This window comes from Oncorhynchus nerka, linkage group LG14 (assembly GCF_034236695.1).
Source record: "Oncorhynchus nerka isolate Pitt River linkage group LG14, Oner_Uvic_2.0, whole genome shotgun sequence".
NCBI classification, from domain to species: Eukaryota; Metazoa; Chordata; class Actinopteri; order Salmoniformes; family Salmonidae; genus Oncorhynchus; species Oncorhynchus nerka.
The window spans coordinates 71318229-71453582 of NC_088409.1; the positions used below are offsets into that span (position 1 = coordinate 71318229).

The 135354-nt window shown below is 42.5% G+C and overlaps 4 protein-coding genes and 2 long non-coding RNA genes across 16 annotated transcripts; 4 read left to right on the plus strand and 2 right to left on the minus strand.

Annotated features, from left to right (window-relative positions):
* The first annotated feature begins 1698 nt into the window (after window positions 1-1698).
* Window positions 1699-5644, plus strand: LOC135559687 (uncharacterized). Its single transcript, XR_010458527.1, has 6 exons — window positions 1699-1892; window positions 2939-3031; window positions 3164-3258; window positions 3376-3419; window positions 3597-3756; window positions 4092-5644. It is a non-coding gene; the product is annotated as an uncharacterized LOC135559687 (long non-coding RNA).
* Window positions 5645-9250: 3606 nt separating this feature from the next.
* Window positions 9251-11990, plus strand: LOC115142175 (uncharacterized). 2 transcript variants are annotated; one of them, XR_003865475.2, is made up of 4 exons: window positions 9251-9483; window positions 10231-10323; window positions 10567-10726; window positions 11062-11990. It is a non-coding gene; the product is annotated as an uncharacterized LOC115142175 (long non-coding RNA). The 2 variants fall into 2 exon arrangements; XR_003865474.2 differs by lacking the exon at window positions 9251-9483 and adding an exon at window positions 9541-9729.
* A 5758-nt stretch (window positions 11991-17748) lies between these two features.
* On the plus strand, window positions 17749-33901 carry LOC115141823 (transcriptional adapter 2-alpha-like). 4 transcript variants are annotated; one of them, XM_029681052.2, is made up of 15 exons: window positions 17749-17883; window positions 18970-19076; window positions 19178-19237; window positions 19389-19480; window positions 19665-19822; window positions 20414-20502; window positions 20825-20897; window positions 21027-21090; window positions 23309-23352; window positions 26223-26333; window positions 26840-26911; window positions 27179-27311; window positions 27742-27779; window positions 28169-28248; window positions 28677-33901. In XM_029681052.2, exons 1-15 carry the CDS (start codon window positions 17859-17861, stop codon window positions 28860-28862), a joined length of 1332 nt encoding a protein of 443 aa, XP_029536912.2. In that variant the 5' UTR covers window positions 17749-17858; the 3' UTR covers window positions 28863-33901. The 4 variants fall into 4 exon arrangements, with proteins under 4 accessions (XP_029536912.2, XP_029536909.2, XP_029536911.2 ...); XM_029681049.2 differs by lacking the exon at window positions 17749-17883 and having other exon boundaries at window positions 17897-19076; XM_065000351.1 differs by lacking the exons at window positions 17749-17883; window positions 19178-19237 and adding an exon at window positions 17899-18549.
* Window positions 33902-38890: 4989 nt separating this feature from the next.
* LOC115141824 (dual specificity protein phosphatase 14-like) lies at window positions 38891-47587 on the plus strand. 2 transcript variants are annotated; one of them, XM_029681053.2, is made up of 3 exons: window positions 38891-39191; window positions 44636-44754; window positions 45555-47587. In XM_029681053.2, exon 3 carries the CDS (start codon window positions 45666-45668, stop codon window positions 46293-46295), a length of 630 nt encoding a protein of 209 aa, XP_029536913.1. In that variant the 5' UTR covers window positions 38891-39191; window positions 44636-44754; window positions 45555-45665; the 3' UTR covers window positions 46296-47587. The 2 variants fall into 2 exon arrangements, with proteins under 2 accessions (XP_029536913.1, XP_029536914.1); XM_029681054.2 differs by lacking the exon at window positions 44636-44754.
* A 5280-nt stretch (window positions 47588-52867) lies between these two features.
* LOC115141287 (synergin gamma-like) lies at window positions 52868-93632 on the minus strand. Its single transcript, XM_065000352.1, is given in 27 exon segments — window positions 52868-53935; window positions 54089-54255; window positions 55551-55583; window positions 57777-57815; window positions 58121-58231; window positions 60168-60316; window positions 61322-61418; window positions 61519-61572; window positions 61811-61977; window positions 63093-63659; window positions 71512-72513; window positions 73182-73214; window positions 73677-73742; window positions 73953-74068; window positions 74960-75096; window positions 75280-75546; window positions 77000-77196; window positions 77370-77435; window positions 78991-79269; window positions 80643-81001; window positions 81003-81036; window positions 81685-81799; window positions 81951-82056; window positions 82152-82279; window positions 83165-83301; window positions 85333-85373; window positions 93564-93632. Coding segments are annotated over 26 exon segments (4467 nt in total). The 5' UTR covers window positions 93599-93632; the 3' UTR covers window positions 52868-53935; window positions 54089-54123.
* An 8036-nt stretch (window positions 93633-101668) lies between these two features.
* Window positions 101669-121229, minus strand: LOC115141825 (hepatocyte nuclear factor 1-beta-A-like). Of its 6 annotated transcripts, none has more exons than XM_029681056.2 (10): window positions 120583-121228; window positions 117585-117784; window positions 116965-117235; window positions 116344-116579; window positions 110148-110299; window positions 107578-107704; window positions 107149-107340; window positions 106716-106834; window positions 105985-106029; window positions 101669-104047 (listed from the first exon to the last, which is right to left on the minus strand). In XM_029681056.2, exons 1-10 carry the CDS (start codon window positions 120951-120953, stop codon window positions 104027-104029), a joined length of 1734 nt encoding a protein of 577 aa, XP_029536916.1. In that variant the 5' UTR covers window positions 120954-121228; the 3' UTR covers window positions 101669-104026. The 6 variants fall into 6 exon arrangements, with proteins under 6 accessions (XP_029536916.1, XP_064856425.1, XP_029536917.1 ...); XM_065000353.1 differs by having other exon boundaries at window positions 107167-107340; window positions 120583-121227; XM_029681057.2 differs by having other exon boundaries at window positions 107167-107340; window positions 116332-116579; window positions 120583-121227.
* Window positions 121230-135354: the final 14125 nt, after the last annotated feature.

Below are 135354 nucleotides of genomic sequence, written 5' to 3' on the forward strand. Positions count from 1 at the left end.
GTGCAACACTGCAGAGTGCATATTTAGTCTTATAAACATCTTTCAACAAGCCCATATTTGGAAAGAGATTTTGTAGTGAGTAATCTAATTACATAACCATGTGTGCATGATAAGTAACTGTTCCTGTTCTTATGTACAGTTAAAGTTGGAAATTTACTTACACTAAGGTTGGAGTCATTAAAACTCATTTTTTAACCACTCCACAAATGTACTGTTAACAAACTATAGTTTTGGCAAGTTGGTTAGGACATCTACTTTGTGACACAAGTCATTTTTCCAACAATTGTTTACAGACAGATTATTTCACTTATAATTCACTGTATCACAATTCCAGTGGGTCAGAAGTTTACATATACTAAGTTGACTGTGCCTTTAAACAGCTTGGAAAATTCCAGAAAATTATGTCATGGCTTTAGAATAGGCTAATTGACATAATTTGAGTCAATTGGAGGTGTACCTGTGAATGTATTTCAAGGCCTACCTTCAAACTCAGTGCCTCTTTGCTTGACATCATGGGAAAATTTAAAGAAATCAGCCAAGACCTCTGGTAAGTGTGCAACATTTAGGATTAGTCAAGCAATATACTGTATGTAGCTAAGCAATGCATTGTCATTCGATTTGAAGCTGTCCAGAGTACAAATAACTAAAGCAAACCTGCTACGTCTGGTTGCATGTCTCTGGTTGCATGTCTTCAGCCCTCATGACTGATCAAGCATTAGTATGAAGAACCAAACATGGTGGATGAGGACAAACCGGATCGGGAGGAGGAAAGAGTTAAAGTGGCGTGATATTGCCTGAGCATCAGCATAACTGAACAACACAGACAGCAAGATGTTCATCAGCAAAGAAAGAGGGTCAGGAATGGGTGGTTGTCACAACAGCATGCTAAGTATTGATGTCTCACAAGACATCACGTTAAACGTTTGACCATAACATACACATACTGTAACCTTACTATTTTATTTGCTTCCTGTTCCTGTGTTGTTTTAAATGTATTGTACAGTTTGTAACGTTCCTGCATATAATTATAAAACAACTATTTGAAGTTAAGTTAATGTCAGTGTGGGCCTAGAGTACCACTTCAGGGGGAAAGGAGGGGAGCCTCTCACTCTAGATTTGGGCCTTTATTTTGTGTGTGATGGTGTTTGGCTGTTAGCTGTTAGACATCACATACTGCATACTCACTCACTACTGTGTGTGTGTGTGTGTGTGTGTGTGTGTGTCCACCACTGTGCTGTGCCATTTTCTCATTTGACTTCAGGAGTGGTATGAGATCCTCACCTTGTGGCGAGAAGAAGAATGGTCACAGAAGGACAGAAGTAGTTTACCACCAAGGTTGGAGTTATGTATGTTAACTTGATTGTTTGTTTCTCATGCCTTCAACAAATACTACTCTGATAAACCGCATCAATTCAAATGAAACAATGAATGATGATCAGCAAAATGTCAATGGTTCCACAGTGCTCTCCTGGTCTCACAATCCTAGTGTCAATACAAGCTAGCTTTATTAAATAAAAAAAGTGGGAATGAATTCTGTTTGTTTCTCAATAATGATGATTATGGTGGTTTACTTCTGAACAATGTTTCATTTCCTCTTGCAACATAACTAGCTGCAGCTTTAACTCAGCCATGAGACAAATGGAAACTAGGCACCACTGCACAGAGCTGTCAATTTTATGAAACCAGAACATATGTTTGGCATGAGTTAAATGGTGCAATGAGTAATAATGCAGTCATTTACATATCCCATAAGTGTCTTCCTCTTTTATTTATCATTGTTTCAAGCGAAACAGGTTTTAGTTGGAAGAACACTTTTTCAAAAGCTCCCAGACATAGCATATACAGCCTTATTTGACTTTACTGGAATAAGACAATGAACAACATTTGGCACAGTAAGTAACTTACTCAAGGATTCATGTCAACAAGACTTTAAGTTTGGAAAAGAGAACCACCCCAAGGTAAGGAAGCTGATGAATTGTCAGTTTGTCAATCAGTTAAAGTTAAACATTCAAAAGACAGAACTGTCTTAAAAATATATATGGTTTGTTACATAGTTACTAAATACTAAGAGTTAAGGTTAAGGAAACAATGCACAGTGACGCCAAACGTACAGTCAACGTACTGACGTAGGTTTGTGGGAAATCCCTTTCCACATTCACACCGAATACAAGGGGAATACATGCATGCTGATTTTTGTCTAGGAGGACAACAGTATGTTTGTTATGCTACTCAACAAGTGCAAGCTAATAACGCAACCGTATAGCAAGTTTGCTATAAATCCACAATATTTGGTAATTTTGCACAATAGTGTAGATGGGAGGTTTAACAAAACTGCAGGCTATAGCGAACATTCATCCCTCAGGGCATAGCACAGGGAAGAGCCTATGTGTAACGCTTGTCTTCGTCCTCTAACGAGGAGTAAGAAATGTCAAACCAATGCACAGCGTCCATATTGTATTCAATACGATTACTGAACACTTGAACAAAAACAATAAAATGACAAAAACGAACAGTCCTGAACGGTGAAGCAAAACACAGAACAGAAAATAATCAACCACAACTCAAAGGCGAAACCAGGCTACCTAAGTATGGTTCTCAATCAGGGACGATAGATAGCTGCCTCTGATTGAGAACCATACCAGGCCAAACACAGAAATTCCAAATTATAGAAAAAAGACAATAGACTGCCCACCCCAACTCACACCCTGACCATACTGAAACAAAGACAAAACAAAGGAACTAAGGTCAGAATGTGACACTGAGACGACAGCTGAAATCAGTTTTGGCCAAGGTAGCCAACACACCCAAAACTGCTACAAAGTTCATTGAGTTGAGTAAATTGACCCTCAAGCTTGTTTGAGACTTAGTTTTCACTTCCATTATGTTTTATTCAGTACAGAGGATATTAAAGTTATGAATGCTTTTTGTGATGTTGCAGACCCAGAGAAAGGAACAGCATGAGAAGAATCAAGATGCCGGCCCCTCTGAGGGTCAGAATCATAACAATTGCCATCCTCACCAACCTCTAACGGTATTGGTTTCAACTACTAAACTACTGAACTGTCCAACTACTCATCACTGAATTTCAAATGTTACAATAACATATTAAATTAATGTGTAACTCAATTAGCTTATATTTGCTGTAACATCCAAACAATTCTAGATGCCACAACAACGTAAAGAAGACCAATCTGGCACCAAGACAGAGGTGTATTATGAAAACCATTTTCTTCCTTGGAAATGGAACATCACAGCCTTGTGAGTTGTCTGTGTATTTGTTTTAGTGATTGGAATTTGGTGATGGTAAGGAACCTTAAGGTGTCTTGAAAAATGAACCAATCTTTTATACCTAGGTCTACTTTTCTTTCTTTTTAGAATTCAGAACAACCACGTGGAATCAACTGTGCCTGTAAATAGCAGTAAGTAAAGCTAGTGGAATTAAAATGGCCTACTAGAAAGTATTCAGTCTACTAGTTTGTCTTAAAGTTTTGAGATTTCAAAATCGTACTAATTGCCGCCTGTGAACATTGTATGATATCATGTCATATATATTGTTATCACTTTACCTTCAATATATTCTAATCTCCTCACAACAGCGGTGGTCCCATTTCAGGCTGGGGTGGCGGGTGTGGATATACATCCTCATCTAGGCTTCATCTCAATAGGATCATCTCCAGACTGTGTTCAGGCAGCTCTACCTCATACCGATGGCTCTTCCTCACAGCATTCACCTCAACACCAGCTTCTTCAATGATGGTAGGGTTTCACGATAGTGAGGGAACAAAAGCACAACCATACCTTCAATCAAGCAAGGTATCTAGTTATAGCTCAAACAGAATGGAGGCACACAGAGCAGCAACATTAGTAAACATATTGATATTACATAACGTACACAAGAATCCCCAAGTGTGAATTCACAGCCACCTATAAATGAAATGATACCATGCAGAAAGCACACCATTTTACGACTGATCTATCATAGATCTAAAACTGAGATTAAACTGTGGTGGTGTTTACCAAATGAGTCACTCTTAGTCAGATATAATCATCTGAGTTCTTCTAACCTGTTCTGTTCTGTCCTGTTGTTGCAGCAGTCATAACATCAGGTATGAAAAGCTCCAGTAGCCTTGGAAGAAGAGATTAAGTGAAGGAAGAGGCTGCTTTTGAAAACATTTCTGCTGCTATTTTCTGCTGCTTTTAAGATGTGTGTGTGTGTGTGTGTATAAGTGTGTGTGTGTATGTGGTAGCTAGGCAATGTATGTTTTTGTATTTAAGATATACATTTTAATTTTAAGATAAATATTTGCTATTACTTATGCAGTGAGATGGCCTTTTCATGTTCCAATCAAAATCATAAAAACACCAAGAGTGCTTTGGTGATTCCACTCTGGTTGCAGATAATATTTTTTTCTGATAGATTAGTTAGCCTTCAAAATTCTTTACATATGAGCATGATCTAGCCATAATATTATCGCCTTGATCACACTGACAGCATCATTGTGCATTGTCTAGATATGTGTGCAACAAAAGTTCACCTTCTGCTACCATTTTTGTCAAGCCGTCAACACAGAACGCACTGCAACTGCCTCTGCAATGCAATGCTGTAAGTCAAATACAACTTTCCATTGGAAATGAATGTACTTCTGGTGTACTAAAACGCAATGAAGCTGTTGGTGTGACTGAGGCATTTTAAAGTTGGATTTATCGAAGATATGCGTCAAACTGTATGCATAGAGGGCTTGACAGAAAGGGTAGCAGAAGGTGAATGTTGAAGTTTTGTAGCATACATTTCAAGATGATGCTGCGTACCATTTTGCGCAATAACACTGCAGGTGTGATCAAGGCATTATCCATCGAACTAGCTTACGGCTCAGCTCTCACGACTTTAGCTAATTAACATAGATACATAGCTAGCTAATGTTAGCTACCAATCTCACAATTTTCTGTCCCCAGGAAATATCAGTTCTTATTTAGTGTAAAATGTGGATTCCAAAAAGTCATTAAATATAAGGTCATGTGTCCTTTACCTTAAAAACACCAAAATGTGGATCCTGAAAGGGAATTTTATGCATTTTAAACACTTTTTGTCAGTGGATGTAGGCGTTTTTTGGAATGTCCTCAGGCGACAAGAAATATAAGCCATAAAATAATCAAATGTTTAAAATATTTCTTGACTATTTCATAGTCCTAGTTAAAGTTTTTTTTTTTTATTACTTTAGAAGGTTCCTATTCCGCTTAAATGGACCCTGTATCATCTGATGTTTCTCCAGTATGACACATGGGTTTATCAAGGCTTCATGCCCAAAATGCAGTAAGCTCCACTGAAAAATGGAGGGTGGTACATCTAGGCATAGTAGTACCGAATTCTGTGAGACTCTGCATTACTATAAAGTATACTGTAAATGTCACACCTGCTCCCGATCCCCCTCTCTGGTGCTCAATGTCACCAGCGCTACATTACACACACCTGCGCTTAATTATGGGACTCACCTGGACTCCATCACATCATTTACCTCCCCTATAACTGTCACTTCCTCAGTTTCATTCCAGAGTCAGCATTGATGTTGTTATGTTTCTCCTGTTCAGAAGCTGTTCTTGTTTTGTTTCGTGTCTATTTATGATTAAATCCACACCCTGTACTCGCTTCTCGTCTTCCAGAGTCTGTCATTACAGAACCGCTACAATAAAGGTACCCGTATCCGGCAGTTAAGGGAGCTCCCAAATTAAGTAAGGCCTGGCCATTGGCTTGTTTTTGCCCTTCTATACAAATAAATATTTGTTTGTGGTGTTAAAACCGTGTCTGGTTTATTGTGTAGGTTTTCTACTTTGTTTTAGTAGGTTCTTCATGGGCTAAAAAGGATGTACCTTCAAGGGCACACATGCAATTTACTGAAGTATCGATTGTCTGAATTTTGCATGAACACATATAAGTTCTCCTGATGAGAAATGTACTGAAAAACCCAATGTAAACCTGCTATAGAGAATCTTTGAAATGTTTTACAACAATGAGTCTGAAATAAATGGAAAGAAAAGGGAAAGAACAGACTCAAAGAACAGGTATTGAAAGACCTCTGTTCTGACGTTCTGGTGAGGCCTGATCACCCTCGCAAGAAAGATCAGGGACAATGCTTGACATTTTTCATTAATATGTAAACATTGAGAATTTTGAAGAACTTTATAATTGATACATTTTTCTAAGTGTGATTCAGACCCCGTGAAGGAGAGAGGGAGGGAGCGCTGTCCCTGAATGAGGGAAACCTGTCTCTAGTCTATTTGACTATTCCTTGAATTCCCTTAAGGGATAAAAGTATTTCCTTATGGAGTTATCAAGGGTTGTAATTCTAATTTTATTTGTTCTGAATCGTTTATATTTTTATTTAACCGGCACTGTTGGGTTACCTTGGACGCATGAATCACAGTGTGGCTTGAAGCCTTCCCCACATTAAATAAGGAAGAAAAGACTGTGGCTTAATGCCTGCTACATGATATTGTTCCACGATTCGGTATACCACAAAGTCTAGATAGCGATAAGGGGACACATTTCAACTCAAAGATAATAAAATAACTGTGTAACATGATGCAAGTTAAGAGAAGGTTGCATGTACCATTTCAACCGTAAAGTTCTGGACTTGTAGAACACTACAATGGCATTCTGAAAATAAACTGACAAAAATATGTGCTCAACCAGGACTACCTGGGTGGATACACTACCCATAGCCTTGTTTTCAATGCGTTCCACCCCAGTCAGGAAAACTGGACTTGGTCCACATGAGGTACTCATGGCCTGTCCCATGAGAACCCCTGCATCGCCACCAGCTGCAGTCCCAGATCTGCATCTGTTGGATGACACTATGATGATGTACAGTATAACTCTGACTAACTGTACTCAAGCTATTCACTCACAGATCTCTGCTGCCCAAACATCCCCAGACGACTGTCCCCGTCACGATCTCCAGCCCTGAGATAGGGTAATGGTGATCTCCCTCACAAGCCCAACGGTGGTAAAGTGCTTAGGGAAAGACACCTGGATCCACGCCTCCCACTGTAAGCAGGTAGCAGAGCCAGAAGATGTTACTCCTGTTACTCCTACACCCCAGTAGGCAGTAGATGAACAACCGTTTCCATTCTTCACTCCAAGACCATCTGACCATGTGCATCTACCGGGTACATATCCTAGTGTGAACAACTACCTCACTCAAGGTAAGGGACTCAAGGTAAGGGACTCATACAGCCACATTGAACTATAACTGTTACCACCAACGATGCCTGATATATCTAAACATATAGTAAACCAACTGACTTATTCATTTGTGTTGTTATACAATCCAAAACACAGAAGTTAAATGATCCACTGAGCAATCAGTCCAAATTATGTGAAGCAATATACTGTATGTAGCTAAGCAATGCATTGTCATTAGCTTTGAAGCTGTCCAGAGTACAAATAACTAAAGCAAACCTGCTACGTCTGGTTGCATGTCTTGGTAGATGTGGAGCCCTCATGACTGATCAAGCATTAGTATGAAGAACCAAACATGGTGGATGAGGACAAACAGGATCGGGAGGAGGAAAGAGTTAAAGTGGCGTGATATTGCCTGAGCATCAGCATAACTGAACAACACAGACAGCAAGATGTTCATCAGCAAAGAAAGAGGGTCAGGAATGGGTGGTTGTCACAACAGCGTGCTAAGTATTGATGTCTCACAAGACATTTACATTTACATTTACATTTAGCAGACGCTCTTATCCAGAGCGACTTACATCACGTTAAACGTTTGACCATAACATACACATACTGTAACCTTACTATTTTATTTGCTTCCTGTTCCTGTGTTGTTTAAATGTATTGTACAGTTTGTAATGTTCCTGAAAATAATTATAAAACAACTATTTGAAGTTAAGTTAATAAAGAACAGAAAACATCATGTTTTGTCCCTCTAAATCTGAAAAAGCCTTTTGATATTTTAACTCACCACCCCTAAAAACACCTTGCTGATGTTTATTCATAAGTAAACAGTTAACAGCATATAGCTAGTCTGGGTACCAGTCTGTTTAGCTATCATTCCACTCCTTGCCACTCCTATCATGCTAAACATATGGCATATGACACCAAATACAAAAAGTAGAAAGTTAGCTAAACAGATTGGTACCCAGGCTAGCATATTGCATTATACATCAGATGATTTTGGAGTAGGACCGACTCAGGCATAATGCAATGTCAGTGTGGGCCTAGAGTACAACTTCAGGGGGAAAGGAGGGGAGCCTCACTCTAGATCTGGGCCTTTATTTTGTGTGGGCGTGGGCGTGGGCATGTACGTGTGTGTGTGACCACCACTGTGCTGTGCTATTTTCTCATTTGACTTCAGGAGTGGTATGAGATCCTCACCTTGTGGCGAGAAGAAGAATGGTCACAGAAGGACAGACAAGTAGTTTACCACCAAGGTTGGAGTTAGTTATGTATGTTAACTTGATATGAATGCCTTCTTATTGACATTACAACAAATACTAGTCTTATAAACCTCATCAAGTCAAATGAAACAATGAATGATGATCAGCAAAATGTCAATGGTTCCACAGTCATATTGTCTATACAAGCTAGTTTTATTAAATAAAAAAAATTAGGCCTGAATTCTGCTTGTTTCTCAATAATGATGTTGGTTTACTTCTGAACAAGGTTTAATTTCCTCTTGGAACATATCAGCTTTAACTCAGTCATGACACAAATGGAAACTTAGCACCAACGCACAGAGCATTGTCAACGTTACGAAACCAGAAAATAGGTTTGGCATGAGTTAAATAGTGCAGTGAGTAATAATGCAGTAGTTTACCGCCAAGGTTAGAGTTGGAGTTAGTTATGTATGTTAACTTTATATGAATTGTTTTTCATGCCTTCTTATTGACATTACAACAAATATGTGGAGTCTTATAAACCTCATCAAGTCAAATGAAACAATGAATGATGATCAGTAAAATGTCAATGGTTCCACAGTGTTCTTCTGGTCTCACAATCATATTGTCAATACAAGCTAGTTTTATTAAATAAAAAAGTGGGAATGAATTCTGTTTGTTTCTCAATAATGATGGTTTACTTCTGAACAATGTTTCATTTCCTCTTGCAACATAACTAGCTGCAGCTTTAACTCAATCATGACACAAATGGAAACTAGGCACCACCGCACAGAGCTGTCAATATTATGAAACCAGAACATATGTTTGGCATGAGTTAAATAGTGCAGTGAGTAATAATGCAGTCATTTACATATCCCATAAGTGTCTTCCTATTTTATCTATCATTGAAGGAGGACACTCCTTCAAGCGAAACAGGTTTTAGTTGGAAGAAGACTTTTTCAAAAGCTCCCAGACATAGCATATACAGCCTTATTTGACTCGGGAATAGGACAATGAACAACATTTGGCACAATAAGTAACTTACTCAAGGATTCATGTCAACAAGACTTTAAGTTTGGAAAAGAGAACCACCCCAAGGTAAGGAAGCTGAGGAACTGTATGGTTTCAATCAGTTAAATATCTTAAATTATTGATATGTTAAACCCTCAAAATACATAAATATCTTAAATATATATACGGTTTGTTATAGAGTTAAGATGAATGAAATGACGCACAGTGACGCCAAACGTACAGTCAACGTACTGACGTAGGTTTGTGGGAAATCCCTTTCCACATTCACACCGAATAGAAAACATGGGGAATACATGTTTCAATGGCAAAAAGGTAGTTTTGTCTTTCGAAATACTATTTTTATGTATTTCTCTGTACATTTAGAAATTAAGAACATTGACATAAATTCAACATAGGCTATGTGCATGCATGCATGTAGATTTTTGTCTAAGTGAATGTCAACAGCATGTTGTTTGTGCTATGCTACTCAACAAGTGCAAGCTAATAACGAAACTAAAGAGCATTTTTGCTATCATTTTACAACATTTTGAAAATGTGCACAATAGTGTAGACGGGAAGTTTGACAAAACTGTAGACTATAGGGACCATTCATCCCTCAGAGCAGACCACAGTTGAAGTCAGTTTTGGCCAGGTAACCAACACACGCAGAACTGCTAAAGGCCATTGAGTTTCAAATGAGTAAACTACAACAATTTAACTATATGATCGAGGAAATTGAGCCACAAGTTTGTTTGAGACTTAGATTTCACTTCGATTATGTTTTATTCAGAACAGAGATGAGTAAAGTTATGAATGCATTTTGTGATGTTGCAGACCCAGAGTGAGGAACAGCATGAGAAGAATCAAGATGCCGGCCCCTCTGAGGGTCAGAATCATAACAATTGCCATCCTCACCAACCTCTAATGGTATTGGTTTCAACTACTAAACTACTGAACTGTCCAACTACTCATCACTGAATTTCAAATGTTACAATAACATACTAAATTAATGTGTAACTCAATTAAAAGAAAGTATTCAGTCTACTAGTTTGTCTTAAAGTTTTGAGATTTCAAAATCGTACTAATTGCCGCCTGTGAACATTGTATGATATCATGTCATATATATTGTTATCACTTTACCTTCAATATATTCTAATCTCCTCACAACAGCGGTGGTCCCATTTCAGGCTGGGGTGGCGGGTGTGGATATACATCCTCATCTAGGCTTCATCTCAATAGGATCATCTCCAGACTGTGTTCAGGCAGCTCTACCTCATAACGATGGCTCTTCCTCACAGCATTCACCTCAACACCAGCTTCTTCAATGATGGTAGGGTTTCACGATAGTGAGGGAACAAAAGCACAACCATACCTTCAATCAAGCAAGGTATCTAGTTATAGCTCAAACAGAATGGAGGCACACAGAGCAGCAACATTAGTAAACATATTGATATTACATAACGTACACAAGAATCCCCAAGTGTGAATTCACAGCCACCTATAAATGAAATGATACCATGCAGAAAGCACACCATTTTACGACTGATCTATCATAGATCTAAAACTGAGATTAAACTGTGGTGGTGTTTACCAAATGAGTCACTCTCAGTCAGATATAATCATCTGAGTTCTTCTAACCTGTTCTGTTCTGTCCTGTTGTTGCAGCAGTCATAACATCAGGTATGAAAAGCTCCAGTAGCCTTGGAAGAAGAGATTACGTGAAGGAAGCGGCTGCTTTTGAAAACATTTCTGCTGCTATTTTCTGCTGCTTTTAAGATGTATGTATGTGTGTGTGTGTGTGTGTGTGTGTGTGTGTGTGTGTATAAGCATGTGTGTGTGTGTATGTGGTAGCTAGGCAATGTATGTTTTTGTATTTAAGATATACATTTTAATTTTAAGATAAATATTTGCTATTACTTATGCAGTGAGATGGCCTTTTCATGTTCCAATCAAAATCATAAAAACACCAAGAGTGCTTTGGTGATTCCACTCTGGTTGCAGATAATATTTTTTTCTGATAGATTAGTTAGCCTTCAAAATTCTTTACATATGAGCATGAACTAGCCATAATATTATCGCCTTGATCACACTGACAGCATCATTGTGCATTGTCTAGATATGTGTGCAACAAAAGTTCACCTTCTGCTACCATTTTTGTCAAGCCGTCTACACATACAGTTTGACTCATATGTTTGATAAATCCAACGTTTGCACCACACAGAACGCACTGCAACTGCCTCTGCAACGCAATGCTGTAAGTCAAATGCAGCATTCCATTGGAAATGAATGTACTTCTGGTGTACTAAAACGCAATGAAGCTGTTGGTGTGACTGAGCCATTTTAAGTTGGATTTATCGTCAAACTGTATGCATAGAGGGCTTGACAGAAAGGGTAGCAGAAGGTGAATGTTGAAGTTTTGTAGCATACATTTCAAGATGATGCTGCGTACCATTTTGCGCAATAACACTGCAGGTGTGATCAAGGCATTATCCATCGAACTAGCTTACGGCTCAGCTCGTCTCACTACTTTAGCTAATTAACATAGATACATACAGTGCCTTGCGAAAGTATTCGGCCCCCTTGAACTTTGCGACCTTTTGATAGGCTTCAAACATAAAGATATAAAACTGTATTTTTTGTGAAGAATCAACAAAAGTGTCATGAAGTGGAACACATTTATTGATATTTCAAACTTTTTTAACAAATCAAAAACTGAAAAATTGGGCGTGCAAAATTATTCCACTTTTGCAGCAAACTCTCTCCAGAAGTTCAAGGATCTCTGAATGATCCAATGTTGACCTAAATGACTAATGATGATAAATACAATCCACCTGTGTGTAATCAAGTCTCCCGTATAAATGCACTGCACTGTGATAGTCTCAGAGGTCCGTTAAAAGCGCAGAGAGCATCATGAAGAACAAGGAACACACCAGGCAGGTCCGAGATACTGTTGTGAAGAAGCTGCTGGATTTGGATACAAAAAGATTTCCCAAGCTTTAAACATCCCAAGGAGCACTGTGCAAGCGATAATATTGAAATGGAAGGAGTATCAGACCACTGCAAATCTACCAAGACCTGGCTGTCCCTCTAAACTTTCAGCTCATACAAGGAGAAGACTGATCAGAGATGCAGCCAAGATGCCCATGATCACTCTGGATGAACTGCAGAGATCTACAGCTGAGGTGGGAGACTCTGTCCATAGGACAACAATCAGTCGTATATTGCACAAATCTGGCCTTTAGGGAATAGTGGCAAGAAGAAAGCCATTTTTTATGGATATCTTTAAGAAGTGTTGTTTAAAGTTTGCCACAAGCCACCTGGGAGACACACCAAACATGTGGAAGAAGGTGCTCTGGTCAGATGAAACCAAAATTGAACTTTTTGGCAACAATGCAAAATGTTATGTTTGGCGTAAAAGCAACACAGCTCATCACCCTGAACACACCATCCCCACTGTCAAACATGGTGGTGGCAGCATCATGGTTTGGGCCTGCTTTTCTTCAGCAGGGACAGGGAAGATGGTTAAAATTGATGGGAAGATGGATGGAGCCAAATACAGGACCATTCTGGAAGAAAACCTGATGGAGTCTGCAAAAGACCTGAGACTGGGACGGAGATTTGTCTTCCAACGAGACAATGATCCAAAACATAAAGCAAAATCTACAATGGAATGGTTCAAAAATAAACATATCCAGGTGTTAGAATGGCCAAGTCAAAGTCCAGACCTGAATCCAATCGAGAATCTGTGGAAAGAACTGAAAACTGCTGTTCACAAATGCTCTCCATCCAACCTCACTGAGCTCGAGCTGTTTTGCAAGGAGGAATGGGAAAAAATGTCAGTCTCTCGATGTGCAAAACTGATAGAGACATACCCCAAGCGACTTACAGCTGTAATCGCAGCAAAAGGTGGCGCTACAAAGTATTAACTTAAGGGGGCTGAATAATTTTGCACGCCCAATTTTTCAGTTTTTGATTTGTTAAAAAAGTTTGAAATATCCAATAAATGTCGTTCCACTTCATGATTGTGTCCCACTTGTTGTTGATTCTTCACAAAAAAATACAGTTTTATATCTTTATGTTTGAAGCCTGAAATTTGGCAAAAGGTCACAAAGTTCAAGGGGGCCGAATACTTTCACAAGGCACTGTAGTTAGCTACCTGCGTCAATCTTACAATGCGGTGCCTTTTCTGTCCCCAGGAAATATCAGTTCTTATTTAGTGTAAAATGTGGATTCCAAAAAGGCATTAAATATAAGGTCATGTGTCCTTTACCTTAAAAACACCAAAATGTGGATCCTGAAAGGGATTTTTTTTAACACTTTTTGTCAGTGGATGTAGGTGTTTTTTGGAATGTCCTCAGGTGTTATTTATCAACCACGACAAGAAATATAAGCCATAAAATAATAAAATCTTTAAAATCTTTATTCACTATTTCATAGTCCTAGTTAAAGTATTTTGTTTTACTTTAGAAGGTTCCTATTCTGCTTAATGGACCCTGTATCATCTGATGTGTCTCCAGTATGACACATGGTTTTATCAAGGCTTCATGCCCAAAATGCAGTAAGCTCCACTGAAAAATGGAGGGTGGTACATCTAGGCATAGTAGTAATGAATTCTATGAGACTCTGCATTACTATAAAGTATAAAGGTACCTGTATCCGGCTGTTAAGGGAGCTCCAAATTACGTAAGGCCTGGCCATTTGTTTGTTCTTGCACAATGTTTTACCAAACACACATCTGCATACACACACACACCACTCGTCTATACAAATAAATATTTGTTAGTGGTGTTAAAATCGTTTCTGATTTATTGTGTGAGTGTTTCTACTTTGTTTTAGTAGGTTCTTCACAGGTTAAAAAGGATGTACCTTAAAGATCACACAAATGCAATTTACTTAAGTATCTATTGTCTGAATTTTGGATGAACACATGTATGTTCTCCTGATGAGAAACGTACTGAAAAACCCAATGTAAACCTGGTGTAGAGAATCTTTGAAATGTTTTACAATAATGCGTCTGAAGTAAAGGGAAAGAAAAGTTAAAGAACAGACTCAAAGAACAGGTTTTGAATGACCTCTGTTCTGACTTTCTGATCTGTTCACCCTCGCTAGAAAGATCAGGGACATTGGTTGAAATTTAAATGTATTATGTAAACACTGAGAATTATGAAGAAGTTTATAATTGATCAATAGTTCTAATTGTGATTTGGATTGTGAGAAGGAGAGAGAGGGACCGCTGTCCCAAATGAGGGAAACCTTTCTCTAGTCTATTTGACTATTCCTTGAATTCCCGTATTATATAAAAGTATTCCCTTCTGAGTTATCAAGGGTTGTAATTCTAATTTTATTTGTTGTTCAGATTTGTTTATTTTTATTTAACCGGCACTGTTGGGTTACCTTGGACGCATGAATCATGGTGTGGATTGAAGCCTTCACCATATTAAATAAGAAAGCAAAGACTGTGGCTTAATAACTGCTACATGATATTGTTCCACGATTCAGTATACCACAAAGTCTAGATAGCAATAAGGGGAGACATTTCAACTTAAAGATAATAAATGAACTGTGTGACATTGTCACGTCTGCTCCTGCTCCTCCCCCCCTGGTTACGACGTCGCCAGAGTTCTAACCACCGGTCCTGAGATTCATCATTACGCACACCTGGACTCCATTACCTTCATCATATTCCTCCCCTTTGCATGTCACTCTCCCATGTTTACTCACCAGTTGGTATTGTTCTTGTGTATCGGCGTAGTGCCTTATGTTAGTGTCGTGTTCTTGGTTTTATTGTTTTATTAAAACGTTTAACCTGCACCTGCTTCTGACTCACCACCCCATTATTACAGACATGATGCAAGTTAAGAGAAATTTGCATGTACCGTTTCAACCGGAAAATTCTGGACTTGTAGAACACTACAATGGCGTTCGGAAAAATAAACGGGCAAAAATATGTGCTCAACCAGGACTACCTGGGTGGATACACTACCCATAGCCTTGTTTTCAATGCGTTCCACCCCAGTCAGGAAAACTGGACTTAGTCCACATGAGGTACTCATGGCCTGTCCCATGAGGACCCCAGCATCGCTACCAGCTGCAGTCCCAGATCTGCATCTGTTGGATGACACTATGATGATGTACAGTATAACTCTGACTAACTGTACTCAAGCTGTTCACTCACAGGTCTCTGCTGCCCTAACCTCCCCAGACGACTGTCCCCATCACGATCTCCAGCCCTGAGATTGGGTAATGGTGAGGAGGCAGAGGTAAAGAACCTTCAAAACCCAGGTGGAAGGGACCACAGCAAATCTCCCTCACAAGCCCAACGGTGGTAAAGTGCTTAGGGAAAGACACCTGGATCCACGCCTCCCACTGTAAGCAGGTAGCAGAGCCAGAAGATGTTACTCCTGTTACTCCTACACCCCAGTAGAGGCACTCTGCTTACCCTGGGACCTCCTACAACCCAGTAGAGGCACTCTGCTTACCCTGGGACCTCCTACAACCCAGTAGGAGCACTCTGCTTACCCTGGGACCTCCTACAATCCAGTAGAGGCACTCTGCTTACCCTGGGACCTGCAGCCATTGTGGCTGTGGGCATCCTCTGGGTGGTAGTAGACTTCGAGCAAGAGGCGGATGAACGTGCTAGTAACCTCTCTCAGACCTCTCTGCTCCAACGAGGCCCAGCTTAAACAAGGGGAAGCCCAGGAGTAGATGACCCCGCTGACCTGAACCTGGACTCTGATGACCCCGCTGACCTGAACCTGGACTCTGATGACCCCACTGACCTGAAAAGAAGAAAAAGAGGACATGGACATTCCACAGGTCAAACACTTTCTTATAGTTAGCTAGTAATGTCTCTGTACTTCAGAATGAATCAGATTGTTGGGTTTGTTACCAGACAGTGCTAAGACTATGCCATTACTAGCTATACAGTGGGGCAAAAAAGTATTTAGTCAGCCACCAATTGTGCAAGTTCTCCCACTTAAAAAGATGAGAGAGGCCTGTAATTTTCATAATAGGTACACTTCAACTATGACAGAAAAAATGAGAAGAAAAAAAATCCAGAAAATCACATGGTAGGATTTTTAATGAATTTATTTGCAAATTATGGTGGAAAATAAGTATTTGGTCACCTACAAACAAGCAAGATTTCTGGCTCTCACAGACCTGTAACTTCTTCTTTAAGAGGCTCCTCTGTCCTCCACTCGTTACATGTATTAATGGCACCTGTTTGAACTTGTTATCAGTATAAAAGACACCTGTCCACAACCTCAAACAGTCACACTCCAAACTCCACTATGGCCAAGACCAAAGAGCTGTCAAAGGACACCAGAAACAAAATTGTAGACCTGCACCAGGTTGGGAAGACTGAATCTGCAATAGGTAAGCAGCTTGGTTTGAAGAAATCAACTGTGGGAGCAATTATTAGGAAATGGAAGACATACAAGACCACTGATAATCTCCCTCGATCTGGGGCTCCACACAAGATCTCACCCTGTGGGGTCAAAATGATCACAAGAACGGTGAGCAAAAATCCCAGAACCACACGGGGGGACCTAGTGAATGACCTGCAGAGAGCTGGGACCAAAGTAACAAAGCCTACCATCAGTAACACACTACGCCGCCAGGGACTCAAATCCTTTGGAGTGTGTATCAATACACCCAATCACTACAAAGGTATAGGCGTCCTTCCTAACTCAGTTGCTGGAGAGGAGGGAAAATGTTCCGCGATTTTTCTATGAGGCCAATGGTGACTTTAAAACAGAGTTTAATGGCTGTGATAGGAGAAAACTGACATTTTAGTTACTCCACAATACTAACCTAAATGACAGAGTGAAAAGGAGGCCTGTACAGTATAAAATATTCCAAAAACATGTATCCTGTTTACAACAAGGCACTAAAGTAATACTGGAAAAAAATGTGTTCATTAGTTTACTCCAATTAGGGGAGGGGTGGTAGAGTTAGAAGAAAAATTATGTATATACATATATAGTACCAGTCAAAAGTTTGACTATTTTCTACATTGTAGAATAATATTGAAGACATCAAAACTATGAAACAACATATATGGAATCATTCAGTAACTAAAAAAGTGTTAAACAAATCAAAAGATATGTTATATTCCAGATTCTTCAAAGTAGCCACCCATTGCTTTGAGCTTTGCACTCTTGGCATTCTCTCAATGGGATGGTATTTTCATGTTCCACTCAAAATCATAAAAAACACCAATATTGCTGTCCAACTCTGGTTGCAGATAATCGGTGTTTTCCGATAGATTAGTTAACCTTAAAAAATGCTTTACTTTTTAGCATGAACGGTGCAGCGTTTGCGCGAATGCATTGCATCCATCCAGCCAGAGAATCAACAAAGTTGCGCAAATGCTGCCTTTTCAGACACGCTGAATCGAACGCGAAGCAATACATTGGCAACAAACAACATATTCGGGCTTCAGCTGATTGGCTGACCTTATGGACCGCTTGGCATGTTTTGGAAGTAAGTGTTGGCTAAATTGCACAGATGGAAACAGCGCACAAACACGGCTGAAAACGAGTTTGCATGAGATATGGGTTTCCATCTAACTATCTGCTCAGCTCGTCGCACTAACGCAACATTAGCTACATATAGCTAGATAGAAGGCTAGCCCAGCTAGCTAACAATTATCCATTTTAGCTAACTATGTATTTGCTTTCGGGTAGCTAATCGATTCAACCAGCTATTGTAGCTAGCTAACCAATGCATCTCTGTTAGCTAGATAATTGTCAGCTAGCTTCCTACTTGAAGGGCCTACACTAAGCTTGCTAGTTACAGTGTATTCAGACCCCTTGACTTTTCCCATATTTTGTTACGTTACAGCCTTATTCTAAAATTAAATTGTTTTCCTTCATCAATCAACACAAAAAAATTGAAATTGAGGTCTGGTGCATCCTGTCGAAATTGATCATCCTTGAGATGTTGCTACAGCTTGATTGGAGTCCACCTGCGGTAAATTGATTTGGAAAGGAACACGCCTGTCTATATAAGGTCCCACCGTTGACAGTGCATGTCAGGGCAAAAACCAAGCCGTGAGGTCGAAAATTGCTGTGCAGCGACGCGCCACCTTAACTTGATGGAGCTTGAGAGGATCTGCAGAGAAGAATGGGAGAAACTCCCCAAATTCAGGTGTGCCAAGCTTGTAGCATCACACCCAAGAAGACTTGAGGCTGTAATCGCTGCTAAATGTGCTTCAACTAAGTAAAGGGTCTGAATACTTGTAAATGTGATATTTCAGTTTATTGTTGATACATTTGCTAAAAATTCTAGACCTGTTTTTGCTTTGTCAATATGGTAAGATTGATGAAGGGGGGACAATTTAATCAATTTTAGAATGGTGCTGTAACGTAACAAAATGTGGAAAAAGTCACTGACTACTTTCTGAATGCACCTTCTGTTAGCCAACGTTAGCTACTGCTAAACCTGTGATGCTTGCTTTAAATCTGACCAATAATACAGATTTTACCAGAAGATTTCTAGTTGCTAACGTCTGCATATGGTTACCAGTAGAATTGGCCAGTTTTGGACATTACTCTGACTTATTTTCAGATGACCCTTCTGACAAGCCCCAATGTCGAGGTTGCTCATCTAACCTGGTGGAACCCTACATAAAATGTGCTGAGTGTGGACCCTCACCTTACCTTCTATGTCTCCAGGTGAGGGGTGCACATCCTCTGGCATGCGCATAAAACTGTTAATACATTAACTAGATAACTCCACTGACACTACCCCCCCCCCCCCACACAATATGTTTCAGTGTTTTACCAGAGGGTTTGAGTTAAAGAAACATGAGAGTGATCACAAGTATGAAATAATGGTAAGATATTGGTGTTAATTGTGCTGTCATCCATTCTGAGTAATGCATATTATTATAATATTGACTCTTTAAGTTATCCATTATTTACCAAAATTATGTTTCTGGCTAAACAATAGTGACCATACTCAATACCATGCCTCCCCCCACACAGACGTCAGACTTCCCTGTACTGGAACCTGGCTGGACAGCGCAGGAAGAGATGGCTGTACTGGAAGCAGTTATGGACTGTGGCTTTGGGAACTGGTTAGTACACACACAATCGCTCTCGCTCTCTCGTCATATATTACAAACTCTCAGACGAGGGGCCATTTGCAGTCTAACTTGTTTCGTAGCAGCACTCTCGTGTACTGTCTGCCAATATCAATATAAACATGTTCAAATTGATTACAAAAACATAACTATCACTTTTCTATTTAACTCTGCACAGGCAGGATGTAGCGTATCAGATGCGCACCAAAAGCAAGGAGGAGTGTGAGGCCCACTACATGAAGAACTTCATCAACAACCCCTTGTTCTCCTCCACCCTGCTCAACCTCAGACAGATAGAGGAGGCTCGTACTGCAGACACAGCCATTCCCTTCAAACGTCAGTATACACACAACACACCTACTCCTCTGGATTTCTCCCTCCATAGTAATAAGGAGAGTTTTTGTCATACAAGTTATTATAGAATTCTGAAGCCATACAACAAATACAATTTAGGCTATGCTTCAAAAGAAATTGTAAACTGGGTGGTTCGAGCCCTGTATGCTGATTGGTTGACAGCTGTTTTATATCAGACCGTATGACAAAACATGTATATTTACTGCTGTAATTACGTTGATAACCAGTTTATAATAGCAATAAGGTACCACGGGGGTTTGTGATATATGGCCAATATACCACGGCTAAGGGCTGTGTCCAGGCACTCCACGTTGTGTTGTGCATAAGAACAGTCCTTAGCCGTGGTATATTGGCCATATACCACACCTCCTCGGGCCTTATTGCTTAATTCGACTTTTGTGTATGATTTCCAGCTGATAAAGGCAGGGAGGAATATATGGCTTTTGTGATTTATCTGATATGCAACTACATCGTTCCTCATTTATGCTTGCTTTCTTACACAGCAGTAACATGTTTATCATGAGGGCCATTTCAGAGCACTAGGTATAAGTGCTATGTTTGTTTTCCACCCAGCCACTGACGATCCCCCCAGGCCCACCTTTGACTCTCTGTTGTCTCGAGACATGGCTGGATACATGCCTGCTAGAGCAGACTTCATGGAGGTGAGGGGAACTAGGGTCTTAAAGCATCCATGCCTTTTAGTTGTTCTAATCTCACAAGCCATAGCCAGACATTCATTTTTTCTCTTCTGCTAAAAACATTTCCCCATGTCATCATGAGCATGTCCTCATACTCCTGGCACATTATAATTAGAATCATTGTAACTACTTAACGATAACCAAGACAACCCTTGCCACCCTGCTTATGTATGCATGAATGAAGATATTAGTTCTCCCAAGGGCCATCTCTCTGCAGTCCTATTGAATTCTTACTCATCTCCTTGTCCTTCTGTGGTACCCTCCTGTTATTTGTCATCCTGTCTAGGAATTTGACAACTATGCTGAGTGGGATCTGAAAGACATTGATTTTGTGGATGATGACTCAGACCTACTACATGGTGTGTTGATAGTGCTATATTTGAATTGAAAGTAAATTCCAACCCTGCTTTCAATAGAGATTGGAAGTGTATGTTTATTGTACAAAATATTCTCATTGCTTTGTCTGACATGTTTCTGGTTCAATCTAGCGTTGAAGATTGCTGTTGTTGACATATACCATTCAAGGTTAAAGGAGAGAGGTAGAAGAAAGAAGTAAGTTGAAATGTTTTAACTCTGTTGTAAGGGGCTTATTCAGCCACTAGATGGCCTCAAATATCTTAGAATCTTTGCCCTTCATCATATGCCTATAACACTCTGCAAATGTTTCCACAAGAACATTTAATTGCTTTCCAAAATTGGAAATGTGATACCTACACAAGTAACACAACAGTCTACTGACACTAGCCTATTACCATAATCACTGAAGCACTGGTTCAGAATCATCGGTTGCTATGAATTCTGAAAGGCTTAAACATTACACAACTGTCAAATTTGAGTATTATTTGACCTGGTCACTTTTTATTTTTTAGATTTGAGACGTTCATGAATTGTCAAACTCCGTCCTCAGCTCCCTTCAGTGTGTGTCAGTACTGGTCTTGGCCACGGTGGTCAGTCCATTCATGTGGTAATACATCCATCACTAAATCAAAACTAATGAGTTGCTACTCCCCTAACTCTGTGGTATGGCATGTGGGGTGTGTATTGTATGTTAGCTGGCCAGAGCGCCCAGGACCGTGCATGTTTGTCTCCTCTCAAATGGCCCCCTATTCTCTACATAGTGCACTAATTTTGCTGGGCCCTGGTCAAAAGTAGGACTAGGGGGGCCATTTGGGAGGTAACACTGCTAGTCTGCCCACTGACCCCCACCCCTAGCTGGTGACATGGCAGAGGCCCAAAGCAGTGACTCTTGACTTGCAGGCCACATAGTTCAAACTCCGTAAGCCCCACTGTCAGGTCCTGTTTCACAGCATAGGAAGCCTACTTGTTGCAAAGCTGTTCTCACAACCATACCTTCAAGCTATACTATATATACAAAAGTATGTGGACACCCTTTTAAATGAGTGGTTTTGGCTATTTCAGCCACCTGTTGCTGACAGGTGTATAAAATTGAGCACACAGCCATGCGGGGCAGCAGGGTAGCCTAGTGGTTAGAGCGTTGGACTGTTAACCCACTGTTCCTAGGCCGTCATTGAAAATAAGAATTTGTTCTTAACTGACTTGCCTAGTTAAATAAAGGTGTAAAAAAAAAAAAAATCTCCATAGACAAACATTGGCAGTAGAATGGCCTTACTGAAGAGCTCAGTGACTTTCAATGTGTCACTGTCATAGGATGCCACCTTTCAACAAGTCAGTTCGTCAAATTTCTTCCCTGCTAGAGCTGCCTCGGTCAACTGTGTTATTGTGAAGTGGAAACGTCTAGGAGCAACAAAGGCTTAGCTGTGAAGTGGTAGGGCTCACAGAACACGACTGTTGAGTGCTTAAAAATCGTCTGTTCTTGGTTGCCACACTCACTAATGAGTTCCAAGCAACCTCTGCACAAGAACCGTCTGTCGGGACTCAGGAGCTTCATGAAATGCGTTTCCAGCTGCACACAAGCCTAAGATCACCATGCACAATGCCAAGCATCTGCTGAGTGGTCTGTTCTTGGTTGCCAACTCAGCTCACCACCATTAAGATCACCATGCACAATGCCAAGCTGCTGAGTGGTGTAAAGCAGTGGTAATCTGGCAGTTCTCTGGAGCCACACTGAGTTCCAAGAACCTCCACAAGAACCGTCTTCACCATCTGGCAGTCCGCCTAAGATCACCATGACAATGCCAAGCATCTGTGTTTGCTCACCACCATTGGATGCCAGTGGTAGAATGCTACCTGTCCAAATGCATAAAGCCAACTAAAGTTTTTGGTGGAGGAGGAATAATGGTTTGGGGCTGTTTTCATGGTTTGGGCAAGACCCCTTAGTTCCAGTGAAGGGAAATCTTAACGCTACAGCATATAATGACATTCTAGACTATTCTGTGCTTCCAACTTGGTAGCAACAGTTTGGGGAAGGCCCTTTCCTGTGTCGGCATGACAATGCCCCCGTGCAAAAATGCTCTTCTGCTGCGGGGATTTGCTACCTTTTGGCCAATGTTTCAACATCTAGTGGAAAACCTTCCCAGAAGAGTGGAGTCTGTTTTTCGCAGCAAAGGGGGGTGGACCAAATCCATATTAATGCCCATGATTTTGGAATGAGATGGTTATCGAGCAGGTGGCCACATACTTTTGGTCATGTAGTGTATGTGGTTCAGGTTTAGCAGATATAAGGTACCATCACTCATTCAATAAATGTCAGTCTAAACCCTCTGCTGTTTTCACTCTCTCTACCGGCCTGAGAATTGGCTGGTATTCACCGATGGACGTGTCCATATATTTGACTTTGGTTGTCTTACAGGATCATCAGGGACCATGGACTGATCAACCTGCGGAAGTTCCAGAGTAAGTGCTCTCCTAACAGATTAGAACTGGGCTGCAGAACAACCAGGAGTCCAGGCGTTACTATAACACCCAGACTGAGTATACATTATGTATCCATGGTTGTATGTAAACAACTGTTGCAATAATGATCAACAGTAACCCGAGGGACCCTGGAGGCACTGCCTGTGCTTTTATTTATGCTGGAAGCTGAGAATAGCCCAGTGCGATGTGTGCCAGAGCATGTCGCAGCATAATTATTGCTCCACTATGAATAGATGCCTATGAAATGAACACTGCAGGTCTAATGACCAACTGTATTGGAGATTTGTGAGCACTTATTGATCCCCTCTCCATGGGCAGTTTTTCATCTAGCTTGGTAATATAATACATTTTTGTGTCCCGCTTTTTATTCATGGGAGATGGGACTGCAAGAGACTCCCTAAATAGATTTATACAATCGGTTCCTCTTTTTCCATTACTGCCCAGTGCAGTGTTATCTCCAGGTGATGCTCTGGGAAATTGGCTGTAGTTTTAGGGGTGGAAAAGGACACCCTTATGTTTTATTTACCAGTCTCCAGTCACTACGGCCCTCCTCCCCATCTCTCCTCCGATCTCGTTAGTCTTTCAAGACAAAAGAGAACCGAGAGTTGCGGTAGAGCTGCAGCGTGGTTGTCATGGAGACTGTCAAAGTGTGTGTGTTAGTCATAAGGTAATGGAAGCCGTGTCCAAGCCTGGGAGGCTCACAGTGTCGTGCCTAGGCTGATCATGCTGTTGCTCCAGGCAGTTTGAACAAACCGTCTCACTCTTCTTATAGGCATCAGTACCTCAGGACTACCAATCCAGCCCATTCCTGTTATGGAGTGTTTCAAATCTTTGACTCCGCAGGACATTGACTCTACCTGTGTGTGCATGTCAGACACGTTTTCATCACTGTACAGCCACTAAATCAATGAGGAACTCTTGCTGCCAGCTTGCAGATAGACAAAGCTGTGCCAGCCTTGAGCTGCTGTCATACTACCCCACATTCACTGTGTACAGAATATATAATAGAAATCACCATGTCTGCAAAGCCACGAGAGTCCACTCAATAAATATATATATATATTTATCTCAGCAAAAAAAATGTCCCTTTTTTCAGGACCCTGTCTTTCAAAGATAATTTGTAAAAATCCAAATAACTTCATAGCTCTTAATTGTAAAGGGTTTAAACACTGTTTCCCATGCTTGTTCAATGAACCATAAACAATTAATGAACATGCACCTGTGGAGCGGTCGTTAAGGCACGAACAGCTTACAGATGGCAATTAAGGTCACAGTTATGAAAACTTAAGACACTAAAGAGGCCTTTCTACTGACTCTGGAAAAACACCAAAAGAAAGATGCCCAGGGTCCCTGCTCATCTGCGCGAACGTGCCTTAGGCATGCTTTAAGGAGGCATGAGGACTGCAGATGTGGTAAGGGCAATGTCTGTACTGTGAGATGCCTAAGACAGTGCTACAGGGAGACCGGATGGACAGCTGATAGTCCTCGCAGTGGCAGACCATGTGTTACTCCTGCACAGGAACGATACATCCGAATATCACACCTGCGGGACAGGTACAGGATGGCAACAACTGCCTGAGTTACACCAGGAACGCACAATCCCTCCATCAGTGCTCAGACTGTTCGCAATAGGCTGAGAGGCTGGACTGGGGGCTTGTATACCTGTTGTAAGGCAGGTCCTCACCAGACATCACTGGCAACAACGTCGCCTATGTGCACAAACCCACCGTCGCTGGACCAGACAGGACTGGCAAAAAGTGCTCTTCACTGACGAGTCGCGGTTTTGTCTCACCTGGGGTGATGGTCGGATTCGCGTTTATCGTCTAAGGAATGAGCGTTACACCGAAGCCTGTACTCTGGAGCGGGATCGATTTGGAGGTGGAAGGTCCGTCATGGTCTGGGGCGGTGTGTAATAGCATCATTGGACTGAGCTTGTCATTGCAGGCAATCTCAATGCTGTGTGTTACAGGGAAGACATCCTCATGTGGTACCCTTCCTGCAGGCTCATCCTGACATGACCCTCCAGCATGACGACAATGCCACCAGTGACACTGCTCGTTCTGTGCGTGATTTCCTGCAAGACAGGAATGTCAGTTTTCTGCTATGGCCAGCGACGAGCCTGGATCTCAATCCCATTAAGCACGTCTGGGAACTGTTGGATCCGAGGGTGAGGGCTAGGGCTATTCCCCCTCAGAAATGTCCGGGAACTTGCAGGTGCCTTTGTGGAAGAGTGGGGTAACATCTCACAGCAAGAACTGGCAAATCTGGTGCAGTCCATTAGGAGATGCACTGCAGTACTTAATGCAGCTGGTGGCCACACCAGATACTGACTGTTACTTTTGATTTTGACCCCCCCCCCCCTTGTTCAGGGACACATTCCATTTATGTTGGTCATATGTCTGTGGAACTTGTTGAGTTTGTCTCCAGTTGTTGAATCTTGTTATGTTCAAATGCTCATCGGGGGAGCTTTTAACCTGCTGTGACCATGAACGGTTTATCTCAGTGATGTAAGGGGGTCACTCAATGTGCAATGTCTGGACATGTTCTCCTCTGGTGTTCCTCAAAAGCCTCTAATCTACCAAGATTGAATGTGATACAGATCACTGCTGTCATATCCTCTACAACAGGGCTTCCAGACCCTCTTCCTGGAGATCTAACAGGTTTACAGTCCAACTCTAATTTACCACCTCATTCTACTTATTAGCTGCTCACCAAGACCTTAACTGGCTGAGTCGGGTATGTAGTGTTAGACTGAACCTACAGGACGGTAGATCTCAAGGAAGAGGGTTGGGCAGTTCTGCTCTACAATTACAGCTACGTCTCACGACCATTGTGTTTTTATCTTCCAGTCCTGGAGCATCGCTACCCTACGGAGGTACAGGATCTGTATGATGCTATGAGACGTTTCGCCAGGGTGGTGGGCCCTATCGAACACGACAAGTTCATAGAGAGTCATGCATGTGAGTATGACATTATAATGCGCACACACAGTAGTCATTTGATGTTCACACCTACAGAATTCAGTTTCTTCCAACCCTTCTCCCTCCACAGTCACACATCCTATAATCCATTGTCTTTAATAAACTTGGTAACACTAGGCTCATTACCACAGCGATGAACTTATCAGATTACCTCCTGTCCTTACGCAGCAGATCTCAGGGGCTGGCCTGCTGGAGGTCACATGACTGTCTGGGGCTGAGACATCTCGTTCTGATTAAAGGGCTTGGGCTTCAGGATAGCATGGCACTACTCCTTTGTTGTGTCAGAGAGAGTAGAGGTAGAGCCTGCCTGGGTTACAACTCTGATCTGATGTTCACCTCTGATGTTGGTAGGCACAGGTCTGAGGGATAAAGATTTTCTCTCTCCACCTGTCTGTCTGTCTCCGCCTGTCTGTCCCTGTCTGCAGTATAGACCGGTGAGGTGAGTGGACAGGCCTTTCTGACCTCATGTCATCCTTGTCTTTCAGTGGAGTTTGAGCTGAGGAGAGAGATTGGCAGGCTGCAGGAGTACATGAGAGCAGGCATCCAGTCTTTCTGCAGTGAGTCCAGTCTACCCATATAACCCTGTCCCCCCTACTGCCAGACAGTCCCCCTCAGAATCTGTGTCCCAAATGGCACCCTATTCCCTATTTAGTGCATTACTTTTGACCAGAGCCCATACAGCGCTGGTCAAAAATAATGCACTTTGTAGGAAAAGGGTTCAATTTTGGACAGAGGCAGAGCCTCATTAGTGACTTCCTTGTGTCAGCCAGGACCCAGGGCTGACTGCACCAGTAACCCCCTCCCTCCTCTGTGTCCCCCTGCAGGTGCCAAGGTGTATGAGCGTGTGAAGCAGGTGAGGGAGGATGAGCGGAGGAAGAGGACCATGCTAGTTGATGTGCTGCAGTACATTCAGGACGGACGGGCCTGCCAGCAGTGGCTCAGCAAACAGGCTGCCATGTGAGCCCCGTCCTCTTACCCTTTTGTCCAGTGTTTCACAATCCATTCCTCTGGACCATGTGGTTGTACGTTCATGTTTAAGTCCAACACTAGCCCACCTGATTCTACTAATCAATGGCTTGATGATTAGTTGACTATTTGAATCAGGGGTACTAGTGCCTGGCTGTAACTGAGAAACCACCCACTTCTGCAGTTTATTACTGTGCTTGGCTCTAACTGCAACAAGCAGTGCTTGATTGTTGATTTTTCTTTTTTATGTAGAGCTGTTCTTGTCATTTTGTTGTTTATCCTAAGCACAGCTCTTGGGTGTTCTGATAATTATTCTTCATGAAAAAAAAACAGAACTGCTAGTGATTAATTATCTCTGTGGACAACGATCCCGGAGAGTGAAGTGTGTGCATTGCCTGTAGTGACACTTCTCTTTCCACAGTGATGCTGGTATCACTCCTGTTGTCATCACCACATCAGGTAAGGACTCTCTTCCTTTCCCACTCCCTCCCTTCCTCTCCTTCCCCCGCTACCTCTCTTCTTGTCATGGTCCCAGGTGCAGTCACATTACTGTATTCTCAGAGATGCTCATCCAGAAATCCAGTCAACGTACAGGACTGTTATGCTTATTTGTCTGTTAGCTTTATCTTCCCTGTTTCCGTTGTGCACTGGAGGTCACTGAATGACAAGTAGGACACATCTATGTACTCAGTCATTTCCACAGCTATATTTATACTAATTTGCCTGTCATAAATATTTGTCTTTATTTTCCTCACAAAACTGATTTTGTCAACCCATCAGTTTGTCATTTATAACAATAAGAGAATAGTCTTTTTTTAGATCTGTTAAACAGTGTTATTGTTCCACAGCAACAGGCAGGAGAAGCGCCCCTCCTCTCAACCTGACCGGCCTGCCAGGGACCGAGAAGCTCAACGACAGGGAGAAAGAGGTACACACAGAATCCATTCCATTACATATGAATTCTAGGATCTCTATGGATGTATGGCTCTCAGCCCCACCAGGGCAGGAAATGAAGGGCTAAACGGAGAGTGTGTCCTAAATCGTACCCTATTCCTCGTAGGCCCTGGTAAAAAGTAGTATACTCTATAGCAGGGCTCCAACTCTGTTCCTGGAGAGCTGTCCTCCTGCAGGTTTTTGCTCCAACCCCAGTTGTAACTAACCTGATTCAGCTTATCAACAAGCTAATTATCAGAATCCGGTGTTGTAGCGAAAACTTACAGGACAGCACCTCTGCAGAAAACGGCTTGGAGAGTGCTGCTCTATGGGGAATACAGTGGTATTTGGGATGCAGTCACGACTGGCATTTTGTTGATGTAACATGGCGTGTCTCTCGCTCTCTCCTGTGGCTGGCTGCAGCTGTGCCAGATGGTGCGTCTGGTGCCAGGTGCCTACCTGGAGTACAAGCAGGCCCTGCTGAACGAGTGCAGGCGGCAGGGTGGTCTACGGCTGGCACAGGCCCGGGCACTCATCAAGATTGACGTCAACAAGACCCGCAAGATATACGACTTCCTGATCAAGGAGGGCTACATCAACAAGACCTAGGCCAGCCTGAGACCAAGGTTGTGTCATAAATGGAACCCGATTCCCTAAATAGTGCACTACTTTTGACCAGAGCCGGGTGCTATTTGGGACGCATCCAGAGTCAGAACTGTTCCAGCAGAGGTCATGGCTGGACTGGACACTAACTGCTATGTTTTATTCTCATGTTGTCTTGGTGAAACGATGCTGTCATGTGCTGTGAGAACTACGTTTCAATGCCCTTCCTTTGAAAGAAAAACAAAGAATTGTATACTATATTTACAGAAGTATTTGGACACCCCTTAAAATTAGTTGATTCTGCTATTTCAGCCACACCCGTTACTGACAGGTGTTTTAAAATCCAGCACACAGCCATGCAATCTCCATAGACAAACTTTGGCAGTAGAATGGCTTTACTGAAGAGCTCAGTGACTTAAGTCAGTTTGTCAAATTTCTGCCCTGCTAGAGCTGTCCCAGTTAACTGTAAGTGCTGTTATTGTGAAGTGGAAACGTCTAGGAGCAACAACGGCTCAGTCGCGAAGTGGTAGGCCACACAAGCTCACAAGACCGGGGAGTGCTGAAGGGAATAGCGCTTAAGCATAGTCTGTCCTCGGTTGCAACACTCACTACCAAGTTCCAAACTTCCTCTGGAAGCAACGTCAGGACAATAATTGTTCATCGGGTGCTTAATGAAATGGGTTTCCATGGCTGAGCAGCAGCACTCAAGTCTAAGATCACCATGCGCAATGTCAAGCATCGGCTGGAGTGGTGTAAAGCTCAACGCCATTGGACTCTGGAGTGATGAATCACACTTTACCATCTGGCAGACCGACGGACGAATCTCCTGGCCGATGCCAGGAGAACACTACCTGCCCGACTGCATAGTACTAACTGTAAAGTTTGGAGGAGGAATAATGGGGTTGTTTAGGGCTGTTTTTCATGGTTCAGTCTAGACCTGTTCCAGTGAAGGGAAATCTTAATGGTACAGCATACAATAACATTCTATATGATCCTGTACTTCCAACTTGGTGGTAACAGTTTGGGGAAGACCATTTTCCGTATTGACTGACCTTCATGTTTTAAAGTAATGATGGACTGTTGTTTCTCTTTGCTTATTTGAGCTGTTCTTGCCATAATATGGACTTGGTCTTTTACCAAATAATCTATCTTCTGCATACTGAATGGGTTAGGAAGGAAAGAAATTCCATAAATTAACTTTTTAACAAGGCACACCTGTTAATTGAAATGTATTCCAGCTGACTACCTGATTAAGCTGGTTGAGAGAATGCCAAGAGTGCAAAGCTGTCATCAAAGCAAAGGGTGGCTACTTTGAAGAATCTCAAATATAAAATATATTTTGATTTGTTTAACACTTTTATTGTGTTATTTCATAGTTTTGATGTCATCACTATTATTCTACAATGTAGAAAATGGTACAAATAAAGAAAAACCTGTGTCAACGTTTGACTGGTACTGTACCTTCCTATTTGTACAGTACTTTAATTGTCAGTGACACAGGAGCAGATAAGAAAATTGTGTATTTATTTCTCCTTGTAATGAAATGTTTTATGTAAAATGTATAACAGTACATGGTGTATTTTACTTATCATCAATGTGTAATAGCAGTTACCTGATACATGATAACCAACTTTCCATCGTAGCATCGGTGCTTTATCTAAGCAGGTTCTGTTAGCAACACCTCTCCCAGTTTGATAATGGGCTCCATCTCTGACTCGATTCCTTCTCTGCCAGTGGAGTGAGTCTGGGGCTGTATTTCTACAACTTTTCAGAGTAGGAGTGCTGACCTAGGATCAGACCCCCCCCCACCCATCCATGTAATCTTAGAAATCTAAAAGGCAAAACTGATCCTAAATCAGCACTTTTAACTTGAAACTCTATATACATACAGGCCCTGGTGTGACGTGAGAGATGTGACTAATGCTAACTACCACCTAGACCCAGCCAGCCAGCCAGCCCAGCGGCCTCTCCCTCTACTCTGATGGCATTATCAGAGCAGTGTGGAGCAGCGGTGTCACGTCAGCCAGTGCTAATAGTCTGATTACAGCTCCAGATCCCCCCTTTGATGTTAAGGAGGAGGCTGCTTCCTGAAATGGCCTTGGGCCGGGAAATGTGCTCTGTCTACAGGGATGAAGAACCCAGAAAGTCTGTTTTGCAGCCTATTGTTATTTCTCTTTTTTGCTATGATACTAGAATATTGTTTATGATTCTGAGGTTCAGCAAGATCAGTGTCTGTTACAGTGGTCCCTAACTAGTATCCTTTGCCCCAATCGCATAGTTTCTTATAATACCAGTCTGCTGCAGACTATGCAGGACCTTGTTAAGACCAATGCAGTTCAAGATGGCTTGTGAGGTTGTAGGTGTATTGGAGAGTTTGAAAAAGTTGTCAGCATTGTTGGTATAAGCTCTGCCTCCCAGGTACAATGACTGGACTCTCAATCAATGTGGCTCAGTGGGGTCACGTGAACCCCTTATCTACATTGCAAATGGGCCCTGGTCAAAAGTAGTGCACTATATAGGGAACAGGGTGCCATTTGGGATACACACACTCTGCTCCTCCTGGTGAGAAGATGGAGGAGTGTGAAATAGGAAAGAGAGACTGTCCCAAAAGGTACATTATTCCCTATAAAGTGTACTACTTTTGACCAGAGCCCATAGACCCTGGTCAAACGTAGTGCACTATAAAGGTACTAGGGTGTTGTTTGGGACATAGACAGAGTGCAGCTGTCAGCAGGTGTCATGGAAGGACATCGGGATGAGGTTCTGTGGGCGAGAGAACGTTTATCAGGCAGTAAGAAGCTCTGGGACATTCATTTTGACACCAGTGTCTCATGGCCAGGTAAACAAGTTAATTTGCTGGGTCGTCTTGGAATAAGCGTGACATGGCAATGATCAATAAAATAACGAATCAGTAAGGTTAGTTGTTCAAATTACAAGAGCTAAATAACGAATCAGTAAGGTTAGTTGTTCAAATTACAAGAGCTGTTGATAACAAGAGCTGTTGCTTGTTATGGGGGGAGTGTCAAATTAAGCAGGTTAGGTTTAGCTACAGTGTAAGTCCAAGCAGGCTTGGCTCAGCTACAGTGTAAAACCAAGCATGCTGGGCTCAGCTGCACTGTAAAACCAAGCAGGCTGGGTTTAGCTACAGTGTACCGTTTCTCTCTTCACCCACACACTGTCTGTTCAGATGCACTCACCATAAAATCAAATTAATTTATATAGCCCTTCGTACATCAGCTGATATCTCAAAGTGCTGTACAGAAACCCAGCCTAAAACCCCAAACAGCAAGCAATGCAGGTGTAGAAGCACGGTGGCTAGGAAAAACTCCCTAGAAAGGCCAAAACCTAGGAAGAAACCTAGAGAGGAACCAGGCTATGTGGGGTGGCCAGTCCTCTTCTGGCTGGGCCGGGTGGAGATTATAACAGAACATGGCCAAGATGTTCAAATGTTCATAAATGACCAGCATGGTCGAATAATAATAAGGCAGAACAGTTGAAACTGGAGCAGCAGCACGGCCAGGTGGACTGGGGACAGCAAGGAGTCATCATGTCAGGTAGTCCTGGGGCATGGTCCTAGGGCTCAGGTCCTTCGAGAGAGAGAAAGAAAGAGAGAAGGAGAGAATTAGAGAACGCACACTTAGATTCACACAGGACACCGAATAGGACTCCAGATATAACAAACTGACCCTAGCCCCCCGACACATAAACTACTGCAGCATAAATACTGGAGGCTGAGACAGGAGGGGTCAGGAGACACTGTGGCCCCATCCGAGGACACCCCCGGACAGGGCCAAACAGGAAGGATATAACCCCACCCACTTTGCCAAAGCACAGCCCCCACACCACTAGAGGGATATCTTCAACCACCATCACTCCTTTCCCCCATCCATCCCTACAGGGGTGAAGTGATACTGACTTCCTTTAGGGGAAACTCTGCCTCTGTTCATCCATTGAAGTTAAAGTGCATGTGATGGAATAGCGCCACTCTACATTACGCATAAAACACAGAACGCAAGTGGAACGTGTTAAGATTTTAAGAGCTCTCTTTTTGTCACACACTCCTGTTGTTTTTCATTTTTGCTGACAACAGCTAGTCATTTTTTTATTAACTTTTATTTCACCTTTATTTAACCAGGTAGGCTGGTTGAGAACCAGTTCTCATTTACAACTGTGACCTGGCCAAGATAAAACAAAGCAGTGTGACAAACAACAACACAGAGTTACACATGGAATAAACAAACATACAGTCAATAATTGTTACGTGAATTATGTTATCAATGTTCATAAACTGAACTTCAATTAAACCCAGAATTTGTAAGATTATGGTTGAATGAAACAGAGTCCCAGCTACAATAGCCAAAATGTTTATTCACGAGGAGTAGAGTGTTGGATGCTATTTTGTAAATGACATCGCCGAAGTCAAGGATCGGTAGGATGGTCAGTTAATATATGAGATGCATTGGATGGCATCAGTACCCTTTTTCTAGTACTCTCTACTCTGTGCCAAATCTGAAGCATTTCTAATGCACAGCTACCAGATCAATCAGTTAAATTATGTAGGCCTATGTTCAGTCATCGAGGAGGTATGATCAATCGATAACCTACATTACATCTGACAAACATGTATTTGGATGAATAGTACTCACAGCTCTGTTGTGTACGCATACACAGTAAGGACAAGACACTGTATGATAAGATAAATGACCCTTCAGGGAACATGAACAGGAAATAATGTTAATTTGCTGCTTATTTGAGAAGGCATTGTTAAGTGCCTGCCAAGTCCCCCCTCACATGATCTCGTTCTGTGCCGTTCTCAGTGTTGAAGTGAGGATACATTTTACAGAGCCCTAAGTACAGTATTGTGTAAACTCCGAAGAGACCTTGGTTAGAAACACAGCTCTCCTAAAGAAATGGACATCTTGATTTTAAAGCATCCCTTGTCTTCCTCAGTATTGATTTTGAACTGCAGTATTATTTTGTGAAAATGGAAGAGAGATGTTTCCTTCCAGTTGGTTGAATAAACAAGCAGTCTTGGCTTTTTTTTCCTGGTTAGTGGAGTCTTGGCTTGTGTGCTAAATGACACACTATTCCCTATATAGTGCACTACATTTTGCCATGACCAATAGAGTCCTAAACCCTGTATAGTATCCCACTATTTGGGAAAAAGGGTGCCATTTGGGACACAACCCTGCTCCTGCTGAAAGGACAAGCTCTAGCCGTTGCCCCCCCCGCCCTTCTGCCTGGCCCCTTTCAGACATTATTGCTAGGCAGTGATTAACACAGAGTGGAACCTGTCTGCCATTGTCAACACGCTTGGTTCCCTTGGCAACCAGTTCTCAGGCACTCTAGAGCTGAAGTCTGAAAAGAGGATTGGCTGGTGGAAGGAGGAGCAATGGGGGGAGATGTGTCAATAGCCACACACTCGCGCACGCACACACAAGCACACACACACTTTCTCTTGCCCTGTTGCTCACGCTCATCACTGACTGAGTCACTGTAACGAAAGCCGAGAGCAAGCAGCTGCATTCCATTTAACACATAACATAGTGTTTTTACACTCAATGAGGCACACTTATTGCAGACATTTACTCCAAGTAGAATTTGAATTCTCAGTCAGTCAAATCCTTCTCCTATCAGGACACAGAGCAACAGCGAAGAGTGCAACCTCTTTGACGCTCTGTTATCACAGGTTCTACATGGTTTTCTTTGCAGGAGCTAGCAGCAGCTAAATGTGTTGTTTGATGTGGGAGTAGTCCTGGTCACTGTGACAGAGACACCATGCTAAGCCCAGCCTCTCCTGCTGACATGTTGCCACTGCAAACACTTACGATCCCAGGTCTATTTACTGCAGTCACAGCTGGAGCGATGCAGGGAGGGAGGCACCTACGGGATCAATGGCAACAGCCAGGGCTTAATTTAGACCGCCAGCCAGGGCTTAATTTAGACCGCCAGCCAGGTCTTAATTTAGACCGCCAGCCAGGTCTTAATTTAGACCACCAGCCAGGGCTTAATTTAGACCGCCAGCCAGGTCTTAATTTAGACCGCCAGCCAGGTCTTAATTTAGACCGCCAGCCAGGTCTTAATTTAGACCGCCAGCCAGGTCTTAATTTAGACCGCCAGCCAGGACTTAATTTAGACCGCCAGCCAGGTCTTAATTTAGACCGCCAGCCAGGGCATAATTTAGACCGCCAGCCAGGGCTTAATTTAGACCGCCAGCCAGGTTTTAATTTAGACCGCCAGCCAGGGCTTAATTTAGACCGCCAGCCTGGTCTTAATTTAGACCGCCAGCCAGGTCTTAATTTAGACCGCCAGCCAGGTCTTAATTTAGACCGCCAGCCAGGGCTTAATTTAGACCGCCAGCCAGGGCTTAATTTAGACCGCCAGCCAGGGCTTAATTTAGACCGCCAGCCAGGATTTAATTTAGACCGCCAGCCAGGGCTTAATTTAGACCGCCAGCCAGGGCTTAATTTAGACCGCCAGCCAGGGCTTAATTTAGACCGCTAGCCAGGTCCAGCACATCTACTCTCCATCACTGACCACAAAACACTTTCCACACGCCTCATCTTACCAGCTCTCTGCCAAGGGGGAGAATGCATCAATGGCAGTCCCAAAATGAATGGCAGAGCAATCCGCAATGTGGCTCTTCCCTTTAGGTTGCGATAGTGTTGCAGCAAGGCAGAGCAGAACAGAGGATTAGGGTGGATCAGACTGTGCATCTGTTGATTTAGTTTATTTTCTCAGGCATCATCATTAATCATATTATCAAAGGAGAGTATCAGGTCCTGTCTGAACTTTGTCCAACTTAGCCGTTTTTACACAGGCCTTTAATTCCGCTATAGAGACTGTACTGTACCGACATATAATTCATATAATCTCTGCTGTCCAGAGACATGCCCACCTAAACAATTGAAGCTCCCTGGCTGACCCCTAAACCCAAGGCCAGTCTCCTCTCACTCTAACCCCCTGGCATGAAAGGTGTGGAGGGTCCTGGGAGAGAGCAGTACACTCTTAGAAAAAAAAGGTGCTATCTAGAACCTAAAAGGATTTTTCAGCTGTGCCCATTTGAAGAACGCTTTTAATTCCCAGGTAGAACCTTTTCCATTGAGATGTATACATGGAACCCAAAAGGGTTCTACCTGGAAACAAAAAGGGTGCTCCAATGGGGATGACCTAAGAATCCTTTTGTAACCATTTTTTTAAAGAGTATACTAACATCTCTTATGGGGCAGGTCTCTCTCAGCTCCTGCCAATGCTTCGGCGCAGCACTTCTATTTCTGCTGTAGGGCTCTCTCTAACTGGGACGCTAAAATGGGTTAGCTGTCACGTCCAGCATTCTTCCTAAATGATTTCATTAGAATCTGGCTCTCGTGCCATGTTTTTATGTTCTTGATTTATTAGTGGGATTCAAGGTTTTCTATAGGCCCCATTGACACGCGATAGTAGTTATACCCCACCAGTCTTCATTATTTAGAAACTACACACTACAATGTTATGTGGAAAGATGCCTGTGTGTGAAATGTTTGATACTCCAGTGGTAGGTGTGACAGATATGTGTGACAGTCACTATGCTTGCTTAACAGCTTTGCTTCCACAAGTCTGCTACAAACAAACTCTGTTATATAGGAAGCCTCAGTCAAGTCATTGTGGCCCTAGTGCACCCTGCACCATCATCTGAGCACCTCTCTGAGTAACGGGAAGTGGTACCGCCTACCCATTCGGACCAGACAGCTCCACTGGAATGAGGCTGCAGGTGCTTGTTGTTTTTGGGTGACAGTGAGTGTATATTTTCAGCCTCCATTGCAGGAGGCTCTGGAACAATATTAAACCACCTCACCATCTCACCGGAATGCCTGTGACTCATCTGACATTTCCGTCTCCCTCTCCCTGCAGCCTCCAGCACTCAAAAACACTCTCTTCTCTGTGACGCTCTATGTCCCAAATGGCACCCTATTCCTGATATAGTGCACTACATAAGGAATAGGGTGCCATTAGGGATGTATCCCCTGTCGCTCTCCCTCAATCTTTTTTTCAGTTTTGCCCTCACCCTCTGTCCGAACACTCCTTATTACATCTTACTGCTGGCTTTAATCTCCTTCACTCTATTGGCAGACCACTATTTGCTCTGCTTTTACAATTTGCTCCCCTCCCCATGCATTTCTCCTGTGGTTCTTTGATAAGCACTGACATGTAGCATGAGCTAATATCTGTCTCCTACACCTTGTCCTGTCCTGTGAAATATGACATGGCAATATAGAAAGAGGAGCAATGTGTGACTAGCTGCCTACTCCCTGTGTATGTCCCAAATTGCACCATATTCCCTATATAGTGCAATACTTTTGACCAGGGCCCATAGGAAATAGAGCACCATGTGGAACACACAAAGCATTTTGGTTTTCATTTGCCCCTGTTTCTTTGCCTTCCTGCCCATCCGGCCAGGCAGCCAGCTCTATATCACCAGTGTTGTGTTGTATTGTGGCTGCACAGCCAGGTAGACAGACCACTGTTTCTTTGCCTTCCTGCCCATCCGGCCAGGCAGCCAGTTCTATGTCACCAGTGTTGTGTTGTATTGTGGCTGCACAGCCAGGTAGACAGATCACTGTTTCTTTCACAGTTGATTGAGTTTGGTGATTATCATCATGGAACGTAATTAGGAATGACTCAGAGCGGGGACCATGCTTGGGTTTATGGGTAGGAAAATACCCCCCTCAGGATCTCTTCAAATAACATTGACTTTGTCTGCATCCCAAATGGCGCCCTATTCCCTACATAGTGCACTATTTCACCAATAGGACTCTGGTCAAACGTAGTGCACTTTATTTGAATTACGGTGCCACATGGGATGCAGACTTTGGCATGCAGCAGCCTTGATAATGGCTGTGTATGGATGTAGTGGAGACATTGTATATCACAGTGGCTTTATGGAAAGCTCTACTGGGGCAGCTGTTCTGCCTGGTTTCAGAGCTGTGACATAGTTGCCATGGGTCATGTACGGTCATCTCACCCAGCCAGCAGACTGCTTCAACACATTCACAGCTTGGGCTGCCTCCGTCTGCTCTGCTCTACAAGGAAATCAAAGAGATTACTCACAGGATAGGGACATGTGTTTTATTAAACACATTGGCCTAAAGCAACAGGCTTATGTAGTCCAGTCTTTGTGAAATAAATGTACCTCATTGTTTGCATTTCTTTTGTGTTTGTTGTTACATTTCATGAATCACATAATTCAAATGTAATGTAAAGAATGCAAGGATACCCAAAGGCAGAAAACGTTCAACCGGTACACTGTAGTGCATGGAATTCTCCATCCTGTGTTCTATCTCTGAGCCTAATGAGACAAGCCAGACCTTCACAGGGGCTTGGTAACTGGCCAACAGCATTCATAGAACTGGGATGTCTATTGTTGTGTCAGTCCCAAATGGCACCTGATTCCTAATGTAGTGCAGTACTTTTGATCAGGGCCCGGCTCGGTATAGGGAATAGGGTGCCATTTGTGCCCCTTAATTGACATTCCAGATCTGATTCCTGCTAAAGGTATCAGGTTTTCATCTGATCTTTTCTCTCTTTGTTTTCTTTGACTCCTTTAAACTCTGACCATGAGCGCAGCTGGCTGTTCTAACAAATAACAAACACTGGCATTGTGTCTTGTTTCAGGAAATTTCAAGTTCAAGTATGCTTCCTTGCAGTTCTATTAGTAGACATCGGTCATTTATGACAGCCATGCTCTTTGTGACCCTGTATGGCAGAACATTTGATTGCTTTCTGTTGCACTTACCGCAACACCCTACTTTGACCTATGGCTGTGACATTTTTGAAGCGATGCAGATGTTCATGTCTATGTTTTCAAATTACTGCCTTTTGGAGAGATGTCCCCCTGACCAGCTTTGTGAGGCAATGTAGTTGAAGTTCTGTAGAATACCTAGTAGCAAGTCAGATTTCACCATAATTTCACAGGGGCTTGGTACTAACCTAATGTACCCTACCCACAGCTACTTCTACTGCGTTGTTCAGAGGGGAGGCGCTTCAATATACCACCTAGGTTCTTGCTTCAGTACCGAATGTTTTCCAGCGCGACACTGTTGCTGCGCGAACGTTGGAGAGCTGGCTGAAAAATTTTCATTCGCATGGAGTTCTCTCTCTGCTGACTTTGATATTTTTGTGATATTGTTACATACTTATTCTTTAATATTGTATTTTATTTCCCACAAGACTACGACTGTGCGAATTATCTGCTTTACCTACTGTTCAGAGTTTGAATCATCTGCAACCGCATGCCTGGAATCGTGCGTTAGCAACTCGCTTGGAAAATCATCGACTAAGGCAAAGTAAAGTGGTTTGGTAAGTTGGTTTATCCTCTACTGTATGTAGCCTATAGATCAAATATCTAGATTTAGTTGTATTCTTGTGATGATAATATTTTGTGTAAAACTCACATATTAGGCATAGCATAGCCTATGCATGTATTTCTAAATGATTTTCTACAATATCTTATAGTAGGCAGAGAAGGTATGATTTTCAGCTGGCCAAAGAGTGACAGTAGCGTATCAGTCAAGAGACCCAAACATGTCTTGCCTATATCGCTCTATATATATTCACAGTTCGTTTGCATAATTCGTAGTTATTTTATCATACCCTGCTAATTTGGTGTGTGATCCAGATGGGATAAAGCTAAAAGGGGAATAATGTGTTTGCACTACAATCAAATAGACTACCATGTGATTTACAAGACCTTACAGAAATCACAAGTCCTTGTATTCTTGTAGTCTACTGGAATGATGTTCAACACATGGCATACACGCACACCTATCCACTTTGTACACACACAGTGTAACAGGTTGAGGTTTCCATTCTCATATCTATGAAAGTAGCAGGGATGAAAAGGAGATGACTACTCAATAAGCAACAGCATGTATCTCCAACCTCTTTTTTAATACTGTACAATGCTATGGTCTGATCATCACAGGTAATGCTATACCTGTGACATAAAAATAGTTGTAGACTGTACAACACTCACTCACTCACTCACTCACTCACTCACTCACTCACTCACTCACTCACTCACTCAATCACTCACTCACTCACTCACTCACTCACTCACTCACTCACTCACTCACTCACTCACCCTCATCGTGCCAGCTGGCCATAGGGCAGCAACAAAGGCTCTCCATGTTAGTAAATGCATTATAAATACAGTGATACTTATCATATAATTTATACTGTGTATTCTGCCACAACAACCAATGAATGTGTTCAGTCTTTGTGTCTGTATCGACTAGAGCGAGAGAGATCAAATTACATACATTGAACAAATCAAACCCTTCAAACAGGATATTCTCAAACAATTCAACATAGCCTTATCTTATGCTTACTCTACCGCAATGTTCTGTCATTAAATTAGCTGGTGCTGCAGGTGGCTTGGGTCCACTTCTCTAACTGATAGAGAGGGACTTTAAAAAGGGGGCGGCAGGACTGTGTAGAGGGTTACATGGCAGCTTCCACAGACAGGAGACAAATTGCTGGTGTGAATGAGCAGCACCCAGTCGCCGGTGTCACAGGGAGGTGGTACTCTGCTCAGACAGGTGTCAAGACAGCCTAACCCTGGCCTCGTGTGAGGTGTCATCCCTGATATACTGGAAAACATACCAGAGCAGATTCTCATCTAGCACTTCAAGTTAGGCTGAAGAGGTTCCCTAATCTATGAATGCCCCTGTAAAACAACCCATTTCACATCACCTAGCTGGTGTACGGTGTGTTCTGAAAATATTCAGACCTCTTGACTTTTTCCACATTTAGTTACGTTACAGTCTGATTCTAAAATGGATTAAATTCATGTTTTTCCTCATCAATCTACACACAATACCCTATAATGACAAATCGAAAAAAAATACGTAAGTATTCAGACCCTTTGCTACGAGACTCGAAATTGAGCTCAGGTGCATTCTGTTTCCATTGATCATCCTTGAGATGTTTCTACAACTTGATTGGAGTCCACCTGTGGTACATTCAATTGTTTGGACATGATTTGGAAAGGCACACACCTGTCTATATAAGGTTCAACAGTTGATAGTGCATGTCAGAGCAAAAATCAAGCCATGAGGTCGAAGGAATTGTCCGTAGAGGTCCGAGATACTACTGTGTCAAGGCACCAAAAAATGTCTACAGCATTGAAGGTCCGGAAGAACACAGCAGCCTCCAGCATTCTTAAATGGAAGTAGTTTGGAACTCTTCCTAGAGCTGGCTGCCTGGCCAAACTGAGCAATTGGGGGAGAAGGGCCTTGGTCAGGGAGGTGACCAAGAATCCAATGGTCACTTTGACAGAGCTCCAGAGTTCCGCTGTGGAGATGGGAGAACCTTCCAGAAGGACAACCATCTCTGCAGTTCTCCACCAATCAGGCCCTTCATGGTAGAGTGGCCAGACGGAAGCCACTCCTCAGTAAAAGGCACATGACAGCCCGCTTGGAGTTTGACAAAAAGGCACCTAAAGGACTCTCAGACAATGAGAAACAAGATTCTATGGTCTAAAGAAACCAAGATTGAATGTTTTTCAGCGGCAGGGACTGGGAGACTTGTCAGGATCGAGGGAAAGATGACCGGAGCAAAGTACAGAGAGATCCTTGATGAAAACCTGCTCCAGAGCTCTCAGAACCTCAGACTGGGGCGAAGGTTCACCTTCCAACAGGACAATGACCCTAAGCACACAGCCAAGACAATGCAGGAGTGACTTCAGGACAAGTCTCTGAATGTCCTTGAGTGACCCAGCCAGAGCCCGGACTTGGAGAGACTTGAAATTAGCTGTGCAGCCACGCTCCCCATCCAACCTGACAGAGCTTGAGAGGATCTGCAGAGAAGAATGGGAGAAACTCCCCTAATACAGGTGTGCCAAGCTTGTAGTGTCATACCCAAGAAGACTCAAGGCTGTAATCGCTGCCAAAGGTGCTTCAACAAAGTACTGAGTAAAGGGTCTGAATACTTATGTAAAGGTAATATTTCACTTTTGTATTTTTTAATCAATTTAATTTAATCCATTGTAGAATAAAGCTGAAAATGAGGAAAACGTCAATGGGTCTGAATACTTTCCGAATGCACTGTATGTGACAATACATGACCCCCCCAAAAAACGTATAGATGCAGAGCCCTTTATTGTACATAGAAGGCTCTGGGTAGGTGTACAGTTCCTCACAGCTCCCATTTAGCGATAGTGTTCTAGAATAAAGAGTCATTCTGTGGGAACACTGTCTATGAGGGTGAACTACTATGAATTGTATTGTGAGAGAACAGTACACTACTGCTTACATCCCTTTCTGTTCCAGTCAGACAGCCACTGGTTGATTCAGGAATTTTCTGTGTTTTCAAACATGTCTTGACCAGCCGGTGTGAGTGTCAATGAGCTGCTAAATCAGCTGCACATGCCCAGTTCAAATCTGATTTGGAAGGTCCACATTTGGTGTGGGAGAAGAGCCAATTTATGAGGCTCCAGTTTTTCTGCAACGCGGCTCACGTTCCCCATTTGTGCTATAGGAGGTGGAACCGGACCAGAATCTCGCCATGCAGAGAGAGAGTCGAGATGTGCATCAGGGAATCTGTGATGGGCCCTGTGTTGACATGCCCTGAAATGAACACTGAGTGATGGGCTGTGTGTTTGCAATGCAGATGTAGGAGAATGCATTTCTGCCATGCCGAGTAGAGCCAAGCACCAGCCAGATGGCTGGCCTCAAGTGTGGTGAGAACGTGCATGATGTGCCTTGAAGGCAGATCGACAGATGGATATTAATGTTAACCCTGTGGAAGGTGCTAAACACTTTTATAAGGGTCCTGTAAATGTGTCTCAAGCTGCTCCCTCTATCAGTTTCATTTTACATATTTATTTTGGAGAATTAAACCACAGAGAAAATTCAATTGACAGAGAGCAATCTCTTTGCCGGCAGACAGTAGGTTCATCTCGATGATATCCCCTGCGTAGCCTCCTTCCCTCCTCCTCTACTCCTCTTCTCTACTCCCTGCCTCCTCAGCCCCTCTGCCCAGGCCAAGTCAGATATAAATAGCCATGTGGATGGAGGGAGTGAATGGCAGCAAAGCCAAGCAGTGGTTTTGTGCTTTGCTCCTGTTTCATTCCCTCCAGAAATCTGAGGGGGCAGACTGTATGTGAGCATGGCTAGGGTGTGGCTAGGGCGTGGCTAGGGTGTGGCTAGGGCGTGGTCGGATCATTTATTCTCTTCAGACACATGAAACAGCCTTTTCCTGCAATCTAGAGCCATAATCATTATGCCTAATTCTATGTCAAAATGAATGTTTCTGCTTATCTAAGCATACCTCTTGAGCTGTCTGTATCCTCCTGACTGGTGGTTATTTTAAATAAAGTAAATATGCTTCTCTGCATCTTTGCTCAAATCTGGAAAGAGATTTAAGGGAATGTGAGTCTTATTCAGTACATTTAGTAATTTAGTAAAAGTCTACCAACTTTGCCCACGGGCATGCCCGGTAACTTGATTGATAACCTGAAAGGTTGGGAGATTGGGAACCTATCTGGGCTAGCTAAAGCCAACTTCATAAAATTGCTAGGAAGTATTACAGAGAAACATAAAATAAAATAGAAAACGTCCTGAGGGGACAACTGCCCATGTGCCCCCTATGGGCATGACACCTCTGGTACAGTATATCCTGTTCCCTTTCTCCCATTAAATGTCATTTTGAATCAGTCACCATCTGTATATACAGAGTCATAGACTGCTCCTAGTGTTGCTGTCACTGCAGGTATTTTTGGTTTATCACCAACGGCAACTATGAGAAAGATTGGAGTCAGCTGCACCTAAGTGTTCCATGGCAACCACTGCATGTGTGAGCAGGCAAGATGCAGGCCAGAGTGAAATGTAGCTCAGGAACAAGGGATTCCGTGGCCGGGCTGAGAGGATAGATTTCTTTGAAGTTAGCATCGGAGGGGAATAGGATAGCAGGATGTGTATCAGTGCTGGGGAAGGAGGGAGGGAATAAGGGAGATAGACAACTTGCTCAAACTGGGCCATTGATGGGAATGCAGCCTCAGCCCTCAGTGAATGGCATTCTTGTGACTGCCATTAAAACGAAGCTCTCTGGTAGAAAGCAGGCGCTATCTGTCCTGGTTAGTGGCTTTATGATATGTGTGTGTGTCGTACAGAGAGCCTCAGAGAACAACCACATTGAGGTGGAGGGTGACATGGGGTGTGCAGGTGTTTTCAGCACAGACGGCAGATTGAATTCTTATTTCATGTGTTTGATTTGATCTGTGTGGCTTGTTAACCAGACTGTGGCAGAGAGGGAGAGAGAGCTCCCCCGGCTATTGTGCAAGGTGTGGATGGGATGACGCACGACCAGTGCAACAGTGTGGAAGGTAGTGCCTTAAACTCTGTGATCCCCCTAGATAACTAACTTCAATTTAAATGCAGATGGATGAAGGGTCTTTCATATCAGAGACTGGAGAGATTTGATCTGTATGCAGGAGCTGTGGAGGAGCTGGTAGTGTGTATCTGCCTCCAGAGGACTGATGTCCATATGGTAGAGGGAGACAGAGAGAGGCTGAGAGAAATGGAAGGGGACAGGGTGAGTCAGAAAGGCAAAGGGAGGAAGAGGGAGACGGGGAGGGACAGCAGGAGTAACGCATTACTCAGAATGGAAGACAGTAGCTTCAGTAACAGTTCTTACTGTGCAGGGGACAGTGTTCTGGTTCCATGTACTGGAAGCTACTGTGTGACCTGTTACAGGAAAACATCCCCAGCCCAGTGTATTTGAATTGTTTTTGTGTTGTTCAGTTTGTTCTTATTAGCCTCTTCTATGCTGTGATGGGGCAACTGGCTCTCTGGCTCCCCTCCATAGATGCCTTAAAGGCATTTTACAGCCACTGAGCCACCACAATACCTTCCCTGAGGGGGTAAGTAGACCCTGCCTGGTACTGGCACTGCGGGCCACACACACATCTCTCTCTCCTGGCGAGGGATGACTTGTGGTAACATTTGCCAGACACAGAACTTTTCTGTCACAGCACAATGTCATCCAAAAAGATCCTAATACCCAATTTGATGAGTCATTGCAAATAGCTTTAATGGCACCCTGCTGATGTAGTTGTATAGGTAACTGCCAAAATAAAGGAAACACTTGAGTAAATGAGGGATACAACATATATTGAAAGCAGGTGTGGTTCCAGAGATAATTAAGCAATTAACATCCCATCATACTTAGGGTCATGTATAAAAATACTGGGCAGGCCATTATATTGGCTACCATGGCTATGCCCCCATAGGATGACCATGCCTCCATCTGCAGGGCACGAGTGGTCACTGAATGGTTTGATGAGCATGAAAATTATGTTAACCATATGCCGTGGCCATCTGTCACCAGATCTCAACCCAATTGAACACTTATGGGAGATTCTGGAGCGGCGCCTGAGACAGCGTTTTTCCACCACTAACAAAACACCAAATTATAGAATTTCTCATGGAAGAATGGTGACAAGTCCCTCCAATAGAGTTCCAGACACTTGTAGAAATTATGCCAAGGTGCATGGAAGCGGTTCTGGCTCGTGGTGGCCCAGCGCCCTATTAAGACACTGTTGGTGTTTTCTTTATTTTGACACTTACCTGTATGTTTGCCAGTCTGAGAGTGGTCATCACAAATTGAATTTAAAAAAAAAATGGAAAAAACTGAAATTGGGATGTGCCTTTGTTGTTTTAGGTGAATCTCCTGCTGTCTGGTTCTGCTGTTCCAACATGACCTCAGGCTACTGAAGACATCCCTGTTATTCCTCCTGCTCTCTCTGTATCACTCCTAGTACTTTATTCTCCAATGGGTTCCCGCAGTCAAGGTGGCTTTTTCCACCATCACCACCACCACAGCTCGGTGGTGCCCACAGCCGTGCCCAGGCTTCTCACAGAGAACGGCAGTCTGCTAGGGGGCATTGCCCAGATCACCCCTAACCTCTTCCTGAGCCGGGGAAACGTGGCGTCCAACCGAAGCCTGTTGCTGTCCAAGGGCATCACCTGCGTGGTCAATGCCACTATTGAGCTGCCCAACTTCAACTGGCCCCACGTGGAGTATGTAAAGGTACCCCTGGCGGACATGCCCCACTCCCCCCTCTCCCTGTACTTCGACAGCATAGCTGATAAGATCCACAGTGTTGGGAGAAAGCGGGGAGCCGTGCTGGTGCACTGTGCTGCAGGGGTGAGCCGCTCAGCCTCCCTGTGCCTGGCCTACCTGATGAAGTACCACCGTGTGTCTCTGGCTGAGGCCCACGCTTGGGTCAAGGCCCGCCGGCCAGTCATCCGGCCCAACGGGGGCTTCTGGCGTCAGCTCATCGACTACGAAAGGAAGCTGTTTGGCAGGAACTCTGTGAAAATGGTGCAGACGCCCTACGGGGTGATACCTGACGTCTATGAGCGGGAGCGCAGGAATCTGGCACCCTACTGGGGCCTGTAGAGGAGGTCTGGGGCCTCGCCAAGGGGGGAGGGAAGGCGACGGAGAAGAGAGTCCTCCAGGGCTGCCGGTTCATGCATGTTCCCCCAGCAAGAGATGCAGAGTGAGATGAAGCGTGTGACTGTCTGTCTTTGTGAAGCTTAATTAATGAATGCATTGGGATGTAGGGAGTCTTAGTAATCAGTCACTACACTGCAGACTGGTTACTGGTGGGTGATGCTACACTACACTGCATCAACCCCCGTCTGTCTGTCTCTGAGAGGAAGCAAGGCCTCCTCAAGTCTGGAATCCTCAGGACCAAAGGAGTAACAGAACCATGACCAAGCCAGACCCCAGATCAGCTGACATGGCCAGACCCAGACTGTGACTTTAGAGTCTAGCTTAATGCCCCAGACTCTGGGAAGGTGTAGGCGGTGCTTTAGACTCAGCCATTTTGACAGGCAGCGGTGTGACTCACTCAAGTCCTTCCCCGACGTAACGTCATGTGATGGTATTGTGCCAGTTTTGCTGTTGTCTTTAATGTGAGAACTAGCAGCAGTCCTGCTCTGTTTTGTTTGACAAATTGAATTATGTTCTTGAGAGAGAACTGAAATCAAGAAAAGATATGGTGCACAATGAATATTTAAAGCTGTTAGTGTATACACATTTTAATCATGACAACATCTAAGGCTGTTAGTGTATACACTTAAAAGTCCCTACTTACTATGGGGATGATTGTGCAGAATATACTGTATTGGTACTAATATTGTACAATATTATGCTATTTTAGAATGTCACCACCCTCTGTTAATAGGAAGACAGTACTGTGTTAGGGGCTTGGGAGAATCACAGTTTCTATTTCCCTATTTTTGCCTCATATTGATGTTTAAGTGAAATGAGGTCCAAGGAAGAACACAACCAGACAGTCCTGTGCTTAACTGGTGTACTGTCATTGATAAACCTTCCTAAGAATGCTATACCTTACACACGAAAAGCTTTTAAATAAAATGTTAACATTACTGTAGCAAGTGAACAATGCCCTTGTCAAAGGTGTAAGCAGAAAGCCAAGCTTACATGAATTTAGTGCTCTATTCAATCTATCGCTGAAGCGTTACAGATTGTGCAATAGAAATGTAAAGGTAATTCCCGACTGAGCCAGATTTGTATCACGCTGTAACGCTAAACTTGACATGGATTGAATAGAGCCCTTAGGTTATGAAACTAAGGCAATGAATGATTAACAAGCTCATGTAACGGGTTAGCTCATGCAACTGTTTGTGTTTGAAATGAATAATAAACGAAATGACTGATATGCATTATTGTCAGTTTATACTTTGCCCTGTAAATATGGAATAGTGCTGAAGCAGAGTAACATAATGGATCCAGATACAGTGTGACTACACTGAAAATCTATACATGGAGTATATCAAACATTAGGAACACCTCCACAAACCGGTACACGTGGCTGGCACCTACTACCATCCGCCGTTCAGAGGCACTTAAATCTTTTGTTTTGCCCATTCACCCTCTGAATGGCACACAAACACAATCTATGTCTCAATTGTCTCAAGGCTTAGAAATCCTTCTTTAACCTGTCTCCTGGATTTCACAAGTGACATCAATAAGGGATCATAGCTTTCACCTGGTCAGTCTATGTCATGGAATGCGCTGGTCTTAATGTTTCGTATTCTCAGTATATATGGAACGTTTAGAAAAGGTAGGACTTTTATGAGGGATTTTCAAGTCCCTCAGTCGAGCACCTGATTCCCTTTTTGTTTAAGCCGGGCTGAAGCGTGTTTTGGGTTCACACTTTTTATTTGATTGATAATGGTCAATTCATCCATGGTGTTGTAAAGTCATCGTCATTTTGAGAGCCAATCAGTCGATTGTAACTGACCATGGGAATATTCATAGTAATTTTCATGGTGATACTCAAGTTCTTTATTCAGACCAGTGGAAAATAAAGATGTAATGAGGTTAACAGTAAGTTTAGAATAATTGCAGAATTTTTCACTTTTGATAGATCCTGTTAAAGTCCTACTATCCAGCTGTGCCAACAATGAGGCTGGAATGATTATAACATGGTTCTCTATAGCCACAAAGACAATTCAGATTGAAAATGCACATTCTTCCAAGTTAACCGTGTGCTCTCTGTTTCTTTGTGACTTTAAACGTCTTGATATAAAAGTGAAATCTGTACACCGGCTCCTTCAACAGAAGACCATGGATGCATCCCAAATGGCACCTTTTTCCCTATATAGTGCACTTCGTTTGACCAGAGCCCTATGGTGTCTGGTCGCAAGTAGTGCTCTATAAAGGGAATAGGATGTCATTTGATTTGGGACGCAGCCTACTGATGTTGCTCACAACAATTTCCCTCAGAGAAGTCTTCAGATGTCACAGCAACATTCTATCATTCATTCTCATTTGGAACGGCCACGGGGAACCAGACAGACAGGGATGGGAACTATTTGTCTTGTGGCCTATTCTACTGAGGGATCTCCAGAATGGCCTACACAATAAACAGCATTAACCACACAGACACTGGCTCCATTAGATGACAGGCCAAGCGTGAGGAAGATGCAGGAGTGATGGGCCCAAATTATACCTTTCTTTATCAGCTTACTTCCCCCAATAGACTGATGCTCTGTGTGTGTGTGTGTGTCTCTCACTCACTGATTCTCAGGGAATAGTTAGCCATCCTAGAGTAAAGACATGTTTCAGCAGCAGCAGAATATGACCGTCAATCAGGAAACCAGTAAGCAGAATGATCTACATTACCCTGAACATCACAGACAGTAGACTGGGCAACAGTGCTGTGGTGCAGGCCATGCAGAACAAACTGCTGTGATGAATGTCGTTAGGCTGTATGTAGGAAGGAGATGTGTCTGGCAAAAGGGCTCACAACAAACTGCCTGCCTGACTGCAGCTTAATACGCTTTGCAAAGCTTGGATGGTTGCACTCACATCAAGTTGGTCTCTTTAGAAGATCCTCCATTTTAAATTGGAATATGATCAAATACAAATGATGTGAACAATCAAATAATATTTTCATGACACTAACATGGTAGCAATGTTATGATGCATCGCCTCATATAGGAACGTGTTCATATTCAAGTATTTTATTTAGCCTTTATTTAACTAGGCAAGTCAGTTAAGAACAAATGCTTATTTACAATAATGGCCTACCCCGGCCAAACCCTAACCCGGACAATGCTGGGCCAATTGTGTGCCGCCCTATGGGACTCCCAATCACAGCCTGGAATTGAACCAGGGTCTGGAGTGACACCTCTAGCACTGAGATGCAGTGCCTTAGACCGCTGCGTCACTCGGAAGCCCAAACTTGAATTGATGCCCTGAACACTACAGATGTAGGATCTTAATTTGAGCCAATTTGTTACAGCAGGAAAATAATAATGCAGCACCAGGAAATGTGAATTGCACTGAAAAAATATATAAACACAAAATGTAAAATGTTGGTTCAATGTTTCATGAGGTGAAATAAAAGTACCCAGAATTTTTCCATACACACAAAATGCTTATTTCTCTCAAATGTTATGCACAAATTTGTTTACATCCCTGTTAGTGAAAATGTATCATTTGCCAAGATAACCCATCCACCTGACAGGTTTGTCATATCAAGAAGCTGATTAAACAGCATGATCATTACACAGGTGCAACTTGTGCTGGGGATGATAAAAGGCCACTCTAAAATATAGTTTTGTCACACAACACAATACCACAGATGACTCAAGTTTTAAAGGGAGTGTGCAATTGGCATGTTGACTGCAGAAATGTCCACCACAGTTGTTGCCAGAGAATTGAATGTTCATTTTTCTACCAAAAGCCGATTACAACATAATTTTAGAGAATTTGGCAGTACGTTCAACCAGCCTCACAACCGCAGACCATGTGTAACCATGCCAGCCCAGGACCTCCACATCCAGCTTCTTCACCTGCGGGATCGTCTGAGACCAGCCACCCGGACAGCTGATGAAACTGAGGAGTATTTATTTCTGTAATAAAGCCCTTTTGTGGGGGAAAACTCATTCTGATTGGCCGGATCTGGCTCCGCAGTGTGTAGGCCTATGTCCTCCCACGCATAGGCCTGCGCTCCTGCCCAGTTATGTAAAATCCATAGATTAGGGACAAATTCATTCATTTCAATTGACTGATTTCCTTATATGAACTGTAACTCAGAGAAATTGTTAATTGTTGCGTTTATATTTTTGTTCAGTATAATTATGTGGATTGTAAATGAATGGATATTTTTTGTATAGGTTGATACATTATACATTAGGGCAAATGTGGAAATTGCAAACTTTAGAAGCCTTTTTAAACTTTGAATACACTACAAGTTTGCATTTCCTGCTGTGCAAGAAAATTCTCATCAACAAAAGAGTGATCAAATTAGATCCTACATCTGTAAGCTTACTTTTAATTAAAACAGCTCATACAGTTTTTTCCTGGTATATATCATGCTTTTCTATTTAATAACAAGGTACAGACGGAGAGCATAGTCAATATTCGGACAAATAATAATCACGCTTGTTACACCATTGATGGGATAAGAGAAGGCTGCCGAAAAGGGACATGATTTTCTAAAGCAATCAATCCTCATACAGGATGCACTTTGTATGACAATACCTTGACAGCAAATGAAAACTACAGTAACCTTAGTAATGGTCACCAGGTGCAGTGGTGCTGTTAGTGATGAACATGAACACTGAATCAATGCCTGGGCACAGTAATCAATTGCTGTGGCAAGCAAGCGCCGTGGAGGAAAAATGGTGGGAGAAGGTGAGGAAGAGAGAGTATACTGTATGTATGAATGACAGACTGAGTTCATGTTCATTTGAAAGTTAAACTCAATAAAAATGGAGACAGAATGTGATGGGTTATGAATAGCACAAGCATCATCAAAGCAGTTATATTTGTCCTCATGTTCATTCCAAAACCATTTGGTACGACGACTTCTATTGAAACACAATCATGGATGTTTCAGAAAACGATCACAGAATTCTTGCTCCTTTTCCATAGTCATATAGTCAAAGATTGAAGTTCAATCGAGAGAGGGAGACTGACCTTGAAGTAATTCAATTTAAGCAGGGGTGGATGAAGTCATTCTTTCTCAGTGATCGGTTGACTGAGTGGGATTCTATCCTCTCTTCAAGCCTGCCTTTGACTCATCTATCCATTCCCCTTTAGAATGAACACTGATGAGCTCTAAATCCATGGCCCTACCTCACTGTGTTGTCTGGATCAGTTTATAGAAAGGACATAGATGCTGAATACTGTCATCTAATTGTAATAAATAATTAGTGATTAATACATAGTAAGGATTTCTAATAGTTTCATCTTGTCATTGTTAAACTGAACAATTGAAAGTGTCTGTAGGAGATATCTGACTAATCTTGTCAGTGCCTTCTTCAAAGACCCATATTTGACCAGACAGGGGTTTCAAATTCTCAAGATCTTGGACACTCAAGTGAAAATCTTCACAGATCTCAAGTCATGTAAGCCTCAAGCCTTTTTAAATCAGCAAAACTACAGCTCAGTGTGAAATATCACCCAGATTAGGCTGTGAACACTAGCTTTCATGGCCGATAGGATGTTTGTATGAATTCTAAAGAAAAAAAGGAAAATATACATTTTTCTAGGGACATCAAAGTAATAAAAATCTCCACTTGAGAATTAAGGGTAAAGGCATTACTTGCGAGTCAGGCGAGCAAAAAATCTGCCTTTAATCAATACTGTAACTGACAATGGGCAGCCTGTGGCTGAAGAATAGCAGTCAATACAGTAGGGTAGCACTCCCTCCCATCTCTCCAGACCCATTCTCCTCAGGTGATCCTCAGAGGCACAGCCCTGCAGACAATACTAGGCATGAAGAAGACAGGACATGGGGACAGATGGATGGGTCTTGCATTTCAAATTTACAAAGCCTTATTATTCAGTAATTTGAGCATTTGTAATTTTCTGTAATCTGGCAGCTCATGTTGAGAAGACAGAGAGAGGAATTCATTTTCAGCAGGATGTTCAATTAGGGAATGTTGAGAGATAAAATGGATGTTGGAGAACACACACACACACACCTGTCCTGTACACATAAGGAGACAGAATGATAATGAGACTGGTTCCATGCATGGCGCTACTAGAAGCATATTTTTCATTTGATTGTCTTAGCTCTCCATCCTCCAGCGATGGCCGAGGTTAATGTATTTCATTTGGTCACAAAGTGATAGAGATGAAGCCTCTCTGGTCTGAGAAATAGCATGTTATTGAGTGGAAAATAAAAGACGAGACAATCTCAAACCATTTGGCATTTTAGGAGAAGTACTGCTAATATGATATCGCTGCATTAGACTCTGAACCTGACTTTATTCCAGATGTCATCCAGATTAAACGACTTGTGCTATTGGGACAATAGAATGCCTACGGGATTCATGTTGACATTCAAGCCAACCTTCTCGATTATATTCAGAAAATATTGAAAACAAAAACAAATTCAGCAGAACTGTACAATACTCTTAATTGACGTGTACGGTAATAGGCTTCCAGGTAATACATTCATTGATTAATGACCATGAAAAGTATTTAATTTATGCATCAATGTATTATTTATGTAAATGTCATCACTTCACATTACAGTTAGTCATTGCAATTACAATACTATGATACTGTAATCCTCACAAAGAGCTGCTGCAATAGTCCATAATCACAGTTGACTTCATTCAAGACTTAGATCTGCAAAAACATCCCCGTCAACAGCGCGAGTATATATATATACACTGGCACAGCAAGACAGAAAAACAAAACCCACGGCCAACAATCTTTAAGAATTAAGACTCCCTTTCAAGCCCCAATGTCACAAAAATGTTCAAACAGGACATGAACATTCGTTTAGATAAAGCAGTCCTTATCAAACAATACAAAGACATTAAAAAGCAGTCAATGTCACACAATACTTAAAACGTTAAATATCAATTCAAATGTTAGCAACCATAGACTCTCCTTTTAGAGACCCGACCTTAAAATGGATCCAGTTCCAGCAGTGTGATGATACCACAACCCTGATTCGAGAAGAACAGAGAGGAGAAAATACTACTTTAAGACCCAAACACCAATAAAGTCCCTCTTTCTTTGCTGAGCTCAAGCATTAAAGAGTAACCAAGCAACAAGTGACAATCAAGGGAATTGACAGATAGCCTTACACTTCAGTTTGTCTCCAAGTTCCTTCATTAGTAGTATATTGCACAGTTTTAATAGTTTGTTATGGACTTATTCACAGAAAGAGTGCAGTACAGAAAATGTTGAAACCCATTACCCCATTCATATAACTGTGCACATTTTCTCCTGCTCTGACATAGGGACTAGACCTCCTTTGGGTTACCGTAGCACAACATTGGTTAATTATCTGAATAATGTTTGACAAAATAAATCCTGCCAGGGAAGTCGCATAAGCATCGATGCTAAAAGGCCAACTTGCATTCTACTGTATATGAGACCAGACAATGGAAAAAAAGAGAGAAAATGACACCATTTATAAAGTATAATTTTACAATACATTATGATACAGAATAGTCTTTACTGTGTCAAGCCTTGAATTTGTACAAACCAGCAGATTTGCACTTCTTCATCGCCGCAAAGAGCACAGAGTACCTCTGAGAGAGAAAGAGAGAGAATAAAAGGCAAATAAATAAAGATGATTCCAGTTAATTCTGAGGTCTCTCCCTCTGTGATCTCTGTATTCGCAGCCCAAGGTGTGAGGTGTGTGGCGGAGAGCCCGGTTGTTGCACCTCGCCGGTGTTGATTACCTGGCGCCCGTTGCCATGGCAGCGGTGTCTGCAGTTCAGAGCAGGTCGGGCAGAATGAGGCCCGGCGGTTTGGGCTCCACGCAGTTAATCCAGAAATTGGCACAGCTGGCGTGGTACTGGTGGCCCCCGTACGGCAGCTTGAAGTTGTCCGTCTCTGAGTTGAAAGCCTGGCGGAAGGGTCAAATAAGAGCAAAACGAGGGGGGATGTTAGGACAACAAGGTTCTACTGAATAGTTAATAAACAGATGAACTTGGCAGTAGCTCAGGCTAACAAATAGAAAGCAGTGGTAGAGATAAATCAACGATCAACAGGAACTAAATAATTGATCTATGAGAGTAATGGTAGAAGCAGGGATTTGTAGGTAGCTTAACCTGCATACAGTATCTCCACTGTGGCATATAAACAAGGGGTCAATGAAAACTGGTCCTTTGTAAATATGACTCGTGTTTGGCACAATGATCTGTTTACTGATCAATAAGACTGCTGCTCATTGCCTGTCCTCTTGACTGTTAGTTGAATATATTGAGATAGCTGAATGGCACTCCCACATAACATCTGAATATAGCCGTTGAGAAAATAAACTGAGTGAACTGAGAGGGGCAGAGAGCTGTTATGCGAGCTTGCATTTAGCTGAGCCCAGCTGTAGCAGCAGGTTGGTGATGAGGAGGAGATGCTAATGTTTAAGAGTTTGCATCCCTGGTGAAATATCTGAACTGAAGCAAGAAAGAGAAATAAGTAATGTGTGGTGAATCATATCCTCCCACAGACAACAACCTAGAAACACACACATCATATAGTATACTCATACCTGTCCACCTGCTCACAAACCATTTATAGTACATTTACTATGCTGTGCACACCTGTTGTCTTTCTCACACACACTGACACACTCAGGTTTCACAGACACAATGTATTCTCCTTCCATCTTTTGCACGTCCTCCCACTTCTTTTGTCAAACCTGCATTTAGTCCGCCTGCCAAAGCCTGGAATGTTGGAGAGCGAGAGCGAGAAGAAAGGAGAGAACACAAAGGCATAACCCCTCGTCTCCACGTCCTCCCTCTCCTCCTCCTCACCCCCACCTCCACCCCCACCTCCACAGTCCCAGCCTGCAGAACTGTAACGATGTGCAATTTACCCATCAAACATGATTGTGCCGACACATATAATGTGGTGAGACATAACAGAAGTAGAAAGTGCTGGAGAGAGGATATGCTTGGGAGAGTTAGACAATTTGAAAACCAAAATGAAAGGTCAGCATGATTAATCCTAGGTAACCTTTCTAACTGTAATCTAAAGGTTAATGACCCTCCATTAGGAAACCTAGACGACAGTGCTGCTCATGGTGCTACAGGGCTCCAGACTAGAAACACCACCTGTTAATGCAAGGGGCATCATGCCTAAAGAGGGAGGCTACAGTCTACTGCTGCTTAAGAGGTGGAAATAAGTGAAGCATACCCTTACCCTTAACCTCTTGTCATGGTCTTTAGCCAGTGCCTGTAAGTAGCACAAGAGGTGTCAGCATTTTCCTGGTTTCATGCATTGTCCTGAGTAAGCAAAGTGAAACTGTACAGTAACTGAGGATCAGTCCGTCAGTTTGCACAGAACGGAACGTTGGTACACCAAGGAGCTGAAAGAGCAACATTCCAAGAGCCCCAAAGTGAAAGAATCTAAAGTACCACCTTACGATCATCCATCTAATTTTCCAATAAACATCAAACAGGGATGGGCATCTTTCAAACAGGGATGGGTAGGATTCCAGACTCTGCAACAGATTTGAGAGAAATACTGTGCAGTCTGCAAAGCCATGGCATCCACTGCCAAGTAAACTTATTTGAATGTTATTGGCCTATTTCCAGATAAAGTCATAACCAAATTAAACAAACTGAAAAATAACTTAAAATCCTGGAGGTACAGTATATTTCAGAATCTGACATTTATGAATAATAATGCATCATACTGCATAAATTAGTATTGGGAAAAAATCCAAACCAGTACTTTTGGGAATGATTGCACTCATTAGCATTTATCACTGACCAAAAATAGTAATACTTCATTAAACCCAAATTATCACTCAGAGAGTGTATAGCTTGTTGCAGTCGCCAAGTAATAAACTATGTTTAGATGCTACCTGTTGCTTAGCCTGACAGCAGATCTGTATGTGCTGTAACCAACTCCCTTGTCATTCGTTGTCATACCATACATGTTTGACATGACAACAAGCACATCAGAGGACTTGGCTGAAACCCAGGCTGATCTGCTACCAGGCTACATGGTGCTGCTGTTGCCCATCCCTGACTCAACATATGAGGGTGATTGGATAAAGAACATTGAGAAAGGTCTCCATTGGATAAGTTAAAACCCAGAACCCAGTCAGCAGTATCAAAGACCAACAGCCTAGGACCAGTCTCTCAATGGTGCCCGTCATAACATTATGCCAGTGATGCCGTCAACACCACACCTTTACTTGGAGTTGGAAGACAGACAGAAACGACCTGTACTCTGAAAGATAATAGTGTTATCAGCTTCTGTATGAAAACGCTTTCTGTGATTTCATTATTCTCTGAGGGGAATTTATGCTTTCTTACAAATGTTCCTCTGGACACAAGTTGAATTAAAAGGTGGCTTATTAATCTGATGTCAGGGGCTCAGTTCACACGAAAGAGAGAGAGGAGAAAGAGCGAGGAGAAAGATTGAGATGAACACAGAGAGAGTGTGAGAGAGAGATGGAGAAATACCCTAACCCTCAGCAGATTTCTTAGCACCTGCGCTCCCAGCTCCTGACTGATCTGATGCGTGAACCACATCAGCTGCCTAAACTCAGCCATCCTCCCTCCGCCTCGCCTCATCAATCTATCTCTAGCTAAATGATGCAGGGGAACATCGCAAGAAACAATCAAAGCAATCTTGTCTTGCAGACTGTCCAGTCAAACAATACTATTAATGGACCCCAATATGACAAATAGTTACTGATGATAAGGGTTTGACAAGTGGATAAGAAAGTGTCACAAACACATTTTAAGCCATAGCAGAACTCAAATGATGAAACAAATGAACACACAGATATAGACTTGTTGTTAGTAGCTGGTAAGAGGTGAAGTGAGAGGTGGCTGTCAGATGAAGGTTGAGCTACAAGCCTGTTATTGTCAGAGTAAAGCTGCATGCTTCACTGACCCTCCAGAAACCTTCCCACAATTCCCTCAGCTCAACCAGAGGTGCCAAAAGAACAACTTCACTCCTCTCACGTCCTGTCTGTCTGTCTGTCTGTCTCCTCCAACTCTTTTTATCTCCCTCTTTTTCTCCATCTCTCCCTTCCTGAATTGTTATCATCTTAACAGGTGTCATTTTATCATCATTGTTTCATCACCTTCTCTTCTAAGACTCATTTTGGAGGGATATTTGGTGAAATCGGATTGTCTGGTCATTTCTACTGTGCATGAACACAGTGCTGCTGCTGTCGGCACTGGCAGTGTCTCAAATAGCACTCTATTCCCTCTATAGTGCACTAGTTTTGACCAGGGCCATTTTGTCTTTTGGGATGCAGTCAGTGTGAAGGGAGGGAGCTGAGAGGAGAAGAGTGTGCTGTCATTTTGGCACCCCATCGCCTGTCTATCAGTGGAGAATTTGGCCCCCAGGCCCCCAGTAGCAGAGAGTGAAGTGAGATTCAGTTGACAGTTCACTGCCTCATACTCTTTTAAACAGACGTCCAATAGTTGTCTCTTCTTTGCTCTGCAAAATGTTCAAAGTCAAAGAAACGATCATTTAGTTATTATGCGTCAACCACTAGTTTAAAAACAACTCTCAAAAGGCTAAATGATTCATGGTTTATTCAGCTTGAGAAATTTGTTGGAACGGATTTATAATCAAATGTTTCAACAGTTGTTGGGTCCATCTGTTGAGGGATTGAGGGTGTGTTGGTTGGCAATCATGATTATGTGTTGACTGAGAATTACTGTATGCTTATTGTGTTGTGTGTCTGTACGTTTGTGTGTGTGTGTGTGTGTGTGTGTGTGTGTGTGTGTGTGTGTGCAGACCTTGCTGCGTGAGTCCACGTTGAGCAGGCACACCCCACAGGCCAGCTCCTTGGCGTTCTTGATGCCGTGTCTCAGGATACAGGAGGAAAAGTCCAGTGAGCTCTCATCAGGCTGTACAGAGAAACACACAACATTACACAAGGAGAAACACACACAGGCGAACGTACTCAAACACACACACACTTTATTTGAATCTACAAATTGCATTACATTCAAGAAGGATTCAAAACATTTCAAAGGTCTTTGTATGCATGGACACTTAAGGATACAGATAACATAACAGCTGAAACAGAGCAGTACCTAGCCAATTACTTTACCATAGGCTGGCCTGCAACCTGGAGGCCACGTACTGTAAGCTTATGTTTGTGACCGAGACACACACAGGGTGGTAGCTTGCCCCCCGTGTGGAGGTGCTGGCAGATTGGTCACCTGATCATAGGACTCCGCTGTGGGGCACACGATGTTGCTACGCCTCACATCAACAACTTCACAAAACACTGCATGAAACGAGGGATCTACAGTTCTGAAATTTGAGGAAATGTACCATATTTGCAAGGATTTTATAAGGGTGCCAACCAATTTACATTTAAAAAATAAGTTGTATATTTAAGCAATAAGGCTCAGGGTGGTGTGGTATATGGCCAATATAACATGGCTAAGGGCTGTTCTTAGGCACGACACAATGCATTCAAAGCTCGAACAACCTCGTTTACAATATCTAGATACAGACCACTGTAACTGTACATGTGTAGCAGCTTCCTCTCCAACACTGAGCTACAGAACAATAGCTCGAAGGAAGAGACATGTCTCTATTCATTCATTAACCAGCTAAATTAACTGAAGTAGAAATATGTCTTTAATCTGGGAAATGAAAGTAAATACAGTCCATTAGTCTGTTGGCAGCAGAGCTGTGTGAACAAGTGAGTGTGCCCATCTCTCTCTCTCTCTCTCTCTCTCTCTCTCTCTCTCTCTCTCTCTCTCTCTCTCTCTAAATTCAATTCAAGGGCTTTATTGGCATGGGAAACATGTGTTAACATTGCCAAAGCAAGTGAGGTAGACAACATACAAAGTGAATATATAAAGTGAAAAACAACAGTCTCAGTTTGGTGATTGTCCCGTTTTGTGAAGTCTTGGTTGGTGAGCGGACCCCAGACCTCACAACCATAAAGGGCAATGGGCTCTATGACTGATTCAAGTATTTTTAGCCAAATCCTAATTGGTATGTTGAAATTTATGTTCCTTTTGATGGCATATAATGCCCTTCTTGCCTTGTCTCTCAGATCGTTCACAGCTTTGTGGAAGTTACCTGTGGCGCTGATGTTTAGGCCAAGGTATGTATAGTTTTTTGTGTGCTCTAGGGCAACAGTGTCTAGATGGAATTTGTATTTGTGGTCCTGGTGACTGGACTTTTTTTGGAACACCATTATTTTGGTCTCTCTCTCTCTCTCTCTCTCTCTCTCTCTGGAGGAGGACGGAGACTACAGAATCAAAAGGCAGCTGCAGGTCTACGGTCTGAGATAACGTAGCGTTACTACTCACTCACTCACTGACCGTCTCCCTCTACCTCCCTCTGTCCCTCTCCGCTAATTCTCTCTCTTTCTGTACTGACATTATCTCCAGTCAGGAGATGGCCAGCCTGTATTATCTGCTGGCATTTGAGAAGCAATGTTATTCATTGGGCTGGCTGCAGAGGATAAGGCCAGCACATCTCCTCTCTGCCTCAACACATCACTACAGCCTACAACAGACAGCTCTACACTCCCCGTCCCACAGCTACACACACTAACAGATACCAGCATAGGGTTTGGTTTCGTACACTGTCAAGGTTTCATTGATAATCCTACTAGGCAGGCCTTATCCACTCAACATTTCATCAGGAACATTTTCTAGACAAAGTTGTTACAATCAAGTGTCATTTTCTCAGGTCTGTGTGTAGCCTAACCAACTGCATTTTAGGAAGGGAGGTCTGTGAGTGTGTGTGTGTTGACTGTACTGTGTGCGTGAGTCTGTGTGTGTGTGTCTGTACTGTATCGTGTGTGTTTCTTACCGCCAGGTTGGCCAGGGACATGAAGCCCATGAGGTTGTTCCAGACGCGGCTGATGTCCTTCAGCAGCTGCTGCAGCTTCTCAGAACATACGGCTGTGGCCTTGATACCCAGCTCCACACGCTTGGTCACGCGGTACACCTCCACCACACCTGCCACATAAACACACTTAGACAATAAGACAACACCCCTGCTCCCAGTTCTCTCCCACAGCCAGCTCCAACATAAGCCAAAGATAGACAGTGAGAAGGACAATGAAAAACAGCTAACATGTCTACACTCCCCTATGTTGAAACCTCCTCTGAAGTTGGATCATTAGACCAACCTGACATAATGTTGGCTGTAACACTACCCTCCCTGGGGATTGAAGGGTTAACATGTTGTTGTTCTCCGTTGAGAGGTCAAAGGTTTATAATGGTGTGTTTTTGGAAGAAGACTCATTGGTGGTACACTGTGTTCTGTTCTCAGCCCCTCACAACGGTATGGGTGCCTGTCCCACTCTCACCATCCATTAAAAAGACACCCTGCTGTCTGTCTGGTCAGATACACACTCATGTGCATCCCAAATGGCACCTTATTCCTACTCTGCCTATGACCAGAGCCCTATAGGACAAAAGGAATAAGGTGACATTTGAGACACATCCACAGTCTGTCAGGCCGAGCGAAGACAAGCCCCCACTAGGATCCACAGTCTGTCAGGCCGAGCGAAGACAAGCCCCCACTAGGATCCACAGTCTGTCAGGCCGAGCGAAGACAAGCCCCCACTAGGATCCACAGTCCGTCAGGCCGAGCGAAGACAAGCCCCCACTAGGATCCACAGTCCGTCAGGCCGAGCGAAGACAAGCCCCCACTAGGATCCACAGTCTGTCTGGCCGAGCGAAGACAAGCCCCCACTAGGATCCACAGTCTGTCAGGCCGAGCGAAGACAAGCCCCCACTAGGATCCACAGTACGTCAGGCCGAGCGAAGATAAGCCCCCACTAGGATCCACAGTCTGTCAGGCCGAGCGAAGACAAGCCCCCACTAGGATCCACAGGCAACACTGGAGCACTGAATAAATCTCTCAGAGGGGATCAGGCAGAGTTTGGGGTTCTAGCTGAAGACTGTTGGGCCTTGTTTAACAAGCTCAGGACCTCTGTCTGTGTCTGTGTCTCTCACCCAGTAGGTAATCCATGCCCTGAGCAGACTGGATGACCTCAGTGCAAACAGTAGAGCAGCTGATGCTGTTTAGGGTGTTGTTGGCTTTAATGATGACCTGGGGACAGAGACAGACAGCAGAATGGGTTAGGGTTACACACACACACAAAAACACACACGCTCAGATATGGCAAAACATATATGGCACACTATCTTACCTGTACAGCACTCTCCAGACACCTCTGCCACTCATATGCATAGCGCTCACTCTCCTGAAACAACATGCTATAGTTGTTAGAAAGAGTTCAGATATGAGAAGACATTTAAACATTTCCATAAAGACACTTACATAAATACAAAAAAACAACTAATAAACTTATTAAGGCCAAAGCCTCTGTGGTTTGCTATTGAAATCAATGTCTACTGAACTTCTAAACACTCTACAGAGCATCTGGATAATTGGCAAATGTAGTTAACATGTCTGGGATAGAGTGACTGTGTGTGTCTCACCTCCACCTCCCCAGTCAGGTCCTTGTACTTGTCTCTGATGACGGGCAGGGCAGGCTTCTTCTCACTCAGGGTGCTGGAGCGGTCTCTGAAGGGCTGCTCCGGGGCCGGGGAGGGGGGCGAGCGTCCAATCTCCTTCTCCCCCAAACTGTGGCTACGCTTGTGGGAGCCTGAGGCAAGGAGAAGAGGAGAGAGTGTCTTGATACGTACATAAATAATATATACAGGCAATGTCTGGCATACATACAGTACATTCAAATGGCCTTTTAATGGCCACTTCTACCAACCCAGAGATGTTGGCTAATTCCAGATATGCACCTGTTTGTTTACTATGGCATAATTGGGACTTTTTACTGAGCTCATTTTCTGTTGTGGCTAATTCCTTCCGGACAAGGACACAGACGTCAAAACACTTCATTTACAACAAATGATAATTATGTACAAAATAGCGCCACGGCAACCAATGCAAGTATGAATAATTCATGATGGCTCACTCACTTACACAGACAGACACACACAGAAAAAAACAGACAGACACATGAAAAAAGACACACAGTCACATGCCACAGGGGCTCTCTCTCTATTTATGTGTGTGTGTGTGTGTGTGTGTGTGTGTGTGAGAGAGAGAGAGAGAGAACAAGGTAATCACCCCCTGCGGAGACATGCATCATCCTCCCCACAGCATGACAGCACTAATACATTCCCCCATTACCTCACACTGATCAGATTACCATTCAATAAGGACAGAAGAATAACAAGTAAAAAGTAATTAGGGTTAACACTGGGAGAGAAATCATTGAGGCAAATGAGCCTTTATCACTTTGGAGGTAGGAATCGCTAATTAACTATGCATGAAACATAACACCGGAAAACAGCAGTAAAAAATGAACACACAAGGAGTGAATACGGTTAATTTCGTCTGGGCATGGATTTTCTAGGCTGTGCTGTTAATTAATCTCATTTGCCTGTGTTGTGTACCAAGGATGTGTTTTACAGTCTCTGGGCTGTAGTCACAACACTGCCATCTATTGTCTGACGGCGGAACTGCACTGAGCTGCCGGAGTAGCCACAGAGCTCCAATACGAGGTGATGAAAGTCCTGCTATGTCACATCACAGCCAGCTGATCTGATGCACACCACTACATCAGAACTAGAAGGCATGGAGTAACTGGACACAATATACCACCATCTACTTACTGAGGATCAGAAAATGTACGTATATCTACTATCTACAGAAAATAAAACAACAAGAGGAAAGAGAGAGAGTACAGGTCAGATAACTCACCTTGTACAGAGAGGTCAAAGGTGGCCAGTTCGCTCTTGATCATCTCTTCACTGGACTTGACCTTGGTCTGAGAGCTGGCCTTCAAAAAGTCAGACTTCCCAAACTTGGCCTTGTCCCCCTGAAAGGCCCTGAACTCATCCGAGGCCTCGTTCAGGTTCCCCTCGGAGCCCGGCTCGGCCACTGCCGCGGGGGAGTCTGACTTCGCTGACACCGTGCTGGCAAAGTCCCCAAAGTCATCATTCTCATCCCCACCCAAACCTTCCGGCTCACAAGAGCCAAAGTCAGCGAAGGCCTCAAACTTGCTGTCGGTCGACACACTATCCTCTGTTGAGAAGGTGGTGATCTTAGTCTGGGCGATGTGTGTGATGGGGATGTTCTCTGTGCTGCCGAACGACGTCTGGACTATGTCTGAGGGGAAAGAGGAGGAAACACCAACACCGTCCAGGCCCAGATGCTTCTTGGCCTGATCCTGAGCGCACAGGCATTCCTCTCTTTCTGACCAATCATAGCTGGCCACGCTGCTGACTGCTGACGTTCCGAAGGGGTTAAACTTTACGTCGTCTCCTTCTGTAATGACAACAAAAAATACACACTGGTACCTCTAAGTGGGAAAAGCATATAAGGTGCTGAAATGATAGCTACTACTCAGTCAGCCATGATAAAGTGAAAAGGCATTTGGGCAAGCTATGATATGTTATATGAAAAATACTTACTGTGGAAGCCATATTCTGTGTCTGACGCTGAATGTGTGTTGACTTACAACAAGCAGCTTTACTTTGCTCAGAGTACCACCTCATCTCCCCTACATTGTAACAGTGAGATCAAATGCACTGCATTTAATCTTGTGCTGCACTATAGTGTGTGTAAGGGTTCACTTACTAGGATGTGATCACCAGCTTAAAGGAGGGATAAAATGCCTAAATTGATTGGGTTCTAAAAATATGTTTTTTCACTAGTCTATTTCCAATTGGTGACATAGATGACAGATAATATAGGGGTGCAACATACGTTCGTTGCTCCCATACAGATACAGTGAAATATTAGTTTGGATAATACCAATAGGTTGAAAACTTCTACAGGATCCCCCCGCGGGATGGTTGAGCTAACGTAGGCTAATTAGCGTGAGGTTATAAGTAACAACAACATTTACCAGGACATATCTGATGTGGGCCTAAAGCTTAAATTCATTGTTAATCTAACTGCACTGTCCAATTTACAGTAGATATTACAATGAAAGAATACCACGCTACTGTCTGAGGAGAATGCACACTTACGAACTTGAAAATGTATTAATAAACCAATTAGGCACTTTTGGGTAGTCTTACAACATTTCGAACAGAAATACAATGGTTCATTGAATCAGTCTAAAACTTTGCACATACATCTAGTGGCCAAAATCTAAACTGCGCCTAACCTGGAATAGTACATTATGGCCTTTCTCTTGCATTTCAAAGATTTCAAAAAACACAATTTTTTCTTTGTATTATCTTTTACCAGATCTAGTTTGTTATATTCTCCCACATTAATTTCACATTTCCACAAACGTTTCAAATGGTATCAAGAATATGCATATCCTTGCTTCAGGTCCTGAGCTACAGGCAGTTAGATTAGGGTATGTAATTTTAGGCGAAAATTGAAAAAAAAGGTTTCGATCCTTAAATTAAAGGGATACTTTGGGATTTTGGCAATGAGGCCCTTTATATACTTCCCCAGAATCAGATGAACTTGTATGTGTCAGTGTCCAGTATGAAGGAAGTTAGAGGTAGTTTTGTGAGCCAATACTAACTAGCGTTAGCACGTCTGGAAGTCTATGGGTATCTGCTAGCATAAATTAACCCAGGATTGTGTTAGCTGTCCTCTGATCCAAAGGAAATAGATGTCCTGTCAGGGTTGGCTGCTGGAGTTGTGAGGTAGATTGGAGATCTGACAGTTCTGAGGCAGATAAGACAGGATAGGACGAGGCCCTGATGTAGAACACCTCTCTAGTGTTTTCTCTAGGTGTGTGACAATACTGTAGCACAAACTATTAGGAGCAGGCAGTTCTGCTAACATGATGATACAAAATGACATCCGTTTCATGACAGATTGCCATGGCAACCTCAGTAGTGGAGTGGAGCCGTTCTGTCTCTGTATTGATTGTCTACCCCACAAACTGTGTTGTACAAGCAGAACACTGTTCAATTCATAATATATCGGGCAGGAATTGTATAACTACCGGTAACATAAACAAGCACATATTCTTACAAGTGTTCACACAGTCACACACTCAAACACTCAGAGATACACACTCCTCCTAAGATACAGTATAACCTGCAGGAATGTGTGGACCCCAGTCAGCGTTGCCTCATGCGTGACAGAACCCTTGCACGCAAAAAAGCAATTTGTGAAATTGACAAGGAGCTAGTGTAGTAGTAAGCCTAATGTAGCTAAACATTATCTGGCCTCTGAGGATAGGAAAGGGAGAAAATAAGACGGTACGCATTTCAGCAATACCAATGGTAATATTTATTACGACAACATGGGTTAAGAGAGCGAGAAAGATCACAAAAGACTCTGAGAGAGGTCTATTGTTACAAGAGGTTTGCCAAACTAACACTTGTAAAAGTATATTTGAATCATTTAGAACACAAGGGCATGCAGTCAGAAAAGAAGAAGAAAAACAAACAGAGAAAACGGTAAAAGAAAGAAACCCCCCAGGAGAATATAGCTGCAGAAAGCAGAATGAGAAGGCACAGTCACAGACTAAAATGAGTAAATCTCGGTAGAAGAAGACACACTGTAGTTGTACTAACAGGGTGGAAAGCAACAGGTTGATTGATAGAAAGATAATTGAATACAGAACACTTGAAAAAGCCAAGGTGATTTAAAGGACAGGTTCAAGGCAGGAGAGTGATTAACCCTTTGAGGACCTGAACTCTTCTCTACTATTCTCACCATGATAGAAACTCAAAATGTCAACGGCAGACTTTAGAGATAAAATAAATAAGGGTTTTGTCATTTTTTAATCAAAACTTTGTGTCCTACTACATAATGACAACATCATATAAATAGGATACATTTCGACAGTCTACTACATCCAATAGGACTCAGAGGCATTACATTGCCTTACATTCTATTTCTGAGAAGTTGGAGGAGAGGTATGGATCACCAAATCCATTGTTTAGCACATGTACATTACCATTCACAAGTTTTGGGTCACTTAGAAATGTCCTTGTTTTTAAAGAAGAGCACATTTTTTGTCCATTTAAAATAACATCAAATTGATCAGAAATACAGTGTAGACATTGTTAATGTTGTAAATGACTATTGTAGCTGGAAACAGCAGACTTTTTATGGAATATCTACATTGGCGTACAGAGGCCCATTATCAGCAACCATCACTCCTGTGTTCCAATGGCACGGTGTGTTAGCTTATCCAAGATTTATCCTTTTAAAAGGCTAATTGATCACTAGAAAACCCTTTTGCAATTATGTTAGCACAGCTGAAAACTGTTGTGCTAATTAAGATGCAACAAAACTGTTGTACTGATTTAATGAAGCAATAAAACTGTCCTTCTTTAGACTAGTTGAGTATCTGGAGCATCAGCTCCAACAGGCTCAAAAGGGCCAGAAACAAAGAACTTTCTTCTGAAACTCGTCAGTCTGTTCTTGTTCTGAGAAATGAAGGCTATTCCATGCGAGAAATTGCCAAGAAACTGAAGATCACGTACAACGCTGTGTACTACTCTCTTCACAGAACAGCGAGTTTCAGAAGAAAGTTCTTTGTTTCTGGCCATTTTGAGCCTGTAATCAAACCCACAAATGCTGATGCTCCAGATACTCAATTAGTCTAAAGAAGGACAGTTTTATTGCTTCATTAAATCAGTACAACAGTTTTCAGCTGTGCTAACATAATTGCAAAAGGGTTTTCTAATGATCAATTAGCCTTTTAAAATGCTAAACTTGGATTACTTAACACAACGTGCCATTGGAACACAGGAGTGATGATTGCTGATTATGGGCTTCTGTACGCCTATCTAGATATTCCATTTTAAAAAATCAGCCGTTTCCAGCTACAATAGTGAATTACAACATTAACAATGTCTACACTGTATTTCTGATCAGTTTGATGTTATTTTAAATGGACAAAAAAATATCCTTTTCTTTCAAAAACAAGGACATTTCTAAGTGACCCCAAACTTTTGAACGGTGGTGTGTGTAAACTTGTCAAGTGATCCAACTACATTTTTCTCCATTATGATTCTTCATAAAACCATTCTGCTCAAGCTCTCAAAGGGTTAAAGAAACAAAGCAGGCTATCTTACCACAAGACCTCAGAGAGGTTCTTCATCTTGTCCAATCACAGGTGACAAAATAGATTTAAAGAGACAGTATCATTTTTCTCTTGCTACCTATTAGTTCAACGCTCCTGTGTACAAGCTCTTAATAAGACTCATTCAATAACTAACAGCAAGACAGGGTTTCTCAAGATAATAATCCATCTTTGATTCTGAACCAATCTAAAATATTTGCCATAACTAGGCTATCCTCATAAATACAGTTAATCTTCAAATAGTTTACACAACACAGTTTAAAACAATATCAGGAAGTCTATCTAGTTTGAAAATAAATAAGAATTCATTTTCCTGTAATAAAAATACACTATTAAATCTGTATACATTTAGTATTTTTTTTTAATTTTCTTTAATAAAAACAACTAGTAACACTGTTAAGCAGAAAAATGGCATCCTATAATATGTTCTTGTCAATTTCACAAATTGAACAGGCAGGCACACTGCAGCAAAAAAGCAAGGCAGGGAGGGTATCACTAACTTCAGTGTGTTCTCAAGGAGCCTGTTCGTAGACCAACACATAACAAAACATACCTGAATATCAAAGACAAATGAAAAGGCTTCCCTTTGAGCTGCTCTGACCCAAAGGAGCCCCGGGCGGGGAAAATAAATACTGTCTCTTTAAGGTTGGTTACATTTTCTCCAGGATTGAACACAGTGCAAGCATGTTGAGGCTTTCACACTCCAAGGCCTGCTACTGTACGCTTTCTTAAAGATGAGAATTGATTGGTGCTGTCCAGAAACAAAAATACTGATTGGATGAACGTGGGCCAGAATAAAAGAGAGCAGCAATTAACAGGTTCTGAGGAATGTTTTCAGCGCTCCACTACACTATCTCCATCATGTTAACGGCAACCATTTGGCTGCAGCTCCGGGATCCGTTGCCATTGTCTTACTCTCTCCTTCGAGAGTAGCCTAACCATTTCAGTTCAACTGAAAGTTGATTTATTCTCATGTGCAATAAAACTTCAACAAAAAAATGGGTGTCGTTACATTGATCATTTCCCGATTTAGAATAACTAAAATGGTGAATTCCTAGACGGAACTTGATTGTGATGTCTATTTGCCTGAACTGCTAAAACCAGTAAACTGATATGTTGGCTAGTGTTGAAATATTATAGGCTATAAGGACATCTCACTGCACACTTATGCCAATAGATAAGCACATGGGTGTTAAAAGGAGTGTGCTGCTCACACACAGGGGATGTAAGGAGAGACCTTGAATGTACTCAGAGGAATATGAGACGTGACATGGAAGATGAGATGCTTGGTAAATTAATTACGATCATGAGAGGGGAGAAGGGTGCTGATATGGACAATGCCTGGACATTAAGGCTAATTCGATTCCATGAGAGTGTTTCCATTTAGAGGTTCAGTACCCTGGTCCGCTAACCTCTGATCTCTTTGTAGTGATGTGGGCTTTGTGGGGTCAGGGCCAAGAGACCACTTAGGTTTAGGGAGATGGAGCAAAAGCACTATGGGAGACTGATACCCAACACTGGGAGTGTCAAGGAATACTATATGGGTACTCTCTCACACACAGTAGGAAAACTCACTCGTATACATACAAAACACAACCAAGCAATCACACTCACACATACCAACACACAACGAGCAATCAAAACAATTTACTCAATGCAATAAGATAAACTGTGTGATATGATAAACTGTAGGTGATTTCTGCCATTCATAAATACTTTTAGCCTTTTCATAAATACTTTCTTTTCACATAATACTTAAGTACAGTGCATTCAGAGAGTAATCAGACTCCTTCCCTTTTACAAGTTCTGTTACGTTGTTGCATTATTCTAAAAGTTATTAAATACATTTTTTCCTCATCAATCTAGATACCCCACAATGACAAATAAAAAAATTGATTTTAGAAATGATTGCAACTAAAAAAACAGAATAAAAAAAGAATACCTTATCAACATAGGTATTCAGACCCTTTCCTATTAGACTCGAAATTGAGCTCAGGTGAATCCTGTTTCCATTGGTCATCCTTGAGATGTTTCTACAACTTGATTGGATTCCACCTGTGTTAAATCCAATTGATTGGACATGATTTGGAACGGCACACACCTGTCTATATAAGGTCCCACAGAAGACAGTGCATATCAGAGCAAAAACCAAGCCGTGAGGTCGAAGGAATTGTCCAAGACAGGATTGTGTGGAGGCACAGATCTGGGGAAGGGTACCAAAGTAATTCTGCGACATTGAAGATCCCCAAGAACAGTGGCCTCTATCATTCTTAAACGGAAGAAGTTTGGAACCACCAATACTCTTCCTAAAGCTGGCCGCCCAGCCAAGCTGAGCAATCAGGGGAGAAGGGCCTTGGTCATGGAGTTGACCAAAAACCCGATGGTCACTCTGACAGAGCTCCAGAGTTCCTCTGTGGAGATGGGAAAAACTTCCAGAAGGACAACAATCTCTGCAGCACTCCACCAATCAGGCCTTTATGGTAAAGTGGCCAGACGGAAGCCATTCCTCAGTAAAAGACACATGACAGCCCGCTTGGAGTTACCAAAAAGACACCTAAAGGACTTTCAGACCATGAGCAACAAGATGCTCTGGTCTGATGAAACCAAGATTGAACTCTGGCCTGAATGCCAACCATCACATCTGGAGGAAATCTGGCACCATCCCTACGGTGACGCATGGTGGTGGCAGCATCATGCTGTGGGGATGTTTTTCAGCGACAGGGTCTCGGAGACTAGTCAGGATCGAGGAAAAGATTAACGGAGTAAAGTACAGAGAGATTCTTGATGAAAACCTGCTCCAGAGCGCTCAGGACCTCAGACTGGGACGACGATTCACCTTCCAACAGGACAATGACCCTAAGCACACAGCCAAGACAACGCAGGCGTGGCTTTGGGACAAGTCATTGAATGTCTTTAAGTGGCCCAGCCAGAGCCTGGACTTGAACCCGAACAAACCTCTCTGGTGAGACGCCATCCAACTTGACAGAGCGTGAGAGGATCTGGAGAGAATAATTTAAGAAACAGGTGTGCCAAGCCTGTAGCGTCATACCCAAATAGATTTGAGGCTGTAATTGCTGCCAAAGGTGCTTCAACAAAGTATTGAGTAAAGGGTCTGCATACTTAAGTAAATGTGATATTTCATTTCATTTTATTTATATTTATTTTTGCAAAAAAATCTAAAAACCTGTTTTTGCCTTGTCATTATGATTATGATTGATGAGGACAAAAAACAATTACATCAATTTTAGAATAATGTTGTAATGTAACAAAATGTGGAAAAAGTCAAGGGGTCTGAATACTTTCCGAATGCAGTGTATGTCCACGCTCAAGGAACATCTTTACAAATGTGCCTTGTATGCCTCTTATTATCATCATGTTTTGATTTGATAACTGAGCATGAAGCATCAATATAATACATCTGAGGAAGAATTTGGCTTGCTGTGAGTAAAGGTAAAGCCTATTGCAGCATACAGTAACTGGGCATTCTGAAAGTGATCAATAAAATCCATCTCCTGGTACAGAGGCCCATCACCATTACATGGCTCTGCGTTAATCTGCATTCAGCCATTTTATTTGCATCACTCAACACACAACCAAGGCTGGGGAGACAAAAGGTGCATTGAGGAGATGAGTGATGTGTGCTATGAGAGCACAGACAGGGAATGAAGGCCAGTGGTCTCATAGAGCAGCGTGACTGCATCACATCAACCTGACTGTCTCTCATTAGAGGAGGCCTGTGCTTTTTGACTGTGCTACAAATTCTAAACAAATTAGTAATAAATAATAAATTAATCAAAAGTATCTTAATAAGTTTAATAAATAAATAAATAAATATTAGGTGAATAAAAATGCTGAATTTAATACCAGGTAATGATGGGTTTGGGAATGAATGACTAGTGGGTGTGATGAGATGACTGTCTCATCATGATTTAGCAGTAATGTGGTTGAGCTAGCTCACTGCTTTGCCCTCTAGTCTAAACCCTAGTTTAATGGGCGCTAAGGGGCACTGAGGGGGGTGGAGACAGAGAGGCCACCGCCAGGCCTACAATTGGTTCTCTATGTGTGACTGGACGGGCCCTCACCAGAGGAGGCGCACTAGTTCCTCACCTGAGGCGGGGGGATGGTGGGCCGAGAGACCCGGCAGGTCCAGAGAGCTGTCTGACATCACGTGCTTCAGGTCTCCACCCATGTCCGACAGCTTCATGTCCAGCTGCACTGACAGAGCGTCCTCAGAGTCCTCTTTGCCCACGCTGCTGCCCCCGATGGATGGGAGGTCTAGGGACTTAACTGAAGCCGAGTCCTCCTTGCCGCCGTGTTTGAAGGCTGACACCTTATCCACCAGGCTCTTCTCCGAGGCCCCCAGCGCCGTGCAGAACTTGGATGACTGGAAGTCGGCAAAGTCGTCTGCTTCGCTCCTGAGTGACGAGAACGAGCCGCCGGCACTCTCCTTGTTGTCGTCGTACGCCAAGCCTCCCTCCAGAGACAGCTGCTTGAACACGTCGTACTTGTCAGAGCCCTGCTGGGGCAGCTGTGGAGCGATGGTGGTCTCTTCTCTCCCCTCTGCCCTGCCCTCTCCAGACCTCAACCCCTCACCCTTGGCCTCCCCCCCAGAGCTGCCGAAAGCCATGAAGTCTGCAAAGTCATCCTGAGATGCTGCCACGCCCCCTCCCAGAGCAGTGCCAATAGGAACAGCCTCAGAAGACGAGGCGGGGCCAAAGAGGGCAAAGTTGCCAAAGTCCTCAGCCCCTCCCCCAGGGGGCTTAGCCCCACCTGGTGGGAGCACTAGGGAGGGGGGCACAGAGGGGAAGGGACTGGGCTTGGTCTCAGCAGGGGTGGGGGCTGAAGGAGCCATAGAGGAGAAGAGATCCAGGTCAGCCATGTTGAGAGGATTTTTAGGCTGAGAGAGAGAGACTGCTGGTTGTTGTTGATGTAGATGTAGCTGATTTTGTAGTTGCGGTAGAGACTGAGAGTTAGGGAAAGCAGGAGGGAAGGCTGGCTGAAACATCTTGGCCTGGTCTGGAGGGTCTAGTGGAGAGATGCTGTCGGAGGTTTTAAAGTCTGTGAAGCCATCATCCACGCTGACAGACTTGAAATCGGCAAATCCTTCCCCTGCGAAACAAATAGAACAATTGAAGAGGATTGCAAAAGCATTTAACACAGCAGCCAGACAGGAAGGACATTGGCAGGACACAGAGTAACATCAGTCGCCTCAGTTCCAGATTTTTTTATAATTTCACAATCCTACAAGAAAGAGAGAGGCGGATTAGTTACGCCTCTGTAACATAACAGAGACGCGTGGTGAATTTCAAGCAGTGGAGAGACCTGCGCTGGGCTGTAGTCCAGAGACACACTGCTATGAAAGAACAGCAGCAGCACACAGCAGTACACAGACCAGGCTGGGCTCTCTACAGAGACACACACAACACAACATGCAACAGTCGTCTGTCAGTCTCTAACCGTGGGAAAGAACTCCCTACAATCTACAGACTTCCTCCCAAGTCTCAGTAGTGTTTTTGATTTTTAGAACAGCATCTTATTCCCAAACCACACATTTTACTCCAATCATGACAGGAGGCCCCTAGAAAAGCACAGCAGAAAAGTGGGTAGAGTTGTGGTTGTAGCGGCTGCTACACCTCTGCAGTAACAGAAGCAGGAAACGGTGTTCACACCACTGCTGTTTTGTGGGAGAGAGAGAACTAATGTGCTCATTATGGAGAATGAGCCTGGCAGGCAGCACACAGGAAAGGTCACTGCAATCAGACTCAGGCAGGACTTACTGGAGTCGTGAGAGCTGCTGTCCCCATCGGAAACTGTTCTAGTGAAACAGGGAACAGCAGGAAAGAGACCTACATCAGGGAGACTTCTGAATGTACTGAACACTCTGGAAATGTGCGCAAGATAAAAGGACACGCACTACAGAGCAAACACAGCACTCAGAAATAATATTCTTCTTGGTACTCAGTCTCTAACCCCTTCCCATTTACACAGCTCTACATTGGTCTAAATCTAGGTAGAACACATGGCTATTTCGGTCTACCTTCAAAAACAAGTCATCAAACATATTTTCTCCTCCAAGGCTACTATGACTTTGTGTTTGAAGGTCTGTCAGTTTCTTCCTCTAGCCATCTGTTGAGTACAGGGACCATCTCAGAGCCCAGTCCCCACTATGCACTCTCTGAGAGAAGGCTTGGGAGCTGTAGGGGTTGGCTTGGGAACTCTGTGTGTGTGTGTGACCCAGCCCAGAGCCAGGGAGGAGGGAGAGCTCTACTTACCTACTGGTTTCCTGTCACCTGGTGGCTCTAGCTGTCGGAACACACTGTATTTGTCTCCGCCAAAATCTGCGTCAAACGAGATAAACAAAACAGCTGAATGATAAATGACAGCATATCTGTCAGGCAAGAAATGTACTGTACTACAATACCACACTATTAGGTAAGTATTCTATGACAAACAACATGAACAATGTCTATTTCCTACACATCTGTTAGTTGTGGTGGAGGATGAGCAGTGAATAGTTGAGGTGTGATGTAGGGCCAGGAGGTGTGTACCTGAGGCAGGCTGAGAGGGCTCTGGAGGCTGCTCCACCGAGAGCTGCTTGAAGACAGCATACTTATCAGAAGATGATGAGGAGGAGCCAGAGACCGGAGTCAGAATGGCAGGAGCACTGCAGACAGACAGAAAATACATCATGCTCAGTCCACAGGGGAGTCTGGGGCTGTGTCCCAAGTTGTACCCTATTGCCTATATAGTGCACTACTTATGACCAGAGTGTGCTATGTATGTAGGAAATGTATGTAGGGAATAGTAGTGGACTATGTATGTAGGGACTTTTGGACACATTCTGGGGGTCAATGCTGCACCCATCTCCCCTACCTTAATCCCTTTAAGCTGCCTGAGTCAATTGGACACTTACAATGGTGAGATCTCATGGCAGTTTTACACCATACAGTCCCACAGATAAGACACAGGGAATCAAAAGCCTGGAGGGAATGAGGGATCTCTCCTGATGCCTAGCCTTCAACTGACCATCATCTTGTTAAGAGCCATTCTACAGCTGCTGTGAGAGCCAACTGTCTATCCTGACGATTCAGCGTGGGGTTTTTCAGTCTCCCTTTCAATTAGACAGTGATCTGATACCGGGGTGGGGGGGAGATACGCAGGAGGAAACAATTCAGCTTTTGTTTTTGGGGAGAGAGGAAGGGGATTGTAAAGGACTATGTCACCATGCCACTCAGATGTGAGAACCTTTATTTCCACATTCTCTTTGTTCTTTGTCTTGTAAGATAACTGGCTTTGGGCTGCCTCTTCCTGAGGGACACTCCCCACGCAGGGTTTGAAAAGTAATATAAAGAAACTCATTAAGAGATGGTGAGGTGCAATTGTTACGCTGGAGAGACTATTACAAGCAACTAAGAGACCATGTACTTGTTACCCACAATACCTGTATAAGATGTAGCATTCAGCTTTACTTCCATACAGAACGCATCATCTTATTTAAAGTAATATCAAACACTGATCCAGCCACTGAACTGAAGTCAGTCAGTCTGTACTGTACCTGTTCTGGTGCAGAGAAGGTGTGTTGGTGGGGAAGGTTTGCCCTGACTCCCCCTGGAATTCAGTGAAGGACTGGTCCCCTCCTCCTGCCCTGGGGGCCTCCTGGAAGTCCTGGAAGTCATCCTCGTCTGCTTTCCCCTAAACACACCACCAAGACGATGGACACATGAGTGAGTAAACACAGAATGAATGAACACACTTTGGATAAAAGTGTCTACTAAATGGCATAAATTCTATAATTATACATAATGTGAAATGAAACCACATGTATCTGTATATACTATGGAGAAGCTTGGTTGGCTCATTGGCTGGATGTGATACCTGCAAATGTGGGAAGTTGGTGATGAAGTTGGTGGGAAGTTGGGCAGAGGGTAGAGGAGCTCCAGGAGGAGCCCTGCCCATGACCGCTGGTGCTGGGGTAGGCATGGCCATGGACACAGGGACGGGGGTCTGAGTCATCATGGGCTGCTGGTGTTGGTGCTGCTGGGGCATGACAGGGGCCATAGCCATAGCCAGGGCAGGCAGGTTGGGCACTGGGGGAGAGGGGAACTGGCTCAGGATCTCCACATTCATGGCTGGAAGACCACTCTGCAGGGGAGGGATGAACAGGGATCAGTGGTCAGGTTCAGATAAGGCTGCGTCTCCTGAATGATGATATATTTATTTTAAATGGTATTTATGCCCCGTTTTACTCCCAAATTTCGATCTTGTCTCATCACTGCAACTCCCCAACGAGCTCGGGAGGCAAAAGTTGAGTCATGAGTCCTCCGAAACATGGTCCACCAAACCGCGCTGCTTAACACCTGCCCGCTTAACCCGGAAGCCAGCCACACCAGTGTTTCGGAGGAAACACCATTCAACTGACGACTGAGGTCAGCCTGCAGGCGCCCGGCCCGCCACAAGGAGTCGCTAGAGTGTGATGAACCAAATAAAACCTCCCCAGCCAAACCCTCCCCTAACTCGGACGACGCTGGGCCAATTGTGCGCCGCCGTATGGGACTCCCGATCACGGCCGGTTGTGATACAGCCCGGGATCGAACCCGGGTCTGTAGTGACGCCTCTAGCACTGCAATGTAGTGCCCTAGACCGCTGCACCACTCGGGAGGCCCTGAATGATGGACTTTTAGCGTGACATCACTGAAAGTCACAGTAACTGCTTAATGCGTTAATGTCGATTTTCACATGTTAGACTTTTAGAAAGTTACACAGACAGGGGCATTAAACTTTGCAAAGACACCCGTCATCATATAGTGAATAGGCAGTGCTGTCTGTAAGTGCATCATCATTTTAAAGCAGTGACACTGGAAAATTGTGCTTTTCCTTTCATCCAACCCAATCATCTATTATAATTGTATTCCATCCAGCAGGAGCCAGACAGATGTTTTGCTGAAATAAATCATTCATTAGTCAAGTTCCATTTTAACAGCCATCACTGGCGGTGGCTTCCCAATCTTTTTCATCATCGTACAAAGGATGCAACTCATGCCGGCGCTCCCTCAAGACTCGTACATAACAGAATAAGTGATATTATTCTCGCTGTGGCAGGTGGCGGTGGCGTGCAGAGTGAGTTGTGCAGTGCAGAGGATTGTCAGTCTCTCAGGGGTGCTGGTGAGCGACAGGGCCAGGCCGGGGGAGATAAGAGGTCTGCTGTCGCACTAGGCTGAGAAGAGACTCAGTCACTTTCACCTGGCTGCCTGAGCTCAGTCATACCACCACCACCACCCTCCCAGGGCCCAGAGCTGAGATTCAGCACAGTCACTCACTATCAGTCTCCCTTTCACATGTCTGGGGTGACTGACTGTAAGACCGTTCTTAGAAGATCAACTGCACACATAATAATATGCAGTAGGCCTAACTACAGAAGGTGGGTAAGGTGCTATGAAACATAATATTAGGGACTGTCCTTTACTTCACGTGAAGAAAAGATCACAGTGAAGGTGAAGGATGGCTTTGTGTCCCCAATGACAGAACAGATCCTCAAATCTTTCTGTTGTTAATAACTCTGACCCTTTAAAAAATGTAAGGTGATGCAAATGCCTACCTGTGCCACACCAATCAGAGCCAGGACTGTGTAGAGCTCCTCCTTGGTCAGCATGCCAGGTGTGGTGCGATTGGCTGAGGCCCAGATCTGGCCCAGTGCTTCCCTGGGCAGGCCTGAGGACATCAGGATGGGGTAGAGCTTGGCTGTGTCGATGCCCCCCGGAGTCATGGTGAACTGCAGGACCTTTTTGAACATCTCTGGAAGGGAGAAAGAGAAGGCATAGCAACAGGTCAAACATATTACATAAAGACTGGGTAGAACTAGGAAGTTCTCTCTGACTCAATGGAGAAGGCGTTGGACAGGATCTGAGTAGACACCATAGACATAATGCGTCATTGGTAGAAACCTGTTCCAAAACGTAGGTGTTTACCTGGGATGAGGCTGTCGTTGTAGAGCCAGCCTGGTACCATGGGCTGAGGGTACCCACCAACACCTGCTGTCAGCAACACAGGGACAGTTAGGTTAGGAGCTGAAGCAGATACTTAGGGCTGGATGTACTACCTGCTCTGCATCTCACCAGACCAGAGCCTGCCTGTATAGTATTCTCCACCTTCTGGAGATCTGAGTGGAAATGTAATGCTGCTCTGCACTGATTCACTAAGGACACATCCAAAATGGCACTCTGATGCACTACCTTTAACCCATATGGATCTGGTCAAAAGGAGTGCACTATAACGGGAATAGGGTGCCATTTGGGATTCCACACCCTAAGCTTCATACAACTATTCATGTGTCCTTGTACCAGAACCAACTACTCCGACAGCTCCTGAGGGGGAAGAGAGGGTTGGATTTGGGTTATCAAACAAATAAATGAGCCTCTCTCTTTAATTCATAGTGACATTGATCTAAATATTCTGTGTAACCATGAGGTCATTTTTTCATGAATGTACTAAGGTGGAGTTACTGATTCAGCAGGTGTAAAAGCAGCTCCTAAAACACACTGAATAAGGTGCCTTCAGAGATGAAGATGCCTTAATGGATGCATTAGACTAGTACGTCGAAATGACAAATGTTGACTCAAGCAGCTACTTGGCTACATCATCCCCTCATCAGACCAGCTCAATCATCTCAGACACTTAAATAACTCTATCACAGTTCACCCAGTCTCTGATGAGGAACCTCTACATTGCCTTGGATGACAGACAGCAAGCGACTGAGGAAAAAGACCAACAAACGAAACCAAATAGACAGCAGCAGTAGCAGAGTGGCATGCAGAATAAGAATGAGGCCCCAGGTCTAAACCCAGGGGATCCCAGTAGGAACGGGTCAATCCAAGCGTAGCATCTCATCCGTGTTAAACCTAAGCAGTCAGCAGCATGCACCAGTCTCTCTATGACTGCATCAAATGACACCCATTACCTACAGGGCCCTATGGTCAAAAGTAGTACACTATATAGAAAACGGGGGGCCATTTGGGACACAGCCAGAGCGAGACAGGTTCATCTTTAGGAAAGTGATCCCCAGTAGAAGAACAGCCAGATAATTATTTAGTCAGCAGGCAGGTATTCCTCCAGGGGATCTCCACATTGTGCAGGCTAGCGTGAGACCTAATGAGATCTGGATGGAGAAGAGACCCAGCAGAACGATTCCTCAGCTATATAGGAGTCCCGAAGCAGTTACCCAAGGAGGCAGAGATGGGACACTCTAGTCCCTATGAGTGACTCATACAAAACTGGATAAATGACATCAAAAGCTTTCAGGCTTTGCCAAACCAATCTGTGAGCCCAGAGGTGGTTAGTATGATTTCCATTACAGATTGAAAAATCAAGAGAAGTATCGGGTTAGAAACAGTAAAATCACATTTTCTGAAGTCTTATCAGTCAACGTTGAAGTGTTTGCTGAAAAATAAGAGAGGAATCGGGGGCATTCGGCCATAAGCTTGAGTGGAGAGTGAAAAAATAGATAGGCCCCGTGCTCTGCGTTGACTGTGTTAATACTGCGGTGAACGAAGGCAGAGAGAGAGACTGTTAAGAAATGGTTTCTTTTCTCACCACCGTCACTACTGGTTTGAGGAGGAGGGATGTCGGCTTGCGGTGAGGGGGCTGTGGGCCCCTGTGCTGGTGCCTCTGGTTGTGGTGTTTCTATAGTGAAGGCAGAACTCAGCTCCCCAGGAGCCTCAGCCCAGTTCCGGGCCTTGGTGCTGGAGTGAAACTGGGCCGAGACTGTAGCTCTGTAAGGGGCCAGGGTCCTCTGGGACTTAAAGCTAACCTGGGCCTTCTTTTCAGCCGTTAAATCACACGAGGAGAACAGTTTCTCTTCCAGGGACGGGCCTAGAGAAGTGGGTGAGGAGGAACATAGCTGCTTCATATCCCAACCATTCATACTGCCTGTTTCTTAGTTAGATTGAATTTAGATTTCACAGAAACTGACCATCATTGCTTTACAGCTGTCATTCAGTGTGCCAATTTAAACTCAGGGACACTGTAAGAGTGTAGAACTGTAGTGCATCAGCAGCTTCACACATTACATGACAAATATGTTCAACTTTTGCACCTAGGTGGAGCTTCTGGCCGCTTACTGAATGCTACAGATAGGCTAGGCTATCAGTTTCTAGGTCGATGGCACTAGCAGCATATCAAAGAGCTAGAGTAGGGGAGTCCAATTAATTTTGCCCCGGGGGCCCGCATTCGGTCTTCAGCGAGGTCCACAGGGTTGCACTGAAAATGTATTATAATTTGCAAAAAAATAGTCCTCTATCCATCGTTTTTTGAATTTTCGATGCTCCCTGACAGTCTAGCTTTCATTTTGGTGATTATTAGCGAGCAGGACATGAATGTAGGTTCATTATCATTTCTACAGTGTTTCAATTTGTTTCAGTCATTTTAAAATATGTTTTATAATAACCACCTGCGGGCCGGATTGGACCCCTTGCGGGCCGGATTGGACCCCTTGCAGGCCGGATCCGGGCCGTATGTTTGACCATTTTTAGCTACAGTATGTATCTACCACCTAATTGGCTTATTATAGATGGGAGACAAGTAGGTCATTAACTCCTTAAAGGATTGGAGACAGATGTGTGCGTACCAGCTCTCAGCTGGCATGTGTCCTCTGTAGGCCAGTTCACTCCTCCGTACAGAGAACACAGGGAATGATCGAGGAGATTACAAGGCAGGGGATACAAAGAGCCCGGCTGCGTCTCAAAGAGCACCCTCTTCCGCTGCCTATTCCACTAGGGAATAGGGTGCCATTTGGGATGCTGCCTAAGTCTCCTGTCCTCCTGGTGTGTTTACTGTCTGTCAGAGTCTTCCATCTCTTCCTCACTGGCTTATCAGGGCCACTGCCAGCCAGAGTGAGCACTAACAGTCCCAGCCCATACTGGATGGTACAAATACATGTGCCACTGGGAGTATTTTACTAAATGTCAGTAACACAGAACTGGTTGTTGGGTACGGCACTCACATGGTTTACTTTCTATTGTGCATTAACTTAAAGGCTTAAGTAATCTGACCATCTGTCGTACCGTCTGTATGCTTACACACAGTAAACTGACTACAAGCCGAGTCTGACGCTAGAGGGTTTTCAACACCACGATGCGGTACGGCCTATCGTCGCATCAGCAGCACTGGTGATAACTTCCAAACGGTGTTATTGGTTGATTATGAACACTGACTTATGAGGTTGATGCAAACAAAAAAACTGTTACCTTGAAATGCAGATTGAGAGCTGGAGTTTCCAGTAGAGTGTTGGGTGGCAGTAGGAATGGACACAGAGGCAGGGAGGGACTGGGAGGAGGATCTCTGACCAGGACCTGGGTCTAAAGACTGGGGATGGGCCTGGGAGGAGGGGGGGAAGGAGGGTCTCTGACTACGACCTGGGTCTAAAGACTGGGGATGGACCTGGGAGGAGGGGGGGAAAGAGGGTATCTGACTACAACCTGGGTCTAAAGACTGGGGATGGACCTGGGAGGAGGAGGGGAAGAGGGAGGAGGAAGGGAAGGAGGAAGAGGCATCTACGGGCCCCTGCATAAAGTCACTAAACTCGTCATCATCAAAAGCAGGGGGAGTGAGAGGTGACAGAAGAGTGGGATGGCGATGAGTCTGTAAAAATGGAGGAAGACAACACAGGCTACGATGACGGGAGGTGGACACAGTGCACAGTGCTATAGCAGTGACACATAAAGGCTAGTTGGTGCAGGATCAGAAAACGTACCATGGATTCTTAAGCAAATTATTGTTGAATATGTTCATCATATGAATGAATAAATATGATCATGTCCATAGTTAATATGAACTAAGGATGTCAGATCAATTAATACTAAATAAATACGGTGGTTAGTTTGATGTTTGCTAAAAGACATCTTTCTGTAATGCACAAGATAATGACAGTGAGACACACAGTAGGTCAAGTTGAAGATCTAAAACAAAGTGAAACGTGACAGAGAAACAGAAGATTATGTTGCTCTCTTAGTATGCTAGAATCTTTGTGAGACACAGAGGCAGATACAAGCTGCTCTGTCCTTTGCAACAGCTGCTGTCACATAGGTTGATAGCCAGCCTGTTTGTCTGTCTGTCTGTCTGCCTGTCTCGTCTGTCTGTCTGCCTGCCTACACCCCAGAGGCAGCCTTATCAATCTCGGGGGAGGCTGTTCAGTCAGGCAGCAGGGGAGTGGAGCTGTGTCCTGACTTCTGGAAGACAGATAAGGAGGAAACACAGAGTGAAGGACAATGACTGTACTGATGAGGGTACCTGGCTTCTTGGGGTGTGAGGATGGCGTGGGGTGCATCTTGGCGTCTCTGCTGAACCCGTCCAGGTTGCCTTTGATGGCCTCCAGCGCGTCGTCCCGACTCGCCCCCATCTGTCCCTGTGGATGGGAAAAAGCAGGGCTCAGGAGGGGAGTGTATCTAGAATGACAGCATTGAAGCGTCCTAAATCGCGCCCCATGTGTCTTTATCACACTGTGGGAACTAGGCAGGACTGAGGCAGCAGCCAGGCATGATGATGATGTGGCTCACCTTGGGTTTGACGCTGCTCAGCAGCCTCAGCTTCTGTTTCTGCTCCTCAAACTGCCTCCTCTTCCTGTCCTCCTCCAGCATCCGCTGCTGTTGCTCCAGACGCTTCCTACACAACATAACACACAGAGAGCATACAGCTAACACACACACTGACCACATAGACACACAGAACAACATGTAGAGAGAAAGAGAGACTCTTACTGGTGTTCCTCAGCCATCTGTTTCTGCATGTCGGCAGTGTACTGGGGCCCGGGGCCCCTCATGCCCATGAACTGCGGCTGGCCCATGAACTGCATCCCAGGGGCCTGCATCCCCATGGTCATCCCACCCTGCACAGAACACACACGCACGCACACAAAGCGGAGGTCTCGTTAGCATTCATAGCATTCCTTTCATGCATTATTATCACAGCGCAATGTCAGGAAACCAATGCATTTCTAAGTTGGTCTAACACAGAAATCACTACATAAGTACAATCAGACTGGAAATAATGTGTGCTATTAACACTATGCAACACAGAGAGGTCCTAACATTTCAGCAGTGAATGGAGTAAAAGTTGTCATTTGATAAAAGAAAGAGCAAAGAGACAGAAATAAAGGCAGGGGATTTGGTGAGGTTGAGGCAATGCACTGCAAAGTGCTCCTTCTTCTAAATGTCTAGCCTGAATGAAAGAGAGATAAAGGCAGGGGATTTGGTGAGGTTGAGGCAATGCACTGCAAAGTGCTCCTTCTTCTAAATGTCTAGCCTGAATGAAAGAGAGATAAAGGCAGGGGATTTGGTGAGGATGAGGCAGTGCCCTGCAAAGTGCTCCTTCTTCTAAATGTCTAGCCTGAATGAAAGAGAGATAAAGGCAGAGGATTTGGTGAGGTTGAGGCAATGCACTGCAAAGTGCTCCTTCTTCTAAATGTCTAGCCTGAATGAAAGAGAGATAAAGGCAGAGGATTTGGTGAGGATGAGGCAGTGCCCTGCAAAGTGCTCCTTCTTCTAAATGTCTAGCCTGAATGAGAGCGGTAGCTTGAGGCAGTCTGCTCTCTTATAAAGAGCAGCATTACAGGAGAGATGGTCTTGCCCTTCTTCTTCTTTTGGCTTATTTAATACCTCAGAGGACCAAAGAGACAGTAATGTAAAACAGAATACCTTTCACTCTAGGGTAATGAAAGGAATATGTTGTGGCCATTGCATTCAAATACACACACCCGTGCATGCACACACACCTGCATAGGCATGGCACCAGGAGGCATCTGGACTCCGAAGTTCATTCCCATCATCCCTTGCATGTTGGGCTGCATTTGGACTTGGACCATCCCAGGGAAACCCTGCTGTTGTTGCTGCTGCTGTATGGGCATCATGCCTGGACGAAAACACAACACATGTACAGTCAACCACAAGCACTACAAAAGGCTACACTGACAAAGGTTTGTTGCAAACCATAAAGATGACATGTAGTAACTAAAGCGTGACCATGTACTGTCAAGGAGGACAATATAAGTAGAGTTGGCCCAACTGGACTGGAGTGTGTTATTGGACATAGACTAGATGTACATTGTGCAGTGAATTATTATTGCAAACACATTTCGTGGACAGGGAAGAGTAAACAGAAGCTCAGCAACAACCCAATCTGTTTTGCCTGTGTGAGTGGAGTGCTGTAACAGCTCAGAGCAAAACAGAGGAGTATTAGGGAATAGAACTAGAGAGAGTGTGTTTGTTTGCACAGATGCTCTGGCTGACAGTCCTCCTGGAGCCTCCACATGATTTACCATATAACGCCCCAACCAGGCTGAATAATGGGTTATGGATCATCCAAACAAAGTGCTGCATGCATTCTGATGCGTATTTGCTGAAACATCTAAGGACCCCTAACACTGCCACTGACACAAGTGTGTGTGTGTGTGTGTGTGTGTTTTATGTTTTTGCACGATATTCCAAATGCCTGTATCGCAAGAATCGAGGTTCTATGATTTTTCGTGTTTATAAGCTTGTTCTCATGTTGTATATTTAGTCTCCTCTCTTTCACTCCTCTGTGCTGTGTGCACCTTCCCCATTTACACCAGAGATCTGTATAGCTTTTCAAATTATATGCTTTTTATGTATCAACTACTCAAATTGTGCGATGAGCAGACACTACTAAAACGAGACGATCAATGAAAATTGATTCTGGAAAATGAATGCTCAGGTTGTCGCAACGCGGCATTGGTACCACGTACCGGTAGCAGCATTATAGCCAACGACTGTTATACTATCTGTCTAGTCTGTGTTTTATAGATGTGCAATAAGCATAACACAGAAATAAGGTAGACCAGTTGATTTCAACATCTGAACAAAGTGGACAGACTAGCATGCTGTTCAAACAGTTGGAGACAGACAGAAGGGTGAGTTAATAACAATTCCACTGTTCAACTTTGTTAGCTAGCAAATAGATTCAAGTTGGCTAAACTTGAAATATAAAGATTAGCTGGCTCATCACTAGCACGAGGGCTTGAGAGGTTGTTGATGAGACCTGTGTTCATTCTCTATAGCCTAATACCTGCTACAAGAAGTCAGTCACTATTGGTCAATACGCATTGTGTATATTGTAGTTAAATTTGTAACCAAAAATTGCATTTTCATAGACAGACTTGAAAGCCAGAAAAGTGATTATTGCAACAAAAAGCAAGTTAAACTATTTCAATCAAATAAATGTAATTATTAGAGGGTCTTATGGTTGTGGAAGGATTATATTTAGTCCTGAATTCATTCCATTATTGCTGACTGTTTTAAATGCAGTGTATTTTACCTTTAATTGTACAACAATGCTTATTTAGAGACAAAAATGATTTTGTAAATCAAGATATATCTTGTGAATTGCCCAGCCCTAGTTTGTTTATGAAGAGTGTCATTGTAAACTCAACAAACACCCTATACATAACACAGCTACAACATAAGCTACATGATACCAGAGAGTTGTCATGGGTAATGACCAACGCTTAGTATTGTTAAATCATCAAGGTCAATTCCAGAGCTTACTATCACAGTGTGAGATGATCAAATATCCCAATTACCTAATAAACTATTACAAACAGATAGGACATAAACCTAGGGCCTATGTATTGTATTTGACTGATGTTGTTGTTGATAGCGCAGACTGCACCTCTGAACTGACTTTACTCTGATAAACATCATTATGATTTATTGGTTAGGCCTATTTACTGAATCCAAAAACGTCTCAAGAAACCAGGGCACATAAGAGAGTGAAGTGCCCGGGGAGATTTGGAAAAGTAGCGCTGACTGACAGGACACGTCACAAATGGCACACTATTCCCTATATAGTGCACAACTGGTCAAAAGTACTGCACTAAATAGGGAATAGGGTGCCATGTGGGACGTAGCGTGCAGGATGACTCACCTTGTGGCGGTCCCAGGCCCCCTCCAACAGGATAAATAAAACTGCAGGAGAGAAGGAAAAACACAGGTCAATAACACAGCTAGAGACTAGCCTAAAGGGAAGACTAATGGAGAACATCTAGGCTGAAATCATTCAACTCTCTCACAATAGGCTTTCGCATAAGTAGGAAAGATTGGACTATTCATCGAAAACCATTCAGCAAATGGATCATTATCAGTTCACACCAATAATTTGTCCGACTTTAAACAATGTGACACAACAGCTATCATTTTAACAAAGGAGTCATCATTCACATCACAAAGAATTAGCAAAACTGGAGATTGGATATGATTTCCTTACAATGGCACGGAGAGAAAGTAAAACAATAAGCATGCTGTATGGTGATGTGGCAATACCTAGCCTCCCTTTTTCTGTTCCGTCTTTATATTTTGGACACTTTTCTGTTCGGCTAGGCAGCCTGGACTTGAATCCAGTGTGGCCCTTATTGTTCTAGCTCACTGCTTTCCAGGGAATGCATGAATAAATATTGCATTGACCGCGAACACTAAACCTGACAGGCAGGAAGAAAAATCTATCCAATAACCCTTTGCTGTTGCTCAGAAGAACATTTATCGATCAGGGAATGAGCTCGTCTGAAAACAGTCGTTCTGGAATGCTTCTCCAAGCATATCCATGCTCTGTAATGTTCCATAGTGGTAAAGTAATAACAGCTAGACAAAGATTTTAATGGAATGCACGTCAGTGGTCGTTTCATGTGCTGTAATTGATGGGAGAATCTGTCTAGATCGGGACACGGCAGGGAAATGGAGACGAGCAGGAATCTATAGAAACGTATTTATCTATAGAAACACAAAAGATAGACTAGATTCAAAGAACAGACCGTGTCAGAGAACTAGGTAAGAGAGAGGGATAACGAGTCAACAAGGCCAGCTTGGAACGTTGATGCAGTCTGCTTCTTGTCTGACTCCTCCTCTCACTAGCTCTATGGTCCTACTGATGCTGGAGGAGAAAAGAGATGGATGAGGATGCAAGCAGACAGCTTTAGTCTACCTGCTGCCCATCATAACACCTGAAAATCCAGAGAGACTACTAATACCCAGGTAAGCCCACTAGCCCAGACCATCCTACAGAGCAATACACTGGACCTTAGAGCTTCACTTTACAACTGCCATTTCAGGCAAATCCATGAATCCATCCAGATAGCACTTGCAAGCTGTTTTTTCTCCATCTTGTCAAAATAATCCTTTCCCAGAGGTACCAAAATGCCATACGAGACAAAAACTATGTTTTTCTATTTTAGGATGCCAGAATCATATAATTATATTTTGAAAAGAAAAGAAAACAGTATTCCTTTGTTTACAAATTGAATAATACAATGCATTAACAATACCAGGATCCTTTCCCATAACCTGGGCTTGATGTGGAGTGAGACATTCTGGCTCACATCTGTTCTCCCTCAGATTTAGCATGTAGCTTTACAGAGCTTTCATAGCAGCTCTATGCTACGCAACCACAGCAAATGAAACCCCCTGGAACAACAGGGCAGATTAACCCAGAGTGAGATCAGCAGTGCCAGTGATACCAGCTGTGGGCTCTGTATAGGCCATTGCATTGTACAAGGCCTGTGTTCATTGATACAACCAACATTGTTGGGCTAATATAAGGCTTGGGCCGTGTCACATGCATAAAGGTGCTTCTACCACAGTAACTAGCCTACCAGAGCCATGTGTATCATTAGACCTAACGTGCTTTCTCCCTTTCACTCTGGTAACGAATTTAAACAAAAGTACTGATCTTTCAACATCAATGAACTCCTCATATGAGCCTTAAATTATGTAATGCATCCCTGACTGCACTGCAACCTAATGTAAACCATACTTCTGCAAGTCTTTCACTCTTTTGGCATTTTGGACATAATGAATAAATAAAGTGCATACTGAAAGTCTGGAAGCACCAGCACCCGTCATGTACCCTCCCAAAGACTGATTAAACAGCTCGGCTTTAATATGATACTTAACTATGAACCTATAAAATAACACTTAACCCTGTCTTGAGCAATTCATCCGAGTACAATTTCTCAGTCTCACCCATCAAAGCACTTTAACTGAAGATGAATGCTACACATAGCTGAGCTTTTCCCACAAGCTCAACACAACTCCAAAATGTAGCTAGTACCTGTTGCTACAGTACAGCTCTCCTATCGCAACTCCCTATAGGCCTCATTTAGATTTTTGACTTAACCTTTTTGGAATAGGGGGCAGCATTTTCACTTTTGGATGAATAGCGTGCCCAGAGTGAACTCCTCCTACTCTGTCCCAGATGCTAATATATGCATATTATTATTAGTATTGGATAGAAAACACTCTGAAGTTTCTAAAACTGTTTGAATGATGTCTGTGAGTATAACAGAACTCATATGGCAGGCGAAAACCTGAGAGAAATCCAACCAGGAAGTGGGACATCTGAGGTTTGTAGTTTTTCAAAGCTTTGCCTACCGAGTACACATTGAGATATGGATGAGGTTGCACTTCCTAGGGCTTCCACTAGATGTCAACTGTCTTTTGAAAGTTGAATGAGGATTCTACTATAAAGGAGGGGCTCATGAGACCTGTTTGAGTCTGGCATAGTGCCTCGGTCTCATGGCGCGCGCTCCTGACAGAGTTACCTCGTGTTCCTGTGCTTTTTCTGAAGACAGGAATTCTCCGGTTGGAACATTATTGATGTTTTATGTTAAAAACATCCTAACGATTGATTCCATACATCGTTTGACATGTTTCTAAAGGACTGTAATGGAACTTTTTGAGTTTTTGTCTGGATGAAATGCTCGCGCCTCATGAAGATGGATTACTGGGCTGAACACGCTAACAACAAGTGGCTATTTGGACATAAATGATGGAACTTCATGGAACAAATCAGTCATTTATTGTCGTACTGGGATTCCTGGGAGTGCCTTTTGATGAAGATCATCAAAGGTAAGTGAATATTTATGGTGTTGTTTCTAGCTTTGTTGATTCCAAAATGGCGGCTTTTACTCTGGCTGTTTTGGGTTCTGAGCGCCGTTCTCAGATTCTAAAGTTTTTTAAAAATCTGACACAGTGGTTGCATTAAGGAGAAGTCTATCTTTAATTCTGTGAATAACACTAGTATCTTTTATCAATGTTTATTATGAGTATTTCTGCTAAAATCACTGGATGTTTTGGAATCAAAACATTACTGCACATAACACGCCAATGTAAACAGAGATTTTTGGATATAAATATGCACATTATTGAACAAAACATACATGTATTGTGTAACATGATGTCCTATGACTGTCATCTGATGAAGATCATCAAAGGCTAGTGATTAATTTTATCTATATTTCTGCTTTTTGTGACTCATATCTTTGGCTGGGAAAATGGCTGTGTGTTTTTGTGATTTGCCTCTGACCTAACATAATCGTTTGTTGTCCTTTAGCTGTAAAGCATTTTTGAAATCGGACACGATGGGTAGATTAACAAGATGTTTATCTTTCATTTGCTGTATAGGACTTGAAAGTTACATATTTCTAAAACATATTTTTGAATTTCGCACACTGCCTTTTCAGTGGAATGTTGTCGAGCGCTAGAAAGGTTAATTAACCTTTATTTAACTAGGCAAGTCAGTTAAGAACAAATTCTTATTTACAATGACGGCTTACCCCAGCCAAACCGGGGCCAATTTTACGCCACCCTATGGGACTCCCAATCACGGCCAGTTGTTACTGGATTAGAACCAGGAACCAGTCTGTCGTGACGCCTCTAGCACTGAGATGCAGTGCCTTAGACAGCTGCGCCACTCGGGAGCCCAAAGTGGAGTGCTAGTCCCATGATGTGAGACTTTCTGGTCAAAAGTAGTGCATTACATAGGTAATAGGGTGCCATTTGTGACACATCCTCAGAATGCTATGCCAGGCAGCAGGGCCAGTGAAGAGTAGACTCACGCCTCTGGCTACTGTTGACAGCCTGGGATCAGGATGTTTCTCATTAATTTCAGGCTAGGTTGCCAGCACAGCGCCTGCCTGCTCCCCGTCCCTGGTTCAGTGTGTAACATTGTCATCAAGTAGTATGTCCACCACATCGCAGAGCCTTCACCACACACTAACACAGTCACACACACCCAGCAGGGCTATGCATAGCTAGCCCTGGTCACGTTCGCTGACCTGAGACCACTAGCCAGCCCGTTGGGTGTAGACAGCTTACTAACAGAGAAGGGGGAGAGGCCTGAAAAATACCAATAGAACCAGAAAAACATTATTCTCTACAGATCTTAGCTTTCAATATAGATGAGTTCAGTTGGGAGTTTGTACAGCTGCTCAGCACTCTAAATCAGCACTTCACCTATATCTGACCCCCACCAATGGTCTTAAAGTACACCAATGCCAGGACAAGAAATGTCTCCAGAACGTTTGTTAGTCAGAGACAAACATCACCTGTTATTTTCAATGAGACCATATATGAGATAGGCTACTCTTGCCAATCTAATCTGTAGGCCCAGCCTAATCTAAAGCTATTTGGTTTCCCCAGCATCAGTATCCGTATCACCTGGCTGGTCAGGTCCATAGGCACGTTGCAGGCAGACATTCATTATTCACACCGCTCAGCTCAGGCCCAAGCTGCTGATGAAAAAGTCATGAGGATAGCCTTTTCAAGTCCAATGTAGGACGAGCTGCTGCTTCACCAATATCAACAGGCTCATGCAGGACTCAAGACTTTACTAAATATTCACCATTTCTCATAGACCTCTACATCAATCGCTAAAAACTGAGAGGAGATTTAAAGCACAGGCTTTATTTCACTACAGCAGCTCAGGTTTAACACGATAACCGCCTGGCCATTCAGCCTATAAGTACCCACTAGAGAAAGTTGAGAACGTTGCCGGCCATCCGCTTTAGCATAATCATCAGATTCACATCAACCCGCAAGGTGCGCAAACATAAGCACCTAGACTTGATAAACAGCGCATAAACAATTTTAAAGCATGAATTGCATTAATAAATATTTGTGGAAATATATCCATGTAAAAATATAACAATAAAAAAAAACATGAGCCTAAAGTACATTTTCGACACATTAATATTCTAACAGTCTAATAAATACATTTCATATAATGCTATCGGAAGAATAAGAATTTGGTTGTTCATAAAGGTTTTAGGTCACATTAGAAAACTAAAAAACAATTATTTCAAAAGAACATAATAGCATTTTCATTCGTTTGTGTTACTTTAGGCTCTAAGAAAAAACGAAAAACCACTAGTTCAAGTCCATCACAAAGGACTCCATTATAATTTTCGTTTTGGTAGGTCAAAAGAAACATTGTGGAAATAAGAAAATGAATTTAAAATAAAACAGAATAGAATATTTGACATGTATTATGTTACTAGTCTTTGCTTAGTAGCCAATGTTGCCATGCGAGTGGTCATGTGCTTGAACGCATGGACAGCGCAAATATTATTGGAAAAAGTCAAATTTGTAAATAGTGCTGTATCTCTTGAATTGAGAGTAATTTGACAAAGGTAAGTATAGATATAAACATGTTACCTGCATGTGACTCTGAATGAGGATTTGATAGTGATCCTCCTTTCCACTTGCTCATCCACTTGGATAGTCAATTATATGTTTTGCATTATTCTAAAGGCCTGATGCAACACGTAGCATGTTTTCATTTCCAGTACAATAAATGTGATTAGTAATAGAGTTATAGTAAATAAAACAGTCAGTTGACAGCTTGTTTTTACAAAGTAAAACGTAAAAGAGAATGGTATGAATCCGCAAGGCGTGCGGTCAAATGATTAACGGTGATAAAAAGTCATAACACAAACTCATCATTATACTATTGTTGTTCTAAATGAAAATCAGCCTCTTCATTTACATTACATTTAAGTCATTTAGCAGACGCTCTTATCCAGAGCGACTTACAAATTGGTGCATTCACCTTATGACATCCAGTGGAACAGTAGTGCATCTAAATCTTTTAAGGGGGGGGTGAGAGGGATTACTTTATCCTATCCTAGGTATTCCTTAAAGAGGTGGGGTTTCAGGTGTCTCCGGAAGGTAGTGATTGACTCCGCTGTCCTGGCGTCGTGAGGGAGTTTGTTCCACCATTGGGGGGCCAGAGCAGCGAACAGTTTTGACTGGGCTGAGCGGGAACTGTACTTCCTCAGTGGTAGGGAGGCGAGCAGGCCAGAGGTGGATGAACGCAGTGCCCTTGTTTGGGTGTAGGGCCTGATCAGAGCCTGGAGGTACTGAGGTGCCGTTCCCCTCACAGCTCCGTAGGCAAGCACCATGGTCTTGTAGCGGATGCGGGCTTCAACTGGAAGCCAGTGGAGAGAGCGGAGGAGCGGGGTGACGTGAGAGAACTTGGGAAGGTTGAACACCAGACGGGCTGCGGCGTTCTGGATGAGTTGTAGGGTTTAATGGCACAGGCAGGGAGCCCAGCCAACAGCGAGTTGCAGTAATCCAGACGGGAGATGATAAGTGCCTGGATTAGGACCTGCGCCACTTCCTGTGTGAGGCAGGGTCGTACTCTGCGGATGTTGTAGAGCATGAACCTACAGGAACGGGCCACCGCCTCTTCACCCTCATCATTCAGTTGGGCCAAATTTACATTTGATTGTTAAGTAACTTGCACAAGTATATCCCATTCATCCATTTGGCATTCATTCAGTGGGTTGGCATTGTTTGCTTCCCTTTGCTCATCAACTCAGAGTCAAGGATATGTTTTTCATTATTCTAAAGGCCAGCTGCAACGACGTAGCATGTTTAGTAATAGAGTTGTAGTAAATAAAACAGTCCTGTAACAGCTTATTTTTACAAAGTAAATGTAAAAGAAATAATATCAACCCGCAAGGAGTCTGGTCAAGTGATTTGCTATAAACATAAGCGTCAACGCTGATTTAAATTCAATTGTTTAGTAATGTGCACAATTACCATTAATTCAGTGAGAGAGAGACTCATTCGCGCCTGGCTGGGTAACAACGTTCTACAGCGCATTGTCTCGTGGGTTAAGTTGGAAATAGGTGGGGGATAAAACGGGGGAAAAGTCTCTAAATACTTGTCTGTTTGTGATTTTAAAATCCTAACAAATGAGCAATGTAAAATAGAAACATTTAGGAAAAGTTAGGGAAGGCTCAGGACCTTGCATTCCTTTTGGGCCAATTTGTTTCATTTACAAAATCAAACGTCAGTGGCCGTTGGCCTATAGCGGTTCTAATTGTTAAGACATGACTGATAGATCTGACTGACTGAACTACAATAGTTGTATTATAATGACATCAGACCAGAAGCAAAAATCAGAAAAGCAAAAGTATTTTTAGTCTAAGCAGAGAGGATTTATCTTTCATGGGGGCAAAAACGAGATCTAGGTTATATGCATGTGTGTTGAGATCATGATCAAGCCTAGATTTGGCCACTGAAAGAATGAGGGCATGGCAGCTTGCTTCATGATGTCATCCAACACCTGATCAGACATCAGCTTTGTCCAGGAAGATTCACCATGGCAGCACAGGTTAGCTGCTTTAGTGCTTAAATGTTTAGGAGATAACATCTTATGGGATATTAGCATGATTTGACCTCAGTTTTTTACAAGTTCCCAGTTGTCTTGAAAGCACCAACACAATTGAAGGCGGTTGGGGAGAATGTGTGCAGTGTGGATACTCTGACGTAACGTTAGCCCGAGCTAATAAGGACGGTAGCAACTATGTTAGCTCGCTAGCTAGTCAGCTCAATCCAACAACCTAAAGATGACAGTGTGTTGAAGTATCGAATCCTCTTAGCCTGCCAATCCATACCTGGGCTGTTCGCACAAGCAACTAGCGTTAGCTAGCAAACAACATCTGACAACTCAGCTGATCTAGCTACTCGCTAACGTTAGCTGGATGGCTAGTTAGCTAACTACATTACTGTGCTGCAAATACGCGTTATATAAACTATAACACATTATTTGTTATTATTATTCGACAGCCAGCAAAGATGTGACAATACATCTAACCGTTAGCACTTCACTAAAAAGCTGCATTCCTATGATATCTAGCTAACTTAGGCATCTAGCATTATTAGCTGTATGGCTAGCCTGCCTCGCCTAACGTATTGCAACGCTCATTCTTCACTCGCTATTCCGTGTGTAAATTTAAACCGCAGCTGTCAAGTGCAGAATATCGTGAGACAAATAATTGACTCGTTTCTTATATATTTATACAGACAGAAAATAAGTACCTGCCACCTCCCCCAGATCCTGGCCGTAACGCCATCTTGATAACATTGGTCTGTGACAGAAAGATGTCGTCGGCAGTGACCGTGTGTGACGGATCTTCCGGGTCACTGTTGTTTCTCCTCCACAAGATGTCGCTGTGGTGCTTCTGTCAAACTCACTAAAATGTTTGGCATTGCGTCCATGGAAGATGATGCCAAAAGGCTCTTGGAAAGTTTACAGTAAATATGTAAATTGTGTACCTGTCTTGATTATATGGAGAAGATGCTTCTCATATCACAAGATAAACCTTTCAAATAGTCCCACATTTCTAAGGTATTTTTGATTTTAGATAAATAAAAGATTAATTAACGTCACTAAGTCAATACTGATGATTAATTTCCCTGGGTCTTCCATATCACTGACATTAAAACCCTATCCTGGGCTGGATAGAATTAAACCTGCCTCTGCAAGGTTTGCAATATGTGTGTTTAACATAAATACTGTCAGTTCAACACATGCATCGATCATGGTGTTTTTTCAGTCCCTCAAACACTGATTTTATTTGATGACATGGGAAAAGTTATCTTTGTGGATAGGTCTACTGCAACATGGGGTCAATTGACTTCCTAATTGATCAAATTAGATTTCCCTAATACAGATGTAGGATCTTCATTTGATCACCCTTTTGCAGAACTTTCCTGCAATTCCTGCAACTTGTAGTGTATTTGAGGTTTAAAAAGCCTTCTGAAGTTTGTCATTTCCACTTTGACATTTCAAATAAACTGATATTTTTACAGCTTGTTGTATTTCATGGCACCTGCATTTGTCCCCTGAGGGATTTGTCCAACATTTATACTGGCTGAATGAGGTATTGAGGCTATTGTGTGGCCCCTCACATAAACGTTTTCAGCAAGCATCTTCATTGTTGCACCAGTGACAAGGTGGAGTTAGAAGGATGAACCCTTCTCCCACTGTTCTGTGGGTGTTATTGTGAAAGATTTACAGCTTAATGAGGGTAGCCACCAGCTAGGATTGACCGCATTTATATCATTTTTACTCTGAATGCATCTGATGCTTTCAATAGATCACAGACAGGGTATATCCTGATTGTGTAGAATAATACCCAAATATGCAAAGGAGGATATTACATACTTTTGAGTATACCATTGTGCATCCACATTAGTATACTGAACTTTCTGATAGAAACTGCAATTTCCAGGTTACAAATTGCTACAAATAAATGACTGCACTACAAATATAAACACATGACTTGACCCATTAGTCCATATTGCGTCCATATTGGTACAATGACACATGGCTACAGACACAAATTTAACTGATGCTTGGTGCAATACATTCTTTGAAAGAAACTACTAACTACTCATTACTAAACTATCATTACAGATACACTGATTAGCAGTTGTCCTATCCTGTGATTTGTTTTAGTGTGAAGTGCTGATTTATACAATATCTTCTGAAGGAATTTCATTTGTTTGCTACTTTTTGCTACTTGTGAAACTCCTCACCAGCCCCTCATCAGTCTCCTCAGTCCCTCCTACACAGCTCTTTGAATCCATTCACAGGCCTTGAAGAGAGCATGGGTCTCCTACCCTGCTGGGAGCATAGAGTTTAGCTGGAGGCCGGCAGAGTCAGGCAGGTCCCCCTATGGTGGAGCTGCTTGGGCAGGCTGTGGGCAGGCAGACCCCAGAGGTGGCCCTGTGAGAGAGTCGAACATTAACCCAGGCCCACTCTGGGCATCCCACCATTCTCCATAAATCATCAACCTCTTCAGTACCAGGCCAGTGACAGCATCAGCATGACAACTGCAATCTGTCAGGATCCTTCTGTACTGTATATGATCTGTCTCTGACGGTAGAAGACAAGATGAGACACATCTCATTTACTATCCATTTAGAAACAATGGGCCAAAAAGAGCTTTCATTCTTATTCTGACCTATTCCTCTGATGGCCTGCTAGTAAGATTGATTCCCTCGGGCTGTGAAAGGACTCCCCATTCGACTTATTTATCCTTTAACAATGTAATGTATCACATCTGAGGGTTTATGGGTTTACATCTGAGGGTTTATAGGGTAAACTCATTTGTTTATATTTGTAGTGCAGTAATTTACTTGTAGCAGTTTGTGTCCTGGGAATGGTTGTTTCTGACAGAAAGTACAGTATAGTGTACTGTGACAACAACTCTCAGAAGTATAGCACTTTGTTCTATTGACTGTTTGTTTCTCTACTTCAGTCGTGTTGTCTCCTGTGTTTATGATACACAACTGTCAGACTCTCAGCTAAATTATGGCTTGTAATAGATAGAACATCTTCCAGGAGGATTTGTCCTACTTTTTACATGTTAATTGAGCCCTTTGTGTTGGCCTGGACACCTACTTTTCATTTAGTATGGCATAAGGGTTTATATACTTGCACACTGAAGACAATAAAGTAATCCCACAACAATGAGCAGGTTACATCAATTTACAGTAATTTTTACTTGGCATTGCAATTTCTGCCAGTTACTGCAGATGAATTATATGCTGAGAAAAAAGGGGATGAAATGTTTTTTTAAATAAACGCAAAAGAAAAAGAGTTTTCAAATGTAATCTGGACCTACAACAACAAAGAATTGCATTGAAATGCGTATGTAAGAAAGAACCAAAGGCCACCTATACTGTCTATATTTGTCAAACTGCATCACTGTAGGTGGTAGTGAGGGAGATGTACAGTGAAGGGCTAAGATTGTTCTAACTCAGGCCTGTCTGAGAACAGAAGCACAACAACTCTCTCAGTCAGATCAAGGGCTTTGATGGAAGACGCCTCTATCAAAGCTGCTGTATACATGTGTATGTATTTCTCCATGGAGGGCCGGCCGGTGGGCCTGAACTCTGTTCGCTGTGGCCAATTAGCCCTGGTAGAGAGTGGCCTCCTGACCCCTGACCCCTGCTGGGCAGTCTTATCCATTAACCCCTTGGGCCCCAGCTGGAGTTGATGTAGTACCCATTCTTTTGGGACTGCTAAACACACGGCCACATTCACCCTGCCGCTTCCACTTTCCGTCCCTGTGTCCCTTCCTTCTGTTCTCCACGTGTCCATCTCGCTCCTTGCGTTGACCTCTGGGTCCCCACTGGACCTGAAGATTCCCTCCTCTGTCTTAGCAATACACTAGTGAACAAATGTCAAACTCTCTGGTCAGTGAAACCTATCCTTACATGTTCTACTCTCTTATTACAATTTAGCTATGCTGTAATCGGTATCTGCATGACTTTTCTCTTTCCGGCTTAACTTTCTCCTCTACCTCCCTTTATCACCAACTCCACATCTTCCTTTTTCTGTCCTCTTTGTTTTTCACAATGTGGTCGATGACATGAATGATGACAATACCATGTCGGTCATTAACCTGAGCTCTCTGGCTAGAGATTCCATAACAGAGACCGACTGGGTGACAAATGGGGACAGAATTCAGGGAAGAGACTGTAGGTTCATTTGTTTAACAATGGTTGATGGATCAACATCACATCAAATACTATTGAAACAAAAGGCAATGATGTAAGTCTAAAATAAATGCACAAATAGAATCACTAGATTCTAAGTTCAGATATGGAGATATTAGAAGCTGCCTGGCAGTTAGATTTCCCACCAATTTTAGTTAGACTATAATATTTAAAGATAGACAGTCAAATATTTCCTCTCACAGAGCCAAAATGCAAACGTAGCCAAAATGATGCAATAAAACACACAATGATAATGTACAATATTAAATATTCAGTGCAATGCTATTGTCAATATGTGCTCACATGAACAAACATAATCTGTGATTTCAGTTATAAATTACTCTTAAATTATAACACACAAAAAATCAGATTAGCCCCAGAAAACTGCAACAATATATTGAATTATAATTTAATTGAAATACCGTAGTTGTGTTAAGTTTTCACACAGCAATTTTGAACGAGATTATGTAAGCTATTGGGTGACTTTAATGCTGTATCGTATAGCATTGTAAATTCCTTTTCCAAAAGGATGCAAATGAGTATAGTGCTCTTTCTTCTATAACCTGTGTTTCTTTCAGTGAAAAGTAGTTAAAGAGCAGTAGTCAGATCTTTAGTGGCTCCCTGGGCCTAAAATCAAAGAGCTCATTGATAACCAAACAGAGCAACATCATTGGATTACAAGGGCTTCCCCAGCGTGACTCCTCCTCTTAGAACTATGGAGGACAGTCTCTTTCAGGGTCTTTCAGTTCTCTTTAAACTCAGGATAGAATAGCTCAGCCAGAGTATTACAACAGTAATTTGCCTTCACATTACATTAACTCTTACAATAAATATCAATTCACCCTCCTGTATATTGCGGTCTCTCATTGTGTATTCAGGTTTTCTTGGACAACACACAATAAAGTGCATTCTAACACTTTGTAAGGTAACATGCTCACTGACTCAACAGATGAATTTATCAAAGTTGTCCCCTTCCAGAGAGAAAAAAACCCAGGGGCTAATCTTGAACGTTGCTTTTTGTATGGCTGAGATCCTGTCATAAACAAATGATATGCAAAACACTCACTTGTGTCAGTGGGGGAGAGCCGACCTTAAGAGTTGGACACTATAAACGGGATGAATGCAGTTCTAAAACCATATCATATTACTCCACAGAGGATGCAGTTTACGTTCAGATTTGAGACACTGTATGTTTGTTGTAGTTTTGAGAGAATGTTGTAATGTTGTACAGCTGAATTAGTATTCCCGAACTGACTCCCGCTATAACTGTGCATTCAAAAGAGTTTCTACATTAGAATATTTCCATTTCCATGTGTCATCCTCCCAATGTTCAACTTTTGTAATAAAGTTTGCATAAAGGAAAGACCCTTGAGTATTCAAGCAGACAAACGTTAAGCTAACTTGTGGATGATTCATTCGTTTGAAGTGCAATACATTTCTCAATCACTTCTTTCTCAACCATAGCGAGTAAAATGTAATTATTACTTTGATAATGAAATAGTGTATACCAATTGGTTTTATATTTGTAAGTACAGTTGAAGTCCGAAGTTTACATACACTTATGTTGGAGTCAATAAAACTCATTTTTCAACCACTCCACAAATTTCTTGTTAACAAACTATAGTTTTGGCAAGACGGTTAGGACATCTACTTTGTGGATGACACAAGTAATTTTTCCAACAATTGTTTACAGACAGATTATTTCACTTATAATTCACTGTATCACAATTCCAGTGGGTGAGAAGTTTACATTCACTAAATTGACTGTGCCTTTCAACAGCTTGGAAAATTCCAGAAAATTCTGATAGGCTAATTGACATAATTTGAGTCAATTGGAGGTGTACCTGTGGATGTATTTCAAGGCCTACCTTCAAACTCATTGCCTCTTTGCTTGACATCGTGGGAAAATCAAAAGAAATCAGCCAAGACATCAGAAAGAAAAATTGTAGACCTCCACAAGTCTGGTTTATCATTGGGAGCAATTTCCAAACGCCTGAAGGTACCACATTCATTTGTTCAAACAACAGTACGCAAGTATAAACACCATGGGGCCACGCAGACGTCATACCGCTCAGGAAGGAGACGCATTCTGTCTCCTAGAGATGAACGTACTTTGGTGCGAAAAGTGCAAATCAATCCCAGAACAACAGCAAAGGACCTTGTGAAGATGCTGGAGGAAACAGGTACAAAAGTATCTATATCCACAGTAAAACAAGTCCTATATCGACATAACCTGAAAGGCCACTCAGCAAGGAAGAAGCCACTGCTCCAAAACTGCCATAAAAAAGCCAGACTATGGTTTGCAACTGCACATGGGGACAAAGATCATACTTTTTGGAGAAATGTCCTCTGGTCTGATGAAACAGAAATAGAACTGTTTGGCCATAATGACCATCATTATGTTTGGAGGAAAAAGGGGGAGGCTTGCAACCCGAAGAACATCATCCCAACCGTGAAGCACAGGGGTGGCAGCGTCATGTTGTGGGGGTGCTTTGCAGCAGGAGGGACTGGTGCACTTCACAAAAGGAAGGAAAATTATGAGGTTGGAAAATTATGTGAATATATTGAAGTAACATCTCAAGACATCAGTCAGGAAGTTAAAGCTTGGTCACAAATGGGTCTTCCAAATGGACAATGACCCCAAGCATACTTGCAAAGTTGTGACAAAATGGCTTAAGGACAACAAAGTCAAGGTATTGGAGTGGCCATCACAAAGCCCTGACCTCAATCTTATAGTAAATTTGTGGGCAGAACTGAAAAAGCGTGAGCGAGCAAGGAGGCCTACAAACCTGACTCAGTTACACCAGCTCTGTCAGGAGGAATGGGACAAAATTCACCCAGCTTATTGTGGGAAGATATTGGAAGCTTGTGGAAGCCTCTCAAATAGCCTCTCACATACCCTCACACATAGCCTCTTACATAGCAACACAATCATGCTTAACCTCAGCTGAGCAATGTGAGAGACAGTGGCCAGGGTCCATGTATGAATTGCACGTCATACATGTTGTTAGCAGTGGCCTCCCCTCTGTGTGCCCTCTAAAGACCTAGCCCATCCATAATAACAATGTGAGACTCCCGATACTGTGCTTACCGAGACACCAGATTGGCCCTTTCAAGTTGTTCTTCCTGGGGGATATTTCGGTTGTTGTTCCAGACAAGTGGGAAAGGTCTTCCACTGACTCCCTGTACTATTGGTCTGTCTGTCACACAGGGAAGGAAGGAAAATAATCCTCTGCGTTGAAAATATTATGATTGAATATGGGGACATGTTCATGGGTTTGCTCAGATCACAAAAAACATACCGATGATGCTAAAACACACTAAAGTTTAGAACACACCATAGTAGTTGAAATGAACTTGCTAGATTGCTTGGTGTAGGTGCCTTCCTGTTAGAAATTGAACACGCACTTTAGATTTACAAACTTCAAAGACGCCGTTGTCTTATCACATAGAAATACAACAGATCTTTGTAGAGGGTGCTGTCGTCTTATCACATAGAAATACAACAGATCTTTGTAGAGGGTGCTGTCGTCTTATCACATAGAAATACAACAGATCTTTGTAGAGGGTGCTGTCATCTTATCACATAGAAATACAACAGATCTTTGTAGAGGGTGCTGTCGTCTTATCACATAGAAATACAACAGATCTTTGTAGAGGGTGCTGTCGTCTTATCACATAGAAATACAACAGATCTTTGTAGAGGGTGCTGTCGTCTTATCACATAGAAATACAACAGATCTTTGTAGAGGACGCTGTCATCTTATCACATACAAATACAACAGATCTTTGTAGAGGGCGCTGTCATCTTATCACATAGAAATACAACCAATCTTTGTAGAGGGCCAATAAACACAGAAATTGACCAACAGGGCTCATTGCTTCAAGGGTTATGTGCATTGTGTTACACATTGCTCCTACTGACAAGGAACACACACACAGACACACACACACACACACACACACACAGACACACACACAGGGACAATGTATACACCTGGGGATTCAGTGTGTCGATCAGATAGCTTGAATAAACATGATTTGCAAAGGCATGAGGGGTGTGGGGTCATCTAGTCGATAGGAAAACATTCCTTTCACACTTCTCATAAGGAAACAGTCAGGTGAAAAGGTAACACTCAGGACGTTAAGGTTGTAAAATGCCAGGAAATGTTGTGCTTAGGTTAGGGGGATAACCATTTACCTCAAGGTCCCTCATGAGTCATGACTAAGTATACATGTTGCAAGGGAGGATGAATCAATCTATTGCTAAATCTGTCAACCACTCTTCCCACTGGGCAAAAACTGGTTGGCTCAACATTGTTTCCACGTCATTTGAACAAGAAAATTCAATGACATTGAATCAATGTGGAAAACTGATTGGATTTGAGAAAAGTCGTTAACTTAAGGGAATTTAGTTTTTTTTCCACCCAACTTTTATGCTAAATCCAATGACATCGGTGAAATTGTTTGGGGATTTCACGTTGAATTCTGGTTAGTTGATAACTCAACCAAATGTAAATCAAAACTAGACATTGAACTGACGTTTGTGCCCAGTGGGTTATTATGTCATCAATAAATATAACCTTTCTGTTTAAGACACACAAAAACAGAAAACACTGACCAACACTAATTCATTCATTTTGAAAAGCTTTACTTGAATATCAACATTTTCTCAGAAAGTATAAATAATGATTTTAAAAGATTGATTTCCATTTTTATACAAAAATACATCAAAGAGAAAATAACTTGTCTTTGCCTGTCATCTACAGTTAAAAGTGGACCTGCATGCCCTCTGATTAGATGGCAGTGGGTATGTTTAAATTGAAACAAGGTAGTACAAGTAATAACAAGATAGTGACCTATTGAAAGGGAGTCTGTACAGTATGTGCCAACCAAAATATGGAGGTGGAGAGGGTATGACTTCAATTTAGAAAATATGAAGTAAAATAATTATTCAGAAAGCACGCAGTCAAATGCAGACTATACAAATGTTCATTATAAAAACCTGATTGTTTGTACCCTGTGCTTGTTTATCTGGAACTCTCTGGTGGATTAGGATTTCATAAGTAACTAAGTGCGGCTGAGTATCCAACTCTCCATAACATTTCTCAACCTCTGTGGAATCCAGCCTGATTATATTGGTTGCTGTCACAACAATAGATGCTTTTATCTTCCACCCATTCACAAATTACAAGACTCATATCACTGTTTTGCTTGCAAATACCTGTAAATATTGTCATTGTCACTTGGGCTGTTATGATTTATAAAGGAGAATAATAAAAAAGGGTCCAATTCCATATGTGTCTTTAAATTAGGAAACGTTGGGAATGAGGAAGTGGGAGGAGAGGGGAGGGAGCCTGGGAGGGCTAAAGTCCCATTCCTGAAATTCACCTGAACCCTATGAGCAAACATCAGTCAGAGAGAGGTCTCCTAGGCAGGCAGGCAGGCATGGGCCACCCTAGGATTGGGACAATGTGTGCATCCTAAATGGCACCCTATTCCCTATATAGTGCACTACGTTTTAACCAAGGGTAGTGCACTATATAGGGAATAGGGTGCCATTTGGGAAAAATCCTATAAATGGGTTTGAAGGCATACAGTGAATATGTGAGTCAACACACCCACAGGGCAGACTTTGTTTATGATATCATGGCACACTGACTCTCTCTTCAGAACAAAACATGGGAAATGGGTGAAAGAAAAACACCCAAATTGTCCAACTGAATTTCTGACTACTTTATATACAGTATCTACTGTACACATATATATTTTTTAAATAAGTTAAAACTTTGGTTTATTGTTTTGTGTCGTGTTGCGGGCAGCTCTGACAACAGAAACAACATGAGGGGCACTAAGTTCATAGAGTAATGGTGCATCTCAGAAATCCCTCTGTCTTCTGTTTGTGGAGTACTGTACACAATTCAGTCTTCTGAGGCTTCATATGCACTTCATATGCACTTCTATGCACATTGCATAGTCCTTTAGGTTCTAAAGATTGTCATATCTTTCAATCACAGTTTACAATTGGAACCAAATAAAAAATACAAATAGATTGTCTATTATATTTCCCCCGTGTTTGGGAATGACAAATGTTGAAATCCTTTAGACACATGAACAAAGTTATAATTATCTGCACTATTGACTGTTCAGTACAGAAAATCACATAATGAAAAGCAAACATGGAAGACTCCTTCAAACAGAACAGGTATGTACATATATGAAATATCTATCTACAAGAACCTATACAGTTGCTCAGGACAAAGTTAATATGATTGTCATCCAGTAGTTCTGATGGTTGTGCATTGCCGTTGATAATATACAGTATAGTGGGGATCAGATTATTCAGATCTGCCCATCATGAGTCCGGGCCCCATGCCAGAGGGAATCACCCAGTCCCCCATACAGTCCATCCCCACCACAGCCCAACGTAGCTGGGCCGACTGAGGCAGATTGTGTCCTCTCACCCCAGCCTCCATACGCCTTCATCTTTCCACATCAGATCACAGTAACATGTTAGTTCTTCATGGACATCCACTCCACCAGTCCTATTCTTACATACCACAGCATGTAAGGCATAATGTGAAGATCCATTTGTTTTGTTCCTTGATAATGTCACAAATGATTGGCCACATAGAAGCGATCACTTGTCATTTGCACACATTTTCAATGAAAAGATAGAGAAATTAATTATGTTTTCTCAAGATTGTGTTTGTAGTGAAAAATCATACATCCTTGTTGTATGTCAGGGGAAATCCAGTTTCTCCTCCCTTCATTTAGGTGTCTATTAACGCAAAACCTGCAATGTGCATTTCTCTCCCCTTCTCTCACTCCTCCTCTCCTCTCGCCCTCCGTCACCGCCGCTCTGGATTTATTGACTGACTCATCGTCCAGTGCGCTGTTGCCAGTTATTAGGAGTTGTCATGGTTACCACAGTGAGTGGGTGGAAAAATGTGCTCCTGTTGCTAGGCACCAAGGAAGTCAGGTGTGTACTCTCACCAGGCTTGAAGAGGACACTGCAAAAAGAGAGACCGAGAGAGAGGGAAAAAAACGTCAGAGTGAGTATATCACACAAACAAATGAAGAAAACCTATTGAATAACACAAGAAACAGTTTCTGGTGAGGATGTATTTAATATGTATTGTCATGATAATAGGTCCCATTTCCCCATGGTGTCAGATTCAGATTGGATGTAAACGGCTCCAGCAGATTTATCAGCCCTGTGGCCTACTGCCTACCTACACCACACCTGACCAAATACATTCCACATCCTTCTTCCACTTCACTGAAAAGCCTTGCTTCCATTCAAATGGCCTTTTGGAGATTGTTTGTGGAATTCATGTTTTCCTTTCGCTCAAGGGGTGGAGGCAGTTGACCCTAGCGTGACCCTCTGGCCAGCAAACAGCCCTACCTGATAAAGGTGGAGGCCAGCTGCTCAGACCACAGTCTAACCCTAAGTGGAGGTGAGTTTAACATGGGGTGGGAGGGGTGTCCTCAGCAAACAAGAGAGTTATAAAGTCTGAGCATGTTGGTCATGTCATGCGAAGAGCCCACTGGCCTCTCTGCACCACCCAGTCCAAATAAAGACCTGAGAGGCAGCCTGGAGGAGCCTGCTGTCCAAACGCTGGCTCGTTTAAATGCTGCCGCACCTATTAAGCTACAAATATACCATGATCTCATCAGAGCATAGCTCAAAACTAGACACCAATATGTTTAGGTTTATTTTCAATGCTCTGAAAAAACATTACTGATGACTGTCTTAGGTCTCGTTACTCAACACTGTAGAGCGATGGGTTCTACATACATATCAAACCAAAAGTCCCCAGTCAGTATCTTTCCAAAACCACTCTAATAAGGGGACAGTTTGCTTTCAAGCCAATCGGAGCATCTGCCAGAATGTTGCTCTGAGCGAGACATCTCAGCACTTCAGCCTGCCACCCAATGAGCAGTGACAGTGCTGCGGCCGGGCAGCATAGAGTGCTCTGTCTCAGGCAGCGTGGGAAATTGAGCGTGTGAAAGCAAAGCACAGAGGAAGGCATTTCAGGCTAGAGCGATCACTGGGACCAGGGAGATGTAGGAAAGGGGAAGAGCTGTAATTACAACAAAAAACACCCCCACCCTCACCCTATACTCCCCCACCATCAACCCCCATAGCAGGGAAGTAAGTAGCAGGACACAAGCCTCCTGAACGTTGATTAACAGTGGGGTTCATTTCCTGATCAGGGCACTAGGTCTTGCCAGGCCAGGGAGCGACCAGCCCACTTTCTCCCCAATGGAGAGGAAAGCGAAAGGAGGCATCATTAATCAAATGCCGTTCAGGATGAGGGCACGGGTGATTGATTGGTCCGGCCTTTCAAAGGAAATAGGAATTCTGAGGAGTATCCATACACCCGACTCCTTGGGCCAATGATTGAGATTTGTGGTCCACATGCTCAGACAAAGCAGAGTGAACTGAGGACTAGGGTCAAACCCAGCATCAAAGCCAGAGCCTCACAAAAACATTAGCTGTGAAACCATTATGTGAATAAATAAAGATTGCATTATTCAATATCTCATAAGTCTTATCTCATATTGCCATTCATTGACTTGAGATGCATAAGATGATGGATTACATGAATTAAGGTTCCTGTATCAGTCTGTATAAACATTTATTTATGCCTATATAGTAATCTAAAGCGCAGACATTTATAACGCAAAATATGGTATATTGCACACAAATATTCAGTTGAATGACCTTGGCTTTGGGACAACAACACATCACATTGGGGTGAATTCACTGAGCCAGTGCAGTTAAACTAAGTTTGTCTGGTATCAGATCGGTTTGTGTTCTTGCCAACTCCATTGCTGTCATTTTCAAGACAAATAGAGTTGGCATGATGGCACAAACAGACTGGCACTCGGGCTAAAACTAAGGGACTTTATTAAGTGACCGTACTAAGAAAATAGTATTTACCCAGGAGAGACCCCCCAGTTGCACCATCTTGTTTACGGTAGAATCCTAATGTAACAGGGATTAAACAAGTCAACACACAATCACAACACACACACCTAGTGTGCAATCTAAAGGGCACCCTATTCCCTACATAGTGCACTACTTTTATCCAGAGCCCTATGGTGCACTATATAGGCAATAAGGTGCCATATGAGACACAGCCCTACTGTATCTATCCTAGTCTATCAGCCTACTTTATCTAACCTAGTCTATCAGCCTACTGTTAGTGAGTGCTCAGTTCGGGGAGGGGGTGTCGGTGTCGGCTGTGAGGAAGATTTGGTGTGTTAGTAGATAAAGAAATTAATCAAGCCGATCTCTAATGGGAGGTTTGCACAAGATACAGTACATAGCCTAACCTCTGCAAGCTCGGAATTGATTTTCAAGCTTTACAACTTACATTTCCAACCACCTATATTTCACAAACATTTTAGTTTAAATACAGTAACTTGTGCAAACATATCTCAGAGAGCAGCAAAAGGGATTATTCCTCACATTATATATGTACATGCTCTAATACACAGAGAGGTCAAATATCAGAGACTGAGGACAAACAGTGAGGACAGACACTGAGGACAGACACTGAGGACAGACAGAGAGGGGAGACTGTATTGACTGAGTCAGGGCCAGGGTAGAGGGGGGGGGGGCTGATTGTGGCCTGTGTCAGGTGAGACTGAAGCATGTTAGTGACTGACTTGTTTGCTGGATGACATGGAGCTGAGAGTACTGAGGCTGTTGGCGTCTGTCACCACCATGGCTGAGGGAAACCGTGACTGGTGGGAATATTGCGTGGGCTCCTGCTTGTGAGGGTACACTGCCACAGACAAAGACATAGAGAGAACGTCTCATTGTTCATTTTAACCCAATAGATTTGCCTTTATTAATGGGTTAGCATTAGGGTTAGGATTAGGTTTAGGATTAGGCTACTTCTGTACATACTGAAATTGAGTTTCAAGCCAATTGCATATTAGCAGTAGCCTGGATGGCAGTTTCTGCACTCTTGTCAACTCCTTATGGAATTGTCATGCTAAACAAAGCATGTCAATGAGTGAAAAAGTATCTGGGACCAGGCTAAATCTCCATTATATCCCATCTATGACATGGCATTAGCAATCGTTTAGTGCTTACTAAGAGGCAGGTACTGACTGTGTGAGTGAGTCACGGTAGCCATGAAAGGCTGCTGGCTGGGGGACTGCTGCATCAGGCCATGCTGGTGGGGACTGTGGAGCTGCTGGGAGAACTGCACCGGCTGCAGAGCTGCAAGGCTCCCCGCCACGCTGTTGATCACTGGTACCGACTGGGACTGCGACGTGTTCAGACCTACAACAAATAGAACCTCAGTGATATGGCTCATGTCAAAAACATGACAATAAAAGCATGACTATATTCCCTATATAGTGCATTATTTTGACCCCTATTGGTCAAAAGTGAGTTGGGCGCCATTGGAGCTCAACCATTGTGTTCATACGAACGCACAAGAAAATAATACAAGAATGTAAACAGAGGAGAATATGGGAAATGCAAAGCGCTGGCTGGTTGGTTGATTGGTTGACTCACTCTGTGCAATGGTCATGACTCCAGAGAGAGGCATGATGAGGTTTTGTGTCTGCTGGTGTGTATGGTGGGAGCTGTGGATGTTGGTCAGCGTGCTCACAGGTGGCAGGCCTCCACCTGACGCAGACATCTAGAGAGAGAGACACACTAAGAAACTTAGTGATACCATTCTGGACCAAGAATGAAGTCATGTACTGACAATATGCTAAATCTAACATGCTAACTGATATAAGGATGGTTAAATCAGGGTATAGAGTATAGTAAATCACTTTAGAAGTGAAACCAGATGTTCTCAGCAATGCAGCTCACATAGATAAATGTTGCGTTAGTTCTGCTGTGTTTGTGTAACACTGTGTTTGTGTAACACTGTGTTTGTGTGACACTGTGTTTGTGTAACACTGTGTTTGTGTAACACTGTGTTTGTGTGACACTGTGTTTGTGTAACACTGTTTGTGTGACACTGTGTTTGTGTGACACTGTGTTTGTGTAACTCTGTGTTTGTGTGACACTGTGTTTGTGTAACACTGTGTTTGTGTGACACTGTGTTTGTGTAACTCTGTGTTTGTGTGACACTGTGTTTGTGTGACACTGTGTTTGTGTAACACTGTGTTTGTGTGACACTGTGTTTGTGTGACACTGTGTTTGTGTAACTCTGTGTTTGTGTAACACTGTGAGGGGATGTGACACTGTGTTTGTGTGACACTGTGTTTGTGTAACACTGTGTTTGTGTAACACTCTGTTTTGTAACACTGTGTTTGTGTAACACTGTGTTTGTGTGACACTGTCTTTGTGTAACACTGTGTTTGTGTGACACTGTGTTTGTGTGACACTGTGTTTGTGTAACACTGTGTTTGTGTAACACTGTGTTTGTGTGACACTGTGTTTGTGTGACACTGTGTTTGTGTAACTCTGTGTTTGTGTGACACTGTGTTTGTGTAACACTGTGTTTGTGTAACTCTGTGTTTGTGTGACACTGTGTTTGTGTAACACTGTGTTTGTGTAACACTGTGTTTGTGTGACACTGTGTTTGTGTAACACTGTGTTTGTGTAACACTGTGTTTGTGTGACACTGTGTTTGTGTAACTCTGTGTTTGTGTAACTCTGTGTTTGTGTAACACTGTGTTTGTGTGACACTGTGTTTGTGTAACTCTGTGTTTGTGTGACACTGTGTTTGTGTAACTCTGTGTTTGTGTAACTCTGTGTTTGTGTAACTCTGTGTTTGTGTAACACTGTGTTTGTGTGACACTGTGTTTGTGTAACTCTGTGTTTGTGTGACACTGTGTTTGTGTAACACTGTGTTTGTGTGACACTGTGTTTGTGTAACTCTGTGTTTGTGTGACACTGTCTTTGTGTAACTCTGTGTTTGTGTAACTCCAGTCATCTACACCGAGCAAATCCTGAGAAGGAAGACAATAAAAAAGGTGAAATCTGATGATAAAGTGTAAAAGCACAGACTGAAAGTTGTAGTGTGTATGCATGTGTGTGCACGTGGGTGTGTGTGTGTTCACGCACGCGAGTATGTTTTCATATTCCCTGCCAGCTACTCTGAGAGGAGGGGATGGTCAGACAGTGGATGTATCTCAAATGACACTCTGTTCCCTATATAGTGCACTATGGGCCCTGGGCAAAAGTAGTGCACTATAGAGGGAATAGGGTTCCATTTGGGACTCAGACAGTCATCTGTACGGTACCCATAGATAACAACCTGTCTGCTCTGACCTGTTCCACACTATACTGACCTGCCCTCCCTACAAAAAACTAACATCCTACTGACAGGAGAGGATGACAAATGTACTATGAATCATCAGGGATCTTCTCACTAAATAAAAAGGTTTATTTTCAACTTTGCTAGATGTAAACATGGCAAATCTGGTTAGTGTCATAAACTCGTTATTATTCTGATACTAAGAATACAATATAATTGTTTTTTGGCACCAGTGTTCAAGAGTTAGTCTCTGCATGTACTGTACTGTCAAGTTTCATTTTCACCAATCAAATATTGGACTAGGGCAGAGGGCTGAGTTTCTCCCCTCGCGCTCCCTTTTCTGAAGGTAGAAAAAAACATTGAACATAATCAAGCGCTGTCGTCATTTCCCTGGCAGAGCAAGCAGTGCTGAGCGCTCCAATCTCCGCTTCTTTTTACAGGGCATTTAATCAATAAGCGCATAATGCAGAATGTTTCTTTGTCAGGTTTATCGGCTCAGCTCTGGACCTACCCGGTTCACTTTAGTGGTGAAGGCGTTCTGTATGGCCTGAGCCAAGGCCTGCCGCCTGCCTGCCTATCTGCACTTTCCACAGAGAGAAGCACAATGCTCTAACTGTTGTTCCCTACAGACTGTTCCATGGCAGTCTGGCTCCGGGACCTGCTTTATATGTCTATGGTTGCGTACCAAATTATACCCTATTGCCTTATATAGTGCACTACCTTTGCCCAGAGCACTATGGTACACTATATAGGGCATAAGTAATGCAGTACAGAGGGAATAGGGTTCCATTTGGAACGTACCTCATGTTAAACGCAGCCCTGGTCCTTATCTAATCAGAGGCCAGGAGGGCCCAGGTGTGTTACTCACCATCTTGGCATCAGGTGACAGCAGACTGTGGCTGGGGTCCAAGCCACCCGGAGACACCTGCTGTAACACCGACTGGCTGGTCGACATGCTGCCATGGTGGTTGATGGTCGTCGAGGAGCTGACCTCACTGGGTCCCTGTTGGCTGTACCGCACTGGAGGGAGGGAGGTAAAGAGTGAGAGAAATTGACAGATTGTTCGATTGAGAGTTTATTTCTTGACCTAACAACATCTGTGTTACACAGGATAACAGTATATAGGGTAGAGAGACGGTAGCAGGCCTCTCAGTATGACTAAGTGTGCTATGTCAGCAGGTGCTCCAACCCATCAGACTCACCTGCTCTTTGACTCAAACAGGGAGAGCAAACAAACACACTGACCCCTCCACTGGTGCTATCAGCCCAGCTCAGCCAAGGCCATTTAGTAAGTACAATACACCGTACACCAGCCCCCCACAACCCCAGTCCTAGACTTTATGAACTCAAGCACCATTGTTTTTTAGAAAATCAACACTACAGCTTCAAACACGACAAATACAATTATTTACATTCAATCCAAACATTTGTAATTCTCATTACATTCATTCAACATTAAAGTCCTAAACTGCCATAGAGGCACCAGAGAGTCAAAATGCAGGGAGTTTTGTAGGTTATTCCAACAATGGGGGGCACAAAACCTGAAGGCAGATTTACCTAGATCAGTACATAACCATCCCTGTGAACCGGTTTGGTGTTTTGTTATTTTAACAGTGAAGTGAGGTAGGTCGGAAGCTTGTATAGTTGAGCTTTGTAAACAAAAAGGGAGTAATGAAGTGGTCTACAGGACTTTAATAAGGACCAGCCAACCTTTTGATACAGGATGCAGTGATGCGTATTAAAACTGTCACCTGTGATAAGGCAAAGGGCGCTATGATAGACGGCATCCAAAGGTTTAAGAGTAGTGGCTGCGACATTCCGATAAATGGTGTCACCATAGTCAAGGACGGGCATGTAAAGTTGACTGTACAATCTGCTTCCTGCTGTTCAGAGAGAGACATGATCTATTTCTATAAAATAAGCCTACTTTAAATCTCAACTTTATAACTAGCTCATCCGTATGCTTTTTGAATGTAAAATGATTGTCAATCCAAAAGGCCATATATTTATAGGCGGGAATCTGCTTGGTGAAAGAATCATCCATTGCATAAATGTGTAAAAGCATCTGAAATATTTCTATGAGAATTATAAAGCAGCAAACATTTAGTTTTTCCCGCACTACGTACCAATCTTAAATCAAAGCATTGCAGCTCCAACGTAGCCTGGTCAGCCGTAGGGGCAATAGTGTCATCTGCATACAGATCGATGTTACAGGCTTTTTCAGAGAGACCAATATTATTCATACAAATAGAAAAGAGGACAGGTCAAAAAATAGACTCCTGCCGGACACCTTCTGTAATATCCAGGTAACTTGACACCATCAGAAAGAACACATTGTGTCTTGTCTGACAGATAGTTCCCAAACCACTTGTAATACGCCTGGTTGAGACCCATTTTAGACAACCTTTGAATGAGTAGGGGAGGGTCGACAGTATCAAAGGCCTTGGATAGGTCTATAAATATGGCAGCACAGTGATTCCTACCCAGCATGGAAAGGATCCCTCTGTGCCCAGGTAAAGGTATGGAAGTGAAGAAATGCCTTCTACGTACAGTATGTCATCAATAGGGAACCCTGTCATGTTCTCACCTATCCTTCCACTCTCCAAACACTTAGTCACTGAATTCTGTGACATCATTGAATGACCCATCTCTTAATCCCGTGTCTAGACCCCCTGTTGTCTCCCACCTCCATTGGCCACCGGGGGCCAAAGGAATGCTGCTCTCCTCCTATCAAATAGATGTTTGCCTGGCCCCCTTTGATACCAACAAAGCAAACATTACACATTTACAACCAATGTCAAACACATTCTTATCCTGTAGTCTCAGTCTCACACAGAGTCTCCCTCCCTCCCCCCTGCAGAGCAGAGCAGTGGGTTGTGACACTGGGCCAGTCCTAAATGGCACCCTATTCCCTATATAGTGCCCTATTTTAGACCAGGGCATATAGTAGTGCACTATGTAGGGAATAGGGTGCTATTTGGGACAAAACCACTGTGACAGTGTTTACTCTCAGATCCCAGATCTTCCCTGTGCCCTCTGTCCCTGACCCACGCATGTCACACTGAGTGCCCTGTCTGTCACAGTCCCAGATAGTCACAGACAGTCCCAGACAGTCCCAGACAGCCAGACAGTCCCAAACAGCCACAGACAGTCCCAGACAGTCCCAGACAGCCACCGACAGTCCCAAACAGCTACAGACAGTCACAGACAGGAGACACCAAGCATCATATGTCTGCCATAAAAGAATGGGAGACCGTATCTCACTCAAAATAAAGTTTACCTTAGTAAAAACATACTTTACTGCCTGGGAAATACAACTAAATCAGACCAGAGAATTTACCATTTTCATCTTGACTGTATTTCATCCACTAACAACAAACATGTTGTCCAGTCTGTCCAGGCAGACCACAAGAGAACCACAGACAGACCTCATATTGTCTAGAACATCACACTAGCAACCCCACAGCACTTGTTAACACCGCTACAGAACAATAACGCACTCCATCAGACCCATGACCCCCATACCCTCACAATGGTAGAGGACTCATAAACAGGCATTTATCTCCAAGCTGGACATCCTGTAAAGAGTCAAGGGGAGAGAGGTGCTATTCAGGCCAGCTTTGTTTTCCTGTGTCAGGCAGTAATTCTGGCTGCAGGGAACCCCAATCCCAGTCAGGAAAGCTTCCGTTGTCTAGTCTGTCTGAAGCAATTGGTCATTTGGAAGGAGGAGGAGGGCTCCATTTCTGGGACACCAGTGGGGCGGCCAGTGGTGTCCACATACCAACCTATGCACCCCCAGTTTGTTATTGGGATATTATAAAGATGCTGTCAATATAGCTTGAGATTAAGAAATCTTTCTTCCTCAAAATAACGTTATATTAGAGACAAAAACAACCCAAAATTTAAACAACTACTGTACTTTCTTGCTGCATGACATTTGGCCAATTTCAGACTGTGTCCTACATCCACTCTTATTTACATCCTAAAAAAAGTTTGCTAGCTCCTCTCTATCACCAAATAATTCTCAGCTGAAATATGGCTTGAGCTAAACCAACCACAATACCAAGCACACTGAGCACTGGACCAGGGGAGACTAGAAGTAGACCAGGGGGAGGGGGAGAACTCTGTGAAGGGGAGTGATAGAGTAGGCAGCAGGGAGTTTCAGCAGGTTTAAAAGGCTTCAGTGCTCTGTGTGACCCATGTAATATCAAAGCCCCTCTTCCCATCCCCAGGCACTGGTCATTGAAGCTTCGGTGCATATGAGAGACCTCCCGGGTCTCTGTAGGACGTAGCAGGCCTTGGTACCTCTCTGACCAGGCTGGGGCTCCCAGTGGACAGAGCAGGGCCAGGCAGTAGGCAGGCCTTGGTACCTCTCTGACCAGGTTGGGGCTCCCAGTGGACAGAGCCGGGCCAGGCATAGGGCAGGCCTTGGTACCTCTCTGACCAGGTTGGGGCTCCCAGTGGTCAGAGCAGGGCCAGGCAGTAGGCAGGCCTTGCCTCTCTATCCCTTGGCCAGGCAAACTCCCACATAGCCTTGGGTGACACAAGGCATTGAGGCAACACAACCTGCTCACCATTTTTCCCTCCTATAATATGGTGTTTTACTCTCACTGTTTTACTCTCAAATTAAATAACACTGTTTTCAGAGGATTACCAAATGAATAGAACGTGCCCATTACACCAGTCTACCAGGTATTGAACCACACTCCCCTCACTGCCGTCTTAATCTTAGAGCTAAAACCTTTCCAATGTGTCAGATTAGCTGGGAGATACCTGAATCAGCAGGCTTTGCCGTGTGAGACGAGGGAATATGCTAAAAAATGAAATATCAGCAGGTTATCAGGGGTTCAGTTCAATCTCTTAGCACATTCTGGTGAAAAAGATGCTACTGTTGCTGAATTATCTGGGTTGATTGGCACGTCAACGTCTTTATCTTAGCTTTGATGCAGGTCAACATAAAGGGAGGGCCTATTTAGAACTCTAGACAACACATTCAATATTATTGACACAGAAGTAGCAGCAAAAAAGAAAAGCCGCCCACCTCTATACTTTGCTGAGAAATGTATGAAACTGCTCCCTAAGCTTAGCTTTCAGATTCAGGTTGTATGTTTAAATGAATGATCCAAGGGGAAACTATGGCCCTAAAAGTGTTATGGCCTCAGACACAAGGATCATTCAGCTGATGAAACAGTTTGATTAGACCAACAGTGTATGTGAATCACCTATTACATGTATGTATTAACACGTGACTAGTAACAGAAGATATCTATTTATACATTTGTTTTGGTTTGGTCTTTTACCAAACACTGACTGTAGAATAACCTCATCTTTCCCCAAAAAATACTATTTGACTGTTTCTCCCATTGTGACCAATCAAGTTAACTCACCCTTATCAACAGAAGTAAGAGAATCAATGAAAACTCCAGGAGTAAGAGGTTTTCCTTGATGTGACCTGATAGTGACCTCCCTCACATAACTGTTGTAGTGGCGCTGAAGGAGGGGGCTACCCACATCTCACTATAGACTGGAGCACAAGGGGTCATCAGTCCTGTCTGGCCAGAAAAGAGCCAATACCCCAGAGGACAGCTCCTGCTGCTCTGGTCTGCAGAGCGCCCAGCCCCAGCCTCCCTCGGCCACTATACTGACGCCCTATAAAGGTGAGGGGGGAGGCTTTAAAATAGCCCCTCCCCAAGGCCCAGCAGTGATAAATGAACCTAGGTTACAGTCACTGCAGTCTTCCAATACGCCACAGACAATAGGGACCCCTGCCAGGCTGGGGTATAGAGAGGAGAAGTCAGGGGAGCCACTTATCAAAGGACTGGGAGATGTAGTAGCCAAGGATTTTAACTGTCCATTAAGCATGCATAACACAGGCCGTGGCCTAGCAACGTGATGAGGCAACCTGCTGGGGTGCTATTGTCAGGCCAGTGGCTGACACTGAAAAACAGCTGATGCTGTTGGCAGCACACCGGCAGGACACCTTGTAAGCAGGCAACAGAGGGCTAAGGGGAGCAAAGTACCATCCGCTTCTGACCCTTAACCTATCCCTCTACAACCAGCCCCTTCTCTCTCCCCTCCACACAAGCCTATCATTGAACCTAGCTACTCAATTTGAAACCTGAGGTCAATGCTTGGTCAGGTGTGCTGGTAAAAACCACAAGCAAACAGAGCATGGGCCAATGGGCCCAGTATAACCAAAGGTAAAAGAGCAACCCGAGGCAAACGGTTTGTTTTTCTAGAGAGTTGACCTCGTGTTCTAACTTGAAAGAACGACAAGAGGCTTTGATTGAGTCTCTCCAATCATTGCTTTTATGGAGGTGAGCGATGGCACTGAGGATAATGCTGTGCCAAGATATCAGCTCCATTTTATCTCTTATAGATGCCGGTAGATGGCTAAATTGCACTGAGTGCAAACAGCATTATGATGTTTAACGGTCAGTTTGTTGGATTTCCTCTTTACAACTTCAGGAACTTTGTTGATTCCCCAAAAAGTCACCATTGACCGACCGACCTTATGCTTATAGAGTGAATGTGGAAGTAGTGGTTATAGGTTCAACTAGCGTTGAATCCCTACGTGACCCTGCCCTGACCCTGGCCTGTCACAGGACTGCTGCTCTTTGTGCCACTCTCCTGCTCCTGCCTGCCTGCTGACTTTGGAGTGGAGATTGCAGGTACAATGTGGATTGTTCTCAGTGTGTTGTCAAATATCAGAATAACAATGACATTTGCTCAGCTCCCTCAGTGACTCTTATTGATCACTTGCCCTCTCTCTTCTCTCTCCCTGATCTCATCAACCATTTTTCTCTCCCTCTTTTCACTCTTGCTTGGGGATGAAAATAAAATCATCCAATCATTTTGCCAACCATTGTTCTTCTAACTGTCAAAGACATGTCCCTGATCAGGATACCATAGTGATTAAATGCACTCAGATCATGGCTGGGACAGGTACAGAAAGAGGAAAGCCCACATTTTTTTATGATTCCATGATTGTGTGTAGTAGATATAATAGCAGAGTAATGTACTGTTGTATGCATGTGGTGTGGAGACACTACCTGGCATCTTACTAGGGGGGGATGCGCTGGTCTGGGAGCTGTGGTGGTGTGGGGAGTTGTGGCTGTGAGACAGGAGAGGGTTCATGCTGTGGATGGGTATGGGGTAGGCGTCCATCGCCAGCTTCTGACGGAAGGCCTCCTCCTTACGCCGGTTGGCAAACCAGTTATAGACCCGTACCTCAGTGACCAGGTTAGAGCCCAGCCCATGAGCTTTAGACGGAGACACCCCTCTCTGGAGACACTCAGCCCTATAGGAGGAGAGATTGAAATAGTATCAATGGAATACAATGGAAAAGAACAAAGGGGAAATATAATGCTAGTTGCATTGGAATGATAGTTGGATACAGTAAACAACGAGAGACATTCAACCCTGTCAAGATCATTCTAAGCTAGGGCCATATGCTGCTGTAATAATGGAGTTAGTATCAAATAAGATGTGCCAAACATTCAATTATTGAAAGGAAGAACACAGTTGTGTCACTTTTTCCCAAATGGCACCCTATTCCCTATATAGTGCATTACTTTTGACCAGAGCCATATTGGCACCAGTGCACTAAATAGGAAATAGGGTGGCATTTGGGACGCGGACCAAAAGGTGTAACTTTCTCATTCTCCAAAGCGTCCTCCGCTCACCTGTTGCACTCCTCCACCAGAGCCTCTCGCTCCTCTTTGCTGGGGTTCTTCTGTCTTTCATAGGCCTGGTAGAGGATCTGTTGGGATGCAGGCCCCCATTTGAAACGGTTCCGTCTCATTTTCTTGCAGGAGGGTTCAGAGCCCACCTCCTCCCCTTGCTGCCCCATACCCTGACCAGGAGGGTTAAACTCTGGGAAGAAAAACAGCACCTGATCCTGACTGCCTTTGTCAGTCATGTTGTTGACAGAACCTTGCACTGCCTGGTTGAATTCTGGAAAATAAGAACAAGGTACATTTGATGCATCTCATGTCACATAAAAACATTGTATTGGCTGGAATGGAGACAAAATAAATCAATAAGACAATAAGAAGAAATCAGGCATAATTTAATGAGGGACAATTTCGCAATATGTAGCCTAGGTCCTAATGATAAATCAGGCACATTTGAGGCATAGGCTTACTAGAATATGATACTGACCATATGTAGAGCCGAAATATGACATTTATTTTCACGCAAATTGTGTTGTGGGTGGCCATTAGTATTATGACGCCCAGGCCAACACACCTCTGTGACTCGAACTGTATCAAAGGCTGTGTGAGAAACTCAAATATTAACTTACGTCTTAGAACTTCCCGCTGTTTCCTGACATACCAGGTGTAGAGCGCCGCTCGTTTCTGAGTTTTCATGGGCGTGCCTTTGTTGAGGTGCTGTGAGAGGTGAGACTGATTTAGTCCGGTTACGTCCACCACCTCGCGCTGTGGTATGTTGTGCTGTTGCATGTAGCCTTTAATTATGCGGGCGGCACGCCACGGGTCCTCACTGTGGTTACATAAAACACACATAAAACAATATTCGAATCACCTTGCTAAATACATGTTATTCGTTCTATTAGTAGGCTAATAGTGTTATGTGTATAATGGCCTATAGGTGTTGGTGCTAAATTAGTACCGACTCCTAGGCTATAGACCAGTATACACCATAACACTCATACTAATAGCCCTGCTAATCTAATGTATTATTCATTGGCCAAATACATTCCTAACCTTGCTTCAGCACCAAGATACAGCACGAACATTTATTTCCCTTCGTTTATTCTATTCGTATTTCTCTCGGACTTCCTCGCCTGACGTTATCCCTGTTTTGCAAGGCCCCAATTTTTGGGGGGTTGGGACAATTGTTAAGTACCCTAATAAACGACCATTAATCATTGTATTCAATAGTATGTAAATATTTCCAAAGGTTACGGATTTTACTGAGCTAGTGTAAATCGCCTGGATGACTTCAAGTGGTGTATTACTTAACTAAAAATACTTTAAAGTACTACTTTATTCGTTTTTGGGGATATCTGTACTTTACTATTTATATTTTTGACAACTTTTAGTTTTACTACATTCATAAAGGAAATAATGTACTTTTTACTCCATACATTTTCCCTGACAAAAAGTACTCGTTACATTTTGAATGCTTAGCAGGGCAGAAAAATGGTCCAATTCACGATCTTATCAAGAGAACATCCCTGGTCATCCCTATGCTGCCTATGATCTGGCGGACTCACTAATCACACATGCTTGTGTGTAAATTATGTCTGAGTGTTGGAGTGTCCTTGAGTAATTTTCTATTAAGGTATCTTTACTTTTACTCAAGAATGACAATTGGGGTACTGTTTCCACCACTGGTGAACTCATAATACGTTCAGAAACCTGAAAATACTCCGAATCAGGCCTATTTTCAATTCAGTGTTATGACTGTAGCTGAGGCGACACTGATGCATTTGAAAATCAAAATCCTACACCTTGGTTTATACATTTCCCACTGTTTTTGAAATGTCAATATTTCATACCAGATGTGAGATACTAAGGATATATGATACAGAAATATATTACAAATGCTACTAAATTAGGCTATCAAATAATCTAAACTAAGCACCAATAGGATAGGCCTAGGGTACATTGGTTTAGAAGCACAGTATTTTATGTCATCTGTGTCTGACACACACTGACGTTATAGTCTACACATTTTCCCATTTGGACAATAGGCCCATAGGCCTAATCAAATCCAGACTAAATCATCCCAGAATCGAGTATGAATCAAATAAATAAATAAATAGGTGATTTGGTTGAATAAGATCATGTTGTTTGCTTAAACATAGGAAATGGATAATACATTGATAATACATTGATAATACATTGATAATACATTGATAATAAATTGATAATACATTGATAATACATTGATAATACATTGATAATACATTGATAATACATTGATAATACATTGATAATACATTGATAATACATTGAATGTATCAATTCAAGGCTTCCATCCAAAATTGCATTCAATTATCGAAGAATACACTTGCACATGGGCTAAAATCCTCGGAATTATTCCAATGTTTCAATTATATCAACTATAAACAATTGCACAATTGCACCCAAGGATGACAGCTCAATAGGAGGCTTTATGTCGATAAAAAAAATCTATATCTCAAAACAACTTAAAAGGCCTAGAATATATGCGCAGCGTGCTTTAAAATATTACAGTAAAATAACACTTAAATGTATCCTACCGTCACAGTCATCTCAGATTAAGTATTGACTTCACATGGGTCATTTTTGCAAATCTACACACAACTGTTTGTTTTGGAGAGTTAAGTCTGCGGGTTTATATATTGGTTTAGATGTTGGTTTATAACATTCGACAATGAATAACCAGATCTCCATTCACTCTAATCATACGACACTGTGTATCTTTCAGTTGATGATTTATAGAATACAATTAATAATAACTTAACTACACGTGGGTTAGTTTTGATTTTCTGCCGGCCACTTGATCATGTTACTAGCGTAATGAATGAACATTTATAAATGTATTTTAGAAGATAAATTAAGACAATAACAACATATACAAAGATTAAGTCCTTTATAGACTACATTCATAAAACAAAATAATATTTGCTTCAAGAAGTGTTGCAATATTTCACCAGAATATTCTTCTTCTTCTTCTTATTATTATTAGAGCCTATATCTAGTGCAACATTTAATCCTGCATAATAAACACATGCGTGGGTGTGAATTCACTTTCTCTTCTTGCACTGCCATATATAATCTAAGTGAGAGAGATCGAGTAAGTTAATAATAAATAGATCTCGTTTAGTTGATATTTTGCTAAGGTAAATAAATAATAACCCGTGTGGATAATTAGTAACTAGAACGTGAAAGTACTACTGGCGCATTATTTTAAATTTGTAAACACGGGGAACATATTGCCTTGCGCTTTACATTTAAATTCAAATGTGTTTTTACAGGAGTTTTGTCAGCATTCTAAAATACAGACACGATGCAGATACACTTCTTGGGCGGAAGGTAGCAGTTAGAGTGGTTAGAGCGTTGTAACAGTATCTGACAAAGTAACAATCTGTCGTTCTTTCCCTGAACAAGGCAGTTAACCCACTGTTCCCCGTTAGGCAGTCATTGTAAATATAAATAAATATATAAACGTTTTAAAGACACTGAAATTACAGCAAAAGCTAAAATAAGTAAGCATATCCATAATAACATATTTTTTGTTGAACAGTCCTAAATGTATGCAATGAAACATTTAAAGTTGTATCCACTTACGCTAATATTCGGTCAACTTCTGCCCTCTGCTCCGCTGCTTCCTCCGTGTTAAGCGACTGGAGTTCTTTTAGTATCGGTGGGGTATCGAAATCATCTCCGTCCTCGGACCCCTCGTCTCCCGACAGTTTGCCCTTACCGTGTCCGTTGCTCAACGTTAGAAATACCGGCTTCGAATCCGAATCATTTCCGTTGATTTTAGAACTTGGCGGAGACATGTGTAGATTCTCCAACTTAACTCCAAAGCCATTCGGGCTGGGGTCCATATCGTCCAACGCTTGGATCAGAACATCTTTGGTAACTCCGGAATCTAACAAGGCGCTCAAGAGCTCCTGTTGGAGAGATGTCAACTTGGACACCATTTTCGAGAACATTAAAACAAAGTTAAATTCTGAACTTAAAGGGAGGCTGGGGAGAATAAAAACTAGAAAGTACAAAAAAAAAGTTCGATCTCTCTTCCTCTCGTGCTCCGGTGTTAATGTGAATTTCCTACTCCTGACACCTGCTCAGAGAAGCTGGTTCACTTCCCATTTGAGGAGAGTAATATAATTTGCCATGATGCTTTCAGAGGCCAGGGAATATAAAACATGGTAATTAGTGGGCTGGCTGATGGGGACTTTATGCAAATCGTCAGAAGAGGGCTGCACTGACGAACTGAAGCAGGTAGACCTGACAGTGTTTACACTGGAGCGCTGTTGCTTTTATTGGCTCTGCCTTATCAGCAACAAAACTTTCATGAACTTTGGACTCTGTTGTATAAAGACTTTGGTGAAAGAGGAGGGATGGTATACTTGTGATAATAATTACACTACTACTACTACTACTACTACTAATTCTAATAATAATAACACATTGTAATTATAATAATATTGTATAGTCAATATCATATATTATTCATTACAGCATTTATCGTATCAACTGTGTTTACTTTTGTGGTTGTCATTAAATTAAACAGAAAAACTTGCAAGCTACATGACATGTATGTCACACAACGTGACACATCCTTCATTATTCACCTACTGTCATAACAAAGTACTCACACAAGCTCGATTATTTCATTATACAAAAGAATCTGATTGTGATATATATATATATTTGACATAGGTCTATAAATATATCAGAAACGTCTTGGCCTATGCTTAACAGGTCAGTCAGTCTTGGGCTTGTACTTTGTTTTTCTATATCTTTCTCATAACGTCTAGAGGAATGTCTGACCATTTAAACCACTATTACAGTGAGTTGTTTTCATATATATCAGAATAGACATTAGAAGAGGAGGAGAGGTATCCGTGAACAGATCAGCGCAGGAATCGTGGCCATAGTTCAAACGCTCCAGACTCAGAATGATTGACCAGGCCAACAAGCAGGTGCAGCTGAATATCATTTTTATTGATTTATTTTATTTAACCTTTATTTAACTAGTCAAGTCAGTTAAGAACAAATTCTTATTTACAATGACGGCCTACACATCATAGTAAGCCTACATCATCGGGCAGGTTCGGTGACCTGTAGAACGGGGAGAACTAAACAAATTAACCAGGCTAATATGGAAGAGTTGGTTGGTATAGTCATAAGAGCAAAATGTGGCCTGATATTTTGATAATTTTGTATCCATATGAAAATACATTAATATTGCTTAGCATATTGGTTAACAAGATGTTGATTATATCATATCTGATACAGTGGTATTGCCTGCCAATAATTATACCGCCCTTACTGTCAGTGTAGTATCAATACTCGTGGTTGATCATTATATGACCAGAGGACAGAGCAAACCTACTATAATTTAATTGGTCTGCAAATAATGTTTACATTATGCCTATGTTACGCCCCACGTCGTGTCAGTAGGATAATGTTTATAAACTAGGACTGCATTGAATTACTTAGACAATTCCTAATTGTATACACGTTCTTTATAAGTATGCATTAATCCAAGCAAATAAATGATTGTAGGCCTATGTGTCATCCACAAGGCTGTATGACAACCGGCAGTGATTGGGAGTCCCATACAGCCGCGCACAATTAAGAACCTAGTTAAATAAAGGTTTAAATAAAACAAATAAAAAAACAAGGCTCCTATATCTATCTAACTATTGCATCAAACTATCTTTTTAAATTTGTTTTATTTAAATGTCCTATGCTAAAAATATGTTGATTTCAACCATTTCTAAAAGCTAATGTTAAGAGGGCTTTGACCCCAAAAGGCGTTGTGTTGGTCATGACACGTGTGTCATTTGGTGTCATTACCCAACGCCTTTTGGGGGTCATTTGGTGTCATCGCTGCTATTTTTCTCTGTGTCTCTCTGTCTTGTAAAGTTTTCCTGAGGCTAACACACAAAACCTTACCTGCACTTCGAACTGGTGTAAATTTCCATCGATCCATTCTGTGCAGCCCGGGTGGAGTTGATAGCAGAACCGTAACATTTACAGATAAATCCCAGTCTGTCTACATACAATACTGTCTCCTCCAATGACAAGTTTATCTGATGTTGATAATGTTTTTTTAAACTTTCCAGACAGAATTGAGGGGAATTATTTAATTTCAAAATGATGGGATCGAATTACTCGTTTAAGTCATATCCACTTCATATCCAGCCATATATATCATCGTAGGTCTATATATCATCGACAAGACTGTTCAAAAATACATATATTTATATTGTAACTTTGAACAATATCGGTTTCTTTTCCAGCCCTGTATTAGATAGCGGATTGCAACTAACTGTCCTCTAACGATCTAACTATTGTATCAAACTATCTTATTTTTTTCCTTTTTTATGTCCTAAGTCAAAAAGTTGTTGATTTTATCAATTTCTCAAAGCACATGTTAAAAGGGCTATAACCCCCCAAAAGGCGTTGTGTTGGTCATGACTCGTATAATGGTCTTGAGAATTGTGTGTAATTTGGTGTCATTACACAGGATAATGTAATGCAATCAATCTGCTTCTTATCGCTGCTATTTTTCTCTGTGTCGCTGTCTTGTAAAGTTTTCCTGAGGCCGACACACACCTTTACCTGCACTTCGAACTGGTGTAAATTTCCATCGATCCGTTCTGTGCATCCCGGGTGGAGTTGATAGCAGAACCGTAACATTTACAGCTAAATTACGGTCCGTCTACATAGGAATGTTTGTTTTTTACTTTCCAGACAGAATTGATGGTAATTAATTCATTTCGAAATGATGGGATCGAAAAACTTGTTTTTGTCATATCAACTTCTCTCATAATTAATTAGACAAGGGTGGCTTACTCAGGAAATTCATAATCTGAGGTTTGGTGGAATTGGCACTCGGCAGAGTTCCATGAAATGAAAAATCTGAATAGACGAAGTAATTCGGACTTGACAACAAGACCTATGGTTCATATGAATAATTAATAAGTAGAGCTGTACTCAACATTGTCTGTCATGTCTCTCTCTAAACATTATGTCTCGTACGCCTCTTAACGGTATGTCTCTAATGAATATGCCTGAGCACCTACAGTACACTGTTAAAAGAAAGTGCTTTGTAACCCCAAAACTAGTGACAGCTGAGCTGCCACCAACTTGAAGGAGATGAAACCGTAACTTTGCTGGAGTATTGAAATACATCAACCTGAGACATTTTTTGGGATGCCCTTTCCTTTGATAATATTGAATGTGAGAATGGGTGCTGTCCTCATTGAAGGTCAATTTGTCTGTTTTTGATATCCGTTCATCACGATCCATTACACCACATGGCACAACAGCTTAATACTAATATGGAAATGTACTTTTCTTTCTTTAAACATGCATACAACATTGTGTGAAAGAATTATAAAGTATAAACATTTTGAATTACCAACAATACAAGTCAAGTGGCAAGAGTCAAGTGGCAAGATATGAAACGCAAGGTGATTAAAACCAGACTTTCAATTAGTTCAATCACTCTATTGCCTCTCATTGCAACACAATCTCACACTCATTTCGTGCAAATATGTACAAAAAGTATTCCAGCAGATTTTGTGCGTTTCTGAGCGTTTTATGTAGCTCAATTCCTGTGAAAAGACAGATTTTTGTGCGACTTCATTCATAGGAAAATACATTTTTCGGGGCAAACTTCGGAACAATCTTTTGAAAGTTATTAGAGCAATACATGACGGGCAATGGTGTTCAACACTGCTATTTTTGTATCCCCCATTTATTTACCGAAACAATTAGAATATAATAGTAGTATAATCGTTTTTTTATTTTTATTAACGCCAATACTGTTTCTATGCTTGTTTTAGCTTAACACTTTGGGACACTGCATTTGTAGTGAGAAAGGCCCTTTTTTCATGTAGGTAACAGTAGGCCTACACAATTTTCTTCATAACGCATTTCATATTTAAACCAGTTAAAGATCATGAGTACAGTACATGACAACTAGATACAAATATTATATTAAAAATCATTGATACAAAAGTCAAAAGTCGGCTATTACTTGAGTACCAACAAAGTGAGTGTGTGTATATGTATGTAAGTGTTTGTGTGCCTGTGTGTGCATTACAATTTCGCATTATAAAAATGTATCCCCATTCCCCAATCAAATACCTTCATCGATACCACAAACAAAAATCTGTATTTCTTCTCAAATCTGGCAATCTTCATAAAATTCGACATAGCTTTGTATAAAATTAATTATGAAAGAAATTGTGTAATGTACATGAAAAAGTGGAGTCTTGTATTGAATGAATTATGAAGACAATTGTGTAATTTAGGCTCCATTAAATCTTTGTAGTTTGCACGTTTCAGCAATTATTAACATGGTTAAATAGTTGTAAATCTCTGATTCATTTAGCTTTTGGTATATTTGGCATTTTTATACATATTCTGCATTTCCACTGAAAGCAATAATTAATCAACCCACTACTGTAAATAAATGAACAGTACCTGTTATAAAACAAACATTTATCTCCGTAAATAAGTATGAGAAATGCTTTAAAAAAAAGTCTGAAGCCATTTGGCTTTGGGTTTCACAGTCCTTTAATAATGATACATGTTATATCAGCTTAAAAAGGGTTTATTTCCAACCTCTGGGGCATAACATGTTGGGCAGTGGTATAGGAGAGTCTGACACATAACCCCTAACTTGAGTTCAGTCTTCTCCAATGAGGACCAAGAGAGGCCTAGCTTCGTCCTTCATGACTGGGAAAGGCCTTGATTCTAGGCCGTAAGAAATCCTACAACCATCTCATTAGATCAGAACAGGATGGATCAACAGTGATTCATATTACTGGTTTGCATCCTTTAAAAAAAATATAGTTGTGTTTTTCTGCATAACACACATACCCATATGATGTGGATCATTGTCAGGTTATTAGATGTATATGCTTCAGTAACAAAAAAACACCATGGTTGTAATAACACTTAAAACAGGTTGTTTGTAAAATTGTAGAATGTGCTTGTTTTGGGTCCACACTGGTAAGTTAACTTGTGGAAATGTCTGGTCACAGAGGACTTTCTTCTGAATAACTGGTCAGTGAAAAGCACTTTCCATTCAGATTTAGGCAACTTTAATGTAAGGCTTGATCACACCTGTAGTGACTAGTTCTATCCATAACTCCCATTGTTGCTTATCTATTGTTCACTAGATATATTAGTAGATAGATAGATATATTCATGTAATTACGCCCAACACGACGTTGGAAAAACAGAACGCTTACTACTAGATCACATAACTAGACATGAGCGGGACGTAATCCCAACACTGCCACCAGTGTAGCGGAAGAAAGTGACAACTGCAACAGGGACTCTAACCAGGGCTCATACGTGGCAAAGTGAGCTCTAATGGCGTTGCCATGAAAGCCCAGTAGGCCTCTGGGCAAAGGCAGTAGTCCTACAATGCTGGCATATGCCTTCTTACAATAGCCTAATTATATAACATGATTGATAGGACCGTAATAATCATCATGAAGTGCCATAAGTGTAAGCCAACATAATTCCTTATTTTACATTAACCTGTTTAACTGCATTGATATGGCTTAATTGATCATAGTCCAGACTAGTTATCGATGAAAATACCATGCAGTTGCACCATGGGAATTTAAACCAAACAAAATGTTTCCCCACATTTCCCATTATGAAAATGTATCCCCCTTCCCCAATCAAATACTTTCATCGATACTACAAAACAAACATTACAAATATAGCTTTTTACTCCAATCTGGAAACCCTCATACAATCTGAAATAGCACCAGTATCCAAAAGTATTAAACGAAAACAAGCATAGAAAACAGCATAAATAAATAAAAAATAAGGCTACTGTTATATTATAAGTATTCTGGTGACAACCTGGTTGATTAACAATATTGGGTTGTTAACATGTTTTTTACATTTTTATATATATAGATAAATGTGGGACACAAAAAAAGGCAGTGTGGAACACCATTGCCCAAAATGCATTGCTCCAATAACGTTCATAAGATTGTTCTGAAGTTTGTCTCCCAAATTTTTTTTTCCTACGAGTTAAGTCACACAAACGAGTTAAGCCACACAAAAACGCACAAAATCTGCTGAAATAATTTTTGTAATATTTTCACAAACCCTCTTTGGTTATCCTTATCATTTTTTGAAGTATTTTTTTATTTAAACTTTATTTAACTTTATTTGATCAAATATGCATTTTGATTAACATATTTAGTTGGATTTATTCTTAGATTATTTTGGTAAAATGAAATTAACAAATCATTAAAACAATTTGAATACATTTAAAAAATATATATTTTGGGGATATCTTCACCCTTTATTGAGACAATGATGAAATGACAAAGGAGATACAGATAGGTGGAAGAAACAGACTGAAGGGTTGGAGCGGGAATTTGGTGAGGAGAGGAGTGACATGTCTAAACCGGGTGCGTTATCACTAGACCATAGGCTCTGCACGACTTGCATGCATTTTTATTAATGATATGTTAAAAAAATAAATGTTTTTTGTTCATTTCAATTAACCCCAGAATAATTTCTTACAGTGTGGTTGAGTGGGTAAAATTCCAACAAAATGTATCATTTTTTACTTTACTAGGCAAGTCAGTTAAGAACAAATTCTTATTTTCAATGACGGCCGTCAATGACAGCCTACCCCCTCAATGACAGCCTAACCCCCTGAACAGTGGGTTAACTGCCTGTTCAGGGGCAGAGCGACAGATTGTCAGCTCGGGGATTTGAACTTGCAACCTTCCGGTTACTAGTCCAACGCTCTAACCACTAGGCTACCCTGCCGCCCCAGTTTACTGCCCCTCCTATTTTTAAACTGTCTAAATAAAGCATTTAAAAGATTCTCCATAGGCCCCTATCATGAATCAATATTTAGGCTATAAACCATTTGCATTTCTAAACCATTGATTGAATGAGAAACACAGCTTTTGTGTTTTGATGCTGCCTTTTACATGAACTGAAACCCTCAAAAAGTGTTTTCAGAACACTCTTAAAAACATCAATATGAAGGTTGAAGAACCACTTTGGGTGTTTCAGAGTACTTATTCATTCCTGTTTCAAAAAACATTCTGTGCATTAAAACACTTACATTAGGCTTTCCTTCAAACACCCTTCAAAACACCAAATCTCAGTTTAGGTGCACTATTCATGGTTCATTTCACAATCACGGTATTCTGAGACTTTTTACAGTGTAATCCATTAATGATTTGTCTTTGTTTTTCAAAATTGCTTGCATTTTTTCTGCTCTTATGGATCCACCCCTTTTTCTCAATTTTCGCCTAAAATGACATACCCAAATCTAACTGCCTGTAGCTCAGGCCCTAAAGCAAGGATATGCATATTCTTGGTACCATTTGAAAGGAAACACTTTGACGTTTGTGTAAATATGAAAGGAATGTAGGAAAATATAGCACAATGGATCTGGTAAAAGATAATACAAAGAAAAAAACAACCTTTTGTATTTTTTCTGTACCATAACCTTTGAAATGCAAGAGAAAGGCCATAGTGTATTATTCCAGCCCAGGTGAAATTTAGATTTAGGCCACAGCATTGTATGTGCAAAGTTTTAGACTGATCAAATGAACCATTGCATTTCTGCTCAAAATGTTGTATCAAGACTGGCCAAATGTGCCAATAACTTTTCATGTTCAAAATTGTGCACTCTCCTCAAACAATAGCATGGTATTCTTTCATTATAATAGCTACTGTAAATTGGACAGTGCAGTTCGATTAACAACATTTCAGCTTTCTGCCAATATCAGATATGTCTTTTTCCTGGGAAATGTTCTTGTTACTTACAACCTCATGGTAATCGCATTAGCCTATGTTAGCTCAACAGTCCGGTGGACGGAACACCTATTCCGAAGAAGTTTTAAAGCTCTTTATGAAATGAAAACACTATAAAAGTTGAATACATTTTTATTAGTGTATAAAATAACTCAGTAGGAAAATAAAAACAGGTATGATTGCAACATTTCCTGAAGGTCATTATTTGTAGAAAATGTAAATGACTAAGGAGCCAGGCTCCTGTCATTTTCACATACCTCCAAAAGATCTGTCAACTATTAACGAGAAATAATAGCAAACAGCAAAAACTGTTTATCCAAAATGCAGTGCATCATCGGGCATGGCTGTTGTGAAAGAAGCAAACTGTGTGTTGGAGCGTAGCGGATAACACTGACGGACACAGGATTCTCACATGAGTTAGTGACACAGGCAGGGACACAGGCAGGGACAGTTGGGCAACAGAGTCTGTTTCCCAAATGGCACCGTATTCCCAATATAGTGCACTACCTTTGACTACACAGCACTACTATGAGGCCGGGTCAAAAGTAGTGCACTGTACAGGGAATAGGGTGTCATTTGGGATGAAGACCATCAGAGGAGATCAGCCATAGTCCTATTACAACCTCAGTCATATGCAGTGCAGTGGCCTCTGAGTTTGGTCTTCAAACCACTTCAGTATAACTATCTATATTTGGTTGTACTTTGGACTGTTATGGACTGTACCACTGACCACTGTTACAGTATTCATTAGAATATTGAAATCAGATTCAGTTGAAATACAAGGACCACCACACTGAAGGACATGCAAATCATTACCCAAAATAGCTATCAATGGAGCCTAACAAACGGATGCAAATTGAAAACAGTGAGATTATTCAGGAGGACTGCTTCAATTACTGTTGGGAGTTGTATAAAACAACATAGAAAGAACAACAGTAGCACATTCATCCACATAGTTTTGACATGACAACACATACCAACACTTTAATGAACCCATAAGAGAGAGTCTACATCGATAGGCATGTCGTCTCCATATTGTTCTGACAGTTGAGAGGATGGGATTGACTGTTGAGAGGATTGGATAAGACCACTGAATCACTCAACATGGGCTGATAAGAAAATGATCCCCAAAGCTGGAACAACAATACAACTGACAAATCACAGACATTCTTAATGAGATATACTCAATTTCCAAAAACAATTGGCCAATCGGATAAATCTCATCCCTAAAGTTCTGTGTTCCCTTCAGAAACCAACAAGATCATAAAATGGATCAACGCCTGGTGTAGAAGTGGGACTGAGTATGAAAGGGCCACGCCAGGATGTGACAGTCAGTGTGGGATCTGGATCCATCTGGTCTAGGCAAGTTTGCTGTCAACAGTTTTAATGGAAGTGTGATGAGTCCACAGGTTCTGGAATGAACTGTGAGTACAGGTGGTGACCAAAACTACGCTTGGCTGCCATTTCAGTCTTCAGTGACCTCTTCCCCCCCTAACCCTCCTCCCCCTGACTTTACGATGGGTTTGGGGCAGACAGCGGAACGTTTGGAAACTCAAACTGAAAAGGGCAAACGCTTCATGTCATGTGCGTGAGATTCAGGAACCAGAGACCATGTCCCGTTCCACAGACTAATCTGGACCTTACCCTCCTCACATTTCACTCCCTGACCGCTCAACGCTCACCTCTCCATCCTGAAGAAGGCTGGGGTCTATTGTCATTTTTTCACTGCCTCTCCCTTTTGCAATATTATTCTATAAACACTCAGCACTGGTTTTACATTATATTTTCTAATTACTTTCCGCATTAAGCATTATTACAAAATCCACACAGATTTTTTAATTTTTTTTAAATGTGTGTTTTACGAATACATTGACTGGGTTTTACTTATGACCAACTGTTCTTACCCATGCCCTTTGTATAATGATATGTGGAGATAGATGTTGTGTTACCTTGGCATGGAACAGATCGAAGGGGCAATCATCCACACCTACATAACAAAGAGCCTGTTTCAGTAGCATACGGTGTGTTTTGCTTTGGCACAGTGTGATAGGATCTATGTCTGTCACGTAAAAATATCACCGTCTTATCGCATGATTAACAAAAATCTTACCTCAATTGACCTAATTTAAACTAGGATGATCCTGTTGAGATAAGTAATCACCTTTCCAAGATAGTGAGAGGAGTTGTGTCATTATAACACAATTATCATACAATTCACACTTCCATTACACCAGTTTTCCTAAAGTTGGAACCAGATAAAACAACAAATGCAATTAATCAATCAAACCCTGGGACACTCACATGCTAATAAAGTGATAAATCCATCAATTTGATTTATTAGAGCGGCAGAGGGGCTTTGATTGCAAAACATTGAGTTTCCATTGGAAACATTAGCAGCTTTGATCTCTGAGAGAGGAATGGGATTTCATCACTGTCCCTGTAAATCACAGGGAGAGTTCAGCCAGTGATGTGGCTGATACCAACACACACCAGCATAGCTTACTTCTCATTGACATCCTGATAAGGTGATACAGGAGGACACTGAAGAGGAAAGTGATGAAAAATGCTGCTGGTATCTAGGCACGACCTCCTCCCTATTGTTAAACATGACCTGTGGATGATCCCAGCCTGACTGAGGCCCTGACTGTCTGACAGCTAGGGACAGTGTTAGCTCTGTCAACACACATTGGAGAGGGTGTGCATTTCTGTGGACTTTTCTTGAATCAGGCCCAAGACATGAAAGTCTCTATGCCATGTTTGCTCTTATGGAGTGTAACTGAGTTTTTCCTCCTTTATTTCTCTTTGTTACATCCTGTCAGATCATAGAAGCTTTGAGGTCACACCGTCATTCATCAGTGAGCTGCAGGGAAAACTGTCATTCCTCTTTCCTTCTATTATTCCCTCACCTCCTTTTACTCTCTCTCTCTCTCTCTCTCTCTCTCTCTCACTCTCTCTCTCTCTCTCTCTCTCAACTAGAGAGTCATCTTCAATCATCTGACTGACAAGCCAGACTAGAACATGAGTTAAAGGGTTGTGCAGTAACATTAGCTTGCCCATCGGGGCAGTGCGACCCCTTGCATCATTCGATACGCCCCCTCTTCCCAACAGTCAGGAGCAGGCTGCTCCCGGCACCAGCTGAGACAGGCTGCTGCATACTACAGTACAACACACCACCACAACACCACACCACTGATTCATCCTGCTGTCAGACTGGGCCTGGCAGCCCTGCTCAAACTTGGCCCCTCACACTGAATCTCAGGGGAGCTGGTGCTATTGTTTGGGCAGGAGGCTACACAGCATAATCTATTGCTCAGTTTGAATGGTACCCTTAATACTTTCTAAAGGAGTTTACATCAGCACAGTACATAATGGTTTACCTTATAATAGCATTTTACAACACGTAACACAAAACAGATTTGAGTAGATGATAACATCTTAAATTCACCCTACACGGTGAGGGGGTGTTTTTGAGGAACACCTCTGTCTGTCTGTATGTAACATACATAGTACACTCAGTAGAAACTACAGGGCCTACAGCACCTTCCTATTCCCTGCATCCATTGCATCCATCCTCTCTAGCCTCCAGCTGCAATCAACTTGCTGCTGTTTTTCTGGCAAGCAGGCCGGTCAGCTGGTGGTCAATATTGACTCAGGGATTGAAGCAACAGCCACTTTGTCAGAGTATAGGGGGCCGGAGACGGTATCTCTATGACTCCCCAGGTGTAAACATGACATGGCTGGCCTTCTTACTGCTGGAAGTCAGGGATGGCAACAAGGAGAACATGCAATACAATCTAAAACACATACAATGTTACCCCCTTCCAGACACCTGCAACAATTTCATCCCATAGATAGGCATCAGGCTCAAGTGAACTGACTCCTTTGGGGTTAGCATGGCAGTGAACTGACTCCTTTGGGTTGTGAACTGACTCATTTGGGGTTAGCATGGTAGTGAATTAAGTCCTTTGGGTAGTGAACTGACTCCTTTGGGTAGTGAACTGACTCCTTTGGGGTTAGCATGGTAGTGAACTGACTCCTTTGGGGTTAGCATGGTAGTGAACTGACTCCTTTGGGGTTAGCATGGTAGTGAACTGACTCCATTGGGTAGTGAACTGACTCCTTTGGGTAGTGAATTGACTCCTTTGGGTAGTGAACTGACTCCTTTGGGGTTAGCATGGCAGTGAACTGACTCCTTTGGGTAGTGAACTGACTCCTTTGGGGTTAGCATGGTATAAGGTAGTGAGATGATAACTTACACAACTTACAAAGAGATCAATTAGATTCCATGACCTTTTACCGAGACTGAGACCAAGCTCATGTACTTAGAGGGTTCTTTAGATGATGGATGGATGACTTTCTGTCCCAATCCCAAATGGACCCCTAAGCCCTACACCCTGTGCTCTTGTGGAGATATAAGAGGATTTGACAGTTGTAAGTAATATGGCAATAGCTCCACCTTGCCCTCTGATAGCCTAGGTGGAAGTTTCACCATATTACTTCTACCAATCAAATCCTCTCAGATCTCTGTAAGTGCATAGGGAGTAGGGCTTAGGGGCCCATTTGGGATTGGACCTTCATGTAGACAAACTGGACAGAGAATGATTACTCTTTTGCATATTTACTGATGAACTGACCACAGTTACAGCCATGCATCAACCATAGAGATAAATAGAGGACTTGTCTTTGTATCTGTGCCATTATAGCGTCTGTGACAGCATGGGCAGCTCCATTCATGCTTTCTCCATTTTGAAGTAGTCTATTTTCTTCTTCACGATTCGCTGATCCCTTCTGATGACCCGGTTGGACATGATTCCAACAGAGTCACCAGGAGGAATCAGCAAATGAAATTGAAAGTCCCACCCAGACCTCTATTATTCTCTGTGGCATCAATTCAACTACTTCTTCCTGTGGTGCGTCCAGTTTGTTTGAACGTATGTTGCAGAATAGTTTGTACTGAATGACACGTTTCACCAAAACGTTCTTGTATGTTCTTGAACAGACTCCCATTTGGTGGGTGTGGCGAGATCTGTCTTGAAGCAATATGTGACGTATTTAAATGGCAGTGGACATACTGACAGCGTTCCCCAACCCACAACTCAACCCTTCCCCGATTTTGAACTGGTCACCACGTACAGCACCGTTTCCGTCCAATTGAACGTCCCAGAATGTAAAAATGTACTGAACGCAGCCCTGTTCCCTACAATTACAAACATCTGACCAATCAGAATAGAGAAAGTAGTTGCTAGGTAGGTAATCAATTAGCATTATACTTCCAAACAACTGATTCACCATATTTTAGAACTCATCAACAATAACTAAGAAAGGAATATGTCCCATAAAATATTCCTACAATCATTTTGAGACCAAGACCAAGCTTTTAATTCCAAAGATTGTACGCACATTTCACAGAAAGGACTTTCACACGTTTGATACATTTACACAAAGGTTATCATACCTCAACTGTAATTATATTACACTTGGTGTTGTGTTAACACTTTCAGGTCTGCAGAAAGAAATACCTTCAACTAATGCTTCCCAATTCATCTGGGTCCTGGCAGAGAAGTTAATAACAGAGTCAGGTTTCATCCCAAATGGCACCCTTTTCCCTATAGTGCACTTCTTTTGACCAGAGCTGTAGGGGCCCTGGTGGTGCACTGTATAGGGTGCCATTTGAGACGCGACCTCCCTCTCCAACAGAGTGACTCAGGGAAAACAAATGAGACCAAAAACACACACAGGCACATTGAGGCATGAGAAAAAAGGTAAAGGTGTGTGTGTGGCCCACCACCATCCAGGACCACCAAAGCTTTTTTTTTTTTCTTCAGGTGAAACAAGAGGTGTTTGTTCACCAACACTTAGTGAAAGGTCACAGTAGATAAATGTGTCAGTTTGGCTCTTGTCCACTGTTTGCCATGGATGACTTGTGCAGACAGCCATAGAGACCACATCACACTTCTCCTGGTGCCAACTCCTACTCAAGGCCTGCCTACGCTTTTCACCTTCCTCATCCATCAAAGCAGAAATCACCCACTACAGGACTACAGTACAGCCTCAGGCCGATCCAAACTGCACACTCCACATTTCTCTTTGTTTCAGAACAGTTCCTATCCATCTCGGCCTAAGGCCCCAATTACACAATGGATCTCCATTATTCCTAAAAGACACATGGTCTATAAGATTGTCAGGTCTACATTCTTTGAGAGCAAAATTATGCTATGGTAGTTATTATGGTAATTATTAGTCTGCTCCTGTGTCCTGCAGCTAGCTGTGCAGTGCTCACACACCATGCAAAGAATGAGGAAGACCCACGTCCCTGAGCCTGTGGAAGAAAAGGTAACCTTTGTTTTTTTATTGTGAGTTAGCCATTGGTGACGCTGAACTAGTCAACTCTGAAGGCATTTGCATGATTATGCGTGTGATTCAAATCAACGGCCAATTCCTGATAGGTCTCTTGAACAGCTGTACTGTAGAAGGCCTCTTTTGTATTACATGTGATGTCACAAAGGGTCTGATACCAGAGCACTACTGAAACTACATATGGCCTCACTGCTGCCATCT

Bases quoted from the DNA above. Each gene is read 5' to 3' on its own strand.
- LOC115141824 (XM_029681053.2), top strand. From the start codon at position 45,666: ATGGGTTCCCGCAGTCAAGGTGGCTTTTTCCACCATCACCACCACCAC.
- LOC115141825 (XM_029681055.2), bottom strand. From the start codon at position 120,953: ATGTTCTCGAAAATGGTGTCCAAGTTGACATCTCTCCAACAGGAGCTC. The intron at 107,705-110,147 runs GTGAGTAACACA...CTCTCTCTCTAG, and splicing joins TGTCACCTGATGCCAAGATG to ATGTCTGCGTCAGGTGGAGG. The intron at 106,030-106,715 runs GTCAGTCACTAA...CTGTTACATTAG, and splicing joins CCATGTCATCCAGCAAACAA to GATTCTACCGTAAACAAGAT.
- LOC115141823 (XM_029681049.2), top strand. From the start codon at position 18,849: ATGCTTGCTTTAAATCTGACCAATAATACAGATTTTACCAGAAGATTT. The intron at 26,912-27,178 runs GTGAGTCCAGTC...GTCCCCCTGCAG, and splicing joins AGGCATCCAGTCTTTCTGCA to GTGCCAAGGTGTATGAGCGT. The intron at 28,249-28,676 runs GTACACACAGAA...GGCTGGCTGCAG, and splicing joins TCAACGACAGGGAGAAAGAG to CTGTGCCAGATGGTGCGTCT.